Below are 144,179 nucleotides of genomic sequence, written 5' to 3'. Positions count from 1 at the left end.
GAGCTTTAGCTGTGTATGAAAGCCCTGAATTTTGCAGCACTGGGAGCAAGGTGAATGTTTTTGTTTAAACCGATTCGTTAGAAGGTCACTACTTCGACAAGCTCTTAACAAGAGCTCTTGGTGCTTAGGATCTTTGGAAAGCTTTAGTAATTCCTACTTAGGTGCTTAAATATAGATTTGGGAGTTAATACTAGGCAACAGGATTTGAATAATCAGACCTAGCTGCATGGATGTACGTATGCTTATTGGGGCTGCTCAAAGCATGTTAGAGCCCAAGTGGCAGCAGTTTTATGTCCTTTTTTTTTTTTTTATTTTTTGAGGGGGGGAAGGAGAGAAGGGTGTGCCCTTCTTGATAGTCCCAAAGGGGAAGGTTTGTAGGAATTTAAGGCATTGCTTACAGATTTGTCACTTAGAAGCCAGCATAAAAAATACCATTTTTCTCTCAGCCCAAAGGATAAAAGCTGGCTGCTGGCGTGTTCAGAACAGAGCTAGTGCTGGAGCTGTGGGTTCCCTCACTATAGTCTTTTGGGGATTTCTTACGATGGCTGCTTTTCCCTCCTTTGACTGGCTGGGTGGTGTTACGTGCAACTGAATGGATTCGGCATTAGGATCTGTCCAACACAAAACAGCATTTGTTATGTGCTGCAGTCAGACTTCCTTCTTTATGCATGAAGCTGAGGTGATGTTAATGCGCTGCTAATGCCATACCTCAGCATGCCTCATACCTCACACCGTACAGAGCTGTAGCTGCAATGGGTACGTAGTAGGAGAGCCGCTGGTTGAGTAGGGCTGGCTGAGCCACCGCAAAGTTGTGCCAGAGGTGCAATGGTGTGGTGGGGTTTTCTAGCGCAGTTTCAGAGGGTTTCTGCCCATCTCAGAGGAAATGCAGACGCTGGCCATTATGGTTTGGTGTTGGTAGAGTTGTGACCAGACGCAAGCTGATGATCCCAGGTGCTGGCTGAGACGTGGTGCCTGGCTGAGCAGAGTGGATCACGAAAACTGTGTGTGTTGAAAACATGACAGCTTGTTCCCCTATGCGCCCGTTCCCAGCCCCAAACCAAACCCACACAGACACTGGGTCTGGTGAGCTTGCCTTTGGCCAGAAGATGAGGTGTGGTGGCAGGGTGGTGTAATTATTCTGGGTTGTGCGGTCGTTCCCTTCTCTATTTCAGTGTGGATACCAGAAGAAAACAAATCAAAAACTAAACCATGGGCTGAAGGTTAACAAAGCGGTTCAAGGCCTGGGATGTATTACCACCCTATTTCTGCTGTTCAGCTTCTTTATCTCTGCTTTCCAAGTGCTGATCTTGCCCTGCCCCCTCAGTGGCCTAATTGATTATTGTAATGAGCTTAAATTCAAAGCACATGGTTGCAACTTAGGGTTAGCTGTTTTTTTTAGCTTGTACTTAGCTGGATGAAGTTTGCTGCTCTGGTTTTGGGGTAGCGTACTGAGTAGATACTCTGTGGTGGTTTTTGGTTTGTTTGCTTCGTTTTCACAGGAATATCAGGCGCTCCTTCTCCTGACAAGCCTTGCTTTGTTCAGAGCTTCAGACAAGGTTGTGCGGTGCTGTCTTCAGGGCACAAATGTGTGTTATCCCACGTGAGGTGCCTCTTGCTCTCAGCACCCCTCACTCTGCTAGGCGCTTATGCTCCTGGAGACAGACGTCTGCTTACGGTACGTGTGAGCCTGGCCACTTCACCTGTTGGGCTGGGAAAAACCAGGCTTCTCAGGGCTGGTTCCTTGCCCAAAGGGAGTGGATGAAAGACCCACGAAGGGCTGAATTTCCTGCATTAACACGGTGGGTGTAGATGCCACCTGCTTTGCTCATATGCCAACCCAGCCCTTGTCTCTGTCATCTGATGGCACCCTCTGTCTTTTCCAGCCTATTCAATAGGAGTGGTTTGCTAGAATCCAGATGTAAAGCAGTTTCATTTTTTTTTAACCACTTATGGAGCAAGCATAAACACTTGCTCCCCAGTGTGGTGTTAGAAGGAAGCTGGAGGAATGATGCTTGGTTGGAAGGCTTCATCTGTGGTGGGATTTCAGCTCCTGGTGTTAACCCCTACCAATCAACAGCACTGATGCTGCTTCGTGCTCCTTGACTGCAAGGATGAATGCTTCCCTGAGTACTGGAAGTAAAAATTAATTTCTTATACCTGATTTCTTATAATAAAGGTGACTTAATTTAACCCTTCTGACCCTGGCAGAGGAGCTAAAATGAACGGGGTGAGTAGGGAGGAAAGTCTTGAGTGTGTTCCCGAACTGCAGGCAGTATGTTTTAATTGCTTAAACCGTATATTTTTTTGATGAAGAGGAGTGGTAAAGGATTCCTGGAGTGCTACTCAGGTCCATTTTCTTCCAATGCTTACAGAGATAATAAAATTCCAGCATGAAAATAGCTCCTCCTCGGGAGCTCGTGCTTTGATGTGAAGCCTGAAGCATCATGGCATTTATGAAAGAGGGGCCACACCATTGCTATCAGCAACGATTTAAAAGTAAATAGCTTCATTTTAGCCGGGATTGTGAGTTTAGTTGGCTTAACTCTTCTTCCTGACTGCTTGTGGACAGAGCGCGATGACTTCTGAGGTTGAAGGGCCTGCAGATGGACGTCCTCCAGGCCTGAAGGTCCTTCGGGAAGGCCGTGAGGTGGGACCAGGGTGCCCAGCACGGCGGGGTGAGGGACGAAGGTCCCTCAGAGCCCCCCGTGTCCAGCAGGACGCGGCGAGGCTGTGAGTCTCACCACAGTGCTTGGTGGCTACAGGCATTCTGGTCCCGTGATCTCCACAAGATGTCAGTGTAGATTTATTGGATTAGATAGTAAATCCTTGTGCTGTTCCCCCGGCAGACTGAAGCCAAAACTTGTTTCAGAGCAGCACAATCAGGTTGATTGTGCTCGGGAATGCATCGCCCGTGGAGGAGCGAGGCGGCGTGCGCTGGCGTACCGGGAGAGGTGCGCGTGGCACCCCGAAATGAGAGCGGGGCTGTGCAAAAAAAGAGTAAAATTTTGGTAAAATCGAAGGTGCCCAGACTGCATCGGGCAATCTGAGCAGGGGAGGAGTCTCGTGGGTGTCACTTGAGCGATAAAGTGCTCAATTTTGTGTCCGAAGTAAAGCTGGAAGCCTGAACAAAAAGCGGCAGGGCCAGCCTAGGTGGAAGGAAGGCTCTGAGGGCAATGGGATCAAGGCGCTTGTGTGGGGAAGCTTAACGGTGTGGTAGCCAAACACCCCCTTGGTTTCCCTATATACAAAAAGCCCCCTTTACGATGACAGGGACGAGGTGGGACACTGCCAAGGGACCGGGCCCTGTCCTCCCTCACATCCCTTGTGGCCTTAGGGCTGCTCAAACCCAACTGCCCGGCCGTGGGTGGCCCTGCTGCCGCCCGCCCCCGGGCCCGAAAGCAGCAGCGGCCGGGCGGTGATGATTCATTTACGGTCCCCGGCGCTGCACCCTGTCACCCATGAGGGAGGGGAGGCAGCGAGAGGTGACAGTATTTGTCAGCGATGGCAGAAATAGCCGCCTTTCGGATTTCACTGGGGAAGTGGGGAGGCAGGGGGAGGGAGAGCAGCGCCGTTCCCAGGCCGGCCTTGCAGCTGGGGTGGAAAACCTGTGGTAAAAGCAGTGCCCCGTATTCCTCACGGGGTCCAGCTCCAATAGCCAGCAAAGTGTTAGCCCACCAAAAATTTGCCCCCCTGCTGTATGAAGCAACTCAGCTAGAGACGGGGGTGCAAACTCCCTCTCCCCTCTACACATTATCTAAAAGCTCACCCTGTGGAGTTTTGGGGAGATCAACCAAGATGTGCTCCTGGGATGGGGGATGCTCTGCAAAACCCAGTGGTTCCCACCACTAACAGGTAATCTTCTCTTTGGAGCTGATTTTTAATAAGATGAATCTTGCTACTCCACTCACTGTATAAGGGAAAAGGTGCAAACAAAACAGCTGCCCCGATTTCAGGGCAAAGCTGTGAGCTTGCTCCTCAGGTTGGCAATTAGCCCCTGAAATCAAGGACTGCTCAGGCAAATTACTGTTTTGCATATATGAAGATTTTACTGTGAACTCACTCTAAGCCTCCCTGGAGAGGGGATGTTTGCTGGGTGCTCTCCAAGGAGAAAAACGGAGCTGTAGGCACACACCAAAAGCTGGCTGTAGAAACCTCCGAGTCTCTTGGACCAGGGGACAGAGATATCAGGGAACACAAAATTGTTTGTATAAATCTGGTCGTGCATGTTTCTCACAAGTGATCAGACAAAAAGGAGGAAAATGGAACAAATACTTCTAATTTATCCCAATTTTAAGCTGTAAATGAACATCATAGCAGCATTGGTTTCAACATGATCAGTGGATGTTTTCTGTTCAAAAAGTCCATAAAACATCACTGATTAAATTGTTGGATATTATTTTTTTTTCCTTCTGAGGGGAACTTGATATTGCAAATTTTTTATGGGGTTGTTTTAGGACAGTCACAAGATAGGCAGGCTGGAGTGTGGCAGTGCTAAATCAGATTGGCATTGATGCCCAGCAGCGCTATCCAGACCCAGATACTGTGCCAGGATCTGCCTTGTGAGGGTGTAAATTAGGGTTTCCAATGGCTCTGAAAGCCAAAGTGGCTGCCAGGTGCATGATGGAATTGGTTTTGCTATTGTCACAAGCTGTGTGATTTACTAATCAGAGGGATAAAGCTGCCCAAAACCACCCAGGGCACAAGCTAGCACACTGGTGTGGGTGGCTGGGCTGCCCCGTGTCCCACTGGGATGCAGCAAGGATGTGAGAGGTCTCCTGTCATGCTTCAGGAGGCAGTGGTCCCACCCAACGTCCACCTCCCCATCTCCTGGTCCCAAATGATCTCCTACTTCTTAGTGAAAACTCCTGCAGATGTCTTAGAAGTGATTTGCAAGCTTTGGATGCTACTTTGGAGGCTGATCAGCTCATGTCCTCGCCCTACTTAGAGGAAAGAACCTAATTTGAGGAGCATTTGCAAGTGTGAAAATTGTTAACAAATGAAGCCAGGCTACTTTCCTTATCTAGTAATTTTTGAAGATCTGGTGTTGCAAAAATAGCTCAGTGGTCTTTCCAGGTGCCTGGTGTGCCTCTTCTGTCCCTACAGGGTTCAACTCTACCGAGTCCTACTACTCACTTGGAGAAGTCGTGGAGGTGGCATTTGGGGCCTGGCTGTTGGCTGACTTTTACAGGAGCTTTGTCACTGCTGCTGTTGGTCCCAGCATCAATCCCTGCGTGAAAAAACGACCAACACCCACGCTGGGGATTTCAGACGTGAGTCACCCCCACTGCTGGGCTCCTGCTGAAGGAGACTTTGCTCGTGTCTTGCCTCACATGAAGCTCACCATGGCCAGAGGAAACATCTTTACGGGAGACCTGTGGTATCTGTGGTGGCTGGTTTGTCTGGGGCATCTCATGGCTGTGCATGCAACAAGGAGGAGTGTTGGAGGGGGTGAGCCTGCTCCACACGGCGCTGATCCTCTGGTACTTGCATGCCGTGTAACACGGGGGTTTGGTTTTGGTGTAACTGCCGCTCCAGGCAGTTTTTCTGCAGTGCAGTGATAATAGGACTGACTAAAACTGTAGCTAAAATACCCAGCCCCGACATTTTGCTGTCACAAAACGTGGGGCTGCAGACAGCAGGTTTTCTGAAGCCTCTGCCTGGGCTGGGCTGGGCTGTACAGTTGTTCCTTTTCTGCATTGAAAACTGTGGTGAGAAGGGTGTCCTGAAATCCAGGACAAACACAAAGCCCTGAGCCTTGAACCCATGAAAAGTTTTCAATGAAAAGTCAGTGACCTGTTGAAGGGACATGTTTGGGTCTAGCACTGGGTTTGGGTGCATGGATGCAGATCCTTGAGTCCCATCCCTGTATTTTCAGAAGATTTTAAAAGGAAATTGTGTTTCTCTCAGCAGTAGCATCACTTGGAGTCTGAAACAGGCTGTGTGATGCTCGTTTTGATTCACCCCAGCTGTTGGCAATAGCTTGTTCCTTTTCGCTTCTCCTTCTGCAAGGCTTCCCCCAGATGGGCAGTTAATTAGATGCACATGGGGCAAGCAGACAGCTTTCACTAGTGCTATCACCAGCCCTTGAATACTTAAACCATTCTGGGTCATGAAGGGGCCTGTATCCCTCCCTGAACCACCTCTGGGGCTCATTCAGGTGTTATTTTGGTGATCGGAGCAGGCCAAAACTCCATCCCTGGGATGCCCTGGCTTGCAGCTTCTCTCAATTTCTATTCCCCATGCTTGGCCCTGCAGTGTGCCTCTTGTCCCAGCAGGCTGTGGTGGCAGCAGTCATGGCAGCGGAAGAGTTTGATGCCAAAGAAATGACAGGTGAGGAAAGGATGGCCAACTTGGAGATGGATCGGTGGCCACCAGAAGACTCTTCCAGACACAGTTGATGCAGCTGCAGTTTTGGAGGCTATATGAGGGCACATGAGCCCACATTTTGGGGATGGGAATGGTGGGACAGTCCCAGGTACTGCTCTGTAGGTACCAAAGCTGGAGTAGTGCTTGATTAGGGGACCACGGGGGTGTCTGTGCTCTGTCTGCACCAGGATCCAGCCCCGTGCTTTGAGACTCAGCAGCAGCAGTGGGGTGAGCACCAGTACTTTCCCACTTGCTCTTCCCTCTTCCCTGGGGAAAGCCCTGTTAATCAGCTCTCACCACCACGTGGAAATGGGGAAGGGAAAACCCGCTCCCCTCCTCTCCTGGCCGTGATGGGAAAGAGAAGCAGCATTTACTTTCCACTGCCTTGTAGCCAGGAGGAGGAGGAGAAAGGAGGATGTGGAAAGGAAGAAAGCAGAAGCTTGTGGCATGGGGGGTCCCTGCTGATGACCACGCTGGGATCCACTAAAACCTGAAATTGGCACACAAGAGCAACAGTCTGCAGTGTGGCTCCCGTACTTGGAGAGGACTTGGGTATTCAGTTACACAGAGCAAACCAGGAAGGCAACCCGGAGAAAAATCAGTCCCATCTGTGGTGGTTGTCCCAGGTGCTGCTGGGTGCTACTTGTAACATTTAGTTGAGTGGTCAGAGAAGGCTGCTTGAACCACTGCCTTGGGAAAGCAAATGGCATGAAGCTGTTTAAAAAATAAATACATAGAAGGGGAACTCCTGCCTTTTTTCTTTTCATAATCCTCCCATTCTCATTTTGGCAGGCAACGAGATTTCCTCCACACCTCAGGTGAACGGGAACTGAATGTAGCCATTAAAAAGACATGGAAGGGCTGAGCAGGACAGAGATGGAGGTGAGATTGGATTAATCCTTGCCAAATCTTAAAAAACAACAACTAAAACTATTAATTTGTTGGTGACAGAAGCTCCAGGGGTATGTGCTTGGAGAAGAGCAAGTGCCTCATGGAGAAGGGCAAACAGCCTTACCTCAAACCCACACTGATGAAGGAGATATTCGTTGTGGAGAAGGTGACCTATGGAGGCAGGTCTGGATGCAGCTATGGGGCTACCACCACGGCTTCTGTCCATGGTGTTTGGGAAGGCTGCAGGTACTATAAGAGCACCAGGCTCCTCATGGGACCCACCTGACCTGTGCGTGGGCTGCAGTTCTGCCTGGCTCTGCTTGTTTTCCTTTTTGTGCCAACACCTTCTACCCAAGGCTGGAGAGGTTGTTACTGCTGGAAGAGGAGGCAAACCCAGGAATCTAATGTGAAACGTGGGCAGAAATTAAAATCCCACAGCAAGTTTTCACTCTTATTTTTTTGTTCTCCTTAAAGAAGAGAAGCTCAGGGGGTTGGGAGACTGCAACAAGCCTTTAGCTTGGTCTTTTGGCTCCAAACCTATCCTATTATGAGCACAACCCCCATAATTTGCTACGGTCTGGTGTAACTGGTGTGGGATGTAACGTGCACAGCCTGCTCCGGCAGGGTGACACTGCCCAGGACTAAATAGCTCTGATAAAAATTAAATGTTGCTCTTAACATGCCTTTCCTCACTCTGATTCTCGCAGTTGGGCCATATAGAGCAACTGCTAATTTGAATAGTTTCTGTGGCTCCCTTCAGACAGTCTCTGCAGCAGTTGCGTGTTTTAATTGGCCTGTGGAAAGACATTACACCCTCCCGAACCATTTGAGAGACCTACTCACCCCCACAAACGGTGACATATGATTTTTTCTGCACAGAAGCCAAACATAACAAATCAACAAATACCCCATGGTATCTGATAATTCATGTGACATATGTGAATAATTGCCTAGAAACTCGCAGGAAGACACTCAAACTTTTTTTTTTTTTTTCCCTTCTGATTGTGACAAATGAACTGTGAGTATCAGGTTGCGTGTTTTGGCTCCTAGCAGGAGCAGAGCTAATGCTTTGAGTCCAGGCCATCTCAGACTAACTCGGGTTGGTTCAAAGGTCCCTACCAAGGGCTCGTCTATGGGACGGGTCTGCTTCACCCTCTGCTAACGTGGCCCTGAATGGATTTACTGACGCTGGAGGTAAGGCTGTCCACACCATGCCGTGCCACCACAGAGCTCCTGCGTCCACCAAGACCTTTTGCTCATAGCTTGTGAAGTCCAAGTGTGGCAATACAGCCCACTCATCTGATATCATGTGCAGCCCAAGCCAGTTGGCTTATTAGCTTCAACTAGAACATAGTTTTTTATTATATTATTTTTCCCCCAGAAAAACAAACAAGCAAGCCAGACGTTTGGGACTTAATAATTTCCAGCGATGGAGAGTGTACGGCATCGCTGGTAAGTTGTTCCAGCAGTTAATTATGCTGATGAAGTCAATGGAGTTACTGTAAACTCGATATATACCACCAGTGTGACTGAATACAAAATTTGGCCTACTTACCAGAAGGGAGCAGCGCTTTGAAGTCTCTGTATATCTTCAAATAAAATTATTCTCCTGTGGAAGGCACGAAAGCGCAAGGCTTCTTCTAAAGAAGCTGTCAATTGGCCTCCAGTACACTGCTGGAATATCGCTACCAAGTACAAATTGCACACGTATTTAAGGCAGTTAATTGGGTTTCTTTTACACACGCGAGCCTGTGTCGTCGTTAGGGCTATATTACTGCTGCCCGTGATAACATTTTTATCTGTTAACTTCCAAGCTGCTACGACTGACACCAGCTACTCGCGGAATGAGTCAGCTAACTTTCCTTTTAACCGTTTGTTCTGCTCCCTGAAGGTGTTATGAATGTCGTGTTATGACAAGCTGGTCGCCACTCACTCCTTTAAAGCTTGTGTAGCAATTTTTTAGTCCCAATAGGCTGTTTTAAAAAATGGGGCTAGGGTTTTTCAGTGGCTGGGCGAGAAGCAGCTACTGCTTCAGTGCAAGGACCTGAGTGAGAACAATTGCTTTGATTTATTTAAAAATCATCTTGCAATGGAAATTAATGTTACAATATCCAGATTTTTGCTCCCACGGGAACAATTCTTACAGGCTCTCTTCTTTACCCGTTAACTGTCAAGGCAGATTTATATTTAAACTGAATTACAAGAAAATACACCGCAAACCACTGCAACAAATCGTTACTAATCACGATTGATCTACGTGATTAAAGGTTTGAAATCTCTCCTGCAGTTGCATTAACGAATTAGAAATTACACTAAAATTGCACTGCAGTTCTTGGTTCCAGCCCCCAACCCCATGTGTTTGAAGGCTTTCCCTTGAGCCGATGTCCCAGTAAATGACTTTTCCTTCCCAGGGGAAGCTTCTCAGGAGGATGTGGGACATTTGTCTCCGGAGAAAGAAGGGACTTAGGGATGAAGGGACTACACCCTAAGGTGACATTGTCCCCTGTGCTCCAGTAACACCCTGACTCAGGTATGATGCTTTCAGAGTGGCTAACTTATCTGTTCACATTTAAAATGTCTGTGGTATTCTTCTTGACTTCCTGTGCCTAACTGCTGCTGTTAATATTGCTGTGCATGGCCAAGTAGCTGCTCCTTCCCACCCAAGATGCGAATAAAGCGACCCAGTGTATATTTAACTCTTCTTGGATACTTCCCAGGAGTATTTTGAAGCTTATTAAGCTGCTCTGATGGTGTCTGCTTGATGTTTCAATAACCTCTTGAGGAAATGCTCACAAAGGATTATTCTTCTCTTCAGTCCGTGATTTACTTACTCTTCCACCTCAATGTTTACTTCACGGCGAGTACAAGGGCCATAATACGCTGGCACTGGCACACATTGTTTCCAGAGGCCACTTTCTCTTTGCTGGGAGAATGCAAGGAACCAAATACCAGGGGATGTTTCCCAGGGCAAGACAGAGCACATTCCCATGGCTGCAGAGAGGAGTGACAAGGTGCCAAAATCCCATTGTCGGCCAGAGCTGAGTGGGAGCAGAGGGCCACAAATGCCCTGTTCATGGCTGACAGCATCTGAGGAAGCCTCCATAAAGCATAATCCTTATAATTCTTAATAGCCATCCTCTTGGGAGCCAGAAAAAGCTGACAGAGGAGGTGGGATGGGCATGGGAGGTGGAACAGAACATCCCCTGGAGGATGGATATGAGTGGAGGGAGGCAGGAGATGTTAGCGTAGACACCTGTGCACAAGCCTGGACACCACGGTGTTACTGCTCACTGCTGTATACATTTGTTTTAGGGTGCTTCCCCTCTTTACGTGTTTCTTTTCTGCTTAGAGAGGAGGTCCTTAGCCCATCCCTGTAGTCAGATAGCTTTGCACAGCTCTCCTCAGTGCAGGACAAGGATGCTTGATGACAGGAAACCCATGCTCCCCAGGACCCATCTGTCCTCTCAGCTGTCCTGTTGTCTGGTGCCTTTCAACACCTACTCTACCAGCTTCTGTGTCACAATAAACCATGTCTGGAGCAGAGGAAGTGGCAGCATCTCAGTGGGGTTTCACAGCCACTGGAAAAGGCACTGTTGGGAAGAGCTGCCAGTACCTGTTTGGATGCTCCCATATCCCGGTAGAGCAGGCATCCCTCAAAGGCCAGAAGTGACCTGGATCTAGTGCCACACATCTCCCTGAAGGATACTGCTGCAAAGTGGTGCTTCGTCATGCAGTTGCTTCTCAGTGACTGGAAGGAGGTAGGTGTGATATGATGAAGAGCAACTTGTGCATCACTGTGAGCGTCCATGTGGAAGGCTTGCTCTGCTGTGGGTGGGTTTGCCCCACTCCGCTGGTGACCCCTGGTGCTGCAGCATTGTCCCAGTGGCTCTGCCACAGTCACCAGAAGCTCTCCTAGTTAGTGGTGCTGGTGGTGGTGAAGGAGGTGATGACCTGACATGTTAAGTACATTATCTTTTGGAGCAGTGGATGAGAAAATATTTGAGGAGGAAGAAACTAGCCTGGGGAGAAGAACCTGTATTTGTCACGCTATCAGGGCTGGGCTAGCAGGCTAATGTGAGCTAGGGCTGTTTCAAGCCAGAGTGTTTTAACATGGCAAAGGGTCTTCTGTAACTGTGGAAGGGCCACGTAGGCTTGCTTGGATTTAATAATCACCTAAAAGGAATCAAGAGCACCTCCACAAGCACCCAATGCTTTTGTGAGTCTATGGTTCATCCCTGCAGCCATGCACATGGTTCTGTGTGTGCCAAAGTGTGCTCATGTGGTGTCCCAGAACACTTTCTGCTTCATTTTTCATAGTGTTTGTATGAATTCCCTGTTTATACCCTCAGGTGTTATTCAGTTAGGGGGATGGACTTGCAGAGGATATTCATCCTGGACCTGGACCACTGCTTTAGAGACTTTGTGACTTGTTTATTCTTACTTCTACAAGCCCATGTCCCACGTATATCTTCTCCATGAGAAACCTGACATCTGATCCTAGCATTGCTCCTCCATTTCCACGAGCAGTTCCATGGTTGGCATGTGCAAGGCTGTGTTCTGCTTTTCTGAGTCTATCAATATGCTCTGCTGGAACAATCTGACAGCTCTGAGCCGGCCACGAGATGCTGTGTTCAGCACAATGGGGTTTGCGCTTCAGAACCTCTCCTGCTGCCTCTTGGTGCTGCGTTGCTTTGTGAATCAGCGGCTCACTTCTAGCGGTGAGGTTTCCCATTCACAGTCAAGATGATGTTTCAGGCACTAAGCCTAGCTAGCTGCCTTCTGAAGTCTCTCCTGCTCTTGTTGAATCTTTCTCTTTGTGACTGTGCAGCTTGTGCATCCTCCTGTTCCTGAGTCTAAAGATTCTTGCAAAAAGGTTTTACTTCTTTTAAATGAAATAGCTCTTTGAAGAGCCAGACGCTGCTAGTGTGTATATTTCTTTCTATGCTTTAGACCGTCTTTCACACCATTTCCTGTAAGTTCATTCTCAGTGCTTCTTGCTGGCATCTCCCTGAATTCTCAGCCTGTAGCCCCTTTCTGTGCACTTTGCTTCAAAGTAGTTCTTCCTGTCTTCATGAAAAGACCCCAGAAAAAAACAACCAACCAACCAACAACAAAAAAGAACCTCTCACAGCAGTCGGTGCATTCCCGGGATGTTTTGGCCCCTGTTGCTGCTGTGTGAGGTTCCCTCTCGGCTGGTTGCCCTTCCTCCCCACCTCTGGTTGCATGGCCGCTCTTTGCCCTGTCTCCACCTCTGATAGGAAATCAGCCTTCTCTGCTAGCAGATAAGGGGAGCCCCATGGCAGAGCTTCTAACAAAGACAAATCATTGTTATAATAACAGGTTTACAGGTAAAGTGGGTAATCCGAGAGGGAGAAACCTACCTGACCCTGTAGAGTTGGTAGCACCAACTGGCTGCATCTGCAGCTCTTCCAGGCAAGAACAGTCTACTCTCCGAAGGCTACAGGTGACACCGACTATAACCACACTTTAAGATCAATCTTCTCTTCCTTTCCACAGACACCAGCTCATTTTCAGGTCACCCCTTTATTTTTAAGTTGCTATTAAGTCTACCGCGCTGGCGTGGCATTTCAAAGTAAATTTAGTAGCAGAGGTTGAACAATACTCCCAGATTAATAATTTATTACTGATGACTAAATTACTACAATCTTCCTGCCCTTTCCAGGAACACCGGTCCAGTCCAGGTTCACACTTGAGTTTTTAAGTAACTATTAAGGCTTCAATACTGACATGGCATTCCCAGATTACTAATTAATGTGGCTTTTACCAAAGCAATGTACACAGGTGTTTTTAAATAATAGTGTATTTTATTAATACCACCTATACTGTTATTACACAGTACGATCAAACATACAATTGTAAGTTTAGCTGTGAATTCATTTCACAGGAAAGGAGATGGTTTGTTGTTCCAGTTGAAGATCTTCCTGGTTAAAATAGTGTTGTATATAGCATGGTTTCATTTCATAGAATCACAGAATGGTTTGGGTTGGAAGGGACCTTAAAGATCATTAATTCCACCCCCACTGCCATGGGCAGGGACACCTCCCACCAGACCAAGTTGCCCAAAGCCCCATCCAGCCTGGCCTTGAACACCTCCGGGGATGGGGCATCCACAGCTTCTCTGGGCAGACTGGGCCAGGGCCTCACCGCCCTCTGAATGAAGAATTTATTCCTAATATCCAATCTAAACCTATCCTCTTTTAGTTTAAAGCCATTCCCCTTTGTCTTATCACTACTGTCCCTGACAACGAGTCCCTCCCCACCTTTCTTGTAAGCCTGCTCTGTGTACTGGAAGGGCCACTTCTTCTCTGCAGTCATGTGATTTACTTTTGTATAAAGCCAATGCCGTGTCTTCATTGCTGTTGGGCACCTGCAAGTCATCTCACAACTTACCAATATGTGAAGGCTTTCCATCCAGAACTGAAGAAATGGCGCTACTCAACACGTCGCTGTCAAGCACAGAAGTTGCCTCAGAAATATCAATTGATACGTGATGCAGACTGGATCCAGAATTTGACAGGTCTTTAAAGAAATGCCAGTTGACTGACAGCTGTGAAGGCAGATAACTTTTTAAATACTGCTTTGAAGAAGGACTTTCCTGGTCAATGTCCGGCCGGTTGTGTTGCTGTCAAGTTTGAGCCAGAACCACAGCTTACCAACATGCTCCTTGACATGCTGTGATGTCTGGTTTTATGTAGACTGAGAGGATTGGGGTTACCCCTGGATATTGAAACAGTTTGGCTATTTAAAAAGTTGCAAGTATTTGTATGGCCTACAATTTGGGCTGTTTTTGCACTTGGTTGTGGAGGTTTGAAGGTAGCTCGTGTCCAGGCCAGCGCTAGCTCTTCTGGGTTGTTCCTTTCAGTCAGAACAGACAGAGGCACCACCAGGGGACTGCTTGTCTCTCCTGGATTTGGATAAGCGAATTTTCTTTACCTGTTTTTCTTCCTCAACAACAAGCAGAGCTGAAGGTGAATGGCAAGTTTCGGATGCCTGAGTCACAGCAGGTGAATCTTACCCACACACTGAACTGCCGGATGGAGCTGGGTGCTCCCCAGAAGCCTTGGCTAGCCCCAAAATGGTTTGAAAGCCGCTCTTCCACCTCATGACTGTGAAGATTGCAGGTACTTTCCCCTTTGCCTGGAGATATTGTTAGAAGGCCGCAAAGGCCCGTTTTACTGCCATAAGAAGTTAATTAACTCCATTTTCCCCCAACGAAGCCGAGCAGAGGTTCTGTGAGAGCCACATGCGCTATGTTGAGAATTAGGGCTTTTCTCCCATGCTCTTGCTGTGCCTGCAGTGATATGGCTAACAAAAGCAGTCGTCTTCTCAAAAGGAAAATCGCACTTCTGAATTGCTTCCAACGGCCCGGATTGCTCTTTTGGTTTCTAACTAAACTTACTGTATTAGAAGAAATTCCTGTTGTGAATTGCCTGCTTCCCTCACCAAGCCCTCGTGAATCATCTACAAGGGAGCAACGCGGCGCTGCTACCGTGCTGAGCACAGCAGCTGCCAGGCTCCTCGCTTCGTCTGCTACGAGGCGATGCCCAACACGAGCAGTCAGCAGCTTCCCTGGGTCATTTATAGGACTTTCAGTATTTTTGCATTCCCCCCTAATCAATTCAAGGAAGATATGATGCCCATGTTCTGCAAGTTTTCCAAGTAACTCTTTTCATAGCAGGGTTGCCTGTGACAAGATGTGTAAAAAGCCTCTGCAAATCAGGAAGCTCTTCTGTGGTGCAGGCTGTAGAGGAAAAAGTTCACTTTAAGCTTTTGGTGCTTGGCTCTGCCAGTGCAAGATTCAACATCTCGCAGCTTCGATTTCTGCGAAGCACTCTCAAAATATTTGTCACAGACTGCTTTTGCTTGAAATCTATGGGAGCGTAACAAGCTGTGCGAGACAGTATGCCAGCATGCTTGTGAAAAATCCCTTCTGGATGCTTGTCGCTTCTCTGCTTAGCATTTACCTCTGCACTTGCTGCAGCCATGGTCTTGACCTTGCTTTTACCTCCATGGTAGTTACCCACTTCCTTGCTCAGCTGCACATCTCGGTGGCTGGCTCCAACGTTGTTGCACAAGCAGCAGGCTGGCAGCTAGACAGTAACCCCACTGAGGAAGAGATGTGCTGATTTCATCTGACATTGGCACATGAGTTTGCTTAAAATATCAAAGGCAGAATCCATTGACGTAGATGGTTTTGAAGACCCATTTGCACAACTTCACATAAATTTGTCAAATAGATGCTGTTTTTTTTTTTTTTATTTATTTTTTATGACTACTGTAAGAAAATTCTGGGTTCAGTCACAGGGGAGTCGCCAATACCCATGCTGCAACACTGGTATTAGGGATTAAGGGTTGTGAAATCAATGCGCCAGTGCTCCACAGCTGACGTTTTGCAAGCCACCCATCTGGCTGCTGAGCTACTTTGGCTGCTGCTTTCACGGCACCAGCAAGTATTGAGTCTCCTTTCTTACCTGCAGCTGGATCATGCTGAAAGCTAGAGAGTGGATGGAGGTGATCTGGGCCACTCCTTCCAAAGGGACTTTCCTCTGGGCTGTGTCAGGCCATAGGGTAGTTTCCTGTGTTTGGAGAAGCGAGAATTGAGGGGAAAGATTCTAATGCAACCCCCCAGTGCTACCAAACTGCAGTATAACAAAGATATATTCCTGAATTTCTGCTAGAAAAATTAACAAAACTGAGAGGGTTTTTGGTAAACCAGAAATACTGGGCAATCACTGTCTGGAGCCTACAGGTGTTGATAACCATTCAGCTGCTAAGAAATTCAGTGTGCTCACAGTACGTTTTACGATCACCCTTCTCAACTAGCAGACCTTGATAGTCTTTTAGGAATATGATGGCATCTTCTTGGGCTTCTTTGTCCTTCTTCTTTTCTTATAAGCCTGTTCTTGAGCCTCCTTCCCACCCTTTGCAGAGACTTCTGCCAGATGCATGAATGCCACCCTCTTTGCTCTTTCTCCCTCTCTTTAAGCTTGCAGATGATCAGCACTGGTTAAAATCAGTGCATTGAAGGGGTCTGAATGATGCAGGAGTCAACACTGTAAGATAAGTGTAAAATGCAATTATTGCCCATTGTTCAGTCTCCAAGGTGACAAATGGAGATTGTTAGTGATGAACCAAGTCATCTCCCAGCCTTGGAGAGGATGAGACCCTTCTGTGCTTTTTGGAGAGCTGCAGCAGGAAACCTGCCTGTTTTGGGAAATGTATTTTAGTGGTTTACTTACTGCTGTGCTGGGTTTCAGGTCTTGAGGAGGCTGTACACCTGATTCATACCATGGGTGCCCTACTGCTGATGGTGGTGTTGAGGAGGAAGGGTCCAGACAGGGTCAGACTGCTGATTGCATTGCAGTCCTGAAAGTTTTTAACTAGAAACCCCTGTTCTAATATTAAAAAAAAAGCAAACAGAAAACACACAAACCACAACTCTTTAGGTTCACATGATGAAGCAGCAAAGAAAGTCCCTATTTACGGAGGTTAAGGAGAATCCAGAGGGATGCAAATTGCTGTTATCTGTCTGAACAGTGCCTCCTGACATCACGAGTGGCTGAAAAGGCTTGGTCAGGAACAACGGGGACGGGAGCTCTGCCTAGCTGTGCTGAAGCCTTCACACAGTGCTTCCAGCAGCAAGAGCTGCATTTCTTCTGTTTTGTGATAGAGGTATGCTGTCTACATTTGCAGTGAGCTCCGTGCACAGAGAGAATACTGCTGTTGAGTCTTGTGGGAAAGGCGTGTTCCCTGATTGTTTCCAAAGTGACTTCTCAAGCACGCCCCAGAGGTTTGACAAAGAGAAAGATTAGGTGTATAAGTAAAAGAGGGGAAAAAAAAAAAAAAAGAAAAGATATCAACTGAAAGGAAAACACATCTGGCAGATGTGGAAAAAAATAATCAGTCCTGCTTTTCTGCACCAGATTTTGCATGTATATTGCGGTTTTACAACAAAATGATGCAAGACTCAAGTTTTTAATAAATCCACTTATGTTAAGGAATTCTTTAAAATTCATTTTTGTCCCTTCACTTTATTTTGACTCCTGAGTCCTCCTTTGAGTGTCTATCTAAACACTGAGTAGCCATCACTCCTGAGTGCTCCTGGGCAAAATACTGGCAAGAAATACTGATGGGGCCTTGCCATTTATTTAGGTGGGTCAGGGAGAGAGCAGCTGGCTGCCCAATACAACACCTCATTGAGTCCCTGGCATCCTTGGGATCATCCTTGGGATCCCTGGCATCTTCATCCTTTTGACCTTGCAATGGTCAAAAAATGGATCACAGGAGTTCCGCAACAACATGCGAAAGAACTTCTTCATGGTGAGGGTGACGGAGCACTGGGACAGGCTGCCCAGGGAGGTTGTGGAGTCTCCTTCTCTGGAGATATTCAAGGCCTGTTTGGACGCCTACCTGGGCAGCCTGCTCTAGGGAGCCTGCCTTGGCAGGGGGGTTGGACCCGATGATCTCTTGAGGTCCCTTCCAACCCCTACAGTTCTGTGATTCTGCGATCCTTGGGCTTGTTCATCTTCTCAGAGATGGAGGTTGATACTTGGCCTTGCTGAAAGCACGAATAAGCACAGAGGCTGCAGAGCTCCACAATTGCTTCCAGCTCTCAATCTATTTACTACCCGATAAATGTCTGGAAGGCAGGCTGTGGAGAGGACTTGCTGCTTCGTGTGTGGATGTAGCCGGGGTGAGTCCTGTAAGAGGCACCCATGAAGACCGGCCAGCCTCCTGCAGAGCTTGCCTGTGGTCTGTGACGTTGCTCATTCAGCACCCTGGAGTATTCTCGTGGGTTCTTTATTTTGCAAAAGCTGCAATATGGGGGGCTTTGATACATTGATATCCTGCATCCTCTTTCTTCACGGACTGGCAGAGTTTGATCTCTCCTCATTTCTTGGTCATTTTCCTCCTTTCTATTTTTTTTTTCTTTTTTCTTTTTCCTTTTCCTCTCTTGTGGCTTATTCCCTGCGTTGTGCTTTCTTTTTATGATGTCCTTATCTCCCCCCACCCTTTCTTTTGTATCTTTTTTCTCTCTGCTCACCTTTTCCCTTCTCACCTTTCACTATGTTTCCTGTTTTCCAGCAGCTCTGGCATCCACTGGGGAGGATGCAGGGTCCTCTGCCCCAATGAACCTATCCCCTAGCATCAAAGAGGAGGTAATCAGAGTCCACAGTGCTGCCTGAGCCTGCACTTCTGTTCTCTTTCCCTCTTTCTCTTTCTCTCTCATGAGCTGCTTGAGCAGCCAGCGAGGTTGGTAGCCACAACTTGAGCAAAGAGTGAAAGTGGGTGGCTTTCAAGGAGCCACTGCTGATTTCTCTGCAGCTGCAGCAGCATTTCTGTAATGTGTGGGTGTGTGGATCCGAAGGGCCCCTTTGCACCTGATGCTCTTCTTTGCCTTGAGCCCCTTCCTAAAGCCCATCGATGATCCCCATCTCCTCCCTGGATGAGAAACAGCCAAGCTACCTCCTGCCATCTGCCTTCTTACTACTGCTGATGTGGCGTCAGCTCATCTGATCCTAGTCAAGGTTCACACTTCAGTACTTGGCAGGTGCAAAAGTGAAACTGCTGGTTGCTCTTTCTATCTGTTTTCATGCTGGTATAGGGCGTGCTTCTGAGTTTAGGAAGAACCTGCTGCTGGGACCTCGCTGGTTTCAGTATTGTCTCCCTGCAGACCAGGGCTAAGCAAGGTTTGCATTTTCAGCACCAGATCTCAATGCACTTAAACCCATTAATGAACAGGGTTGCAACAGACAGACTGTACTTATATAGGTTTCACAGAGGTAACCAAAAGTGCAGAACTACCATGAATTCACCCCAAGAGAGTACATCTGCTTGGATTGTCATTCTTCTGCTCTGGCCCCTTGGCCTCGCTGCATTTATGGCATGGGCAGTATTTGCATGGGATGTACCTTACCTACTGAGCATCCCATTCAAACACTGCCTTCTTTAATGTCTTAGTCACCAGCAGAGTAGGAATATATTCATGTATGTCAAAATACAGTCTTACTATTATTGTCTACCCATGCTTCCATCTATATAAATCTAGTATAAAATGTACATAATGATACCATGCATATGCATATGTGCAGCGTACACATAATGCACTGATTTGTATGCAGATACATTGTAATGCAGATACAAATATGCTTTTCAAGCGAGAATTCAACAATGGAGTAACGATTGTTTTTACGAGTGAGCCTTTATTATGCCACTGTCTCTGTGCTGATTCTGGAATATACATTATTTTTCTTGTTGATGACAGGTAGCTATCACTTTTCCAGTGAAATAAAGGAAAAGAAGATGAAATAGTTGTCAAGCATTGCATTGTGCTGTGCCATGAATTTTCCTTCACACAGGCTCAAGAGAAACCACTGAATTATACCATAACTGTCAAACATCCTGTTTTTAGTTTGTTGCTCAAACACAATAAAATTATTTAATATACAAAAGCTATCACATGAAGCCAGTCAGTTTTTCCTCAAGCAATATATAAAGGAAAACAACAAATGAGAAAGGCACCTGAAAATGTTGAAACACTGACTGGAGGATGTGGGAGAATATTGTAATGGATCGTATTTACGACAAAACAGAAACCCAACACCCTGGAAAACATACGTGCTGCTCGAGCTGTGTTTACTTCCAGGCACATTGGCCTTTGCATAGGGGTGGGCCGGGTGATTCAGCTGAATCTGAAACCTGATAAACTCTTGCCTTCTGTTTTTACATTGCGCCCAGTGGTTGCACATGACACATTGAAAGCAGATAGAGCTGCTCAGACGCTACCTTTGGTATTTATTGTATTGATCCTGGTGAGGATCATTTCTTGGGCACATTGCACTTCAGTCTTTCACCTCGGCGTGCGTGCACGTGGGTGTGAGATGATGCATACCGAAATGTTGGGTCCTGGGAGACTGGACTGCCATAGACCTCAGGGAAGTTTTTGTGTCAGATATTTCATTCATCAGATATTGCCTTCCTCTTTGGCTTAAGAAATGTGGTAGCAGCTTGCGTTCCCCAAAAACGTACACCTCATTTCAGCTCATTCAGTGAATAGGATTTTGTCCTAACACTAATACTTAGTCACAGTGCTGAGCCTGCTGGAGTTCAAGAAGTGTTGGACAATGCTCTCAGACATGTGGTCTGATTTTGGGGTGGTCCTGTGTGGAGCCAGGAGTTGGACTCAATGATCTTTGTGGGTCCCTTCCAACTCAGGATATTCTATGGTTCTATGCTTCTAAAGCCATGCTCAGTAGGAATCTGAGCCGCATTAATCACAGCAAACAGTAAAGTCATATTATTATTTCTTTTCTTTGACTGGAAAAAAAAACACAACGTACACAAGGAAATTTAAATTCCAATTCCTGCAAACAATAAAACTTAGAAATGTTGTTTCCATGAAATCTTGTCTTCAAATCTTAATTGCTTCGTATTTTTGCAGATGATGAGAATGAAAGAGGTAAGAGCAACATCAAAGGGAATGGAGGAAAAAAAGCACAGTAAATATTTGTACTAGCAATTTGTAATAAAATCAGACTTATTTTTGCTAAACGTTTTATATATGTATAAAATTTATTTATTTCCTTGAAGCTAGAGTGGCCCAACCTGAGCGGTTGCTAGGTCTGTACCTGGATTTTGGGAGCCCAACCCCAGCAGCAACATCTCCTGGCTTGGTGAGCTCAGTACCATCTTTGCCCCTCTTTGGCAGCTCACTTTTTGCCCTGGTCATGGCTGCTGAGCCCTCCAGCCTCCGTGAAGGAGGCAGAAGTTGGCTGGAGGTGGTTCTTGCTGCCCAGGATTTCTACCTGTACATAGCAGAGACTGGGTAGCTTCATGTACGCTAGAAACTATTTGGTGGAATGAATTTTTTTCAAGCCTAAGGACTGGGACTCAGTGGACCTGGATGCAAAGCCTGTTTCTGCACATGCATCTCTCTGTGGTGCCTGGTTATCCTGTTAGCCAAATGCTCTGGGGCACGGTCACTGTTGAATCCAGGTGGGCTGCAGCCCTTCTGGGGTGTATGGGGTCAGCAGTGTCTCCTGCCCATCACTTCTGGCTTGCACTGGTCCACCAGCCACTGACGGAGCCTTGAAAATCCTGGGAATTTCAGGGGAATTAGTGGTTACACATTTTTCACATGCTACAAAATGTGCTATAAAATCAGACACTGATGAGAGAGGGGGGAGGAAAAGGAAGGTGCTGAGCTCCCCAGTCCTTTGTCTGAAAGCCATCTTTCTCCCAACACAACAGCTCCTGTGATACCAGGCACAAAAATGACACTTCATCACGGCTTTTTGTTCTGTTAAAATGTCTGTGCTCTCTCTCTGTGCACATACATGTAGAGAAGGGAGCTGTACACAGAATATGAGTCTCGCAACTTCATGTAATCTCCTGCTGAATGTGATCAAAACCTCAGAAGGTGAATTATACATACAGTAGTAAAAAGACAGTGCAGATCCTTTATTTTGGCTGCCTCGAACCCAGAATATGAATAAGAGGCTATGCTTTTTTCCACTGATGATAAAAGGCAATCTTCAGGTCTTTCATTTGAAAAAATACAAGTTGATGCTAAGGATGATAGGAGAAATTGCATTGTAGAGGAGTAGAAAATGGGAGCAGGAGTAGGAGGAGAGAAATGAAAAGGTGGAGTGTAGGAGGAGGGCCGTGGGAGTACAAAATGAATTGTGGTGCATCCATCAGCATTTAGGCATTGTGGGAGATGAGATAAACTTAACGCTGTCATTTGTAGATGCAGTAAAATTTCTTGCACTGAGCCAGCGCCGTGCTGAGCTGTTTTGGAAGGAGGAAGCTCCCCTCCAGCAGCCAAATGGGACATTTGGTTTGTGGCAGGGTTTCCAGCGGGTGGTCAGCTGGGGACACAAAACCCCCTGCAACGCTCATCTTGCAGAATGAAACCTGCCACACTGTGAATCACTCGGCCTGGCTTGCTGAGCAAAGGCAGCAATGTGAACACTCTGCCTTTATTGCTCTTCACCTTGCCAGCCCTCACCTCTCACTGCAGGCTGTTTTCTAACTGTATTTACTGCTGCAAGCAGGCGTGGGACCTGTGGCACAAGCGAGGGCCCCTCTGAGAAGGGGAGGTGAGCAATGGCAACGTGATGCAGGGCCAAGAGGGAGCAAGGCAGTGCTTGCCCTGCATGAGGATGCTGAGCTGAGGACACTCCAGGGCTCACTGAAAGCCCATCACAGCAGCTTTCTTCCCGCTTGGCCCAGTTGGTGTCTTAGGAAAGCTATTTTTTTCAACATCTGTGTATACCAATAGAGGTCAGGGAATAACAGCTAGATTTCTGACCAGAGGAAAAAAAAAAAAAGCCAAAAAAAAAAAAAAAAAGCAATGAGCACAAGACCTAAAAAAAAATCCTTTGAAGAAAGCCTGATTACAAATCCATTTCCTTCAGCAGGATGGGTGCCAGCCTGGCTCCTAGATTTTATTTTATTTTTTCAGATGCCAATGGCAGGAAAGTAAGAGAAAATGTTTCAGTACTCCCGGGCACTTCTTTTGCTTTGGCTCCCTTTTAAAGGTGCCTGATTGCCACATGCCATGGCTTCCCCTCATGCACACCTGCATCCTGTGGTCCCTGCTCCTCCTCATCACCGGGGTGCTCGCCTGGGCTGCAGGGCGACCGCAGTGGTGCTGGATAACGTTGTGGGACGAAGCTGTTCCTAGCTGAAACGTGGCATGCATGTTATTAGGTTGATCAGGAACTATTTTGCTATTAAAAAAAATTAATATATATATATACATATAATTGCTATTACTATTTTTAAATCTCTGGGCTAAGCGATACAGACTTGTGGGCTGAATCCTCCATAGGGCTTGGACAATGTAGAAGCGGCTTTAAAGCAACGCAACTCTGAGAACTGCCACGCAGCCAGCCTGTAATAACCAGGTTTGGCATCTGGGGAAAGAAACATGGCAAAAAAAGATGCTTTCAGATTCGATCAGTTACTCCACACATGTGCATACGTGTGCTGAGTACATAGCTGGGTGTCATCACGTGCCTTAAGAAGCGTTTTCATAACAGCGTGTGCATGCAGACGTACGACCTGGCACTAAGTTGCATGCTGTGGGCCTACGTCCAGTCTTGTCCTCTCCCTCCTAGTGATTGTTCCGCATTTTTGGAAAAATATTGGTAGAGGCACAACGGGCTGCAGTTAAATAACACTTCCACTCGCTGCCTTGGTTCGGGGGGATGAGGAACGGGCCCTGGACGGGGACACCGAGTGCCACGGTGCGGGTTTTGGGGCTCCCCCAGCCTGTTGGTAAAAGCCCTCTGCTACCGAAAACAAGGCAGATTTTCTACAGCGTTTGCCAGTTTGAGGAGAGGACTCCCATCCCTGAGCTCGCTTGTCCAGGTTGAGGGAACGTCTCAGTTTCAATGGAAAGCTTCTGTGTCGCATCGGACGCACCTCTGGGTGCTTCGGGGCTGGGCAGAGGGGGGCAGCACGTCGCGGGGGCTCGTCGCGGACCCTGTACCGCTTTGGGGAGGGGGTACGAGCCTTGGGGAGGGGGGTACGGACTGGGTTCCCCTGGAGGGAAATGAGTACGGGGCAGAAATGAGGCGCAGCCCGTCAAACCTTCGCGTGAGCCCACCCCGAAGCTCCGGCAGCCGCCCCGAGAGCGCGTCCAGCCCGGGGCTGCCTTGCGGGGACAGGGCCGGGGGGGCCGCGGCCACAGGAGGGGCGAGGGTCCCCTGGGGAGCCGTCCTGGGGACTGTCCCCGCACCAATCGCCCCCCCTCGGGCTCCGCACCTCGCCGGGACGGCACCGACTGCCGCCTCCTTCTCGAGCTGAAGGGCTCTCGCTCCCCGTCGAGGGGAGGGAGCCCAAAATAAGCCCAAAACAACCCCAAAACACAGGCAAACACACACACACGGAGCCCCCCCCGGGAGCAGCCCGGGGGCACCGGCACCCTCCCGCCCCGCGGCGGGGGGCGGCGCGGCGCTGCCATTGGCGAGGCTCGGGCCGGTCCCTCCCCGCCGGGAGGAGGAGGAGGAGGAGGAGAGGAGGAGGAGGAGGAAGGCTGGAGGCGGGCCCGCGCGGGGCGGTCGCTCCAGTCGGTCGCTGCCGCCGCCGAGGAGCCGGGCAGGGCGGCGGGGCCGGAGCCGCGCCGGGAGTCGGCGGCCGCGCCGTCGGGGCCGCGCCGGGAGCCTGCATGGGGCGCTGAGCCGCCCCCACCCCAAAAACCCTCCCCCGACAACCCCAAAAGCCTCCGCCGAGCTCCCCGCTCCCGCTCCCGGCCCCGCCATGGCCGAGGCTCCGCAGCTGGTGGACATCGACCCCGACTTCGAGCCGCTGCCGCGGCCCCGCTCCTGCACCTGGCCCCTGCCGCGGCCGGACTTCAACCCCCCCAGCTCGGCCACCTCCAGCCCGGCTCCGTCCTGCGGCGGGGCAGGAGCAGGAGGAGCAGGAGCAGGAGGAGGAGGAGGAGGAGGAGGTGGCGGGGGGCAGCCCGAGGGGGCGGCCGGCACCGCCGCAGCCGTCGCTGCCGCCGCCGCCGCCGCTGCCGCCGCCGCCTCGGGGGCGCTGGGCGCCGACTTCATCAGCAACCTCAGCCTGCTGGAGGAGAGCGAGGACTTCGGGCCGCTGCCCCCCGCCGGTCCCCCGGAGGCTGCCGCCTGCCGCTGCGGGGACTTCCCGGCGCCCGAGGCCGGCTGCCGCCTCCACCCGCCGGGGCCGGTGCCTCCGGTGCCTCCGGTGCCCCCCGCGGCCGTGGCCGGGCTGTCGCCGGGTCCCGTGGCCGGGCAGCCCCGCAAGAGCAGCTCGTCCCGCCGCAACGCCTGGGGCAACCTGTCCTACGCCGACCTCATCACCAAGGCCATCGAGAGCTCCCCCGAGAAGCGGCTCACCCTCTCGCAGATCTACGAGTGGATGGTCAAGAGCGTCCCTTACTTCAAGGACAAGGGAGACAGCAACAGCTCGGCCGGCTGGAAGGTGAGGGGAGGGCTGGGGGCACCGCCGGGACCCCCCCGAGGGGCTGGGGGGCTGCGGGGTGCTCGGCGCCGCACACGCCGGCTGCGCTGCCCGCCGCCCGCTTTGCAGCGGGCGCGTGCCTTTCGCATCTTATTTCATTTTTCCCCCCTCTTGTTTTAATTTATTTGATCGTATTTCATTTTATTCTACCCTAACGTGTTTTATTTCATCTTATTTTTGTTTTATTTCGTCTGATTTTATTTACTTTTACTTATTTCATTTCGTCTCCTCTCGTTCCGTTTCACTTTTATCCCGCTCCGTTTCACTTTATCCCACCGCGCTTCATTTATTTTATTCCCAAAAGGAAGAGAGGGGGGGGAAAAAAAAAAAAAAAAAAAAAAAAAAGAGCCGCTTCTGCCCTCCCCCCGCGGGGCTCGGCCGGGGCCGGGAGCGGAACGGGGGGGGGCCGGGGCTCGCCTCTCTCCGCCTTCCCCCCCCCCTCTCCGCCCTGCCCCGCCGAAAGCAAAAGTTCACGCCGTGTCACGGCGCCGGCCCCGGGCACAGAGGATGGATTTTGGGGGATTTTGGGGGCTGCCAGTGTTGAGCCCCCCCCGTGCGGCGGGGTGCGAGGGGCGCTGCTCGCCCCCGGGACCGCCCGGCACCACTGGGAGGGGGACCCGGGGAGCTGGGGCAGAGGCAAACGGGGCAGGGGAAGGAGAAGGGGCAGGACAAGGGTTGCAGAAACACCGTGCGTTTAATGAGTAAGCTGGCTTTGCCTGGGTGGCTGTGCTGAAGTCGGCGTGCGGGAGCGGCTTTCCCATTAATTTGTGGGGTTTTGTGCGCTCCCGGGGCAGGGAGGACCGGTGGTGAGGAACCTGTTGTGCTGGGGGGGGTTCAGCGCTGCCCAGCTCGGCGACACTTTGCTTGGGGCTGGGCACCCACCGTGGTGGTGTCCACCCCCATCCCCGTGTCACCCCCATCCCCCTACCACCACCCCCAGCCCCTCTTCTCCCCAGCCCCTACCCCAAATCCACCCACAACAGACCCAGAGCGCCCGCTTTTTCGGCACCCCGATGTTGAGTGAGAGCGCTGTCAGAGCGAGCTCCCGCTGCCTGCACGAAGGCACAGCCTCCTCCTCCTCCTCCTCCTCCTCCCTGCGAAGGATGGCAGCAAACGTGCAGGGTGCGTGTGCCGAACGTGGGATCGGCGTGTTGTGCTGCTGTGCTCCTGACTTGGCTCCAGTTAGGGCAGTCGGACTGCCGGTCGTCGAGTTTTGCTCGCCTCACCTTCTAGTATCTGTAATATTTGCATTTTTTTTTTTCCAAGTCAAATCCTGCATTTATATAGATTTTTACATGCACAGCTAGGAGGGATTGTTACGTCAGATTTTCGTCAACGTCATGTTTTTACGGGGGGGGGCAGCACCCTGCTAGGGAAATGCAGATGGATCTGAAACTCGTTGTCAGCTGAAGGCTTTTAAGACTTTTAAAAAGTAATTTGTTAGTTCCTATCAATGTGTTTGACTAAAAAATTTAAAGGATAATTGTCTGAAGACATCTTTCATGAAAAAGGCTTAATAGGAGGGGAATGATTGATAGCTGACAACTTTTAGATAAAGTAAATTGTCACCTGAAAACGCTGTTTTTTTTTTCCAGTGGTGTTTCAGTCTGTCAGAAATAAAGCAAGCCGCCTCGAGTGCCTTTGCAGAGCGAGTCGGAGAGAACTGAAAGGAAAACAAACAAAACTAAAATCAGAGCAGAGAACTCCCAAGTTCAAGCAGGCACATCGGGAGCTCTGCTAGCTGCCTAACTTATTAGGTGTTTCTTATTTTATTGCTCCTCTTCCTGTGTTGCTTCAGCCACTGACAAGCCTTGCACACCTCCTCCTGGCAGAGCGGGTGCTGCCGATGCCCATGCACCCACACTGCGCTGCAGTGGGGAGAGCTGGTGCTGGCACAGTCCTGGGATGGCTGTACCCTGTGGCAGGACGCTGTAGGAACCCCAAAAACACACACGTGCAGCCTACACACTGCCCTCAGGCCTCTATATGGCCACATTATGGGCAGGCAGCTCAGAAAGCTGCTGTGTTGGATTGTGTTGGCTCCATGCTGCGTGGGTTTGGTGCTGTGGGTGCTGAGGTCGGAGCAGGGATGGAGCTGGCCACGGCCCCTCAGAGCTGGAGCATCACCGGGTCGGTGCCTGGGGTGTGTGGTGTGTGGGTGTTTTGTAGCCTGAGAAAGAAAATGTTTTGTTTTGCTCTGCTTTTTCCCTCCTAAATAAAGCTTCGTCTTGTTGGAGCCTGCGTATTTGTAAGTGTAAACAAGGCACCTTTCAGATTATACACAAACTCCATAAAATACACGAGGACTTGTAACAGAATGTGCACTTTATGCCTGGTGGCAGGGCTGCGTTCGTCACCCAGAAGTTGAGAGCTGCCTACTGTAATGCTTGTGAATCAGCACGGCCCCCACTTAATATCTGATGTTGAACTGCTTTTGCATTTTTTTGCTGAATAAAGAAGTTCAATGGTGTTGACATTATCTGGTGGGAGCTCGGAATAGCGTCCAAGTTCTTCTGAGCTGAAACTTTTAAGCGGAAATGTCATCTTAAATAAGGGTGGTAAAGGTAGTAAGATAAAATTCTCACTGTTAGCTTACTGAAGTAGTTAAAACTGCTCTCAGCTGTATGTGCAAAATAGTTTACTCCAGACTTTCTTAGCACAAACTCTGATTTAAAAAAAAAAAAAAAAACACAACAAAACATCCAAAAAAACCCAGTTGAGCTCTGGGGGAGCAAGGGCTGCCCGCCCAGCAGCTGGGCCCTGCCAGACCTGCCGCAGGGGTGAACGTAGGCAAGTGCCGATAGCGAGCGGTGCTGCTCAGAGAAGGCTGAAGCAAGAACAAGATCTGTTTCTGAGATAACTAAGAAATTGTTGTGAAAGTTGCATGGAAGAATGAAACTTTTGTCTTGTAGCAGTCAAGTGAAAGCGGTGTTTTCTTCTACCTGTGCGAGTGGGAGACTGTGCGTGGGGCTTAGGGCAGTTTGCAGTCCCCAAATGGGATTCATCATGGCCGTAGATAACTTTTCCTTTGCTCAAATCTGATAACTTTTTGGCTGATCATCATAAGCAAGAAATGAAATGCCTTTGTGGCGGGTATATTTCATGATGTCTTTGCTTTATGTCAAAATGGTTGCGCTCTGCTGTGAAGGAGCCGTCAGAGTTAAACTTTCCTGAATGGCCTCAGGCTTTCAGCCTCCTATTGAAAATATGTTTAAACCACAACCTGTAATATTATGTTGGCTACATGCAGTGACTGTTTGGACAGAGGTCTTCATTAAGCAGAAAACACAGGGTTTTGGTGGCTCCCATCTCAAGGTGGCCGCAGTGTTTGTTTTTCCCAGCGGCAGGTGTGAAGGCCGCACGTGCATTTACACCTCCTTGACTTCTAGTCCTGAGGAAACTTGATCACCCAAATATATTTGTTGCCATTGCTGAAGGAGTATAGATGATAGATGGTATTGAGCTGCAGAAGGATGAATGGACGTAGGTCTGAGGACAAAACGGGTGTGGGGAAGGAGCTTCGGGTGGCCTCACCATAGACTGGCTCTGTGGTCTCCTCTTTAGTGAATCGGCCTCCATGAAAAATCAGCGCTGGGGTGTGGTATATCCAAGTCTAAAGCCGCACGTGTGTTATCAAGTATTGGGAGGCTCTGGGAAATCCAGAGTGATCTTCATGGCTGCCAAAAGTTTTTGGTTCTAGATTGGGGAATAATTTAAATCAGAGAAATTTGTGTAGAGCTCAAGTAGTTGAAGAGGAAGAAGTAGATCTCAGTGAGGTTTTTATTGCACATTTCTATTTCGACGTGGAGATGTCACTTTAATTAAAGACTGCCTTGATGAATTGCTCGGTGTTCCCTCAGTGCTGGTTGCATACCTGCGGGTATTTAACTCTGTCCCAGCGTAGTAGATCAGATGCTTTCCTAGGAGGTTTGTGGACCCCTAGCGTTGTGTTACACATGCATACAACACACATGAGTGTGCATATAGGTATGTCCATGTGTTTGCTTTCCTATTTATGGGTTCTGCCAGGTAAATCCTCTCACAGCCATGCCTTTTTACATACGGCACTGGTTACAGCCTCAGCACCTGGAAGATGCAGTTGTGTCTGCTCTGTGTGAGCTGCTGCAATCTCTCTTCCAGACCAGTTCCAGCCACTACTCATCCAGCTGTGAGTTTTACTTTTGGTGACTCGTGTACCTGCTCGCTGCCACTATCAGTCCTCAGTGGCAGCCTTCACCGCCTGCCTCTGAGTCACCAGCCTGAATCCTGCTTAGTAAGGGAAAAGGTTCACGGCTGAAAGTTCACCTTAATCGTTGCAAGGTGCCTGCACCCTCGTAACTAGTGATAAAGCTCCATGCTAACCCTTCATGGCTTGTTCCTTTTAAACTTAATTCTCTTTCTCCATCTATATTTGCCCTTTTTGATCTTAAACCTCACTTGAAGGATAAAGCCTGTTCTGTCCTTAGACCTGTGTGCTGCTGCCCCTGCTTTCAGGCTTGCGCTGCCTGCTGTGATGCATCCTGGCGATCCATCCCAGGTGGTTTTGAGCTTCCAGTCCAGGCCTTGAATTATATGTTGACAATACTCTTAATTTTTTTTGCATGTCTTGTATTTACTGGAACTGCTGCAATGCTTGTTCAGTTTCTTGTCTGGTTATGGGCAAGATTAAATGCCAAAAGAAAGCACCTGAGAGGCTTTGTGTACTGACACAATGAACTAAATCTTCCTGAAGTGACGGGCTTTGAAGAAGTTCAATACAAAAACAAGGCAACTGGTCTCTTTGCCACTGTACTCCTTACGACATACTTGGCTTCGTTCTTAATGTCATTATTTCTTTTTTATTACATTACTTCACAAGAGGTCAGCGGAATTGGTGGATTAGGGAATGGGCTTTTGCTGCCTGGGATAGAAAGGGGAAACAGCATGGTACAAGAGGATAAAGATGGTTAGGTGATTTTATTTTATTTATTTTTTTATTAAATATAATAATCAACAATAAAGTAGGCAATTTATATATATATAGTATATATTTTTAATAAGACTCCAGAAATGGTGTACTCTTGAGATGTTTGTTCAGACCTTCTTCAATTTCCAAAGCATAATGCTACCTAAATATATGCCACTCTGTTTACACAACTGGTGAATATTTTGCAAAAAGAGTGCTCAGCTTTTGGAGCAGAAATGATGAGACATTTTGCAGCCACAGATTTGTGAAATATGTAGGGCTGTGGCCACAGCCTACAGAGATTCAAACTTCAGCCCCTTCTGCTTTGGGAGAAAGTTAGTGTTTGAAACAGGGATTTCTCATGGAAATGATTTTGTAACCTTGAGTAGTGAATTCTAAAGTAAGATAAATTAAAGATACCCATTAAATAATTTGTTTTCCTCTTTCAGAAATATGTAAAAGATGGATACATTTACTTTATTGTTAATTCCTATGAAGAGAGAACTTCACATTCACTGTTGGTGGCTGCAGCTAAACTATAGTTAAGCGTATGGCACTGCATTCCAATATTTTAATGAATTTTGTAGTGTTCTGTGTGTAAGTTTGGTGTGCCAAAGTGAGTTTTAAATACAGGGGAATACTGCTTTTCATAATGAAAGGCTGCACTACAGAAATGGATGAAGTGTGCAGGGCAGTCACATTTTGAAAAACGGCATCTGTGCTGCTGCACAGAGCTTCAGCATGAATTACGTTCACTTCTGAGGGCAAGTACTATTCACATTTAAGTTATTTCTAAATATATTTGTTGAATGTTACTCCTGTGTGTTCATCAAACAAAGCTGCTTCATTCCTATGCTTTAGTTTGTAATGTGCAAACATCTTCAGTTAGTGCAGCAGCTGTATTGTGCTGTTTCTTGGTAGGTCTCCGTTTCTACTGTAGGAGGTGGAGGAATAAAAAGAATGAAGTCAACTGCTTTACTGTGCTGATGATTATCTCAGACTAAGAACTTCATTAGGCCTTGTGATTGTGCTTAGATTTTGGTGGTGGCTGCTGATCTTTACCAAATAATATCTAAGGAGGTGAGCTTATTTAGTGTGGAAGCACTTCTGCAGTAAGTTGCAAAGGTTTAGTAGTGCTTTCCCTTGTGATACGTGGGACCAGAGGAGAAAAGTCTGAAAATCTGCTGGGACTCTGACAGCTGCTGCATCTTGCAGAAAGTTGCTGAAGAAGTATAGGGCCGCGCTCAATTTGCCCCAGGCAGCTTGTTGTTGCTCACGGCATCGACCATCGCTACATGGTATCAATGATGTTACAGTCCTGTTTGCAAACACTTCTTGTTCTAGAGTTAATTCAGCCTCAAGGTACAAGTCTTCTCTTGTTCTAGTGTTCGAAGGCAAATTTTTGGGAATGCTAGGAATCCACACAGCTGGAAATGCTCTCGGTCCTATTGCTGCTCCACGCCAGCGGGCCAGGGATGGCTGTGGTGGCAACTGAGCAGCCTGTGTTCCCCCGACGTGTTAACTGTGTGCTGGTGTGAGCCTGCGGGGCTCCTTTTGCTTTTTGTCAAGGCTGTTTCTGTGGTGTAGTTTAAGTTTTGAAGCCTGGCACATGCATAGTTGAGGGAACACAGCATGTCTGTGTGGGCCATACTCTAAAATAGCACCTATTCAGATTTGACTTTTGATTGATTGTCATTTTGATTGGTGCTCGCAAGCAGAGGTATCCTTTACCTATAGTGTTTGCTAACTAAATACCTTCTGCTACCTCTGCTTTGTAATATGCAAGAGCTCTTATAAAGAGCTCTTATTTTATAAAGAGCATCTTTATTTTTTCTGGGTATCTGTCATTCAGAGGCCATTTCATGCCAGGCCTCCGTGCATCTCCTGCATCAGGATGTGAAAGGATGAAGGGGGCAGCACTCTGTGTCTTGCATGTTGGCATATCCCTCTAAAAATGCTGGAGGCTTAATCCCCGGCGCTACATTTAATTTAGTTAGTACCAGAGTGAGATCTCTTAAATCACACCCAAAAATCAGGAAATTAAAAACTTTATGGAATGAGATGTGACTGGTGGTTGGGCCTTGCTGTCCTGCAGCACCGCTAATGCTGGAGAGGAGGAGGGCAGTGAGTGAGCACAGGTGCTTTTCACCCAGGGCTGTTCTGAAGTCTCCTAAATCTACTTTTCTACTTTTGTTGTTGTTGTTGTCCTTTTTGGCAATTACTGTGAGTGGGCAGCAGAGATGTTTTGCTTTTGCCTTTTTTTGGAAGGGGAACTCCGGAGCATTGGAGCACAGACATTCATTTTATGGGGAAAAATGAAAATGCAGATCGTATGCTTTTTATTTTTAATTTTTTTTGCTTCCTTAATAAGGACTGTTTGCATAGTTCAGAGAATGGACTTTAATTGTCCAAATGCTGTCTGCAGCAATGAAAAAGTCACAACTTCTTCAGTTTTCTTACACTTAACTCCAGAAACTGTGACGTGGGTGGAGTTTCACTTACCCATCACTGACTTTTCAAACTACGCAGTTAGATAAGACTGAAGCAACTCGCTATAAATGTGGTGACTTGTTAGACCGCATTTATTGTGCAAATGAGCTTACATCCTGCAAGATCAGCAGAAATGCTTAATGTTTGCCTGGCTGGAAATTAATTAAAGTTTGGCGACTGAAATTAAAGGAATGGATTTGTTGCCCATTGTGTTATACAGAGTTGCCTTTCAGTTCCCATAATATGAATTAGCACGGTTGCAAATGGTTTTTGGCATGTGTGAGTTTCAGGTCCGAGCTGGTGCTGTCTTCTGGCATCTGTAGTGTTTTTAGATTGAAGCAAAACTCGTTTCGTCTTGGATGCTGTTCTGTAATGTGTGTTTGAATGTATCTGAGGCAGCTAACGGGAGTAAGGATATTAACAATCCAAAAATTTACTCCTGTGGTGATGGGGGGGCTGATTTGCCTGTAGCTTGCATTTGTTTGAAACCGATTCAAGTTAATATCCTAATTTGAATGTAATTGTTAGAATAAAAAATAAAGTACCTGTGCCGTACATATCTTGCACATATATTCAGATTTAAATTTTGATTGCCAAAAGCTTACAGACTGAGAAATCTTTGGTGTTTGCCAACTGAATTATATCTTATAGCGAGGCTTTGCAATATATAGAAACTCTTAATTAGGTATTCAAAAAATGAAGACGCTGTTATTCAGAGATGCTTCATAGCAGGCCTCCGCAGTTCTCCGCTGTCAGGATGTGAAAGGATTATCTGCTCTGTGCTCCCGTTTGCTGTTAACGTGTTGATTTCTCTTTCCAAAAATACTCTGTTCAAATGTGAACTTTCAAATTAGATGAAATTGTTTGCAGCCCCCACAGCCCCTTCTCCCAGAAAACCCAGCTCTGAAGGCATCCTGGTGGTGGGCCGAGGGAAGAGGGATTATTCCTGCTGTCGGAAGGCGTGAAGAGGTGGGGAGGTGCGAGCTGGCAGCTTTTGGGGAAAGCTTGGGGCCTGGCTGCTGCCCCAGCCCTGGCTGGATGCTGCTGTGTGGATTTCTGTGTGTGCTGGAGCCGTGATGCAGCGGCTGCTCCATGCCACAGATGAGCCTGTTGGAGCTGTCCCGCGAACACTCGCCTCCATCTGTCAGGCTGGTGTGCTGCTGTTCCTCTAGTTGTTCATGTGTGAGCAGGAGGAATGAAATCTCCTGTTACAGCAAGAAATATGTAGTAATTCACCATATATAACACTATCCAAAGATGTTAGGGTATGTATCCCTCAGCCTCTCAGGAGGATGCCCCGCTGCTGCGTCTGTCTTTTGCTGAGGTGCTTCAGCTTCTGAGGTCCAGGCCAAGGAGAGCAAGGGTTGTGCTGAAGGGAAAGATCCATGCTGCAAATATTGTGTTTATTGATCATATTTTTGATGAAATATTGATCAAAAAATAAGTGGTTATTGACCAAATTCTCTCAGGTGTATTATTACTTTCCTCCAGGAAAGGTGAGGAGGGGCTCTTTATCAGGGCATGTAGTGATAGGACAAATCTACCTCGTTTTTTAAGCCAAAAGAGGGTAGATTTAGATTAAACATACGGAGGAAATTCTTCACTCAAAGGGTGGTGAAGCACTGGCACAGGTTGCGCAGAGAAGTGGTGGATGCCCCATCCCTGGAGGTGTTCAAGGCCAGGCTGGATGGGGCTTTGGGCAACCTGGGCTGGTGGGTGGCATCCATGCTCATGGCAAGGGTTTGGAACTAGATGGTCTTTAAGGTCTCTTGTAGTTATTTGTAGTGTTTCCATCCCTGACACCTCTGCTGCACTTGTCCTGCCTCTTCCCCACCTCTTGTGACTGAGCTCTGCTCTACTGATGCATCTGCAGGTCCAACAACAAGGCATTTGAAATTCAGGATGAGGACACAGCCTCATGTGTGACTGATCAAAATACGTTATGTAATTCAAACATAAATAAAATTGTACTAAATATTTTGTAGCTAGCTAGATAAATTTAGGCATTGATTAATATCTAGAAGCCTATAGCGCAGAAAGGAATACCAAAAACTCCCTTCCCCTCCCTAATATAAATATAAGTATATATATATATATTGTTTTTTTTCAGATGTGAAAACCCATAGTGTGACTGCATGTTTAAGTCAGACCAACTTACTTTTCTGTGTAGTTGTTATGGTGTCTTGGTCCTGCCATCCTTGGGCCAGCATTGAGGTGGAGCTGGAGGCACTCCTGCGTGCAGGTGACACGATGCTTGGAAAACTCAGAGAGTGCCAGAGAGGGGTGAAGTCTTTAACTTTTGTTTGAAATGGGATGATGAATTTTTTTTCCCCCCACCTTATTTTCCCTTCTACCTTGAGGAATATGTGCAGCCTCTGAGGAGAACTGCACTGTCAGATTTTTATGGCCCTTTGTTGCAAGAGCTGAACATTTCCTAATACAACATGAGTGCATATTCCAGCTAGCGGAGCAGCAATATTGGTCTAGGGTCTGGTCTTTGGTGCTGCTGGTGCATTATGCCCTTGTCCACAAATGTAGTAAATCCATAAATGTGCTGCTGAAATAAATGGCAGGAGAGGAGGTTAAGGCAGTATTTTAAAATGCAGCCTGTTGCAATTGATTTTTGAGAAATAAGTAGATGCTATCTTAATGCAGAGTGCTCCATGCTTGTTAGGAAACTTGAGTCGCTCTTGAATAATCCAGTTTGTTTAGTCTATGAAAACCTGATACTGCACTCTTGCCTACTTCTTCTTTACAGTTCTATGGCAATTACATAGCAATAAGCATTAAAAGGAGAAACCATAATCTTCTCTGCTTGCAGTCCAAGCCAACACCAGTCATCTGCTGATGCTATGAAGTCATCCTTTGCTTTGAGGTTGCTTCCTGAAGCCTTGCTCCAGATGTCTGCTCCAGGTGAGCAGTTGTGTTTTACTCCCAGTGTGTCCAAGCCCTCTGTAGGGCATCCTTCTGGGGCTGGCCCACGGTGGAGGAGAGGAATTCTGCAAAGTTCCTCCTGCCATTTGATGGTCCTCCCTGCTTCCCCATTCTGGAACACTGGAACAAAAATGAAGATGTAAATGAATTTGCAATTATTGCACAACCAGGTTATGCAATGAGGCTGACGTGTAGGGCATACACATGTAGAAAACGCCTGCTTGAAGAGATGGCATTAAGTGCAGTTTCACCACCTTCTACCCAGAGATGAGGCTAACTGTGTTATTGGCTTCACCCCCTCCTTGGTTAACCTGAGTATTAAAGCACACAAAATATTCTGCTTCTGTTGGCTGAGACATATTGTTGATGGAGCAAAAAATAAATTAGTTCTTATGGACTGTTTATTTTGGAAGGGCTTTTTTAGCTTGGGGCCCGGAGTCCAGGCAATTAACGTTGCAGTAGTCGATCCTGGGGACGTGTGCTGCACAGCAGTGAATTTTCGTACTGTCAGCATAGTCTAAAGCATCTCCTAAGTGCATGGGGATTTTTTCTAAATGAGGGATGGAGTTTCAGTCAGAGACATTGTATCCAACAGGTCTGTGAGTGAGCCCTCATCTGGGAACTACATTTGTTATTTCCTATGTTTTAGTATTTCTCTGGAAGAAGTCACACCGTTGGCTCCAGCCCTTCATGTGAGGGAGGGGGATGGATGGCAGGGTGCTGTAACTGCATTTTTGGGGCAGGCTGGTTGGTGAGGCTTTCTTGACACCGATTGTGACACTTGTGTCCCATCCCTGGTGAAAGCAGAACGATACCACAGAAGCGTGCCTTGAGCAGATCTGTGTTCAGCTTCTGGGCTGGTGTAAATTCTTATCCCAGCTATCCCAACCTGCCAGAAATGACTGGTGCTGTTGTTAGTATGATGTACTGTGGCTCCTGGCTTGAGTTTCATTGTACTTTTTTACTTCTCTGTGGGAAAACAACCTCTCCCCCCTGCCCACCCCTCAGTTGCCTCCCTTCTTGCCCCTGTCTGCGTTAACTCCTGAGAGGCGCAACAAGTACGTGGTATCTCCATACGCAACGCTTATTGCTGATTGAAAGAAAAATTCTGCAAAATAAGCAAGTAGACTGACCTGATGACTCCTCATGACAACAGCCTAGTTGAAGTTAACATGCAGAATATTTTTATCCTAGTTTACTCCTTGGAGGCTAATAGAGGGAATGCTGCTAGAGTAATTTTAAGATGAATCATGCCATCTGCCATGCACGGTTTGCTGTTTCAGCAGTAGAGGAGCAGAGGGAATACATACATACGGTGGTCTGAAACAGCATGTTTGCTTTCACTGTAAAACTAATTTGAATTTCAGAGCTTTTTTTTTCTCCTTTTTTTTTTTTTTTTTTTCCCCTTGCAGGCATTTCATATCCCCTGCTTTGGTTATCAGTTTAGCACATGGCTCCAGCACTGATACTGCTCTGTCGGATGGTCAGTGCCAAATTTTGCAGCCTCTTTGTTCTGCTGAGACTTGGAAGGCACACCTGATCTGGCTTGCTAGTATCTTGAAGTGGACCACTGCGAAGTCCTTTTTTGAAAATACAGTGCAAATGTTGACCCATGGGACTGCCAAACGGAACCAGATGTAATTTGCACCCCATTTAAAAAAGAAAAAAAGTAGGAGTAGTAGTACTACTACTAATATTAATAGTAATATTAATAACAATGAAGTTGTAGACATATTGACCTGGAGAAGGTAGCCTGGCAGTGTACTAAGGAGGATCACTTGTGGTCTGAATTTTGTATGTCTGATGCTAAGACTTGTTCTTCCAGGAGCTCTCCTGAGCCGGAGGAGGAGCGTCCCCAGCACGTGGCTGTCTTCCCTGTGGGAAAGAGCAAGCTGGCATTTGGAACTGAAAAGTCATAACCACAGCATAGCGTTGAGCGTGTCATGTCTCATCTTGTGTTTTGTCCAGGAGCAATTATTTTAGAGACCGGCGAGTCCGTTAGTAAGGTTCATGGGTTGGGATTTGGGAATTGAAAGGGGTGGAATCAGAATCTCAAGGGGTTTGTACTTCAACTCTATCCTGCCTTTGAGGACAGGCTATGATATTAGATAATGCTTTAATTATTACTAGGGTGAGTAAATTCTTCTGTTCTAATATGTTAAAAACCCTCCCTTGCTATCTCTCCCAAAGATCTAATTTTCTCATAAACTGATAAGGGTGGTGAACTGTTGCACCAAACAGTACTAATAGATTTTGTGCTTTGTTCACGTCTTAAGCTTTTTACAAGAATTTTATCTCTTGCACTTGTTTTGAGTGCCCTGACAAACTATATTTGAAGAAACTGAGAGTAGAATATTGAAGCATGTAGCAATTAAACTATTTTCCTCCCTTTCTTGCATTTCAGCCCTTGCCCCTCAAGGGAATTATATATCTGGTAAACTGCAGAATTAATTATGTGAGGTCAGTTGAAGGCCTGAACAATAGCATGCTCTCTTTTTCAGGCAAGAAGGACAGTTTTTAAATGCCAGGAATTAAGAGCAAAGCTTGCTCGCCTTTGGAGAAGAGTTGTTGTACCAGATACTGAGCTGACATGCAGGCAGATCTCTGCTACCCTTAGAAGAGGATTAGTTTATGCCCTGAAGCAAATGGGTTATTAACTCTTGTAATTTTATTTTAGCATGTTTAACAACAGATACTGTTGTTTATAAAATCCATTTAATCCCTTTTTAATCACTGCAAGTTATTTTCCACTAGCTATCCTGCAGCCATGGGTTCCAATGGTTAGTTATTTACTGAGCAAAACATTGCATTTTTGTGTGCTTTTTAAAAGTCGTTCTTTAATGCCTTGAATTAAAGGGTGGTTGTTTTTTATTTTATTTTTCCCCTAAATAAGTTGGGCCTCTACTTTTGTTGCATTCTCCTCCTTCTTCATTACCCAGCTCATTGAATATCTGTAGCAGCCCCTTCTTTTGCTCTTTGGACCATCTCTGCAGAATCCTCATTTCTCTTTTCCCAGGCCACTGCTGTTGCTATTTTTTCTAGCAGATTTTGTTTGCTTGGGCTTTGCTCTGCACCTCAAGGCATTTATTGATAAATAGTGGCCTTGTATTATGGGATGTATAAACACAAGCATGTGACTGCCCTCTGCATTGGATATGAGAATGTATGAAATGGCAGCAGTGGTGGTGTCATGATGCTTCTCGGTATCTTTTAGAGCCTGTGGTATGGGGTGGGGAAAGGCTGGTAAACTTTCAGGTGTTCAGGAGGTTCTGTGTGCATGAAATAAAAGCCATCAACTTTGGGAAGAAAGAAACATATGCACCAGAAGTCACACTTAACAGGTGAAGTGTCTTTAGCTAGACATGTCTTGTAAAAGTAGCACCAAAAGACGCTTGCATAAAATACAACTCACAGCAAGGTCTTCAGGCCACTTACATGAGCTCTTCTATGGCCCCAGGCAGTGCCATGGCTGCAGAGATTTCTTCTGAGGTGGAAATCTCCAAACTGCTCCAGTTCTGACGAACAGCAGGGCATAGTAATTCACTAGGGTTTAGTAATTCACCTGCTGCATTTGTGGTGGTGGCCAGGGTGACATTTCATTTCCACGATCCAGCTCTTGGGTGATCCATCCTGCGGTGCCCAGTAGCTGGTGGCCGTGCCTGGTGGGGACCTAGTGATGTGTGCTCATGCAGCAACTTTACCTGCAAAGTTTTTGGAGTGAGTGATGTGAATCCTGTCTCCCTTCTTCGCTGGAGCTCAAGGAATGGGAAGGCTCTTCTGGATGTTTGGATCCACGTACGTGGGCACCTACCCTCAGAGAGGACTCTCAGATGTGACTGGGAAGTCTCAAGCCTTCTTGGGTTTGTCACACAGTCCTGGTCACGATGGGATAGTATGGGATCTTTGGTACCTTGCAAAAATCTGGCCTCTCTGTGCCAGCTACTGGGATGCAATATAGCAGTGCTGCTTTGCATGTGGGAGTGAGTTTTGTGGTCTCTCTGTCAAGTGTATGAGCTGAAATACATGCCTGCACCCTCTGAGCTACTTTCCAATGCAGTGTGAAAGATTATGAATGAGAAGGAGACAAGGATAACATTTATGTCTTTCTGGCCGTAGGAGCTTTGCCTCTTGGCTGTGATTAAGCTCGCATTTAGCCCATGAATATTTTTTCTTAACGTTGGGAGATCTGCTATTACAAGAGATTTTGCCACTGGGGCTGGCTGGCATAAAGCAAATACCTGACTGACTTGAAATAATTTGATTAGTCTGTCTTGCGCTGGGAGAATCCCTTGCTCAGGCCTATCCCAGGGATAAATGAATCATGCAGAGGAGAAATCGAAATTGCCAACCAAGGCTTTACGTTTGTTGCTATTAAGTGACAGAGAAATGAGCTTTGCTGTGGGAAACATGCCTTTTCCCAGAAATATCTTGAGCTTGATCTGAACTATACTGAAACGTGAAAATTCCTTTCAAATTAAAGGGAAAAAAAAATCAGGAGGCAGCATGCACTTTTGTTGTCAGAATCTTCTGACCAAGTTTATTGCTTGTGTTGCTGCTCTGCTGAAGTACCTCTTACGCTGAATTTTGTTACATGAAGTATAGAAGTAGAGTAGCAAAATGTGTCCATATTGACCTGAATATTCCTCCCCTGATAACATTTTTTTTTCCACTTCTGTGTAAATCTTGCATGAATGTTCACACAGGTAGCTTTGGTCAGAAAAATAGATCTCATTTAACATCTAAGATACAACTTTTCATCTTCTGTTGGTGACCTGAAGATTATGGGTGTTGCTGCTGAGGGAAACCTGTTGTGTGAGAGACTGATGTGGTTCTCAGAAATTTCTTAGGAATGTCGAAGGTTCATAGTGGGACATAGAGATTTATTGTGTGCTTCTGATCAGCTAGCTGGTGTGGAGACCACAGTCCTCTTCTGAACTCCTTCTGAGGTTGCCTGTAGTTAGAAAGCCTAGAAATTGCCTTCAGTTAAGTCTAGTTGGTCCTTCCCATGCGTTGACCTCTTGATGTTTCAAGGAAAGCCTTTGGTTAGACAAAAAGGGGAAAGAAGACAGCTAAATATGACGAGGGTTATATAGTCTTCTTTTGGCTTAAGAGGCTGGTCTGTTTGGGATCCTTCTGTAGGCAGTTGAAGGGTGGCAGGTTCTTGCTTTCACTGTCCACGAGGTGAAACTTCATGAGGCATAGTGAGTAACTCCTCTAGAAAGGAGGCAGCCCTTGTGAACATCCCCACAAGTCCTTTCAGGCTCAAATTATGAGACACCATCAGTTTAGGGAAAAGGCCGAGGGACACAGCTTCAATTGCTGACAAAACAACCGTGTCAAATTCAAGCCTGTAGTCCTGAGTGCATAGGACTAAGATGGTATCTCAGACCATGTTGTTTCGAGGACTTAAGTGTTTTGGCTCCATGAGGAATGGGCTCCATTTGCCCTGTCACACAGATATTGAGAGTTTAGAAACCTCTGCATTTCTCTTCGTACAGGCTGTGCTTTGGCAAACTGATTTGGAAACCAAGCTCTGTGCTTGTCCATACCACAGTAGCTTTGGGTAGGCCATTGAAAGACTGGGGAAGAAGGAAGGCTCTCCAGGAAGGATTAAAACAGCAGGAATCTCCTAGTCTGTAGAGAAGTAATGGGTGTCACATGCTGCAGCAACAGCCTGCTCCTCCAAAGAGTTGGAAAGGTGATGGGATTTGCATGGGGTTTAACCAGCACCCGGCTCTTTGGCCTGCCAGCACGAGGAAGCCTTAGCTCAGGTCTCATACAAGACAGAGCCCAGCCACACCATTTACACATAGCATAAGCTGTTTTTCAAATAAATAGCATAATTTCCCATATTTGCAGTCTGCAAGCGTTCTCCCCCTTCTCCATTTGAAAGTAAGATGGGATACAATATGCTGTGCATCCTGGTTGCATGGGGAGAAATATGCTCCCTGAGCCAGAGATGGCCAGGACGTCTGTCAGTCCAGCCTCTGGGACAGACGTAAGAAATATCTCAACTGCAAGTTGTTTTGTGCTTACTAGAAAGCCTGCAGAGTGGATGGTTTCAGTACGGGGATAAAGGCTATAAAATACTGGTAACCTCAGTGGGTTGCAGGGAAATTTCCTCATGTTTGGGTGCAGTAGAGTTTTGAAAATCAAAGCAAACAATTGTGTTTTGGTTGTGGTGTTTATAAGAAAGGGCAACAGAGGAAATGAGAAAACTTTGAAAAGTGAGTTAAATAGGGATTGGCATGAGATGTGTTGTTTTTTTGTTTTTCTCTCTCTTTTTTTTTTTTTTTTACTTTGTAAATTCCTGCTTTCTCTTGCTGAGGCTTAGTGAGGAAAGTTTCTCTTTCTAAAGAGAAGACAACATGTGTCATAAAGAAAAGGAATATCTTAAAGGTACGCAGCCTGTTATGTAATGGAAGATTTTGTTATGGAGAAAAACTGCAACAATAAGATCTTACAGGATTTCCTATTAGTTCAGGAAAAAATACAAACTTTACCTGGAAGCATGAACTCTTCAATAACATTGTAGATGCAGAAGTGAATAATAAACATAAAAAGATCTAGAATCAAATGAATGTTATAAACAAGCTGAAATTAAAGGGGAATGTAACTTGCTGTGAATCATATTTAAGAAAAGGCAGAAAATAAAATAGCAATAGGAGTCAAAGCAGGAGCCTGTGTAATTCAAAGCATATATGCTTTTTTCAGGTGTTGTTAGTTGTCCAATACAAGGTCTGTCTGCAAATCTTGTTTTTAGACATTTATATTCCATGATATTTGTGTCTGAAGGAAGAGATTTTTGCTCTTATTGGTGTGCAATAGAAAAGAGCAGACTTTTGCTTGCAGAAGTAGTTCTGTGTAGTGTCATTGGACGGATCTGTTCACATCATTAGCCAAAACAGGAATAAAAATAATCCAGCAGCTTAAAATGCAACATGCTTCTGTACTTTTAAGGACTGAAATCCAAAATGTGAAAAGGATTAGAAAATTATAAACAGACACTAATTGATACCCATCTGTGTAATATTTGTAAAACCTCATTTCTTGCCATTCTAAATACTGTGTGCTTGTGCATCCCTGTGTTGTTATTGAAACTGTATTGATTTATAATGCTTTTTGAACAGTATCTCAGATACAAAACGTGGCCCTGAAATTATGGAAACTTCACTCAGGTTAGATTTTTTTTTTTTTTAATGAGTCATAAGGCAGTAATGAATCCAACTTCTGTGCTCGTTGCTCTAATATTCGTTATTATGGCTAACTGTCATAAAACATCATCCAAAAAAAAAAAAAAAATCAGATCAAGAGCTAAGTGGCCATGCCTGGGATGGCATCTGAGCTCTGCTGGGGGCTTTGTGGCCCCGTGGAGGGGTGTTGTTGAGGAGGGACTGAAGTCTGTAGGAAACCATGGCTTGGCTTGTGCTTGCATAGCCTGAGTAGATCAGCCTTCTGCGTGCTGGTATTTTCACTCATTTTGACCTGAGTTTTGATGGAGGACAGCTGAGAGGAGCAACCCTGAATGTGCCAGAAGCTCCACCAAACACCTTACAGAAAACCAGTCTGAAGCCTAGGGAGGCCCAAGAGGAGTGGGATGTCGGTGCCCTCGCTGGCAGTGAGGGGGCAGCTGAGGAGGACAGGCAGGAGGAGAGGCTGGGACTGCTCGAGGCATCACGGTGGAACCTGGAGCTGAAGCTGGGGCCGTGAGTCAAAGTCCCATGACTCCATCGCAAGACCATTAGTCCTTTTAAGTAGCTGCGTGAGGGGCTGCCAAGAATTAGGGCTGATGGATAGCACAAGAACACAACTCGAATTATTAATGACTTTTTTTTTTTTTTTCAATCTGGAAAGCAGCATGGGGTAGAACCAAGCACTGCTGCATGGCTCACAGGCAGACCCTGGCATGCTGAAGGGTGCATGGGGAGAAAAAGTCTTGCCTGTTGCAGTTGCAGCTCTGAGTCCTGACCACGGTTACCCAAAGGATCTTGTGGTTTTAAAGGTCATGATAAATTTGAGTTACCAAAGCATGCGTAAAAGGCTGCAGAAAAGACAGGCAAGGCGTTGTTGAAATGGTTCATTTGTACATTTGAACTGCATGTTTAAAAACTTTGCAGTCCAGAGACAACCCTTTAAAAGAAACTTTGTACTTTTATCTGCCCTTTTTTTTTTGCTACAGTATTTGGCATTTGGTCTTAAATAACTTAGTAGTTATTGATTAGCAGTTCTATAGCAGTGGTGCTCTGGGAATTAACATTTGCTTTTCATACTCTGGTCTACAGCATTAATTTACAGCTTGTTATTTTATGCATAATGCATAAAAAATAAATCATTTTTCCACTACAATGAAATATTGGAGAAATTTTATATTTTCAATAAGTGTTATTTTCATACAAATAAGAATGCATTTTTTAATGTCTAATGTCACTTATTGTGTATTTCAAATATGCAGTCTCTTTGAGACTGTGCTCAGGGGAAATATCCATCAGGGCTGTCTTCATGATATTCACTCCAGATTTTTTTCCTTTTACAGTTTGTGCAACTTCTGGTCTACTTGTATTTTCTACTACTTTTTGTATTTTTCTTTCTTTCTCTTTTTATTGATTTTTTATTTGATGCTACTTAAGTTATCTAGATGTGTATTTTTAATTGATTTTTCTATGTTATTTTTATTTTTTCTATATTACTCTTTTGTTCTAAGGGTTTTATGTATATGCTACTCTGTGTATATGTATAAAATATACATGCTGTGAATTTGAACTTGAAATAGCCATCTTAATACATCTGTGCCTCTGGTCTAAGTATGTAGAATGACGATGCCTATTTTCTTCTACTGGTTATGATTCCTTTAGTTTCTAAATGGTGTGAGGACTCATTGCACCTTGCTTGCAGTACTCCTGCCATTTTATGTACGTCTGTGTTAGGTAAGGGATGAATATTTTGTGGGATGCTGGTGTGTTATCTCTCTTTTCATACTCTACAGTGAAGTTTTTAAGCAGTGCATGGGCAGACCTGCCAGAAGTAGGGCCCTATTTGCTTGGTAGCAATACCCAAAGCAAGAGATGGCACCTTTCCTCTAGAGTTTTCAGCCAGGGGTCCTGACTCTGCCAATACACAGTGGAGTAGCTTTGAGCATGTTGCACTGGAACGTGATTAAAGGCAACTTCTTGGGAGCAAAAGTGCAGGCGAGGTTAGAGCCTCGATCCTTACCTCAGCTCAGGCAGCCAGTTGTTTACAGGAGTGAAGTGGTGGAATCACTTTGGCAAAGAGGCTATTTGTCACAAATTTCATATTCTTTGGCTGTTTGGGCAGTATTTTTTCTTGTGTATTTTTCCTAAGGTATTGTTTTTGCAGACCATATTGAAAACATGCTTCTTTTTCTTTTCTAATTTGATTGTAATAAGGGCTTTGTTAATCAAAAATAAGTGCAATAAGACAGAATGAGTTGGTTATTTTTACATTTTCCTGTTTAAAAGAAAAAAAAAAAAAACAGCCTCAGTAAGTGAGCCACAATGAGCCGTGATGTATTTCCTCCATCAGGATGGAAAATAAGCCATTTATTATTTCAGCTCTGACTCACAGTGAACCTGCTGACACTGAGACATTTTATAATCATAAGGAACAGGTTAGGGCAGTAACTTGGACGCCAGGCTGGGGATTACCTACTTATTACAGTGTTTTACAACCTGGATGCTTTAGGTTTTCTGGCAGAAAGTCCTAAACCTCACACTAAACACCATGTTGTTATTGTACAATTACTGCTTGCAGGTCTTGCTGTAGGTGGTGCCAGCTAGACAGATGCCTTCATTATAATTATCCTTTTTACTATATATAAAGATTTCATCCCTTTAATCCATGTAAATTTTACTGTTCTTGAAAGTGACACTAATAGTTATACTCTGAGCCCTTCCTCCTTGTCCCGTGTTCCCAAAGTGACTTGGGGATGGGCTTGGTCAATACAGAAATGGGAGATTTCCAAGGAGAGCCCAGGTCCTGCAGGAAGCGGCGCTGATGACTCAGTAGACAGCACTGGTGGTCATTGCATGGTCCCCTGACACAGGCTGCAAGAATAGCAGTGCTAACTCCAGCGTCCTGGCCAAACTCCAGCTGAATAATTACTTTCTGCCTGCCTTGAATTCCTCCGCAGCTTCAGCTGGAGAAGTTGAGCTTCGTTTCCCTTCTTATAAACAATCCCATAGCGTTCGTGTGGAGCGGTTGCTCCTTCACGCCTTGGAGGTAACTGTATTTTGATGCTGGGTAGTGACTTTATCCTCGCACTCATGGATAGCCTGAGAAATGCCAACTCCTAAAATCTCATTTTACTATGAAGAGTATGACAGGTCATCTTGTATTCTATTTTTTTTTTTTTCCTCCAGTAATAGCTTGTGAATACTATTGCATTTGCTGATAAATGAAGGCATCTTTGAAATTCATGACCTTTTGACAGCAAGATGTTGAAAAACGACCGAGGAAGTGATAGTGAGATCCTCATTAGAGTCCAGTGAGGCAGGAAAACTCTTCCTGCGTAGCTGTTTAACACCACTTACTGGGTCTTGCTCTTTGACAGGCATCAGAGCTGGATACCTGTAACTGGATGTCTCTAGTCTACTTGAACCTGCAGCTCCAGATGGACATATGGACAAGTAGGGTGGTGGGTCAGAAAGTGATACCTCTCCTTTGAGAGCATCTTCAGAAATAAGGGCATAGCCAGAGCTCTGCTGTGGATGTTGGTGTTCAGAGAGCCTCATCCCATTACCCTAGGAGGATAGCTAGGTTGCCCAGTGAGAAGGACCAGTCCTGCCTGCAAGTGGGCATTTTGGCCCCTTCCTCTGCCAGTATTTCATCTCTCTCTTTCCTGTAACACAATGACTTGAGGCAATCCGCCAAATTGTTGTTTGCTGGTCAGTTGGTTTATTTTGGTACCTGGTTAATGCGTTCCCTGATCTGCAAAGCTGACAGACCCTTGTGTCAGCTTGATTTTGTCAGTGAGTGACAAATCGTGTGTGATTCACATGTGCCTTTACTCATTTAACATGAGCAAAAGTTACCTGTGAGAAACAAACTGTAGGTAGAAGAACTGGTTGACAGGACTGAAGGCCATGAGCCCCCAATTTTGTGGAGGAGACCCTGTGCACAAGAGCTGAACAGCTTTCTTGTGAGGGAGGTGGAGTAGCTAAGCTTGGTGTTGTGCTTATCTGATGGGGCCTGGATGAGCTTCCATTTGTCAGATATTCGGTACATGTTTGAATACAAATACTAAGCCAAGATTCAGTGAGACTTCCCTTGCATACAAGAGCTACCTTTTTGCTGTTTCTTCTCTTGAAGATGTTAGGCTTTGAATAGTCCACTCTTAACAGTCCTTTAATTGCTTCATCCTCTCTCTTCTTGATCAGGAGACTACTCATGACTTCTTGAAGCCTGCTACTTAACAGCAATCTGTAGCAAAACACCATATCTTCTTCATATTTAACCCACACTTCACCATTTTGTCTCCCTCTCCGTGAGTGCTCTGGAAATACAGTGGTGTTGCAGCATTTGTATCTTGCAATGTTGGGTATATGCAATGCTGGATGTTTGATCAGAGTCAAAATAATTGGTTGCTTAACCTACGCAAGTTGCCTACTTAGCTGTGCAGGGCAATTTGAGCAAGCCATCAAGAAGAGTGCTTGGTAGGTTCCTGTAACAAATTCTGTTTGCTGGTTTGTTTTGAAACCATCTTTTGAGAGTATATGGTACTTAACGTGTTGTCAAAATCAGGACAAAATAAAGCGTATGGATTAATACTTAGCAGAAAGAATCTGAGAGCTTCAGGCTCTGTGGAAATGGCAAAATGGGAGCTGCGAGCACTTCATCAGAGTAGCCCAGGAATTTTTATTAGCTGTGTTTAAGCTCCAGCGTGTGATAGGTTCAATACCAAGAAAAATGGGTGCTTTCTGACCATCAGTATCTGTGATAGCTGAAGGCATCGTATGAGAAAGGAATATGATAGTGAACATTAAATTTCTATTAATAAATAAATGTTAATACCAGACTTTATAATTTATTGTATGTTAGAAAAAGCAAATAATGTTATCAGTCTCCTTGCTTTCCTCCTTTTCTTTTATTTTTGAGGCAGGGAAGATCTGTGTATGAATTATGTACTTTAAAATGCTTCTTCATAAATACATGATCTCTGCATATTTGCATGCAGAAAAAAATGAACTATGCTATGAGTGTAGTTCTCCTTAAATCATCTGAGGATCAAAAACCTTATCTGTTTTTATTTTATTTTTTATTTTTTTAAAGGATTATCAGCTCCCACTGCCATGGGTCTACACAGATCTTCCAAGATGAAGAGGTTGTACTGGAGTCTAGGCTAAAATACACACTGGCGTTATCTAATCTGAAAAATCCCAGTATGGGAAGAGGTTATACAAAGTAGGCAAGTGGAAAGGCAGTGTGGGCCCGAAGGGAGAATTTATATTACAAACGTTTTATTTATCATATGAAGTATGTGGGCAATCTGTTAGTTACTTTAATGAATGATTATTATGATTATTTTTTATTTGGCCTGGAACTCAGGTTGAAGGGAGAACTGGAAGGCACAGGTTTTGGGAACAGCGGCTGACTGCATTGTGGCAGAACCGGAGCACGTCTCCCAGTACAGGATTAACATCTCAGCGCCACCGGCGTTCCCGTGTGAAAGAAAGGTAGCAATTTGGGAACCCAGCTGTACTCAGTACGTGCTTTCTTTGGGGTCATGTGGATGTGTGTGCAGGAAGAGTCGCCTAATTTGAGGAGTTATTTAGAGTAAGAAATTGGTTTTGTATGTGTATCAACAAGGAATGGTTAAGTAGATGTTCTTTGGGAGTTACAAAGTTTTTTTTTTTTTTTTTTTTTTAAGCTGAGATTGTTGTGTTTGTTGTCAAAATACTTTGTATTTTCTCTCCTGCTGTTACTTGGTCTGGCTGTAGCACAATGTTGCATGTTTGTTACCACAAGTCCTTTTCTAGGCCAGCCACATGCCCAGCTAGGGTGGAGAGAAAAGGTAGTGATTTATAAAGTATTCCTGTAGAAGTATGGGTTAAAGACTGTAATAAATAAAGGTCTTTTAAGTTGGACTGCTAGAAATTTATGTAAGTGTAAGTAAGAGAGTTTTCTGCTCGATATTTTCTTTGAAACTTCAAAAGACAGATGCAAATAATTCTATATAAAGAAATGGTAAAGGTGCTATTGCACATGTTTGGGGTGAAAAAACGGTGAGATTAGAACAACTCAGACTTTCAGGGACTAAACTCTAGGTAAGTTTCCTCTTAACTTTAAGGAGGAACTCTTTAACTGTTAAGTTTACTCATTTAAGTAAATGCAGGCTAGTAAAGAAAAAAATAGGGGTCTTCCCTTACAACTTTCCTTAGTAGCGTGGGGCTGGATAATGAGCAGCTTTATAATCATGAAGCAGGAATGTGGTGATGATTATATGTGCTAAGCGTCTTTCTACTACAGTTATTTGATATGATTAGCTTCACACTTATTATGAAAACTGGTTTAAGGCTAAGAATGAATGAAATCCTACCAACCCCATCTTCCCATCAGCTTCAAAAGCTGGATTTGCATTAGGCTCAAGTATTTGGGCCTCTCTCAAGACATTTACTTTATGATAAGAATTTTTGCTGAGAATCTGTAGCTGAATATATATGTACATTTTAACCTGTATTTCTGACAGAAACAAGGTGTGATCCTTGTCTCCAATCACATCATGTCTTTGAATTGCTGCTTGCTCCTGAATATTCATCTGAGAAGTCTCTGCCCCCTGCAAAGTGATATCCAGGGAAAACTGGAGAAGGCAGCAAGAAGTCTTGAGAAGTTGTATTGCAGGAAATACTTAGGTTTGGGTTTAATTCTTTCTCTGTGTGATGTGGAAACACTCCTTTTTTTTCTTAACTGTAGGGTGTACATTGGGATGGAGAAAGCCATTGCTTTCTGCAGCTCTATTCCCCTCCGTTTTTTTTGTTTTTTTTTTTTTTTTTTTTTTTTTTTTTTTTTTTTCCTTTAAATTTAGAAATAGCTTGTTCTTTGTTCTACAGCATTCCTGTTAGCATCCCTCTGTTACAAAATATACACCCAGAAAATGCTGCTTACAGAAGGAGATTGTGAATTGCATTTAGTGGCATTTGCTTTCTAGCTATGGAGAAAGGGACCTTCTAAGCATGGTCTCCACAAAACTCAGTAAAACACCTCCCTACATCCTCAGGTACCTGCCCTCAAGCAAGAGTCACATAGGGATGTCAGAGCCTGCTGTCACAAGGGTGAAGCCAGCAGGGTGATGGCCGCTGGTGTTGTTTGGACCAGAGACCACGAAGATGGACCTGGTGCCCAGATTGCTTATTTTGTTTTTCCTCTGGACAGCACTCTGTTGGTTCAGGAGGAGCAGCCCACATTTTGGTGGGAGGAAAGCCCTCCTCAGCAGCATCAGTCATCACTGTAGATTCTTCAGACTTCAGCAAAAGAGGAAAAACAGATGAAAACTGCTTTCCCCATTTTCCACTGCCTCATTTTCCCAAGGCAAAGCAACCCCCAGCCCTATGTTTGCTCCCCTACTGCAGTGGCCATGATTAGGGACTGCAGCAGGGTGAGGAGGAGGATGAACAGCTGCTGGGGAAGGACAGAGGCTCTGGCAAATGTGGTTAGTTGAGTCTGGGTTTGAGAAGATGGGGTGGGCATGTGGGAGTGTGTGTGAGCTGGATGTATGGGGGATGTCATACCGCAGGGAATGGAAAACACCTTTCGGGGGCTGTCCTCAGCTTACTGCTTGCCACCCTGCTAATGCCACCAGATTCAGTTTTACCTACGCTGTTGAGAAACCTTGAGCTGGTCCTAGGCAAGTATCAGTCATCTGTGTTTTGTCTGGGTCAGGGTCTGATGCCAGAATTGCTAATCGGATCAGGAAGTCTGGGTATGCTTTTTTTTCTGTAGCAATGTGTGGGCAGAATGCCGTGCCTTCTGTTCCCTCGGGTGATTGAACTTGCCGGGTTTTACAGCTTTGAGACTTTGGCCTCTATCACATGTATCAGCATGAAAGTGGTGCCAGGCTAGAGCTTCTGAAAGAGGCGTTTATGTGGGGAGGCTGAGTTCAAAACCACCCTTGCAGTCACTGGCTGGAATGGCATGCTAGAGGGGCTGTAAAGTGCAAGGGAAGCTGTTACCAAAAATACGACAATATGCGCAGCTAAATCCCAGCGTTTCTGCCTTGAATAGGCTGGGCAAACAGAAGTTTCAGCTGAAATGGGATGGAGAAACACAAGTTCAAGTGGTATTTTTATTCCAGTACGTATGGGCAAACAAATCGGAGGCTTTGTCAAGATGGGCAGCTTTTAGAGGATTTTAAATTCATGTTTATATTGGAATTTCAGAAACTATAAATAAATGCATGAAGTTAAAAGTGTGGAAAACAGGATAGACACATGACCGAGTGTTTATGAACATCTATCCCGTCCCAGACCTGCAGCACAGCATGTGATGTTGTTGTTTCTCCTCCAGCAGAAGGTGAGGGGAGACTGCAGTCACTAGAGCAGTGAACACAGCTTGCTTTGGTGTGACCTGAAATCCTTTTACAGAGATTGCTTCAATTCAGAGCACATGGCATCCTGAATCATTTAAAATAAAGGTATATATTCTTCAGAGATCCTTCGTAATCCATTCTGTGTTGCATGCTCCCTGTTGCAGCCAGTGTTCAGTGATGTTAGAAGACTGCAGCCATTCAGTGCTGCATCTGAGTCTCTTGGAAGCCACAAGCCTGTGTTTTGGTTTGGCAGATGCTTTTCTGCAAAGGACTAACTTGTGGCTACTGCTGGAAGTCTTCAGAGGAACCAACCAGAGGAGTCCTTCCTCTGCGTAAGGCAGTGCTGAAATTTTTCCCAACTGGAGAGGGAGAGATGCTCAAATACCTCTCATGGTGCTAAAACACTGAAAAGCAGACCCTGGGACAAATTTTGCAGCAGCACAGAGCCAGGCAAAGTTGACTTTAAAGCTGTAAAGAGCAAAGTACATTTCCGTCTCCTCTTCCCTCCACTGCCTCCCGAAACCTGTGGCTGCAGAGGGGCCCCGTGGCGGCCAGGGCAGGGTCCTGGTCCTGCTATCGTTTCCTGTGTGAACCTCTGCCCTCCTGTCCCCGGGCACCGTAAATCCGCAGCCAGGCTGTCAGGAGTCCTCTTCCTGTGATTGTTATCCCGACATGGGCCCTCGGGTTTGTTTTAAAGCACAATGATGGCTAACGCAGGGAGGAAGGAGCGGGGAGGAGCTCCGGTCCTGAGCTGGTGTCCTTCCCCCCACAGCATTGCTGTCTGTCCAGGCAGTGCTGGGCCTGGCCTCCTCCCAGGCTGGGGGAAGGACAGACGGACAGGGGACAGGTAGTACCCCAGGGCAGGGGGTCTCTGAGGTGGAGCTGATGGGGACAGGAGGTGTTTCATCCATCGTGCTTCATGTCTGGATTAAAACCAGTTCATACAAGCACACTTACCTCTGTCTGCCTGCAGGCTTGGTTTGGTGCCTGACTGTAGCCAAATTAAAGTGAATTTCAGAATATAAATATGACTTTTACATAATATCCTTCTACTCCAGTATTTTTCCTGGGACCTGTTGTACTTAGAGGTGTAGTCCCAAAGCACCTACAGACAACAGAGTTCCCTGTCAAGACACATATCTGTCTAGTGAGACACCTTCACATTCAAACAAGGTTTGCATTTATTTTGTAGAAAGTAGGTGATTATAACTTCAGGTAAATGATTAGGTGCAACACACTGCATTTTCAAGTTACGTGTGTATGTTCCTCAATAGTATATTTAGGTTTTCTTAGTTTATCGTGTCAGATTAAATGAATAACAAATAATATTAATGATACCACAGTGGGTTTCTTAAGTATCTTCTATCATAGAATCACAGAATGGTTTGGGTTGGAAGGGACCTTAAAGATCATTAATTCCACCCCCACTGCCATGGGCAGGGACACCTCCCACCAGCCCAGGGTGCCCAAAGCCCCATCCAGCCTGGCCTTGAGCACCTCCAGGGATGGGGCATCCACAGCTTCTCTGGGCAGCCTGTGCCAGGGCCTCAGCACCCTCTGGGTGAAGAATTTCTTCCTAATGTCTGACCTAAATATACCCTCTTTTTTAGTTTAAAGCCATTACCCCTTGCCCTACCACTACACTTCCTGACAAAGAGTTCCTCTCTAGCTTTCTTGTAGGCCTCCTTTAGGTGCTGGCAGGCTGCTACCCCCCAGAAGTAGTATTATTCTTAGTTGTATGCATAACATGCTTGTTAAATTTTACAAATTGAGAACTATCAAGAAGGTACTTGCTGCTTATTAAAATGAAGCAATCTTTTTCTCATTAAAAAGAAGCAATTATGACAATATTAAAAAAAAAAAAAGTGAATTCTCCTGTTTGTTAAAAAAAAAAAAAAAAAAGCTCTAAGAGTCAGTTGTGGTCTATAGTAACTTTCAATAAAACCATTGCAGCTTTCTTAGAAAAGATGTCAACTGCAGATTCTCTCAAGTCCTGGAAATAAGAAGGCAGAATAAGGCTGACTTGCATGTGCAGACACGTTGCAAATAGCAGCAAGGACAGAGTTCACTTGTCAGCTGCGAATGGACTTGTGAAGACAAATGAAAATACTATGGGTTACTTAATTTAAACCTTTGGTTAAATACGAAGTCGGAGCAAATGTGGTACACAAAAAGCAATTGAAAACACGTGGCAGGCAAAAATGTTCTAGAATTTGTGTGTTGGCATGTACACTGCATGAGAGTAAGTGATCTGAGCCTACCCCTGCTGGTTCCTTTGGGGGCTGAGAGGGGGAAAAGGAGGTGACACCAGCTGTTGTGCAATGTAAGGCTGCAGGCTGCCTCATCTAAACAGCTAAAGATATACTTATATATATACACACACACACACAATCTTGTATATCTATAATATGTTTTGTATGTAAAATATTTCAAATGTTAGTCTTTAGATGATAACTTTTATATGATGTGTATATATGCATGCATATGAAAAAAACAACAGGCAAACAAACAACCCATCAAAAACATGTAAAGCGGTTGATGCCCAAATAATTGTCCTGCTACAAAGGAAGATACTTTAATTCTATGAAGTCTTTAAGAGACAAGAAGCATCTACGTGCTAAAATCCTGTTTCTGCAGCAGTTGTCCTTGTGTCATGAATGTAAAAGTGGAGCGAGTGCATTGTGTTGCCGTCTAAAGATTAAGGTGAATCAGACTTGATACATTTCTGCTGGTTATGAGGCCTTTCGGTTTTGTAGTCTGCTAAGTTTCCAGGCAGATACTTTCTTTTTGAATAGAAACTTATGTTGCTCTCAACTTTTCTCTGTACCATGGGTCATAGTTATTTTCAATCTGCTGACACATTGTTTAATAAAGACCATTCTCATAGGAAATCACTGAGTAAGAAATACTGTTTGAAGGGTAAGATTTAGCTCTGATACAGGGCGTTGTTTTCTGTTCTTATGAGATCGCCACTAGATTTAATGCGCAGCCTAGGAGAGCTATTTTCAGTAATGTCTACATAAATAACATGGCTTTAGCAGTATGAATGGAATGAAGGTATCCCAAGACCCAATTTCAAGCTTAATCCATTTCCTCTATTCACTTTTCATTTGGTCTTTAAGGATAGAAGATATTCTGGAAACAGTCATAATCATGGAACTTGAGAGATGAAGAGGGATTTTCACTGGATCACGTGACATAAATAAGAGCAGCCTGTACATTTTGCAGGCAGAATGATCTGCTATCCCAGAACAATTTTCATATGCAGCATTTTAGAGGAATCTTTGCAGGCAACAAAGCAAATGAAGCTGCTAGCTGATCAGCTGATAGCATCTAGAAGATGAACGTCCACTTTGATTTTGCCCTTGCAGTGTAGTTTTCTGATGCATAAAGAAGAAAATGTCTTGAAGATAAGCCAGTCCTCTCCTCCATTCACATCTCTTTGGTTTCTCAGACAGTGTGGTGGTGGGAGGTTGGTGCAGAATTTCTGTCTACAGCTCAATTGTGACTTGTAGAAGAAGTCTTAATGGGTAGGTGTAGATGTTCATGGGGATGAAGGCTTGTTTCCACTGTAGTATACATAGTACATAACATCCTCAGTCTCTTTTTGTAGCCTGATTGTCTTGGGCTGTCAGCTTTTTGGGTGACTGACTCCATAAGCCTCAGTGCCTGGCACAATGAGGCCCCTTTCCGATCAAGGTCTCTGGGTGCTACTGCAGTACAAATATTTAATGATAAAACATGCTTATCTCCCGCCAAAAATCTGGCAACATCCTTATCGAGATATTATTAAATTGTCAGTTCAACCATATGCCGAGCGTTTTAGGCGAACAAATGTTCACGCTGGCTCTCGCATGATACGTGAAGACTCAGAGAGACAGGTGGCCGTGTTTGCACCATCAAGTACTGCCCGGTTCCTTACAAACAGAAAGTTGCATTAAGTGGCTCTTGCTTTATAGAAGCCTAAAAATTTATGGACTTGATATGCTTGAGACAATGTTAATTTGATTACACTTAAAATGTTAAGTGTAGATTGGTGGAACCTATGCGGTTTGCATATTAAAAATGTCTCTGCACTTCCCATGAAAAAGAAGTGGGAAAAGCAAATTTTTTAGAACTTCCCCACCAAAAAAAGCTTTTTTCAATAAAACATGTTTTTAAGTTTAATAGTGTTGGTTTTTCCTCTCAGAATAATTAATAAAAAAAATGCCTTCATCCATAAATTTCACTACTTCTAGTATGTAACATTGATAAATGGTGAGGAAAATCCTTGTGCTCTTTAGGCATTCTGTTCCACCTTTTCATCTGTTTTCTCCAGATAACATCACTTACTATTTTACACTGGTTCTTGGAATACGTGAGCTTTAAGATACACAAAATAATTGTCAGCTCTTTCATTTTATCTTCGGTTTGTCTCTTTTTAGGAATGAGAAGTGGAGATGTTGTTCTGTCACTGTACTAGCATTTTTTCCCACACTTTTATTCTTGGAAGGTAGCCTGTCTGGCAAAAAATCAAAATAGTCTGATTTTTCGAACATGCTTGGAATTTTCTTTCAGAAATCTGTAGTAGTACAGCACAGTCTTAGCTGTGGTTAATCAAAATGATATTTTGATTCATTTCATTGCTGAATAATTTTTTCTCTCTTATGGTCTTGCTTGAAAAATAAATTAATAAATTAGTCCATTGTGAGAGCTATCTACTATGACAGCTACATGTATTTGCATTTCTTTCACTAAGAACTGTATTCTGTTCTGGGGGCCCAATACAGCTTGGGAGATTTGATTCCTTTTGCTTTTTTCTTTATCTTTTCTTATTTGAGGATAAACTTTAAAAAAATAATTTTTTTTTTTTTTTTTTTTTGAGGATAAACAGTTTTGCCAAACTTCTGTAATGATAAACGAGAAAAGAGGGAGACATTAATTCTTCTTTCTTGTCTTTATCAGATGATGGCTTTTGAATGCATCAAGAGGTAATGAACTGAAAATGAATTAGAGTTTATACTGAAGTTTTTCTTCAGAAAAATAAATGTTTTTGGAATGCATAATTCAAAGGACTTTGAATGAAGTTGCTTTATTGATGGATATTCCTTTGTAATAATTCTGTTCTTACTGCCTGTGTAATTTGTTTGGGAGAAAGAATTTCCTATGCCAAAAAAAAAGTTTTTAAATACAAGCATAAAGGATATGAATAATTGCAACCTTTGATACTGTTTTAGGGGAGCTTCCCTTTCCCAAAGCACCAGCTTTACCAATGTCTTCATTATTTTTCTGACCTGTGCAGACTGTGTTTTGCTGGAATGAGAGCCTGTGACCATAAAGCTGTGGCACAGCTTGAAAGTAAGAGGAGTAATGCCATGAATGCTGTCACCGAGCAGCAGTGGCCTCCTAACACCTCCTTTGCAGGCTGAATCTAAAAAAGCATGGCATCTCCATTGAAAATGCACCTGGATGCTCTCAGAGCAGCCTTGCTGCTGAGGGACACCCCTGGGGCACAGAGGGAGCAAGGAGAGGCTCTCTGCTGCTTTGAGCAGAGCTCCTCTAATGCATGCTCATAGCTGTGTGGGTCTTTTAGGCTGGTTTCATCTTTATCCATGTAGCACCTGGAACACAGCTTGCAGTGACTGCATCTGAACACTGGTTCCCTAAGTAGAGAGGTGGTAAAGTAGCCCATCTGTTCTTCACTCCATCCTGTGCTCTGTGGAGTAGCTGCTGTCTGACTACTGTATTCTGCAGGGGAAATCTGTCATCTCACTGAAACTTGCTCCAGAGCAGTGTAAACCAAAGCTGTGCTGGGCCAGCTCTGTTTCAAGGAATAGATAAAGTATGCAGTGACGTGGTTTTGGAGAGCTTGGGCAGTGATGAGTCAGTGTCCAAGATGGTTTGGGAACATGAGGCCCCTTGTAATTTTCCATTTAAGTATTTGAAAGCCTTTCTTGCTTTTCATAAAACACAGTGAGTGCAATTTCTTGTGGGCCAAGTTGTCAGAAGAACACGGAGGCAGCATGGATCAAAGTGCTGTTGCAGACAGGCTACATGGCCGTGCCTCCTGTGGCAGTGCTACTGCCTCCAGGGTGTTCACAGAGACCATCAGAGGAGACAGAGTAAAGGAGAGATCACAGAGTTGCAGGGTTGTTGAGGCAGGAAGGTATTTCTGTGAGATTGTCCAGTCCAGGTCTTGCTTGGAGCTAGACCAGCTGGAGCTGTGCTCAGTACCAGGTCCAGACAGGTTTTGAAGATCTCCAGGAAAGAAGACTCCACAGCCTCTCTGGACAACCTGCACCAGCGTTTGACCACCCTCACAGCATAGAAGGTTTGTCTTAAAACAGGGAAACAGTAATTTCATAGAGAAAAAGGAGAGGGATAGTGCCAGGCACCTGGCAGAATGGTGTCGTGAAAGCAAATGACTGCTTTTGGAATTGCTGATGTGTCTGAAGTACATTGCAAGCACATTGGAGACCAGTGTTTAGAAGCCAGAGGCTGCTTGCTCTGCAGTGGCCCTGTGTCTCTGGTCTTGAGAAAATCACCCTGACCATGCTTGTGTCCATTTGCACTCATAGCCCCTTCCCGTGCCATGCCACATCCTGCCTAACCACCTCCTTCTCCCTCCTCTGTTTGTCGCATCAGATCTGGGTGGCTCATCATCCCCTTTCAGGGCCTCATTGAACCCACTGTTATTTTCCCTTCCACTTTTACTCACTCTTGTGGTGTTCACACGAACCTCTAGTTCACCTGCGGTACCTGTCTCTGTTGCCTGCTTCTTTACAAAACCTATTTTCATGGTTTCTCATGTTGGAGAGAAACCTTCAGCAAACCTGCTTCTGTATTCCCATTCAAAAGCCCATTTCAAGTCTTTGTAGTGTTTTAAAGGCCTAGATAACAGCCCAGGTTGCTGGTGAGCTCCTGCTGCTCCCTTACAGATACATGTTCCCCCATTGAGTCCTTGTTGTGCAGCTCCCATGTCCCTGAGAGGCCACTGATTTTATCCTTCTGCAGAAGGCCTAATGGAGTGGCATGCAATCCCTACGTTGATGGGATAATTAATAAAACAAGGGAGTAATGATAGATCTGTGACCTAGAGACCTATTTTTTTACCTAGGTGAATTGGGATAAATGGCTCCCTTGTGCCTGTGGCCTAAAGGGTACAGTCAAGCTTCAAGGTTAAAGTGCAAATTTGTAAAATGAAAAATCCTTTGCAAAAGAAAAATCCTAAGTACTCTCTCAGGTGAAGAAGTCTGAACTCTTCAAAATGCTGCAGCAAACCTGGCTTTGGTTTGGGTTGTGGGGGGAACGGTTGTGGTGTGATTTGATCTCCACAAAGCTGCTGTGAATCAGTTTGGGCAGAATTATTGGGGAAGATCAGTCAGATGAAACCCACAGAAAATAAAACAGAGCAAGGGTGTTTGCTGGGGATTTGGACATAGATCCACATGTCTTTACTCATTGTCCTCCATCCCTGGGTTTGGGGCAGCACTGTGGTCCTGTTGCCCTTGGTGTCGTGACCAGCTAGGTCTGGGGCTTGATGGTGTAACCCTGTCCTGCCTGTGGTTGTGTTTGTAAAGCATAGTGCCTAGCAGCTGGCAAGATTAGGTGTCTGTGAGCCCTCTGATTGCTTTGCTAAAGTTTCCAGGTGTTTTCCCCCATTTTAAGAGGAGCAATATAGGTAACATCACTATATATAGAACTGGAGTGGTCTTGCGGCAGTAATACAGAAAATGAATGTTTCTTTCTTCCTTCTTAAAATGCATCATCTGTGTATCTGTGGCCTAAAGCAGGAGTTTGTTCTTGCCATGACTGAGATACAACAGAAGTACATGACACTGAAGTGGGTGAATGAGTCCATTTAAAAGCAAAGTCACCTCTGTTTGGAAGCACAAAGATGTCTCCTCACAGCTGTGCTTGGGTGTTTTACTAGCAGCAAACCAAACTTTGGGATACTTTAGTAGTCGCACAGACACAGCAGTAGTTAAATGTTGGCTTTGAATAGCTGAGCTTTTTTTTAGTTATCCATTATGAAATAACTTCTGACCAAACTGTCCATTCGCAGCTCTTTATCATTACGATTACTAGTTTTAATACACTTTGTAAAATTTTAAAGGTTGAAATTTCCAAGAAATATACCGTAACGCACAGAGGCAAAAATAAAAGGTTTTAGGAGGTGATTCTTTTGCTGTTAGAAGCTATGCATACAGCAGGTCACTTGATTGCCTTTAGCCGCCCTATGGACAGTTTTCAGGATGAGTGTAGAGCTTCTGGTGTCCTCTGTCAGCTGGTATTTGCATGCACATGCATGCTTCAGGAGTCTGGCTTCTGCTTTTCCCGGTACTGAAGGAAGTCGTCTTCAGTTTATCAGTTTTTAAGCTCATCCAGTTTTGCTGAACTTTGTCCCCAGATGAGATAGGAAGGGAGAAGTATGCAGTGAGGTCTTATTTTATCGTGTTGCCATCTTTCCTCTTTATCAGAGAACCTTCTTCCTGCTTTCCTTGAAATCCAGAGCCTCTGCAGAAGAATTTGCCTTTCTATGGGCTCCAGAAGGACTGCAGACAAGGCTTTTTATTTTGTGTTGCCACTGAATTTCCCTTTCCTTGCTTCTCTTCCAAAGACAAAAATGTCATGGGGATCTAGGGCTGTTTGCTTATCATGGGCCTTTGGGTCCCTGCAGGTTTCCTCGTGCTCGTGTAGTTTCCTTATTCCTTATTTGAAGCTGTGCGTTTTGTAGCACAATTTTTGGATTTCTGCTGCATGGCTGTGAGGCAGCCTGAGATGGAAGTGCTTATATACTTTGGCTGAACTACTGCTCTGCAGCTGGCTGTATTCCTCTGCCCTTTCTGTGGATTACCAAAGGGGCGAGCGTGAAGGGAAATAAATGAATATTCTTTGTGCTTGGGAACTCAGACCTGTATTTACTAGATTATAAGAGTGACTCAAAGTATCTATTTTCAGTTTTCAGTTGACTTGTACATTTATTGAGCTATTTTTTCTCATTTAGCCTAATTCTTCAAGAAAGAAGAAAGATCTTTAAAGAAAATATTTTTTTAACTGTGATAAAAAGTTTTGACTACTTTTGCTTGACAAAATTTTGAACTGGCATGCAATGCTTCCTGACCTGAGTAAGCGGGACAAGAAGAGCCACTGAATGCTTATGTAGAAGACTGACACTGAATATTTGGGGCAGAGAGCCTTACCTATAAATTCAGGCATATCTCTTGGCAGACAGTACAGATGTCTACAGATTGTGTCCAGTGGGCTGACCTGCTTGAAACAGTTACATTAGATGAGCATTAATTCAAGCCTTTTTTTTGTGTCTTTTTTTTTTTCAAGAGGAGTTTGCTGTGTGGCTTAAATAAACCTTAAATGTGTTGGAAAAATAAAAACTGTGTGTGACTATTTTACATGAACAAACATATTTGCTTAAAGTACACTGGATATGATGCAGGGACAGTAAAATGCTGGGAAGTAGTAGGGTTTTTGAAGTCATCAGCTTGACATGTTTTTGTTGACTTTCTTGGGAACAGAAACTAAGGTTTGGTCTAATTGTCATTTGTCATAATACTGATAATGGTTATTTTTCTTGAAAGCTCAGGATTTGAAGTTGGAAACTTACACTGTGTCAAACAGTAAATACATTTCTCTGTATTACTTCTTAATTATAATAACATAGTTGTGTACTGTATCTGCTGATGCTATAAGGTGCCAAGTTTTTCTTTACTCTTACCACATTCCTTTGGGCTCTCTTGTGTATAACCAGGCTTTCAATTCAATGTAACCTCAGAATTTTATGTCATCTCCTAAACTTCCAAGAAAAAGTTTTATTGACTTTGTATATAGAGGGAAACAGGGAAGGGAAGAAAGGAAGGGGCACCATTTGCTTATGTTCACCAGACTGAAATGGTCTCTGTTATCATGAAATCTCATTATTCCATTCTTGTTTCACTTCTCCTTTCCCCAGATCCATATCACATTTTTAAGCCTTTTATGCAAAATATGACAAGCCAGTTATTTAATCATCTAACGGAAAAGTTTGGTCTCGGTTGAGTGCCAAATTTAAAAAAAAAATTATATTAGCTTTTTCATGTTAGGCTAAAACTATGTTAATATATGCCTGTCTCTTACCAAACATTACTAGTTTTGCATAGCTTTTATGAACAGTATTTGTATACGAAGTTGGCCATTGCTGAGAAAGACAAGCCACCAGTGAAAAGCCTGATGAAGGCTTTAGAGAGTGGTGATCTAGATCACACTGACTAAATATGTCTTTTAAAACAGGTGTCTATTTTCTTACTCTTGTTTCAAAATATCCTGGAATTCCCTATCAGGTCAGTAACTATTGACACTGAAAACAAAAAATATAGTAAACATGGTTGCCTGGCTGAGTAAAGGTTTCAAAACCAAACAGAGCCTTGAAAGCAATGCATCTCAAAACCCAGGAATTGTTTAAAGAAAAGTCAGTACTACCTAGTGAACTTTGCTTCTGATGCTATCGCTTATAGAAGGAGAGAAATAATATGCAGTTTTTAAATCTCACTGTCTCTGTTTATTATAGTAGTCTCAGACATCTGTTTCTGCCACGGTGCAGTCATGCTCCGGTGGCACCCCCTGAAGCATGACGTCTCTCTGTGCCCTGGTTCACACGGCGCCCGCCCCGGTGTTTTGGGGACAGCGAGCATTTTGGAGGTGGCCCCAGCTGCACCCCAACAGGCTGCGAGACCCAACCTGGGTCCCCACGTCCCCCGAGGGCAGGCGGGGACGTTGCTGGTGCCGCTTGGTGGGATGCTCCCTCACCTGCTGCAGCTCTGAGCTGCTGTACGTGGTCCCCGTGCAATTTTAGGTTCAAGTCTGTTGACAGCAAAATAGCTGGCTACACGTAGCGTGCTGGTTTCTGGGTTACGTGGCCAGGACGCTGGATTTGGTTGTGTTCCCCCAGTCTCGTGTATGTAGCTATAACTGAGACTTCAGAGGCTTGTGGTTAGCAAGTGCCTCATGTGTGTGGCGAGGGTGGGACCCTGGGGAAGGACTGCAGTGCCCTGTGAAATGAACATCCAGTTTTTGTTTGAATTTAACTCTTATTTTTGGAACCACGGGTGACTTATTCTTGGAACCCCATTTTTCAGAAACCCATCTGCACGCAACGTTGCCAGGATTTCTGGTACAAATATTTTGTCATTTGCTCTTGAGACAATCTGTTGTTTCAGTCCTGGATGAAGTTTTGTAATATGTTGCTTGAGATATCATGGAAAAGTATCTAAGTGGTGGTGTAATCTTCTAGGTGAAAACACAGGGTTATGCATTTTTAGTAGAAAATGAATCGTTTGCTTTAATCAATAAGTAAAATCTGCAAAATCTCCGTACCACTTTTCTTTCCATATCCAATTGCAGCAGTTAGACCAGAGAGATGTGAGCCACCTTTTCTTTTGCAAGGAGCATTTGGAGTTCTCACATTTGGTGCTCATTTTGCTTCATCCCTTCTCACCGATTTCACTTGCTCAGAGCATTGTGCCTGGAAGCCCATTTGTTTTCATTTGATTTTTTTTCCTCTAGTGACAGGGCTCGTTCCCTTCACTATTAGGTTGCTTAGTGTATGTACAAAATCCTGTGTTTGCTCAACAATGATACAGTAGAAAATGCTAGACAAATTTCCCCCATAGGTATATGTACAGAGATGATACTTTGGTGTGCTGTTTCGAGAAAATGACACTATACTAAAAGTAAATGTTGTAGGGAACCTAATCTGAATATTCTGAGACTTATAATCATCACCAGTGCTGGGCTGTCAGTGTTGACACCTCGGGTGTTGCCAGTGATGTGATCCCCCCCTTGAGTGATTGTGTGGGGGAAACAGGAGGATATTGTAGGCTGGCTTCTCATGGTAACCCCATGACTGCTACATTAAATGGTGACTGGTGAAATTCTTATTACAGGATTATTTATGGGGCTACTAATGCCATAAATAGGATTATTGCAGGATTTTTTTTTCACTTTTCAGTCTGTGAAAAGTGAACATTTTGTGTTTTTCTTTTTTTCTTCCAGCCCAAAAGAATGAAATGGAGAAGTCCCCTTGTAAGGGTAATGTCAGGATAACTGTTTTTTTTTTTTTTTTTTTTTTTTTAATTACTTTTAGTATTTTTGTTTTGTTTTGTTTTCTTGGAGCAGGAAAGAAAATGAAATAAAAGCACTTGCAATGGTTGATACTGGAGTCCTCTTGGTTCTCCTGTTTATCTGGCAGGGTCTGAAAAGTTAAATTCCCAACCTCACAGGTAGTTTAAGATTTCAAGTTAATGGAAAAAAAACCCTCTTAGTCATCCAATATAATCTTCTGGAGATGAATCTCATTGAACCTGCAGGCAGGCAGTTCCAACACCTCTGGAAGCAGCTCCAGGAGGAGCAGAGAGAAATGGGAGAAAACTCCAAAAGTTTTTTTTGGATTCGTACATCTGGGAAAGCCGTGGCGGATTGCGTTGTTAGCCATAAAGACAGAACACTTTCCTCGTGCTCCAAAACTGGAGCATGAGTAGAGTGCTTGCCAGGCTGACTTTGGCATAAGAAGCTCTGGAGGTGGTGGCTGGTGTTAAAGGTATGCTAAGAAAAGTTCCCTTCTGCAGTTTAAGTTTGAGAAAGCTTTGCATACTCATAAAATTCATGTAGAGTGCTTGCAAATACTGTTCCTTTAGTTGCTCACCCCTCTTCCCATTCCCGTAGCTGGCCCTAGGAGTGGTGCTCCTTGCATGACCATTGCCAAGCAATTCTTTCTCTGGGTGCTTTGCTTGCTCTTATTTTGCTCTCTGGAGATACCACGTGCCTGGCAAGCTTTCAAGCTTCAGTGAGTCGGTGCAGGAGAGGTAGGCAGGGCTGACAGCACGTAGCTTTGCTGCTGTCCTTAACTTTCACTTGTCTCCTCTGTGGAAAATAAATAAATAATTGATGTGTGAAGGGGAAAAGCGTGGGAGGAAAAATGTCAGGAAATTCAAAGGTGAAGCTATTTCCTCCCTAAGTAATATTTTTTTTCCTGAATGTTGTTTCTTCTCTTCAAACAATGGGGTGAGTTTGAATCCATTCTTAACTATCAGCCTTGCCATTGTTTATTCATAAATCCTTTCATGTGTGTGACGGACATTAGGAAAATCCCAGACTTGACTTGGGAGTCCTCTGGGCAGTCTCAGTGCGGTACAGAGCCAGTCCTCATTTGGGGTCCCTGGGTACCACTGCATTTCATATTTATGGTGGAGCACAACAACCATGTGTGTGGTTTAAAGGTGTTTGCTGTTAAACTGGATAACACTGCCAAAGCCTAGCTTTTTAAAAAAGGAAGCAAATGGCCCAGATACTCCGAATGAGGATTCCCAATGTTAATTACTTAAGCGTAACGGTGTTTGTTAACTTTGTGTGTGTGCGTGCATGCACATACTTGCATTTGGGGGAAGGGGTGTTATGCTGAAACAGGTGAAAGTTAGCTCTGTAGTATAAAACAGGAAGCAGATGGGTACTAATTAAAGCTCTGTTGATGATAAAAAGGTGACTGAGTTTTTGAAGCAGCTGCTTTCCTAATTTTATACATAGTTGGTATGTACTTTATATAAGAGCCGGCCTCCCCACGCTTCATTGTTTTCTTGAAGCTGGAGGAAGTGCGTGTGCATGTGCGTGCGTACGGCTATAGCTGAGGGATGGGGCTTGCAGAGCTTGTTGTTTGCTTCCTCCTCTGCGTTGGAGAAAATGGTGTTTTCCAAATGTCTGACAAAGGTGCTAGGCACCTTTTCATCTCCCTCCTCTTCTTTGTCTGCCTTTCCACACACAAATAGGCGCAATGCTGGTGGGAGCGCCTGCTAGCAGTGGCGTTGTGCATAAGGAAGGGCAGCACTCCCCTCGTATTGCAGGACTGGGTGTCTCAACTCAGTTAGGAGAGGTGCATCTGGGAGCCAAAGTTATTTTTCGTGACTTTTTGTTATTGCTCTGTTAGACTTTTGCAAAGTTAGTTGGAGAGTCAACAGCCAAAATACCAGGGAGGGTGTCAGCCTCCTGTGTGCATGACCTGCGGTCATCATTATGGACTTTAGTCTTCACAAGTGCCCTTTATTCCTCTTTTGCTGCCTTTTATCATGAGGCTTGTTGGGTTACAAACACATCCTAAAAAAAAAGATAAAAACATTCAAGCATGTTGTATTGAAATGTAGATGAAGGAAAAACAGCACCAAAGCAGTGCAGATCTTAATATAGCAGAACTTTGTTAATTGTATTATTGTAATGCCCTTACTAGAAGATGAGTCTTGGAATTAGAGAAATAAACTGTAAATTTTGCCTTGAGTAGTGTAAGTTTTGTCCATAGTGAGCACATTAAATCATTGAAACCACTTGGAATTGGTGTAGGGGATTTGGTTTCTTTGTTGGGGAAAATGGCTGTGTTCAGCCCAGGTGTTGGGGACGTCATCATTCCAGGAAATAAAGAAAACTTGGGGTGGGACAGGAGGAGGAAGAGGAAATTTTTGATCAGATGCAAGCTTGAGTTGGGTAACTGGCAGGTTCAGCAGATGGCAGCTGAGGTGTGAAGGAATGCTGTCAGTACGGGGAAACTTTTTTCATGGGCAATGGTTGGGAATTGAGATTATGTTCAGGTGGAGCTCTGACCAGGAGACCCTCTGTAAGCCCATTTGAAGAAGTAGCCTTTCTATTGTGAAGCTGCTGCCTGGGCTGTAGGTTCCTGATTTCATGTGAATTGACAAAAACTTGTCTCTGAGTGGCAACCTCAGCTCCTACCACCCCATGTGCTGGAGTGCTCCCTCACGCCTGGCCTGTGACTGACTTGGTGGACCTGAGGACCTGAATTGTTCAGGGAAGCATTGCCTGGTTCAGCAGCTCACACTCTTCCCTCAGCATTGCTGCATGGATGTCAGGCAGAGGAAGTCTTCTGGTGACACCAGAAAGGCCTTCAGTGCTGGGAGACTTGTGCTGGATCAGAAGTGTTGACTCCAGCACCTCAGTCACTTGTCCAGTTTAAGCTTTTGTAACTCAGCTTGCCTGGGACTCTCCTTGCAGGCTTCTTGGACAGTCTTTGCCTCCCGCCCTAGCCTACTTCACGTAGCTTTGTGCAATTAAACCCTGTAGTCATGTCATGCTAAAGGACGCAAAGCACTGCTATCTGCTGCAGCTCGTAGAGCAGCTGTGATGAAACTGTTGTACAACCCGAATCATGTTCTTTAAATCCTTCTCTGTTAGTGCTGCTCCTGTGGGTTATTCCTTCAATGTCTTTTCACTGGTTGAATTACTTCTGCTGCTGGCTTATCTTAAACTGAGGAGAACAGGAGCAGTTACCTTCCTCACCATCCTTCCTGCTGCACATCTCCACCACGGGGGCATTCAAGGCCTGATTTTGGTGTTCAGGCCTGCATAAAGATAAATGTGTGGACATCAAATGTATCAATGCCGATTGCACCCCAGGTAACCACTGCCATAACTGCCATTAGTTACTTGCCATTTGAAGCAGTGGAGTATGGAAAGTCTCTTTAACGTATGATGGTGGTGGCAGTGGTGTATTTGTGAAATGGGGGTGGCTGCATTGCTGGTACGTGTGGAATGGTAGGGCCAGCCAGGGTGGCAAAAGGTGAAGTTTCTTGGTGACAGCTGTATGTAATGTTTAAATAAACACCAGAGTGCGTGGGGTGGGGAAGGTGACCACAAAGAGAGCTTTCTGTTGCTCTTGTTTGTTGCTTGCACATGAGGGTCTGACAGATCCCCTCCTGGGACTCACCCCATCAGAATGATTCCAAAAGCTGCTTGCCCCAGTGGCAGGAACGAGAGGAGGCAGCTGAGGAGTCTGCCTCCTTCCTTGTTCCTATCCCTTGATAATGTTGAGGAGTAACTTTTGGATGTCCCCTTCAAAACTGTGCACTCCTCTGCTACTGGATTGCTTCCTCCTCTCCTGGCAGGTGAAGGGAGAACCATGGCTCTTCATCAACCCTGGCTGCCAGGAGCGGCCTGGGAAACCAGGCCCAAGGAGTGTGGAGGAATGGTCATGATGCCTTGCTCCTTGGACAACATGGCTCTCTTCTTGCAGGGTTTGCTTGCTGTGAAGTTGTCTGGGTTGGCTGTGTTTCTGGCTACGGGCTCGGTGAGCTGAGTTTACCAGGTGCCAGAACCTGCTCCGGGAGGGCTTTCCTTCATGCACATGCTGCACAGTTAGGGGTTGTTCTCTGCAGAGTTGGTTTCTTAAATGTTCTGGGTTTTATTACCCCTCACTGTTTGTCAAGACGCTGTTGCTGTCTGAGTGTACTTTGACATTTTACTCATGTTAATCTCCTTTGGGCTTATCCTCTAAATCAGCCTTTTGACAAAGTCTGGGGGCTGGGTTTAATATGAGTTTGTTCTTGCTCCATTTCTAGGATCAGCAGCTTAATATCATTTTTTCTTTTTGCTGGTATAGGATTACAGGAACACCACTGTAGTCCTAGAGGACATACAACTGAGCCCACCTTCCCCACCTGCCTTCTGAAGGCTTTTAAAAGCATTTTACAGGCCTCAAGGGTTTCTTGGGCTTCAAGCTGAAAACAACTACAGAAGAAAGGATATGTGTATGTCTTGAATAAAAAAAAAAAAAAAATTATAAGGAGTGACAAAAGTGGGCAGCCTCTGTGACAATGAAGAGTCACGCAAGCTGCTAGGCGTTAAAAGGCTGTGGTGTGCCCTTAACTGTGCCAGGAAGCAAACACATTGTCACTGCTGTGCTCTGGCAATTTCTTTCTTAAGGTGAAAGGGCCTTAAGCCTGTTTTAAACATGTTTCTGTGGTTTTTATTAGCCAACCATACAGTGCAGAAATTGCTGCAGCTGGGGGATTTGTATGTGTTAGAGACTTTTCTACAATCCTCCTTAGGGGTGACTGTACATCTTAATCTTCTGTTGATCATGCTCGTTCTTGAGTGTTTTCACATTTCAATACTTAAAAAAAAGACAAATAGGTGAGACTTGTTAAAGATTTCATCCATTCTGTTTAAAATCTCACTTCATTATTTTTTTAAAGATGTAGAGCAAGGAAAATTGTGTTTTTTGTTGTCAAAACTGCTCGGCTGCTGCTCCCCTTGGAAAATCAGTCAAAGGTGTTGAATGTATGTGTGGGGAGGGATGTGGGGGATGGCTGTTGTTTGAGCAAGATAACTCTAAGCTTCCTTATCAGATGTCCCAGAGAGCCTGTCTTTGAAGGAAGTAGGCAGCAGTGGAGGAGTGAAGCAGGGTTCCTTGTATAATTGATGGAGGAGAAAACAGAAGGATTGAGCCCACATCCCTTTTGCCAATTTCCATTATTTGAACCTGACGTGTATAATGAGTTTTTAAGTGATAGCTTCTGAACTCAGCTGATGCCTTGAGGATTTCATTAAAAGGTGTATATAACGTGGTACTAAAATCTGTTAAAACAGTAATTGGTGCAGAAATATCATAAAGGTACTGTGTCCAGATCCTTCGCTCACTGCTTCAAAGCTGAGTTTTGGAAGTACGTTTCTTACAGAGTCTTCCTTGGAAGAAAGCTCCCTCCTCTTACCAGGTAGATGAGGAGCTTTTAGTTAAATCAGAACAGTTGCTAACTGTAGTCTTTTTAAGACATACAGACTTGAGCTTGTAGCAAACAATGACTAGCTTCTAAATGTTGAAGCCAAGATTTGGCTCCTGTTGTTATCTGCTCTGCATTTATTATTTTTATTTCAGTGGGGGAGTAGCGAATGCGGGAAGAGAAAAGGGGGTAGGAGGGGTAGGGTAGATAAACTTTCGTATTATTATTTAAGGCCAAGCACTGTAAAGTGGATACATTAAATATTGCTCAAGTGTAAAGCAGGTAAACTGCAAATATTTATGCTTACTTTCAACTTCTACCAGTGCTTTTTTGATGCTTCAGACACCAACTCTGTCAGACGGAAGCTCCAGTACAGTATTGCTTTATTGGTGAGATGCCTTTGATGCAGCTTTGTGAAGCTGGCATGATTAAATTTAATTTAACATAAAAGTAGAAGATGGTGATGCCTGATGTCAAGCCTGGCATATGTACAACTGATGGTGGGAGACAAGGAAAAGAAAAATTAGTGGGTTGATGCACGTGGTCCTGTCCTTAGGAAAACTGTCTTTGCCCCAGTTACTATTATCCAGTGGGCAGTAATAATTTGTCTCAGTCCAATCTCCAGTTGCTGTGCTTCAGGGCTGATAAAGCAACTTTGTTCATTTACAGCTAGAAAATGTCCATGAACTATTCTGATTTACAGGCATGCTGATCTGCATCATTCCTGCAACTCTATTTGTGCTTTTATTTAGTTAAACGCTTAAAATCTAGGGAAAGGATTTTTTGGATAAATATTCTCCAGGTAAGTCAGCAAGTATGTTCCAGCTTCAAAGAAGAATATTTTTGGATGGATGTAGTTCACTGAGATTTGCTCAAGTAGGTTGCAGATGTCTGTGGGAACAGGGGGCTATCTTGCCAAACATCTTCATTTCTAAGTGTCAGAAGTTTTTGTTCTAGAAAACTTGAGATCTTTCAAAGTTCATGGTAAGAATGATCCAAAATAAGATGCTTTTAGGTAGGGTTATTCTTTCTGCCCATTAAGAACAGAAAAAAAAGCTGGTTGTTGGAGCCTTTTTGTTTAGAGGACTCTAGGTATTAAAATGTTGCTATGCCAAAATTCAAACTCTTAAATGATAAAGATGTGTTTTTTCCCAAAGATGGCCAAAAGAAACATGCAGTGAAATAGTCATGTTTCCTTCTAGCGGGGCAGAAGTGGAAATCCTGCTGTATGAGAACTGAATACTTGAAAAGTAATGTCCATCTTAGCCCTATTAAAAATCCCTGAGAAATTCTTGACATGTAGTTCTGAAAATTCAGCACTGGAGCTGAGATAGTTTTGCATGGATCGGTGTGACTTTTGGAACAACATGTCTCTTTTTGATAATCCAGAGGGCATATGGAGTCCCAATGGGTCAGGAGCAATGTCCAGAGCAGACTGAGACCTGATGGGCAGTGGGGATGACATGGAGTTCACAGACTTCCAAGTCTCTTTTCTAACCTCTGTCTTAGTGTCAGGATGAACCTAGGCAAACAGTGCTGTGCCAGGGATCTACCTCTTCCAACTGGCCTGTGCTACCTGCAAAGCCTGTGGCTGTGAGCTGACTCCAGAAGAGCTTTGTTGTTTTTCCTATAATTTTATGTCAGCCTCCAGCAAATACAGTTATGTTATTTTATTTTCTTTTTACACTTCCTATTCCTTTCTCCTTTTTGTTTGTGTTTTGTTTTGACCGGGATGTGAACCAAATCATAACTTTGTTTAAATGTTGCAAAGCTGTGTAAAGTTATGGATTATCTTCTTGCTGTTAAAAGTCAGCAGTAGACAGGAAGAAAAGTTGAAAATACTGAATGGGCAGCACATTGCTGCATAGGCATTTAATGTTGTTATAGTGTGATATAAGGTAAAATATTGCTTATTTCCTCCTTGCTGTTCAAAACAACCTAAAGCATGTTATGACCAGCATCTACACAATAACTGAAGAAGTAAAAACAAACATTTTAACAGAGAAAAGCATGGCCTGCCAAATACCACGTGTAATTTATGACTATATGAATAATCAACAAACAAAATACTTGAAAACACCTGACTTTCCAAGTTGAAGACTTTAATTTCTTTTTAAAACAAAATGATAATGTGGAAACATTCCCTGTAATATCTTTAAAACTGAAAAAGAGTCCAAAAAAAAAAAAAGAGGGCTGCGATGTCTGCTGGAGTTTGCCAGCAGCTTAATCAATCTGGGAACATAAATCCATAGATGTATCAATGACAAATGATTACAAAACTTCATAAACAAACTTGGCTAGATAAATAATATTGGAAAACAAGCTTCAGTAAACATGGTTGCTTTTTTTTCTGTTTCATCCTTGTTTTTAAAGAGGCCCTTATGTGATCCACAGAATAAATAACTTCCTGTCTTGATAGCTATTGCAAATGACAGCTCCTACTGCTGACATTCCTGCTATTTTTAATCTGATATAACTTTGTGTCCTGTGAGGGTGGATTTTTTAATTTATTTTTTATTTTTTTATTTTTGAGATGAATGCCCCATTCTGACCTAGCAAGCAAATGCTCTCAGAAGAGAGCTTGTGCATCTCCGGGTCTGAGCAGGGTGCTGTGTGTTGCCTTTCAGAGCATCTACAAGAGGGAAAACTAAACTGCAGTACTTCAGAAAAAGCTGTCAAAAGGAGATAAAAACTCTGAGCAAGTCCCTTTGGAGCGTCTTAAGGTTTTCTTGCTGCAGCCCTTTGAATTGATTAGGACACTTCAGCTTGCTTGTCTCCATTGTGGTTTCACCATAGTGCTTTAGTGCACGGCTGGGGAAAGCTAGAGGAGAGCTCCTCCACCTTCCCATCTTCAGGCAAAGAAGATGGAGAGATGAGTGGCCCATGGCAGCCTTGGTGATCAGCAAGTTGGATGTTGCAGTCCTTAAATCCAAATAAGTAGCCAGGCAGGCTTTGGCTGCCCAGAAATTTGCACCAAGCCTTCCAGGAGGAGGGAACCTAATCAGAAAGCCAATAAAAACTTTTGGGGTTAGCAAAAAGTTAGGTCAGGTTCTGTTGGGAGGAATGGGAGAATGAGTGAAATGTGCTCTGAGCAGCCACAGCGAGGCCAGTCTCTTTGCGTGTATCAAATGGAGAGAAATAGGATGGAGGGAAAATTGAGTAGACCAAGTTAGCAGAAGAAAAATAGGAATGACAGCATGCAAAATACCTGACAAAGCTCATTTTGGCAGAACAATGTCTCACTCTGCTCTCCTAGTTTGTGTCCAGCGTGGTTTATATTGTCCTCAGTGTAATATTTTCCTTTTTTAAAAGTATTTTTGGGTGGCGTGATAAATGCTGATGCACCAAAGCTCTTGGGCTTACTCTATTAGTTCCGTTCTTGTCATTAAAAGACATGCTCTCCTCTTGTCCTTTTTACTCTTCTTGTTTGGGAGAGAGGAAAGCAAGTAAATACAGCGCTGATGGTTTAAATCACTGCTGCCAGATGACATTCTATGGGAATGTGGACTTGCCAGTATGTAGATTGTAAATAGTCCTTTGATTTAATAAGGGTCTGTTAAGTACAGAGCACAGCCTACAGTAGTGAGGAAATAGGAGTGCTTCCAAAACTGGTGTGAGGGAAGAAATTCTCCTTTAGATTTCCCTCCTCTGTGTGCCCAGCTTGCTCTAAGAAACAGCGTTCTGCTTCCCATAGATAGCAGAAACCTGGGGTCTGAGCGTGTCCACAGGTAACTTGGTTTGTTGTTGGTGCTGCCTGTTGGGCAAGATTGGGTGATCGTGGCTTTATAACGCTGACCAGATGTCATAAAAAACAGTGATGAGTGCCAGCGTTTCTTGAAGCTGCAGTCTGGAGAACGTCACGGAAAGCAGTATTCAAGAGGAAGATGCTGGCATGAACATTGCAACCACCCGTCATGAGTCCTTGGAGTCCTGAGACCCCCTTGAGACTATAAACTGAAAACCCTTTAAGTTTAGACCACACCTCATTTGAAATAGGGGTGGCCGCAACTGGCCAGACAGTGGAGGGGGCAATGTACAGATGGAATATAGCTCAAGGTTATAATGAAATTGGGTTGATGGCTTTTTGTGGGCATTGCAGTAGTAAATCATGTTATATAAAATCTGCTGGGCTATGGGACCAAGCTTGGACTGGAAAGAGCTCTCCAGAAGAGACTGTGCTGGTGGTCTGGCATGCTTCTATAGTGGGGAAAAATGTACCAAGACAAATTGTCTTCAAAGAAGCTGTGTAGAAACACAATACCTAGTATATGTGCTGCTTCTTGAGGACATGCAAAATGGAGCAATTGGAAATCAGTACTTGCTTCTTGTAACTTTAGAAAAAAGAAAAATATGAGAAATAAAACTCAAAATGAATGAATATTGACTGCATATCCTTTGTCTACATATCTGGAGATGATGCAGTAGTTTAACAAGAACTTAAGTCTGATCCTGTTTCAGCTATTTTAATAAAAACGTAGAAATCTGTTTTTTCTACTGATATTTTGTTAACAACAAAACAATACTTTATTTTTTTCTAATGTGCAAGATGGATGCGGGAAGAAATGGTGAGAGGAAAAATAAACAGTAAAAATAGTGACTTCATGCACTGGACTGTGTTCATGTACAAAAGAAACCAAAGGGAAGAGAAATGTCCCTGTCTTCTTCCCTCAGTTTCTCTTGGTTACTACAGCAACATCAGCAACACTAGGTGAGGGTTGTTTTCCGAAATGGACACTGTCCCCTTACAAATGTAAGACGTTCAGCATCTTTTCCACTAGGTGTGGTAAAGAACCTCTAAAGATGCACCGAAACCAAACAAAACAAATCGACTCTATTTTATTTTCCTTTTTGTAGTTTTGGGGACTACACTTACATCTTGGTAGCCTATCATTGCACTTCATTTAGCCAAAATAGAGATCAAATGCACAGTGAGATGTAGTGTGAGATATTGTTCAGCCTGTAAATGGAAGGCTTTGCCCTTCTTTTTACAAGACTTGCAGTTTCCTTCAGCCAGGGATTTCCTGTGGGGCACAGCTAACCCTGCTGCAAAGGAAGCTTGCTGCTTTCATTGACTCTTTGTTTCTGAAAAACTAGTATTCAGTGACACCCATGTCCGGAGAATTTGGTTTCTTTGCTTGCTTGCTAAAGGAAAAGAAATGCTGCCTCTGCTATACTGCTACCAGTACATGTTTTTGGCTTTTTTCCTTTTAATCTGCACAAAATCAAACCAACGTTTTACTTCATGGCAACTGTACATCCCTCTTGGTATGTTGCTTCTCGAGGTAAGAAGTACAGGCAGGCTTGGTGGCTTCTCTGCCAAAAACCCCAACACTTCTCTTGTGCTTGTGGGAGTCATGAGCGCAGAGCTGCAGGTGTGCTTGGCTCTCTCCACAGACCCACGGCTGGAAACTGGTGTCTGCTCCTTCTCTGTCTCCTTAAGAAGAGGTCTGTGGTCAGGCAGTGGGAGTTGTTGCAGGTGAAAGGAATCCTCAAGCCTCTCCATTGCTTGTAAATTCATCAGTTCGTAACAATCATTCTAACCCTCTATGTTAGAGATGGTTTTATGAAAGCAAACGCTCTTAATCCATGAAGATGAAGAGAAGATGTGTGGCTCCCTGGTGAAGCATCCGAATGAAACCAAATATTTCGGGTTAGGTCTGCTTGTGCCTTTACAAAGGCAAGTGGCAAATGACTGCTTTGGTCATTATCCAGGGCTTTTAACATGCGAAGTTTATGTGAATACTCAGGCAGAGGCTTGGATCTTTCCAGTTGTTTAACTTAGCCTATTAAAGCCTTTGAAGTAATCTTTTGTAATCTCTCTCTCTCTCTCTCTCTCTTTTTTTTTTTTTTTTTTTTTTTTTTGTGAACTTCTCTGAATGTCCACAAAAGCCCGTGTAAAAACTGAGCCCTATTTTCGGACGATGGTTTTTCTCACCTCAGTGCTTTATGCTGAGACTTTGGCCTATTTCTCACCTTTGTGCTGCTTGTTTGTCAGAACGTGTTTCTAGTGCTCCTTATAACATCGCTGCTGGGCTAATTGGTATTGATATATTTAGCGTGTATACACATTTGTGCCTCTTCATTAGAGCTAACGAATGTCAATAAAAGGCAGCTTAGATTTAAAAAGAGAAAAGAGGGAAGCTTTCTATAAACAGTGCAGCAGTCTTTGTGATGAATTGGGTGTAACCGTGGAGAGTGGCAGAGGTGAAGCAGGCTGTCTGTTAAACAGGAAACGAGTGATTAACATTTTTTGTCCTACCGATCGTAATTATTCCCACTGGCTGAAAAAAAATAAACACCCCTCGATCTCTCCTTACCATAGTCAGAGAATGAAATTTGATGTTATTAGTCATTCTGGCATCGTATGGACGAGCTGCTACTTTATTACTCCAAGTATTTGTATTTATTTTAATAAACTTATAATTGTGATTTGTGTCTACCTTACAATAACCTGTCTGTGCTCTGCATTCAGCAACAGCTTTTGCCTTGAACTATTGCCCCTGCTGCCGTGCTTGTGTCCTCTGCATAGCTTCATTCATGGTTGTTGTATTAGAGCCTGCAGTGAGTAATTGTAACGGGGCCACCGGCTTATTGCACTATAGATAATTCTAATCATTTTAATCCCTTTGATGAGTGTGCATTAGAGGCGCTGAGTAGTGCTAATCTTGGCTGTGCTGTCATTCAGAGTGGCATTGGGGTATCTGCAGGTCTTCTTTATCTTACCTTTCTTGAGAAAAGTAGTAAATTATTCAAAGAGATACATTTTTTGGTACATGTGATAATATTCTATGGGGCTTTCTTGGAAGGTAATAATCATATCCCTTACCTCTGATGGTTTATTAATTGAGTCGTCCATCAGCTTTTCTATTATATGACCTGGGACCGATGTCAAGGCACCCAGGTTGTGTTACCCATCCTCCTCCTCTGCTGCTTTGCATTACTGACGTGATTGCAGCAGAGGCTGGTTCTGAAGTCCAAAGGTCTGAGAAAGCTTTAAGAAGGAGGCAAGGAGGTCCTGATTATCAGGAGAAATTGACTTCAAAATGTCCCTCTTCAGTGAGGCTTTGTCTTGGCTTGCTTTGTCACTAATGAAGTTAGGAAATGCTCCTTCTTCATCAGAAGCATATATGCATAAATATATGCATATACATATATTTGTTCCATATTTGTGGAAAACAGAACTGTCTATCTATGAACAGGAAGCCTCGTATTTGTCAAACACTTGTCTTTGTCTGTCTGTCCTAACAGCAGTCTTAAAGCTTCAGTTTTGTAATGGCAATATTGGGATTTGTCTAGATCACAAAATACATAGTCCCCCCTGCTAGCTTTGCATTATTTTTTTCATCTGATACCCATGTCTTCCCTTATTTTCTACTATTCACAACTTTTATTTTATCCTGGTGGTTATTTGCTTTTATGTTTTTATATTACTGTGTTGCTTTCTTAATGTTGCCTTTCTTTTACCCGTTTCATACCTACAATTGATAGTTTTTAGACAAACCTGTTATCTGTCTTGGCTTCCCAGATGATTTTACCAGAGATGGAGGAAGTTCCATTTGACAACCCCCTTTTAAATATCCCTCAATTTTCATACGCATTTTCGTCTGTTGTTTTTCCTAATCAGTGTCACTTGGTTTCCTCATCTTTGAAATGCTAACAAATGTTTGTATTTTTGGTGTGTGCTGTGTTGGTATTGTATCATGCCTGTAGTGTGGTTATTATAGAAATAAATGTATTTATAAGACACAGAGTACAGAAGGGTGGTCATGAGAAGTTCATGTTGGGGGTCATTTCAATTGGAGCAGTCTCCAGGTGTGTGCTAGCCTTGTATGTATGCTTCTTATTTTATGTATTACACAGTTCATGTGTTTTATACTCATCCTTTCTAAATGGTCGTGTAGAGAAAGTAGGCAGGTGTTGCCATTTTATTAGAAACGTCCAAACTGCTATTATGGAAAAGTGCTTTAAATGAGTCTGCCTAGAATGAAGATTAATAATGTATCTGGGAGTCGTGGTTGGGAATTACTCAAATACGTGTCAGTAGAGCTGCTGGTTCTGACATGTACGTGTGCATAGCCAAGTCCCTTAAACATCCCTGTCTGGAGCTGTGCGTGTATTTTCTGTTACTACATATTATGTTTCAGAGGAGAAAGCTCCAGTGGTTGTGAAATCCCCTCCAGTCCCTGGTGCCACGTGGGGCAATGGGATGCAACCTGGAGGATGGCCAACCCTTCTACAGCTGTGGAAAGGAAATGCAATAGGGTATAAATCTGTGGATTTAACTGCAGAAGGAGTAGGACTTAGATTAACACCAATAAAATAGGGGCACAACAGGCCTCCTCTGTCCGTGTATAGTGATCGTACACTGGTAATATACAATCTGTTACATTCTTGTATATTCACGGAAGGAACAAGGGATTGCTGAAATCTCATCAAACAAAACGGTCTGTGAAAGTACCTCCATGTTCAGAGATGATGTTTCATGGGTGGTGCTCTGGGAAAGACTCTCGCTATTGCTACCATCAGTAATGAAAAGCCCAGAGATACAGTATGAGGTCCCCGTAGGAGGGTTGAAGTGTTTCTGCAGCTTTTCCAGCTGAAACTTCTTAGCCACGTAACAGCGCAGGATAAAAATGAAGTCAAACAAAGGCACCCCCCTAAGAACAAAGGACCTAAAAAAGCATGACCTGTTTGGGAGGAAATCCTGCCTTTCCACCTTCATGCAGCTGCAGGTGGCAAATTGCCAGCCTCTTCTAAATACGACTGTTTGACCTGAGGGTAAGTGACATGCTTTCTGTCCGTGCTCTTATCAGACAACCGAGAAGGTTTCTGAGCCGTAAGGAAAGAATGCAGCAATTGGGTGGCAAAGATAGCTATTCCATTAGCAACTGAAACCTCTGACACTGCAGCCAGATGTGTGGTCATGTTGGTGAACACTGTGGTACCAGGAACCCTCTTGAGAGAGAAATATGGCCTAAGGCTCTTTTATGAACAAGTGTGCTATCATTTGACCAAACATTTTTTGGTGTCAAACACCAGCTCTGAGCCAAGCCCAAGCACGATATGCAGTATCTGCCTCTGAACTTTTCATATCTCATAGTTAAGACAAAGAGCCTGCCTTACAGCAGACTGTCATGCCTAAAGAAATCTTGCTACATCTGGAGTTTACAACGTGCTCTTTCCTCCTTTGTCTCCTCACCATGCCCATGAAAATTTGGCAAGATGGCTGGAAGGCACAGCAAAGTGGGTGCAGCATAACTATTCCAAGCAGACTTGTCTATTTTGCCAAGCATGGTCTAACTCAGCCTTGAACAGATGCCACGTGGTGCCACTTGCCATGGTTAGCCCCTGCTGCTGTCTGGCTGTTAATGTTGAAGGAGCCCTGAGCATGTCCTGACAGTCCTTTGCATACTTTCCTGGGAGGGGTTTTTTTATATAACTTATTTGTAGAGTGGATGAGGCTCCAAGAGGAAGGCGATTTGAACATCTGGAACTGCTGTAGAGTTCCAAGACATAGACCTTGAGAGGTGGGTCTGATGTCCTCTGTGACAGCATAAGGAAATCCTGGGGTCTCCCTTTTGCTTTAGTGCTCTTTCCACAGAGGGACTCTGTTGCTTCTGCTTCCTTCTGTAAGATGTCAGTAATGTTGGTCACTGACACGTATCAGCCAACAGTGTTCATGGCATGCACCTCTCAACAGTGATGATGCTAATTGATGAGTCGATGAACTTCCATCCTACCAGTCCTCAAGCCTGACTTTCTTACCAGGCATGTTCCTGTTGCAATATTCTCTAACTCTTAATTAAAATAAATAAGCAATCTCCTGCTCCACCTCATTTTTCCCCCTTCATTTACAGTTATCTGAGAGGGTCATAGCAAAAGCAGTCTTGAAGTGTCATATTTACTGACAGTTTCTCTCCACGTTACAAATCTATTTCAGATTTTGTTTGGGGAAGTATGAGAGTTACAGTCAGGTACTGTACCCAACCTGCATTTGCAACCATTTCAGCTGATGGCAGTGCAAACTGACTAGCAGCACGTGTAGACCATCCTCTTCAATAAGGCATAGGAAGCAGTGGACTGCTGAAATGTCTTTTGAGTGAAAAATTGGTAGGCAACTGGGACAGTTGATTTTAATACAAATACTTGACCTGTGTATTGCGGATGCAGTATTCCTCTTACCTTACTGTCTCCCACTTCATTACAACTGCATCTTCCTCCAGAGGTCAACTCTTTCTGCCTTTGTTGACAGTTACTGATGAATATATTTTCCGAGATGCTCTGGTGTGCTTTATTGCAATAACATGAGTATCTGCAGCTTGGTAGCAGATCTGTGATACAAGATTGTTTTTGTAAAAAATACCAACCATTGCATCCATTCCTTGCTCTCCCTTTTTTTGGTGGCCATCACAGCACTGTAGCTGAACAGGGAGTGAAGGAAGCTCAGTATGGACCTTCATGGGAAATTACAACACGTGAGTCTCACAGCTCCCTGGAGTTTGATCCACAGTTTGATCCTGGGAAAGTCTGCAGTGAGCCTGGGTTATTGGTGAGGTCGGCAGTAGGGTTATACAGGAGCTCTTGCTCTGCTTCCCTCTCCTGTGCATACTCCAAGGAATGCAGTGGACAAAAGATGGCCAGTGTGACTCTCTGGGCTCTCTTTAAGTAAAAGTCTACAGTGTTGTCAAGTTCAATAAAGCAACTGTGTTTTCAAGTGTGTCTTTTTAGTAAGACACCAAACCAATTAAAAAAAGAAAATATACTTCAATTTAAAGAGGGATATGACTTTTTCAGCAGTTAGTCAGGGTAACCTTAGGTTGCATGTTTTAATATAGGTACCTCATGAGTTTAAATACAGTACTAGACATCAGCATTGCTACTGGCACCCAGGGATTAAATGTCTCAGACTTTTATCATTTTAAAATATAGAGCAGTTTGAGTTTATTTGTTGTTTAGAAGAACAAGCCGGGTGTTCTTGCTTACAGTGTGGTTCAGCTTCAAGAAATGTTGGAAGAGCAGATGAACGATATAAATGTGTAGATTCAAATGAATCATTTTCTTGGCCTCATTAGTTTTATTAGCTGGTATGTGCTCATTACACTACATTTAGCAAATATTGGTTTTGCATATTTTGGCTCTTAATCAGCAAGGAATGATAATCATATCCATAGCTGATAGTCATTCTGCTGAAGAAGTATGACTGAAGTATGAAGTATGTGATGAAGTTTGAAGGCCAAACAGGAGCAGAGGCTTCCAGAGCTTCATCTCAAGCACACAAACTCAGTCCCAGGAAACACCCCACAGGTGGCAGCAGTCCTGCCGGAGTCATAACGTGGGTCTGATAAAATTCCAGCGGGGATGCTTTTGGAATGACCTGGCATGCATTGCCGGTGCATGGAAACCTGGCTGGAGATGCAGCCAATTGCTTTCTGTATCCTTCAGGTGGGATTTGAGAGACTTTGCTTCAAAGTCCTGCTGAAAGCCGCGGTCTGAAGCGTCTTGCAGCGTGCTGAGGCGGCAGGGCTGCGGCTGGCGGTGCCGCTTCTCTGGCTGCCAAGATCCACTGCTGAAACTATACTTTTTTATCAGGTCATGTTTGCGTCTGGCAAAGATTTGTAGACACAACATCATTAACAGCAGTGCATATTTTCACAAGATTTACCTCTTCAACACTTTTTTCCAAGTTAGTAAATCATAGCTTCTTTAATGTCCTGCTGGCTGCGTGAAAAACAGGAATTTATGTAACAAGCTCTGGGCCGCAAACCTTTTCCTGTTAGGAAATTTTTTTTTTCATTGTTGGCAGTGTTAGGAGACAGCTCTGTTACTCAAAGAGCGACCTCAGATGTCCTCAGTATAATAATACCAAATTATGATATTTTTGATGACTAAGGAATAGCAGTAATTTCTTAAATATTTAACACTTCTTTTGCAGAGGAGAGGGAGCTGAGCACTAGCATGGGATTTTCTCTGCCTGATGTTTTGTGTGTTCGATATGCTTATTTTGATAGTAAACAGTAAGCCTGAGCCAACTGGGTATGTTTACAAAATACAATAAAAAAATGAACTGGCGCAGGAGGTTTTTTAATCAACAGACGTGCAGAACAACTTTCTTGCGACATTGCTAAATCTGGAATTGTGTCAGCCTTTAATTCAGCTGTGGCCCTACAGTGAAAAAAAAGGGCTGGCGGGGCTGGCTCCCAACCCTCCCTGGCCCTTACAACCACAGCCACGGGCAGGTCCAGAGATGGATTTTGGGGCTTACCCTCCTGACACAGCGCTAACACTGCATTACGAAGACGTCAGGTGGTGGGGGAAGGCGGATGCTTGCCTTGAGCCCTGCAAGTCACTGAGCATTCGCAAGCCTAAAGCTATGCAGAGGCGAGCCCCAGATGATATTTTTACAGGGCCACATGTGGTGAAAATAAAATTTCAAGGCCTTCCCTAATGCCCTGTCGCTAGATAGAAGATGAGTTTTTGATTGCAGGGTTAGCATAGGCTGACTGCAGTGAAGAGACAAGGTCCTGTGGCAATTAGTTAATATCAGAGAGATTGGCTTCCTTTCAAAATTAAATGAGAAAATGCTGAAATCGTCACTGGTGTTGATTTAACTGGGATAATTTGTTAAAGATGGTTCTCCGGATTGAAAGGAGAGGTTGGAAAGGCTTCTGAAGTTAGGCAGATGCTTTGACTCCCTGCTGTGCTGGTTGAACCACGCTCTGCCACGAAGGCTGCTTTCCCCCATCTTCTGCTGTCCAGGAGGGACCCGTTTGGTGTGAGGCTGTGCTCTTGGGGTATTCTCACAGTACTGTTGCATATAAGGTGTTACAGTCCTGTCCAGGAATTCTTGCTGCCTTCATCTGCTGAAGGTCTCCTCTTTGACCCCAGAGTAAGCTTTCCTGTTGAGCTCTGCAGATGGCCAGGCCTGCTTTGGCCGATTGAGCTTCCACAGTCCACAGTGTGCCATGGCCATGGCAGAGAGTTTGAGCCTCAGCTCTCTGGTTGGAGGCAAGCCCCATTAGATGACTGTTTTCACCTGGTGTGGCTCCTTCTTATGGTTGTTGCTGCTTTCCTTCTGTCAGCTGGATGTATTGAGAATGAGGCAAGATGTGCATATTGGCAGTATCTTGGAGAAAGGAAGACCCATTTCTGGAGATGCTCCTGTCACAGGTGGCATTCTGGGCTTGGGAAATGCAGGAGATAATGAAAAGCTTGAGTACTCCCTGGTCTGTCTTGGCACAAGATATCTTGTGCCATCAGGTATTACAAGGGTCAACATTGCTTGTTAAAATGTTGATTTTGAAAGAGAAAGATGTTTTAAGACTGAAGTCTTAAATGCAGTTTTGTCTGTGCTATTTGCATTCCTTTCTGCCTCATGATTTCTTAGACAATTTGTGGTTTTTATATACAAAAATTTGAACTTAGTCCTCAACTGATTTCTGTAAGTTTTTTCTCACTTAACACAAGTAATATAAGCCTCACTAATGTTCAGTGGCAATATGCATGGGCTGGCATGTTTGCAGGGTTTAGAGATGTATATGATGAGATCCCATTATAAGGACCATAAAACAGGATCTAGCATTCCTGAACATTGCATAAAATAATAATAATAATAAAAAAAGGAATTGCTAAATGCAATCAGGTTCAACTCATCAGAATGAAGCTGATAATGAGATCTTCAGTGGTCTTTGTTTTCTGATATACTTTGTCTCTTATATGGGGGATCTGTAGTTCCTCCTGTATGAGGAATCAACTACTTCAGTACTTTTAACTTTTCATAATGTCAAATGTGATCTTGCCAAATGGCAGACAAATTAATTTGGCAACTCTCTGCAAGTTTTAGCCAGTTCTCAGTGGTGCACTGATAGAAATATTTCCAGACGGGCATGTTTTCCCATTTCACAATTACCCCTATATTTTCTAGTGAAATTAGAGTAAGTTTGCAAAAGCAAATAAAAACATGCCATAAAAGAAGCATCTTTTCTTCGTTTGAAAGAATCAAAACTGCAAGCAAGGGTATTAGCATGCAGTGGAAGTCTTGTTCATTGCAGCAGGTTTTCTTGTAAGGAGAGTTGATGTGAAAGACTTTCCTGAAATGTATGTAATGTTCAGCATGTTAAGTATCTCCTTTTGTACAGATGAATGTATAACTGGGGACCACAGTTAGGAATATGGCATTCGGAAATGTAGCTTCTGAAAGGACTCAGTTCTGAAATAATTTTTTCCTGAAGTGCCTCTTACACATGTAACATTATAAGAGGCCTCTCTTTCAACGCCCTCAGAAATGCATCCTGTGCTCTTACACCTTATTTTGTTTTTCAGAATTCAATCCGTCACAACCTGTCTCTGCACAGCAAGTTCATCAGAGTGCAGAATGAGGGAACAGGGAAGAGTTCCTGGTGGATGCTCAATCCTGAAGGAGGAAAGAGTGGCAAGTCTCCGAGGAGGCGAGCGGCATCCATGGATAACAACAGCAAGTTTGCAAAAAGCAGAGGCAGAGCTGCCAAGAAAAAAGCCTCCCTTCAGTCTGGTCAAGAGGGGAATGGCGACAGCCCTGGATCGCAGTTCTCGAAGTGGCCTGCAAGCCCCAGCTCGCACAGCAACGATGACTTTGATAACTGGAGTACATTTCGACCTAGAACTAGCTCTAATGCTAGTACAATTAGTGGAAGACTTTCTCCTATTTTGCCAGAGCAAGATGATCTTGGAGACGGGGATGTGCACTCCATGGTATACCCATCATCAGCCACCAAAATGACTTCTACTCTACCCAGCCTTTCAGAGATGAGTAATTCGGAGAACATGGAAAATCTTTTGGATAACCTTAATCTTTTGTCACCTAATACGTCAATGACTGTGTCAACCCAGTCTTCATCTGCTACCCTGATGCAGCAAACACCAGGTTACTCATTTGCATCCTCGACCACAAGTATAGGTTCACCAAATCCAGACTACAGGAAATTTACGTATGCTCAAGCTAGCATGAACTCTTTGCCCCAAATTCCTATGCAGACTCTTCAAGACAGTAAATCAAGCTATGGATCGATGAGCCAATATAACTGTCCTGCAGGACTTCTGAAGGAGTTACTGACTTCTGATTCTCCTCCGCACAACGATATCTTGGCATCAGTAGACACTGGTGTTTCCCAGGCTGGTGGCAGGGCGCTGGGCCAAGGTGTGCTGATGGTCACTAACTCGGTGATGCCAGGTTATGGCAGTCAGCCACCCCACAACAAAATGATGAACCCTAATGCCTGCCCTCACCAAGGACATAACCAGCCAACACCTGCAGTTAATGGTCGTGCCTTGTCACACACAGTGAACCCCATGTCACATACTTCAGGTCTAAATCGCTTGTCGACAGTGAAGACTTCGTTACAAGTGCCTATGAGTCATCCAATGCAGATGAATGCTATGAACCCGTATGCCCCTGTTAACAGTTGCAACGGCTATGGAAGGGTGGGAATCGTTTCCCTCCACCAGGAGAAGCTTCCCAGTGACTTAGATGACATGTTAATTGAACGGTTGGACTGTGACATGGAGTCAATTATTCGTAATGACCTTATGGATGGAGAAACGTTAGATTTTAACTTTGACAGTGTATTGCCTAACCAAAGTTTTCAGCACAGCGTAAAGACAACCACACACAGTTGGGTGTCAGGCTAGGATGTAGTAGGAGGTAAGCTGTGCTTTTTATAATAAATCTGAAAAAGAGCTTAAAGGGAAAAGAGATGTCAAATGCTTAAAATCTGGGTGATCGCTTGTGTTGGCATGTGAAATGCCTCTGTTATAGTCAGTGATTTTCCAGTCCTTTATGAGTTTGTAAATCAGGTTTGCACTGGTGCATTAGGATTGCCATGTACTGACTTCTGTACTTCATGTGGAGCAGTAATGTAATGTTTTGCCATTAGTATTTTAAACCAAAAACTTTCTGGTAACTAACAATTAATGAAAACAATTTTTCCCCATTTAAGTTATTTTAAAGCTAGTTTGCGCATATTTTAATAGAATTAATCTTTTGGTGTGAATGTTAATTTGTTGTTGTTGTTGTTGTTCTTTTTCCTAGGCTACGGTTAAATTCTCCAGACTTGTCTGACAGCAGGAACTGAGAAAAGCAGTACAAAGATGTCCTTCACCTTCCTTTTTAATTTTCTTGACAGAGCTGTGCGCATGCACTAGCTTTTTTTTTTTTTGTGTCTTTTTTTTCTCTTTTTCTTCCTTTCGTCAGAGTTGGCAGCAGACAGAGTATTTTCCTGTACAGGATGTTTGCCCAAGGTTTGCAGGTTATGTGCTGCTGTAGATAAGAACTGTGCCATTGGAAATTTCATTACTCTGAAGTGCCAAATTCACTACACCATATAATCACAGCAAAGACTCTTACTTACATCATGTTGTGCTTTCAGTTTTGTACAGTATGATCTGTAGAAGAAGAATTGTTTTTTAAGACTATCTGTTTTGGTCCAAGAAAAGTTTATAAACTTTTGTAAGAATACTGTGATGATCTCATGCCCTAAGTAAGTTTAACCTTCATTGATGTTACCTGTGTTCTGATGAATTGAGATAACTGTGGACTTGCCTTGCAGCAGTATGAACTGCTTTATTTTACTTAAAATTGCCACACATTTCATATGGGAACAGAACAGCCTGTTAATATGATCCTAATAAACTCGCTGACTATTTACAACAAACAGTAGGTTAAATGCCATTTGATAAGTTACCTGTATTCATGTAAATTTATGCAAGAATATATCTGGATTTCATTGTCAGACTAATGACTTTGTTGTTGGATTTAAGATAATTTTTGGAATACTTTCCAAGCTATTTTTCTTATAATTAAAATCTACTTTTGTTACGTAGGCAACTTAAAAAAAAAATAATTCTGAGATCGGGCAGCATTCATAACCTCTTCATTTTGTACAGTATTTTAACTGGATTAAGTACATGTTTTTATAAATTTCCCTAGCACTTGGAAGTGCTAATAAAGGAAAAGCTTAATAAGTATCTTGAATACAAAACATTTCTGTCCCTTTTTTTGTTGCGTGATGTATAAATATAGACAACTTTATGTTTAGGAAATATTTAATCAGTTTTATATATGCATTTTTAGAAATGTCATCTGCTTCTACTATCATTTTAACTCTGACTACCACAAAGTGTTAAGAATTCATTGTTAGGTGCTTGTACAATGCTTCTCATTTATATTTATTTCATGGAGGTCTCATAATGTTTGTACACTCAAGAGCAGGACCATTTGGAGAAAATTCATAATTTTAGTAAAATTAATGACAAAATTCCCATTTTTATCAATTAACACTAGTTCTAGTGTCGGTGTTTCTTTTGACAAGTGGTATGTTTAAGTCAGCAGAAGTACTGCTTTTCAACGGAAGGCTAAAATTTGCATTGCCCTCTGTTCCAGGAGAAAAAAAAAAAAATTTTTGAGTAAGAAAGAAAAAGTAAGTCGAAAATACAAGAACTTTAGAGAGAGCATTAATGGTAGAGGCCTCGTTCCTGTGGAAACACTTGCTCTTGTTTGAGTAGGCACATTGACCAGAACATTTTCAGGGTTGCATCTTGGATAAGCGATTTCTGACTTTTTTGCAATTAAATTATGCAGTTTTCAAGGATGTGTGGAGTATGGGCCTCACCACCTGTCTTTCCATTGGTTGCTACACATCATTTGTGTTAGAGAAATCTTTGGAGCCGATGGGATGAACATTAACAGTTTTTGTGCTAGGGCTGGCTGTTGTGAAGCAGGGGAATGAAATATTTTCACTGACTTCTGTTTTATATATGTACCCCACAACTGGAAAATATTCTAACTTAAACTCTTCTTCCCTGTAGTGATGGAGTATGGTGGAGAAAGAAATGGGATGTGCCAAGAAAATGAAGTTTAGCAACAAGCCATATATTTAATGATCCTGTTATGACTTTCCTAAAACTCTTCAATGTATCTATTGATGTGCTAGCATTTAGCTCCCTGTTGGGCTTAAATCACTACTAATTACAGCTGGTCTGAATTTTTAGATATCTTATTACAGTTGTCAGCAATTCCAGAGGCTGATGTTAGGCTGTCTTGTGATACAGGATCTCCCCCTGCGTGGTAGAGGTCTTTGAACTTCTGTTGAGCAAAAGAAATGTTTGTAGTGGTGAAGTCTCAATGAAACAGCCTGCTTTTAGAGTGAATCTCTCTAATAGCATCTCCACTGTCAACTTCACAGTCTCTGAGACTCAATGGTAAACCCTGGCAATGGAACAAGCAAAGGGCTCCCATGTAGGTTTCTGAAGACCATTCTTTCTGCTACATGTGCAAAAATGTTTGCTCCCACATGGGCACTGATATGCATAGGCCAATGTAGTCACAAAATTCACTTTTGTGTGCCAAGAAAGCAGCACCTAATGCTAAAACTCCATCGGGTTGTAGCTGAACATGCTACATTTAACAATATACCTCCTGTTTATTATTTACTGCTACTGTATAAATTCCTGCATACAGATATTTTCTTTATTTCTTTTTATAACTATGAAAAACATAAATGTAGCCGTTCCTGAGTTACAACAGCCTGTAGGAAGCCCCTTTTAATTACTGACAGAAAACAATTGTAGATAATCAGAGGTTTTGGGTTGTGTGGTCAAATTTATTTTCTTTTGTGTGGTGCCATTCTAATATTTTGCAATTGTAATTCTGAAATACTGTGAAGTCTGATGAAGGGCATATTGTCTGCCTTGAAAACAAACATTATGTGACCTCTAGTAATAAATCCTTTTTCAGTAAAAGTACCAAGTTTCTGGAGTAACTTAGTTTGTCAGAATTGTTGTAAATGATTGGTTTGTGAATTGTGCGGATGATCTTACCTATGCAGCCTTGTTTTTGACTTTTCTCTGGTTTGTACTGTTATTAAAAGTTTATTGTATTATAGAGCTGTTCAGATATTTTAAATATAAAGATGTATTGTTTCCATAATATAGCTATATGATATATGTTTAGGTAGTAGATGCATTAATTGGAAAGCTCTGCTTTGATAAACTGACAATTTGCCTACACTTATAAGCAAAATTCATATTGCTTATTATTGGCTTAAGTCAACAGAGCATCCCTAAGAAGAGAAGATAAAATTGGACCAATTATAAAAACAGTATAAAATTTGCACTTGTTAAACCACTGGATGTATGTTAGTACTTTTTTATTTTTTTACTGATTTGAAATTCCTATTTTCATTATGAAATTGCTAGGATCCTTAATTTATGACTGATTTTAAATAAGGTATTCTCATTGTTATTATTTTTTTTTTTTTGGTAATCATAATGTAAAATGCAGCATGGTTTATGCAAACAAAAAGCAAATTACTTGGCATTAAAACTGGCCTCCTTTTTGAGGGTGTTCCACAAACCAGCAATATTGTGAGAGATTGGCATGTACATACTGCTAGCTCTACTTGCGAGTGGTGTGACAGCTCTTCAACGCTTCACTGCTCTGACTTAGTCACATTGCAGAATTAAAATTCAGACGTGGATATTTTCAGAAAAGTGCCTGATGTACTTTTACAGACACACGAGAACAATCCCTGACAGTTTGTTGTATAAAGCCATAAATGTATATAAATTATGTTTAAAAGGTTTTGTGTCCTTTCTTGTATACGGAGAATGAGATTTGTACCGGGATTCTACTTGTGATTAGTAATCCTTCTGCTCAGATGTTGTTGTAATCACTTTCCTTACCACGTAATCTTTTTAATGATGATGATCCCATTTGGACAATCCTGATGGCATTAGCAATTTTATACGGAAAAATACCTCATGGTACCAAGTCTTGTGTCTGGCAAGATGATACCATATTAACACGCAAACACTAACTGCAGAATAGTTAAACAAAATTTCCATTACTTGGTATAAAGGAATTTGTCTTGGAATTACTTCTGGAATTGGAAGTGTAGCAGGTACAGGAACCTCATAGGGCTGTGTTACAAGTGTTTTATCACAACATAGAGTGCTAAAAGTAACTTGTTTACAAGTCGTTGAGACTAAACGCAAGAAGAATCCATGCCTGAGTCTTAGAGCTCATGAGAGATTTTGTGTAGAGGCACTTTGTTACTGGACGCTGCGTTATACAGCCTCAGACCTTGTTGCCAGTGCTTCAACAAGCCTAGTTCAGAGAAAATTACAAAAAAAAAAAAAAGAAAAAAAAAAAGTCCTGAAATCCTTTCAGAATGGGTATTTGTAAGTATAAGCTCTTAATAAAATTGCTATGACATGAGATGGTAATTAGTGTATCAGAATGTTATGTAAAACATTGTTAAAGAAAATAAAAGGGGGTTGGGATGGGGGATGGACACACGACACTAACATCCATCAAACCACAGGAAAGAATTAGTCTTTTAGTCCAAATTACATGTTAGATCCTAATGCTATTAAATGTGGGAGGGAGCCAGCTCTGGAGAGACATTTTTGTCTTCCCTCTGCTCATATTAGAGTTTGACACTTCACAAAGGCCTCTTGGCCCTCTTTTCCCTCCTTTTCACCTCTTGCCTTCCCCTGCCCCTCCTTCCTTCCCAAATTATGTACTTTCCCTAGAAGTAAGAGTTTCTTTGCCGAGCTTTTGCTCTATGTAGGCCAACCTGCACGCTGCTGCTCCTTTTGCAGCCGTGCTTTACGCTGCGGGAGTGCTGATGTGAGCGGAGAGAGCAAGAACATCTAAATTTTTTTTTTTTTTTTTTTAATTTAGATTGTGTTTCAAAACAGAGCTGGAAGAAAGGAGGAGAGGCTGCCAAAACAGACAGCCAATAACACCCACGCCACAATAGTCTTGTGAGGCCCAGATCCCGGCTTGCCTGCAGGTGGGGAGGGAGAGGGGTGGTGGAGAGCAGGCTTCTAATGAATTGCTGGCAAAAATGCCAGTTTGATCTTAAAGTGAGCAGAGGTAGAACTAAAAAGGGTGAAAGAATGCAAGAGTATTGTTGCACATAAAACCAGAAAGACCTTAAGATATTTTAAGAGCAACTTTCCCTTGTATTTTATATCTTTATTTTAGCTTTGCTCCTTTTTCTTTGGTATACATTCTAGAGGTGTTTTTTTTTTTTTTTGCATGTTGGGGAAAAACAAGAAGCTGAAGGTATCTTCACTGACATTTTGAAAAGCCTCACTTATGGAATGGGAGGCTAGTTAAGATCCAAAGATACTCCGTCTGCGTGATTGCAAAGCCGTTGTTGGAAAGGATGTGCATCTAATTGGTACATGAGTAGTTACTGCTGTCGGGAGAGATAGTCAAAGCTTGTCTCTTGGGAAGGGACTGGCGAGCAATTTATGCCAATCTGGCAAAGAGGGATTTGAATTTGCTGATCAAGCATAGAAGCCTCAAAGCATCCTTGTGTTCTGAGTCAGTCCTACATCAATGTAATAAACATGTTTTTGTGTAGAAACATCAGCTATTATGTCATGTCAATTGATAATCCAATTAAAAGTACAAATAGCTGTAGATGTTGCAGCCAGTTATTCAGCTGGTGTGTGAAGACGGGTTTTGTGAAGATCCTGAGAAGGAAAAACTTGCATGGAGCAGTGCCTGTGGTCATGACCACTGGTGGAATTGCATGCAAATCCCTGTTCATTACCTGCTGATGTTTTTGCCTGGGGTAATGTTCTGGCATGTGCCAGAATGATAGCTAAAATGAGGAGGCAGTGGCAGCGCCCCATCCTATTTTATTTTATGTTTTTCTGCTCTCTGTTGGTCCCTGGGGCACTCAGAAATTTTGCATGTGTTTTTTTGCGAGTAAACTTCTTGCGTGGGTGTTTATCACTGAGATGGTGGGAAAAGGGATGAGGGCTTTGTGCAGTGCATCTGGAGGAAGCTTCTGATGGGCATATGGCTGTGGAGTGAAGAATCAGACAAAGAGCCTGTTCATAACTTGGAGCCTCAACATCTTACATCCTTGCTGTGTGCTCATCTAGAGCTGCTCTTGCTATCCTTAAATGCAGAGGCCTTTACAAGCAGTTGTATTTCCTTCTCAGTGCCCTAGAGTGACATTACCTGAACAGACAACTGCACAGAGCATGCACAAGACTTTGCTGCATTCCCAGGGAAATACGGAGTTTGGCAGGGATATGTAAATTGTTTATGAAGTATTCAATTGCCTTCAATTTTGCTGAAGCCAGAGGATTGCAGCTCAACATGAAAAAAGCCATCATAGAAGTGCATGCATATGACTTGCAAAGGAGTGGGGGACGAGAATTTCTGCAAGTATTCTAAGCTCTTTCCTGGCTGGTGGAACAGGGAAAGTGATTGTTTCAAATAGCTTTGTTGGATTTCTCTGGGGTGAAAATTCTCACTCAAACCTAGCAAGAAAAGAGCTTCATTTCTATTGCTTTTTGAAGTTGTGTCCAGTAGCAGCCACACACGCCACAATGTCCTGGGCTGATGTGTTGCTTGGGACTTTCTGACCAGGTAAAAACAAATGATGAGCTGTGAAACCCTCTGAGAGCTGGAGTCTCATTTCAGGAGTCCAAATAAGTTACCACTTCCTGCTCCTCCCTTTCTACCCCCTTCACCCCAACAAGTTAGAGGAGTATTTTTTTTTTTTCCTTCCTGCCCCTGCTTAGAGCAGTTCAGCTATGCAAGACCTCAGGCCCTTCTTTCAGCCTCAACCACAATGGCTGATCTGCCATAAGGCAGTTCTTTGTCCTCTCCTCCTCCTTCAACCTCCTCAACAGAGCTATCAAATTAACAGCCAAATGAACCCCAACGCCAGGGGCGATTCACTCCACAGGTAACTCCAGGAACCCTTTGAGGTGAGACATCTTGTCCCACCCACCACTGGCCCTCTCTCATGCTGCCTTGGTGGGTTTTAACCCTTGAACTGAGCTTTGGTCTGTGCAGTGGAGCTTTCACTGGAGGGCTTTCAGAGCTGGGTTTCTGCAGGCCTTCTCTTCCAGAGGAGGGACACAAAGACGATCAAGGAACTGGAGCACCTCTCCTATGGAGACAGGCTGAGGGAGTTGGGGATGTTCAGCCTGGAGAAGAGAAGGCTCTAGGGAGACCTTACAGTGGCCTTCCAGTACCTAAAGGGGATTTATGGAGACTTATGAGGGGGAATGGTTTTAAGCTAAAAGAGAGGAGATTTAGATTAGAAGTTAGGAGGAAATTCTTCACTCAGAGGGTGGTGAGGCACAGGTTGCCCAGAGAGGCTGTGAATCTCCATCCCTGGAGGTGTTCAAGGCCAGGCTGGACGGGGCCTTGGTCAGTCTGATGTAGTGAGTGGCATCCCTGCCTGTGGCAGGGGGGTTGGAACTAGATAGTTTTTGAGGTCCCTTCCAACCCAAACCATTCTGTGATTCTATGATTCCATGTCTTGTTCAACCACAGACAGACTGCTGGTATAAGGCCATGTGTCTGGAAGTTTATTTTTGATGTAAAATAAGTGCATCTCTCCTGACTACGGACTTCTTGGGCAGTTAGTTGTATTCATCATAGCGGTCCTGTTGTGGTCGGTACAGCAAACCAAGTGTCTGCTGGTGACCAAGCAGAACAACAGGTGAATGAGGCTTATATTCATTCCAAAAATAATATTGAATAGTAACGTTGAATATAATAGCATTAAATATACTGGACTCCAATATAACTGCTGTGAGAGCCGTTGCTTAGATAGGATTGAGTGCCAGATAAATAAGGTAAAAAAATGATGATGCCAACCTTCTGAAAGGTTCCTAGCATGATTGCAGGAGCTAGGTTTGACCTCCACACAAGGTAACTTCACAGAACGTGTAACACAGAGTTGTCGGCATCATGGAGTGATGGGGGAAATGGCATCCATGTCTCTGCTGGAGGGGGCTGTGCTTCACAAATGTGGTAGAGTCAGCAGGTATGAGAATAAGGGTGATCTGCATAACCTGTGTGGTTTTCCAGTGTCCTCAGGAATTTCCCTCAGTGAAGTTCCTGAAAGAAACGGGATGTCATGCAGGTCCTCTCAGCACCTGCAACTGCTTCAGAGTGCTGTTCAGTGAGTTTGAAAAATCATCAGCAGAAGCACTTGATGACTTAAATTGCTGAGCATCATACAGGACAGGGAAATGTTGGGCTGTGCCAAGAATTGTGGAAGGGTTCCAGGATATTCTGCGACTAGGTGATAAAATGGCAGATATGATTAAGTGTTGATAAATGTGAAATATATAATGCTCAGGGGAGACGTGAGAAGTGAGCCTAGCACATACATGTAAGGATGCTTAATGAACCCTGGATGAGCTGCTACAATAAGAAAGACATTAGAGTAATTGGAAAAATATCTTGCAAGCCTCAGCTCACTGTTAGCTGTGGACAAAAAGAAACAGCAGAACTAAGTTTGTGGGACAAGAATGGTAAACCTCTGTTGTGCCTCTCTTTGCATGCAGAATGTGCCTGTATCATAAATACTGCATGTCATTTGATTTTCAAAGATGGTATTGTGAGGCTACAAAGAGTCAGGAACAGAGACTAAAAAGAAAAAAAAAAGGAGTGTGAGTGCAGGTGAGTGAGGTGGTAGAGGTTTGTAAAACTGTGGATGCTATGGAGAAGGTGAATAGAAAAATGATTAATCAGTATTTCTCAGGACACAGATGGAGGCACCCAATGAAATGATCAGGCAACAGGTTTAAAACAAACAAAAGGAAGTAATTTTTCACAGAATACATAATTATATTTTGTACCTCGTAGCCACGGGATGTAGTGGAGGCCAAAAGTATAAATGGATTCAAAAAAGGATTATATGAATTAATAGAAGATAGGTCCATGGGTGGCTATTAAACACAATGGTCCGGATGCAGCCTCTAGCTCAGGAAGTCTCTAAAGAGCCAGTTGCTGGAAGCTTGGAGCATGTACCAGGGAAGGGATTACTCAGTCCGTGGCCAGTTGCTTACGCTCCTTTCACCTATGCATCCGCTGCTGGCCACTACCAGGGGCAGGATATTGGCCTAAGTAGACCTTTGATCTGACCTGGCAAGATTGTCTTCACCTTCTTCGTTGTGCTGGGAATAGGTACAGACAAAAACAGCTGCCTGAAACTCTTCTGTGAGGAGGTTTCAAACCTCCATGTGGACTTCTCAGGTCTCTGACAGTGGCCACGGACAGGCTGTCTCTGCACTGGGAGACTTATTTGATATCTTTCATGGAAAGACATCAACTGAGATTGTGTTGTCACCCTACAAAGTTGTGATGTAACGAATGCAAATTACCCAGCCAGATTTATAAGCTTTTAGGGCAGAAAAAAACTCACAAGGAAGAGAGAGGATCAGAGAAAAGCAAAATCTGCATTCTTCCCAAGCAGTTCTATGGAGGTTGTGCTCAAGGTAAGGATAAAATCTTGTTACATATCCCAGCCTCTTCCCTACACTGATGACTAAAGCACTACTTTTTAATTTTTTTATTTTTTTTTGCTTTTGTAAGTATGTAAGGGGTTAAAGTCATTCATGTGAGCACCTGAAAGCCTTTCAGAGATAGCCAACAGTGATAGTGGACAGTGAGTCTAGAAGAACTGGTCTGGAAGTAATGGTGTGTCAGTGGTAGCAGCTTCTCCCATGCTGACAGCTGAGGTCAGCCAGAAGAGAAAAGTGTGTGAAATATGCGGTTTTATCTCTTCCTAAATATTTTAATGATGTAGGATGGAGTTCTCCTGGAGGAGAGAACAGCATTTTCTTGCTGGATCCATAATTTGAGCTCTTTCCTTTACATGTCAACAGAATGACACCAGGCTTGTTAACTCACTGCAACTGATTAAGAAATGCTGACCTAAAGATGCAAGGAGAGAATAAGGCTTGTTATCCTGCCTATAGCTGAGACAGTCCATTATAGGACTTCATGTGAAGAGAAACTGGGTAGACATCACAACTGAGTCTTGAATGCCAGCAGCTATAAATACTGGGTGAGAGTGAATTTATGCTGTAGCTCACCAGCCAACATGCAGGAAATCACAGACTTCACTCAAGTGTTGAAAATATAATGCTAATGGACTGCCATATGCATTGCAAACTTAGCTTTCTTTCCTTAGATCTGTGTCCAAAGCTGCTTCCTCTGTGAAGCTTTGAAATGTGAAGTCTGATCAATGCTGACTCTTCTCAAAACATTCAAAAAGAATTTTTAAGAAAGCTGTCACCTCTGTATGTTCCCTTCAAGAGCAAGTGGTTATTTTCTCTAAATTTCAACCATTAAAAGTGAATGTAGTTATCTAAAACTCCATAAATGCAACTGGAGGTTGTTTCAATTGACTTAATGTTTGGCACCTCAACTGACTGAAACCTGGACTTTTTAATGTATTTTGAATTGAATAATGGAGAACCTTGCAATTTATAAAACACTACTTAGGCTTTTGAAGCAGATTCCTTTTCTTTTCTGTCTTTTTTTTTTTTTTTTTTTTTTTTAATCTCCTTGATGGTAGGTTTGACAATGCCTTCATGACCCCCAAAACAACTGCAGTGTCACAGACTGGGCATCCAGAGCTGCTTCCTATTTATATTGCCATCTACTATCAATTAGCAACTTCTCTTTTACTTGCTTTTATTAGCAGTGTCCACAAAATGTGAAGCACTTTCCAAGCATGATAAAAATGTTCCTGTTCTGGAAAAGCTTGCAACTTTGCAAATTTGTAATAATTAATGGGTTTTCTATGACTGGTTTTGAAGGTTGCTGTGTCTCTCAAAGTTTTCTGGTTTGTCCTGAACCTTATTTCAGCTGCATTAGCCATTAGAAATGTTAGGATGTGTTGAGGTCATTGTGAGAGGCTCAGGAAGCTCTCTGCCACCCACTCAAGAAGCTGTGCAGACACTCTGAGGCTATTCCAAATGCATAGTGGAAAGTTTGAGCCTACTCCCACTAAACAACCTTAATGTAGATGTGATTTATATCTGTTCATTTTTCTTCTTTTTTTTTCCTTTTATTTATTTATTTATTTTTCCCCCATGGACAATGGTGTGGTGGTATTCAGACAGTCATTTACTGTGGCTGTGTGGAGAAATGGTAACTTCTATCAAGCAGAATTATGACTTCTTGTAAGAGCCTCTGGCCACATAAAGGGAACTGGTGACACAGCTGACCATGATAGCCCCCTTATTCACTACGTTTCTGGGCATCTTCACAATGCAACAGAGGAAGTCCTCATAATTCTCCACTGTAGGAGGCATTCGCATACCAACCTTCCAGTTGTGTTTTGCGCATTAGTTAACTGAGTGATGATATGAAGCTGTTTCTGGCAGCCAAGGAGATGAAGTGCAGCTGGCAGACCTGCTGGCGCAGGGTCTTAGGCAGGCAGCTCTCCTCTCTCCACATCTCCAGCACTGCTGTGCTAATTGCTGGAATGCGACTCCTACCCATGGGGCAAGGGCAGAGCATGAACCCTGGCAAACAAAGGCTTGCCCAGCTCACTGCCAAAGCCTTGGCCACCCCCTGCTCCAAGGGCTGCTCTGCTTTGGTAAGCTGCCCTTCCAATGCAGGCACTCAGGATCTACCCAGTGAGAGACCTGACCCTTGGCACAAAGTCCTCGATTTTCTGTTTTCGTCATAACGATTTAACTCACCTGGCTGGAAAACACTCATCAAAGGCTGCAGGTTGGATGGTCCTTGATTCTGCGTGTTAAGGTTTTGGTTTATAAATTGTGCTCAGCGGCTGTAAGAGCAGCCTGCAATTTCAGGTTCCAGCACTGCTGAAGTTACAGGCTGCTCTGGGAATATAACAACCAATTTTTTTGGGGGTGTTCTCTGCTGAAAAAAATGACCCATTTCTCCAGGGGACTCTCATTTTTAGCAGTGTTTTAAGACTCTAGAAGTGTTAAGTTCAAGATGCACTTACTGAGTTTTAAAATTATTTGCTTATTGCTCAGGTGGGATGGATTCTGATATATTGATAGGAACAGGTTTAATGAGAAGGCAGGGATTTTTGACTTACTTTTCTCAAGATGAGAAAAAGACCTCTCTGATCAGCGAATTTAAATAAAAAAACAAACTAACTGTATTCATTCAAGTTCTTTTGGGTTACAGACAGTTCTGAAACATACTTTAGCTGTGTATATGAACAAGGTACACCTTAGTTATTAGGTATATGGAAAGAAATATTCAACTTTTAGCATGACACAAGCAGAAATAAATCCATCAGTAATGTGGAGGACAGATATAAATGTAGTCCATGACAGATGATGGAAATCAAGGGGTGCTAGGATTTTGGACACCTGGTTTAATTCAGGTTCCTACAATCCTTCACTCTTTGGAGAGTTTTATAGCACTACTTTTCAACATTGTACATGGGGGAATGGGGCCCCGCTGGGTGCGTGTTGGAAAAATCTACTCCAGGAAATCATTTCTGACTTGCAGCCTTTATGGTCTTTGTTGCAAAAAGGGAAACAGGGTGGGGAAAACAAATAAATTGATTTGAGTAGCTCGCTGGCAACAAGTGTTATGATCCAAATCTTTTTTATTTGTATTTGGTACGTGTAGCAAAAGAGAAGCTAAGGGGAAGGAAGACTGTAAGAACATGAGTTGCAGAAAGGAAGAGAAGTAAATGAAATGGTATTAGGAAGGTGCAGACTTGGAGGGAGTAGGCTAGTGCAAGCTGCTGGTCAGGGCAGAGCAGAGCGAGCTGAGGAGAGGTACCAGGCGTTCACCCAGTGGCTGGGCAAGTTCCCTGGTCTGAGAGTTACTGTGGTCCAGAAAGCCAGCAAAAATTTCTGGTGCAGCATGATCTCAAGCACAAGTCCAGGCAAAACCATTTCTGAAGCAGTCGCTCCCATGTCGTGGTGTATAGACTTAATGCCAAAACTCGTAACACACCCAAAGCAACAAGCTTCATATGTGTATTTGTAGCTATATGTGTGACTGTATAATATTAATGAGTGCATTAACAGTCCTGTATAAATGAACAGTTTAGACTAAGCGTGGAGAGTGTTTGGTCACCAGACTGCTGGGAAACCAGGAATCCCAGCTCCTGGAAGAGCCCTTAATAGTGTTTGTGTGGTTAATCAGGTGTGAACCTTTCCAATCAGGTGTGCACCAGGCAAGTGACCACATTTTTAGTTGCTGGAAAAGTCTGACACCGAGTATGGACATTCACAATGTGAGAGTGGTACCAGTGGAGTAATTCAGCCAAAAAGTAACTCACCAGGGAAGAGGGCCTGAGCATTACCGAGTTGGAGGAGAGTAGCTGTGGCTTAGTGATAGAACTCTGCTAGGTCAGCATTTCCTCCAGAGCAAGGCACAGGGAAACCCAGGCATTACTACCCAGTCTACAAGGCAGGTGCTGTGACCTACATGTACTTATGACTGTGCTTGTGAACATAAGTGACAAAGAGCACTGGCCAAACAAGGAAGCTTTCACATTTTTGAGAGCCCATAAAGACTATGGGCTCTCATAAGGACTAAATATTACTTCACCCATGCCCTCCACATTTTTTCCTCTGCAAAGTCATGTCCATTTGATCAAGAGTACTCCAACTAGTGCTTCTGGTGTAGCAGCTTTGGAGTAATTTGCTCTTTTTTTTTTTTTTTTCTTTTTTTTTTTTCCCCTCTTACCAACCTATTTCAGTTGAGAGTGAGATGGCTGGAAGCTAAACAAATGCTGAATCTGAGCCCTTAAAACTGGAAGACATTCATGGATTTAGCAGCTTAAATTTTCTAACAAGTTTATTTCTGATTTGGGGTTTAAACTTACTCTTGGGATGGGAGCTCTCCAGTGCTTGTTCTTCCAATGCTGCTTTGAAAAGTTCAGCCTTGTTTATGGTGCTGGCCATCACATTCCCATTTGTTTGAGAGAATTCATGATAATTGACATCCCTCCTCCCCCCTTCACCCCCCCAAGGCCTCTGGTTCACACAGTTTAACCCTCTAGAGAAATTAGGAGAAACAAAGACATACATACTTTGCTATGTAGAAGGATTTCTAGGAGGCACTTTACTTTCAGAAATGGATGGAGCCATGCAAAACAAGACTATCTGTATAGAGCCCGATGCTCAGATTTACCCCCAGCTCTTCCTAATTCTTTTGGAGGTAAAAGCCTCCAAGAAGGAGAAGACTAAGTCTTTTTCCTCCTCAGATTCCTTCTCCAGGAGTACAACCAGGTGTAGCAAGTTGCTGTTTCCAGTCTAATGACCTGTTCAAACATGACTTTGTGATAAGGCATGAGCATGCCCATAACACATGATACTTGGAATAGGTCACTGTTGGGATATTTTGCTGTGCTTTTATTAAACTGGCTGATGTCCTCAGTTTGAACTGTCTGGTTCTAGCAATAAAACTCAGCAGCTGTGAAGTCTATCAGGTGCTGAGGGACCTTTGGGCATAGGTTAAGCCCAATGTCTTTAGGTCTGAGATGTTCAGCTTTGGAGACTTTATGCTATAAAACTGCATTTGCTGGAAAATTTAATCTGCTAAATCCACAAATGTGTTCCAGTTTTAAGGGCTCACATTCAGCATTTGTTTCTAACCAGCTCACTCTCAGCTAAAATGGGATGAAAAAAAAATGAGTATAAATGACTCCAGAGTTCCTACAGTGTCCCCAAAGCCATGGGTGTTCCTACCCGTTTCACAGAAGGTTTTAGGAGCTTAATTAATGAAAGATTCTAAATATTTTGAGTTCTTCAGATGAAAGTACATGTATATTCCTATATGTTGTTCCTACAGAGGTCACTTCCTTAGACTAGAGCTTCCCTCTCTTCTTTGTGCACAGAGCAGAGAGGTGGTTGGTGTGTGGTACAAGCACCTTGCACAGAAGAAGTGAAAGATTCTTTGGCAAGTCCCTGATATTTCCAAGGGACTGAGCTGACACAGCAGGTGTTTGAGCTAACTCGCAGTTTTGAAAAAACACAGGGAAAAAAATGCCTGAAAACTCCTCGGCTTGCAATAGAATATTTTTTGTCACCTGGCAATATAGAAAGCGACCAGACGTCTTCTGTTCCAAGCAATTTTTCTTAGTAACACTATCCTCTCCCTGTGGTGGCTCAAACATTTGTTAGTGGATTTGTCTCTTGGTCGGCAGCTGTTCTTATTTGGTGTAACAGTGACCCAATGAATCTGAGCTACATGCTGTGCTGAAGAGAAGATTTCACTTGGTAGTTTGAAACCAGTCACGTCCCTTTTTTTTTTTTTTTTTTTTAAAATCTCATTGCTTTATTATCTTTGTTTCTTGGGCTGCTGAGACAGTGAGAGTCCCAGTGCCAAGCTAACTTGGACAGCTTGAGCTGATTGTTTGCCTCTTGGTCACACATGGGACTGTAATAGCCCTTGGCTGGGTTTCAGAAGGCAAAGGTGTGCAATTCCGTGGCAGCTCCACCCCAGCCAGAGATGAGGGAATTATTCTCCATAATTTACAGCAGTGAGAGCAAGCGTTGCCTCCCACAAAGTTGCAACACCAGAAGTGAACTGGCCTAGCTAACGCCTGCTTTCCATCTGGCTTCTGCCTTATGCCGAGGTGGAAACTGAAGAGCAGAAAAACAAGTAACTGGTGTGAGTGTTGTTATTGGAGATGCTAGGCTGGTCTTTGTAAGGATCTTCTTTAAAAATCTCAGTTTTTACCAGGAACATGGACAAACCAAGAAGAAATGATAGAAAGACGTTATGTCTAGTTGCTGACATAGACAGTGATTGCAAAAGAACTTGAACAGTCTTTTTTTTGATGTGTTTCTGCTGCAGCTCCTGCCTCTCTGGGTTGAGGAGAATGGCCACCACTTCAAGGGGGGCCAATCCTCACCACAGTATCCACAAACCTCACTTTTATTTTTTCTTTTCTGCATATTAGAAAACTGGTACTTGAACACTGTAAGTGTCTATGTGGAAACTGCTACTCTTCTGAAGCAAGGATTGGCTTGATGAAGGAAGCCACCAACAGCCTAGATCCAAGTGTACCGGAGTGAACACTCTAGCTTGCTCATTACTGATCAAGATTGAGACTTAAATGTGAAAACTAACTGAGAGAGTGTGTGTTTGTTATATGCATGTGTTTATGTATGTGTATACAGGCACACAGTTTTCATTTAAATCTGCATAGCATAGACACTATTTCATGGCAATAGGCAGCAAACAAAGGCTGATGGTGTAAATAAAGGGAATCGCTCATGTGAAGAATTCAAGCTGCCTTGCATGAAATTTAGCCAAACGGGGACTGATGGAAGGCCAGAAGGAAGCACCGCAGCAGCGCTGTCTGTCCACCTGCACAGTGCAGCCATGGGACTTGTCAAACAGCAGTGCACCTTCTGACCCCAATTTAGATGCTGTTGCTGAAGGAAAATCTACTCTCTCTCTTGGTATGTTGTCCCAGTGCTTAATGGTTGCCAAAGCTGAATCTGATTTCCCTTTAGGCTAAGTGGGTTTTCTGCCTCCCAGCTTCAAATGTCTACAGCATGGATATCTAGATCCAAGCTTGTTTCCCTTCCAGATTCTCTATCTGATCAATGAAGAGATATAAGTACTTTTGAGGTATATTTCATCCTAGTTTAGACCTACCCCCTAAAATGGGGGTAGATGAACCGCGTGCTCTAAGACCCTATGTTTGTCTATTGACTATAAAGGAATCCTGAAATGGCCAACCTTGACGTAGACGCTAGACTAGTTGCCTAATCTCTGCATTCAACCCTTGTCCTAATATTTTCTGATAGAGTAGATAAATTTCAATTCGCTGGTAAATATTGTGGTTTTCTCACTTAAACTCCTATTAGAAACAATTTGGAGTGGTTGACAGGATTCTTCATAAGGCACATTTTTAAAGCTCTTTATTCATTCCTGGAGTTCCTCTCTGATTTCCAGTGTTTCCATAAGAGCTGAGTACACTGAATCAGCAGCAGTCATACAGTTCCCAGAAAGGATGTAGTACAAACCTGTTTGTAAATCCAAAGTGTACATTTGTATTTTGGCCTTAGTGTATTACTGCAAGCTTACATTATCTATCAGAGACAGAGATACCTGAGGGGTTTCCCTGTCTATGAAGCATTCCTTAAGGCAGTTGCTCGATGGTTATTGACATTGACATTTTGACATTATCAGTTTTGATGAAACTTGTCATGCATTTTATTGATTTTATCATGCATTTTATTTATTTCTTTATCTTTTGCCTTCCTGTGTCCAGCAAAATACTTTATATACATATAAGTAGTTCTACCACATCTATTACTGCTATTAAAAAATGTGTCATGTTAGGACATCAATTTAATTTGATGGGATTTATTTTCCATAGATCCACGTTGCTTATCATTAACTGTATATAACTCTACACCATTCTCAAGCATTTTATCAAAAACTCCATTATTTTCCTGTATCAGACTGATGGTGTTGATTTGTTTATTTACCTTTTAGACTGTCAACTAATATGACATTGCAATTTGTCCATTCTCTGCCTCTTTATCCAATTTTCTTCCATCTTTGAGTGCTGAGGTGTTTTGAAGTCCTGATGCACCTCTGTCTTCAGCTTGTCTGATACCTGTATGTTCAAAATTTCTTATTGAAGAGTAGAAAGGCAAGACTCAACTCTGAGTTGAGTCACACAGAAGTTATGGCATGAGGTAATCAGAGATATGACTATTTGGACTCTCTTGATTATCTTACTCTACAAACATCATAGTTGCTGAAGACTTATAGTTTTTAAGGTTTTTATTCCTCTGGTAGCATGAAAATATTTGGCTGAAAGCATGGAAACTAGGCTGTAAAACAGGAGCAGTGATTTTAAGGAAAGTTGTTGTTTGTCTGCAGATACATAGAGGTAAATATTTTTTACAGAAATTTAAGCCATGTCTGGACTGTCTGTATTAATAAAGTCCACATTAAGGATTCCTGAACTGATCTCTGAGGCTATGGTGAGTACCCTTTGTATTTCACTGGCACAAAATATTTACCAGCCACAATGGGATGTCTTCTCTTATACTGGGAAAGATGGTATGATGCTGATGTGCATTCTGGTAGTAGCCCACCTTCTTCAGCCCCTTTGAACACCGCCCCTTCACTCTGTGGCACAATCACCTAGGACCTAGGAATGAGCTCTGAACAGCAACAAATTTTGTGCCTTAGCTCTTTGCAGCTGGTAGACCTCTGCAAAACAGTCGTAATTATCACAGAACAGTCACTTAGAGGCACTGAAAGGCACTGCTGTTTGCTGTAAAAAAGGGTGTGGACCAAGATATACTGCTAGATTTTTTGGAGGCATAATTAAGAGGCCATCTACAATGTAAACAGTACCAACAAGGTAGGCAGAGTCACTGCCAGAAGCTAAGCAGTGAAAGCCAACTTAGCTTATGTTAGCCCACTGACTACATTAGCTTATTGTCCTGAAGTTAAATCCTTTGCAAAGGGTTTAATGATGTTGTGTATATTGGATTTTTAGTTGTGCCTTTGGGTTATAAGGGTGTATCAGGCTAAAAAGATTTCAGAAACAAAGGAAGAAACCTGTAGACCTGTCTGACTGGTTGATCTTGGAGGCAGCACAGCTATCTAAATGAAAAATATCCTTCTAAGGATATTTTATGATGGAAATGGAGTTGTTTAGTGGGAGGAAATGGATATTATCCGGTCGAAGCTATTGCCAAGGTCCTTCCATTATTCACAGAATCAACATATTCCTTGCTCTAGGGAGAGGTACTCCACCAAACAGGGTTATAATCCAGGAGTTATTTCTCTGGGAACAATAGGAAACTCAAAAATGTCGTGAAACCTGCAGAGGGGATGGGATATTTGCTCTCCAGGATAGTTGTTTGTGAGCAAGCCGGGTGCTCTCCGTGGGAGGCATCAGGCATGTCTCTGCTAGCAGGAGCTAAAGCACATGTCACCCTGCACACCTACGCAGCCGGGTGCTCTTGCCAGCTGGGCACTCCACACTGGAGGAAGCCTCTGGTCCTGGGCCTGTGTTACGTGCGTGAATCTGGTGGGCCATATCCACCTGATTTTGCCCTATTTGGGCCAGCAGGGAGAGCTTTCTGCTCTGGCATAAGAGCTCTCGCCACCTGGATAACTTCTGGCTCACTACATCATGATGCACAGTGTCAATTGCCACATTGGCCTCCCAAGACAGCAAACTTAGCTCTGATGGAGAGATGATGGCAAAAAGCAAACCAGACAATGAAAAGAGCAATTCAGAGGCTCCAAAAGCATATCCATGTCTGACAGATAATACTTTGAAAGCCTTCATTCACTTGAGGAGCATTTTATGACTACCTTGGTACTGATTTTCAAACCAAGTAGTAATGGTGCATGATAGTAGAGACAAAATGGAAAAAAAAAACACCCTTAAAACACACAAACCCTTTAGAAACTGAAGGGTTGCTGGTGCACTTGTGTCTCTGCTGTGAATTTTATGTCTGCCTGTAGATCAGAACAGGAAGCAAGGCTTTGAGAGCTTTTGTCAGAAAACCTCAAAGCTTTTGATGGTATTATAAATGTCAACTATATTTTAAAAAGGAGGAAAGTACCAGACTCTGTTCTGTGCAAGACAATAGGGACTTTATAATATTACAGGAAGCTGCATGTGAGAATTGCAAAGAAGTTAAGGTCTGTGGTATTAATGTACAGTAATAACTGAGCTCTCAATACATTCAATTTATCCCTCTTTTGGTGTATTCCCAGGCACACACAGTATCACACTGATTGAACTGTGAAGTGTAGACTTGTCATTTAAGAGGCACTTAAAGAGAATTTTCCTCCAAGTTATGGTCCTCTTAAGTGAAAAGGTTAAAATAAAACAATCAAACCCAAGATTGTACATCAGATAAATTTGTCATTAAAGAGCATTTTCTTTACCTGCTGGTCATGAGAAAATGAGAGAAATGGTGAAGTTAGAAGGCCTGAGAGTGGGAAGGTAGATTATTTCTGGACCCTACATGAGGGGTGAGCTGGTAATTGTTCGTATTTCAAAGACATTTGAAGTAATCATGGAAGTAAAAATTTCTGTCTTGAACCTGGATATGTACTGAACATAAAGAGCTTGGATTACAATATGTTTGGACATACTGTAGGAAGCTCAGAATAAGAAGTGACCCTGAAAATACTTCAGCAATCTTCCACTCCTTTGCTGCTGGCCTTGTACCGAGCATCTACGATTCCGTCTTGGCTGAACTGAAGCAGAACCTATTATAATCCACCCAAGAGTAAATTGTCTGCAGATAATTGGACAGCGGAGAAACTGAATTATAAAGTACAAATGTATCCATGGGAGAATATAAAAAACACATTAAGGAGTCCCGAATGAGTGTCCTGTCTACCTTATTTGGCAGCCTTTTAAGAGAGTTCTTTGTTCTTCATTTCTTACCATAGATTGTTGTGGGGAAGATTTCTGAGCTGATAATATACACGGCCCAAAAGCACTATGTTAAGCCTTTCAGAGAATTTTTCTCCTTTATACCAGTAGGCCAATATTGACTCTGTATAAAAATGGATATATGTAATTAACCAAAAAAAAAAAAAAGTTGTCTTTGTAAACTGAGAGAGAGAATAACAAGTGGCATGGACTATCAGAGATCAGTGGGGCTATTTCTAGGCTCTGTTATGTTGCTGTGAAATATTTATCCAGTTTAATGAGTAGAAGGGAGAGAAGGTATCCTGTAAACTTAAGGAACTTCTTGTAATTTCTGTAATTTATGGGCTCAAGAAGAACCCCCCCTTTGTCACCCTTCTGAAGTATTATCCTTTCCTGCTAGCCTTGCTGGAACATGCCAAATCCCTCAGACTAATAAATTAGAGAATTGTAGAAGTGGTGAGGATAAAATTTCCTGAATGACTGGTGAGCACTAGGCTGAGCTGTCACTTTTAGCTGCTTTGTGCTTTCTCCGCAGGAATAAATGACAGGCTGCATCATGGCTTGGGAGACCCATTACTATTTTTCCAAGTGGTTTTGGCCATTGAATTATTTTTTTTTTCTGGTCATGTCTGTCTTCGGAAGAGAGTTGTCACCTTGGTGGACAACTGCCTTGCTTCTTGGAAACTTGTCTGTCCATCCCTTAGGGACTGATGCAATGCCCTGAAGGGAACTTACCAGCCTTTTCTGACAACTCTCTGAAAGTTTGCTTGTCTCTGCCTGTATTTGAATCTCTGCCTGAATCTGAAGTAGGAATCTTCCCAGGTGTAAACCAAGGTCTGCTGCAGCCAGTAGCGAGCCTTGCTTGCAAGATGGGTCCTTTCCTGCAGCCAACTGAAGCACGTGCATGACAGGTAAGGGCCCAGGGATCATACATGGACGTATCAGAGGGAGATGCCTGCAGGTCGTTGAGGACAGGACTTTGCAAGAGAAGCAGCTGAAAAGCAAGTTTAGATTGGTGTAAATTCTAACTCATTTACCAGCTGGTATCTTTGTATGCTTGTGTGCAAGGGCACATGTACATGCTTCTCTAACTGTGTCTTTTGCTGCTAGAGAATGAAGAGGAGAGAGTCAAAAAAAAAACAACCACCATGCATAATTTTCAGGAACTATTTTGAAGTGTTATAAAACTAACCTTCTGGTAAATCCAGGAAGTTAAACTTCACAAAGATATTTTGATAATTTATGTTTGCGTCTTGAGATTTATCATGTCAGAGACTTGCACTTGCTCAGTATTACTTTACTAACTGTGCTGAATCTCAGTATCTTTACATTTTATTAGTCAGATCAAATTCCTGGTGCCTTGAGTAGGATTTGTGTAGGCAAAGAATGAGGAAGATTGAAGTCTTGGTAATCATTATTATTTCAGCTCTGCTTTCATGCCTTCAGAGGTCATAGAAATCATCCCTTGCTGCAGATATTATTTTTCACACACTAAAAGGAAAGATTAGAGTAGCTTTTTTTTTTTTTTTTGTCCTGGACTTAGTGAAAGACTTTCAGGAAGTATATTTTCCTTTCTCAAAACAAAAATATGGGGTGATTGAAATGCAGGGAATCATTTTCATATTGTTCATTTCCCACTGCGGCTCAAACAGATCACACTTCGGAGCTTCCCAGATCACAGAGGTTTTGATAACGTTAAAGATATGCTCAAGATCCAGTCATTCTTGAGTTAAAAGGATGCAAACTGTCTCGCAAACATGGCATTTCCATAGGAGATTTGAATTGGTTTGCTTTTGTAGTGCTGTTGCAAAACAGGCACACAGAACCACCTCACAAGCAAAACAGAGGCATCAAAAAGACAATATACCTTCCTTCCTGAGGCAGATATTTCAGGAGTTGGGGAAACACAGTTTCCTGTGTTCTCACACAGATTTAGATAATGAAACTCTTGGCTGGTTCAGGAAGAATGAAGCACTACACGGTTGCTTGAAAATAGTGCTATGTTATTGTACAACATGCCGCAGCATTAATCTGCCAGCTGTAGTGAAATCTGTGTACATGTCCTAGAAAACAATCCTAACCCTTAGCCTGGGGATGATGTTTCCACAGTGTACTCAGGCTGGGATGGGAGGTGCTGGAGAAGAGTGGCAGACAGGAAATAAAAACCAAACCCTTGGACCAATAATGAGCAATAAAAAGGTTAGAAATGGCCAGTTCATTTATACTCTTTTAAAGATGTGATTGTAGGTGGGGCTGGTAGCTTTAATTATTATTAAAGTCATGTGATACCTGGCAGTTCCAGGCTGTTTTTAATTATTACATTCTCAAAGCTCAACCATGTGGGCTGAAATTTTCAATGCAGTGTGCCTACTGCCATAAGGTAAGTATAATGAGAAATTGAGACCAGGATTTTTATTTTTCTTTTTTCAAAGACAGTTCTGATAAATTCAAGATTTTTAAAAACTTTGTCAACATTTTAGTGATTTTTGAATGCTTTCATTTCCATGTTTCCCTGTGCTTTGTAACAGATGGGGAAGCAGGCGATCAGGCCCAGTCAGCATGGCTTTATGAAAGGCAGGTCATGCCTGACGAACCTGATCTCCTTCTATGACAGAGTGACGCGCTGGGTGGATGAGGGAAAGGCTGTGGATGTGGTCTACCTTGACTTCAGCAAGGCTTTTGACACCGTCTCCCACAGCATTCTCCTCAAGAAACTGGCTGCTCTTGGCTTGGACTGGCGCACGCTTCGTTGGGTTAGAAACTGGCTGGATAGCTGGGCCCAAAGAGTCGTGGTGAATGGAGCCAAGTCCAGTTGGAGGCCAGTCACTAGTGGCGTCCCCCAGGGCTCGGTGCTGGGGCCGGTCCTCTTTAATATCTTCATCGATGATCTGGATGAGGGCATCGAGTGCACCCTCAGTAAGTTCGCAGATGACACCAAGTTAGGTGCGTGTGTCGATCTGCTTGAGGGTAGGAAAGCTCTGCAGGAGGATCTGGATAGGCTGCACCGATGGGCTGAGGTCAACTGCATGAAGTTTAACAAGGCCAAGTGCCGGGTCCTGCACCTGGGGAGCAATAACCCCAAGCAGAGCTACAGGCTGGGAGAGGAATGGTTGGAAAGCTGCCAGGCAGAGAAGGACCTGGGAGTGATGGTGGACAGTCGGCTGAATATGAGCCAGCAGTGTGCTCAGGTGGCCAAGAAGGCCAACGGCATCCTGGCTTGTATTAGGAACAGCGTGACCAGCAGGGCTAGGGAGGTGATCGTCCCCCTGTACTCAGCTCTGGTGAGGCCGCACCTCGAGTACTGTGTTCAGTTTTGGGCCCCTCGCTACAAGAAGGACATCGAGGTGCTTGAGCGGGTCCAGAGAAGGGCGACAAAGCTGGTGAGGGGCCTGGAGAACAAGTCCTACGAGGAGCGGCTGAGGGAGCTGGGCTTGTTCAGCCTGGAGAAGAGGAGGCTCAGGGGCGACCTTATCGCTCTTTTTAGGTACCTCAAGGGAGGCTGTAGCGAGGTGGGGGTTGGTCTGTTCTCCCACGTGCCTGGTGACAGGACGAGGGGGAATGGGTTTAAGTTGAGCCAGGGGAGTTTTAGGCTAGATGTTAGGAAGAACTTCTTCACTGAAAGGGTTGTGAGGCACTGGAACAGGCTGCCCAGGGAAGTGGTGGAGTCACCATCCTTGGAAGTCTTCAAAAGACGTTTAGATGTAGAGCTTAGGGATATGGTTTAGTGGAGGGCTGTTAGCGTTAGGTTGGAGGTTGGACTCGATGACCTTGAGGTCTCTTCCAACCTAGAAAATTCTGTGATTCTGTGATTCTGTGAGATGTTCAAAATGCAATAGGAAATTGTTGCTTTTCTGTCAGAAATTTTTTTTTTTCTCCAAGCCTGGAGAGATTTTTTGTGAAAAATCTCTCCAGGCTTGATCAAGTTATAAGCCACTTGGAATGTGCATTTTCCTCAAATTTGATGAAGAAACTTGCAGGCCTTTTTAGAGTTCAGATCTCCTGAGGATATATTCCTCACTGGCCCTGGCCGTACTCCAGCCCTGACAATGTCTCATGTTCATGCTCCATCTCTGCAAAGCATCTGAGTCTGTGATGGGTTGGAAAGTATCTCCCATAGCTGTGCCTAGACCTGCTGTGGGCTGAGCTGGGAACAGTGGCTGGAAGTGAGAATGGAAAGGAGAACTGCTTTCCTGTTCATGGTCTTTTCCTGGCACCCCAGCTGAGGGGAGGAGAAAGCTGTCTTGTCCCAATGTGAAGGGGTAAAATAAGGACCTTGGCAGGTATAGGTGATGAGGGGAGAGAAGCAGTGTTGGGAGGCTGAATGGGGGAAATTCAGTTTAGGAGGATGAAGGAACTAACAAGGAGGTAGGTGGGTAGGAAGGCAGCAGGGGTCAGATATGTGGCTGAAGAAAAGGGGAGACTGGGACTGATGATCAAGGAGAACTGGAACCAGTGAAGGGAGGCAGATGGTCTGGAGTACAGACTAGAACCATTGGGATACAGAGACATGAACTGGGTAGAGGAGCATGAGTCAAGAGTACATAAGATAGGCTGGGAAAGAGGCATTTTGGAAGAGTTTGGAGGAAATTAACCAGTGTATTCACAGTACCACTCAAAATCAGCTCTCCTGCTACTGACAGGTCATTTCTGTGCTATCCAGTCTGCATCGTTTCCACTCTTCCACTGCTCTTTTAAATTGGCCTTATACTGCTCAAAAGGAAGAAAAGTTCTACACAATTTCAGACTTTTAAAACCTTGAGTTCTAAATAATACTGATATCACATGAAAGCTCATGGTGTGAAACTTTCTACCCAGCACATACCATTACAGATAGATGGGCCCTTCTCCAAATTTCTTTCCATCCAGAAGCAACGTGAAATGAGAGGCTGCCCAGGGAGGCTGTGGAGTCTCCTTCTCTGGAGATTTTCAAGACCCATCTGGAAACCTACCTGGGCAATTTACTCTAAGGAATCTGCTTTGGCAGGGGTGTTGGACCCTATGACCTCTTGAGGTCCCTTCCAACACCTACAATTCTGTGATTCTGTGAGAGACTAATACAATGAGAAGGATGAGGAAAGTACATACAGCAGTGACTACACACGCAGTGCTGGCAGACACTGCATACACTAAGTATGCAACTGCAGAAACAACATAGAGAACTCACGGGATGACCATGGGCTTTGATGGTTGAGGTCCATTTGGCCTCGGTGTGATAGAAATGTTCAGTTTCCAATGTTTGATGGATTCTTCCTACTGTGAATGAGGGCAACAGTGAGGGCCTTTCATCTTCAGATAGGAGCCTGACCTGGAAATGTTAGGTCCTTCTCAGGCTTCTGATGAAAGGGTCACTATTCAAAATATCCACCATTTTCTAAAAGAACGTGAGAACATGGAGAACCGTAATGACACTTGCTAATATGGATTTGGCAATAAGACCTCAAAATGTGGATTTGCCAAGAGAGGCTGTGGATATCCCATCCCTGGAGGTGTTCAAGACCAGGTTGGATGAGGCCTGCGGCAACCTGATCTAGTAGGAGGTGTCTCTGCCTATGGCAGGGGGTTGGAACTGGTCTCTTACAACCCAAGCCATTCTATGATTCATTCTATGAAAACACCTGAGAGTTTCTCAGTGCTGGATGGCATTTTCACAGTACTTTGGGAAAACAGCTGAAATTATAAGCTCTGACTGGAAATAAGTTCCTAAACCTCTTGAAATATTTCCATTACTGCTGATACGTCTCTGGAAGAAAAATGGGTATTTTTGTCTTCCACCTACTTCATGTCAGAGCCTTGCTGGAAAGAACACAACACAGCTGTTATCAAGAGGCTTGAGTTCATATTCAGTTGGAAAATTTGGTGTACATGGTGCTGAACAGTCCTGAGTAAGCATGGCATCAGTGGCACTGCCTGTCAGGCTTGGCCACTGCCTCTCAGCATCAGGCCTGGGACAGCTTTTGGGTAAACAATTTGTCCTGTCTTTGAGAGCATTACCATGTCATGTTTCTTCTTGAATAGAAAAAAGATCTTGCTGAAAAAGTTACTGAACTGTGGTTAGTGGCAAAAACATGGAAATTTTAGGCAATGGTAATCAAAAGATTGCCTCGACAGACTAGGTGAAGTACACCCAGGTAAGGTAAGACTGCACTAGTAATTTATTGGTGGGAACATGAGCCTATGGGGGTTGGAGTACATCTAATTGTAATGGGGGCTTCTGTCAGCTAACTCTGCTGTAGAATGATTGTCCCTGTTTCAATTTTGTTCTCCCATTTCCTTTTTCTCAGTTCAACAGAATTAGAACTGATGTGTAAAGTGCTTATATTACTAGGAACAACAGTAGGAAACCCTTTGTTAACCTTAATTTCCCATCTAATATTTCTCTGCAGCGTCAGCCAGTCTCCAAGGAGATAGGGTTGTTGACAATAACTCCAAATTGCTATGTAACTGTCAGATTGTGCAGCTTCTAAAGAGCAATTTGTTAATTTTACCCTTGCTCTTTTTTTTTTTTTTTAAATTATTTTTCCTCATTTTCCCAAGAGATCATACAATATCCAGAACTTGTCTGTTCACATCTCTTGAATATTAAGTGAATGAAATATCTGATTTTCCTACCAAAGAAATAGTATAATTCTATTTCTATCAAGGATTAAATCCAGCAGGTTGCTGAGATCTTACTGGAAAGCACTGAGCATCCTGCACGTTCTAGGAAGTCAAGAGAAGGTGAGAGCACATAGTATCATAGGAGTTACACAGTTGGGTGCAGGATCTTGAATTTGTCTTTTAAGATAGGTCTGTAGCATTTCAGATGAAATCCTAAGATATACAGAAAGCCTGCTTACCAGCCAGAAAAACTGAAGGCATCCAGCATGGTGCGAGGTCCCATTTCTGGACTGTATGGAGATGGTTTTGAGAGTCCATTTTGGAACGTATCCAGAAGAAACACGGATATGTCAAGTTCTTGAAACTCTCTTGCTAATTACAACACCCCAAAGTGTTTACTCAGTTTTGCTGTTTTACACAGTCCCGTTGATGAAAGAACCTTGGCATTTCATGAAGGAGCAATTTCATATTCTCAGGATGTGTTCATAAGTAAAACAATGAGTTTTCAAAATGTATTTGGTTCAACAACTGTAATCTTCCAACAGAGCCTGTGTGATTTCCTCTCACCACCCTTCTTTCTTACCTATGGTCCCTGCTTTCCAAGGCTGTTGGTGTGACTCTCATTTGCCTGGCAGGAGGAAGTGTTAAGACTGAAACTCTCAGATGCATTTCTCATATGGGAATGGTAACAAGGTGGTCAGCTCAGGTTTTTTTATGTATTGCTGGGGTGTGAAAGCAAAGCACAGACCCAAAATAAGAATGTATCTTACCTCTGTGGCAGAATGAAGAGCTCTTCTACCTGCTGGAAAAGTGGTAGGTGAAACAGGAGAAAAGCGTGAGTCCATATTGTCATTCAAGCTCCATCGAACTCCTTGAAAAGAATGTAGCTTCGCAGAAGTTATATTTTATGTACATGAAAACACAGGTTTAGCATTTTGATGTTTTAGCTGCTTTTAGCCATTAAGTAGATTTATGAAGGCTGGAACTTCCAAACACAGGTTTGGAACATCAACATACTCTTGGAAAGGAGAAATAATATATATAAGAACATGAAAATAGAAAGATGCAAAGTAAGGAGCAAAACAAAGTTGTTTTTTTTTTCTTTCCTTCACTTCTGAAGGAGAAAAAAAAAAAAAAAAGAGTGAGGCAATTCATAGAAACAGTGACTCAGAGCTGTAATGATTAGTGAAAGAAATAATTAGTTTATGATTAGCCTTTTTTCCTGTGTGTTCTCATGTTTGGGTAGAGCATATTGTTCTTACAAATGTTGAGCGGACATTTATCACATCCTCTGTCATAATTATTAGTGACAAGTCAAGTCTCAATGAAAACAAATGGAAGAAGTAAATGTTTATCTCACTGTGAATTCTTTCTGATAATGTCTCGTGAAATTCTTTCCATCTTGTATTTGCGGGAACTGAAAGAGAATTTTGGCTCTGGGACATACAGGGTGTATTACCATCTTTAATTGAAAAGGGCATCCCCTTTAACTCTTCCAACTGTTAAAAAAATAATAAAAAAGGCCAGCTTTATTCCTGAGAACGTTGTACCTCTATTGTTTTCACATATTTTTTTGTTGAATTGTACTTAGCTGAATAGTACCAGGCATCCACTTAGTGCCCACCCTGCTCATAAAACACCCAAAAGTGTTTCCAAGTTTCATACTTGGAGAGTTAAAGCTGACAGTTTCCTCCCGTATGAACTGTTTTTCCAGATGAGGAAAACTTAGAGAGGATCTAGGATTCCCTCTGGTAGTGTGGGACCAATGTTTTGAAGAGTAGTCCAGTGTCTAGAAAGTGAGAACAGATGAAGCCTCTGGCATTACTGGTCATTCATTTTACTAGTGGTGCATTGGTGCTGGGAGTTGTGTTGTTTATCAGTGGAGGAAGGAAACAAACCTGCTCAACAGAGAATTGGATTAATGCTATTACTGTGTGTTTGCTTCCAGAGACTAGACCAGACAAGGACAAAGAGGGTGTAAAGGTTGGGGGACATTCATAAATGCCCTGTAACGGTCACTCCTTTTGAACTCTGTGGTAAAAAACAAAACAAAACAAAAAAAAAAAAAAAACACACACATGGATTTCAGAAGTAGCTTTGTCCTGAGGAAAATTTTAATTGTTTGGGAAATTTATCCTAGGAAATATCGAGCGGTCTTCATTTCTGAAGTCATCTGGCTCTGGGGCAACCAGGATATCACAGCAAAGAACTCCAAACTTGCATGAAAGAAACTGCTTGTTTTTCTTAGTGTTTGGATAATGTGCTTGAGGAGTTTTGTTTTGAGATGCTCTAAGGCATTTTTACTTAAGGCACAAACTGAACCAAAATTTCCCAGGGGTTAAGGAGTGCAGTACCTGAGCATTAGGCAGTGTGCCTGATAATGAGGAATGAAATTGGGTGCTTTTCATGCTGTTGCAGCAGAAACACTGGAGACCACTGTCAGGAGGGCTGGGACACTGTATGTATTTGACTGCAGGAAAATCATGTGAGTTCAAGCTGATCATGAGTCCTCTTGGGCTTTCCTTACCTCTTTATAGCATGGCTGCTCTCCAGAACATGTCTGTTGGACTGGGAGAACACAGAGACTGGGGGGGCAGCTGGCAATTTCAAGTTGCCTTCCCGTGCGTTGGGAAATGAACCCCCGCAACCAGCTATTAAAGGCAGTCTCCTTTGGAGGGAGAAGGACAGTTTTGTAGGCAGGCCCAGGAAAGCTGCTCTTTCCCTCTAAAATGTGCCAAAAGGTAGAGTTATCTTTATCTGCTTTGATACCTACCAGTCAGCATGAAACAAATCATCATTTCCATGTTGATTGATCTAGCACCAAATGACATAAAGTCTCTGCAGTCTTAAGTGCCTCAGGAGCTTGGTTTGGGCTCCTAAAAGTTGAGTGCAGCAATAATAAATAAAGATCTCTTTTTAAAGTGATGCTTCTGTCCTTGGCGTGTTAAGAAGTGTTCTGGGTGTTCATTTGGGCACAATACTGACTTCTTGATACTTTGTTATGGGGTGGGGTGGCTGAGATGTGGGGATGTGAGAGTAGGGATCCTGAGTATTAAGCCTGAAAATCATGGAAATAGAGCTTACGCTTCAAGACTGTGATTTAGATGCCAGGTTTGAGCCAGGTTAGGGAGAGAGCATCTGCCCAGCACACAAACATGACATCTGAGTCCTGCCCAGCATAGTGGGCTGATCTGTAGCAGCGGAATTAGATATGTCAGATATTATGTGGGTAATCTTGGTTGGACTCCATAGCACATGGTGAAAGGAAACACTGCTGGGACTCAGCTGCTTGTCTTGATGCTTTGAGACCTCTGTATAATCCTGTCCATTGCATTGGCCTCTGTTTTGGAGGGTGTACTGTTTTGCAGAAATGTGGTGCCAGCAGTGTGCAAAGGCAGTGGAAACTTTGTTGGAGCTGCTTCTGCTGTCTTTTCTTGTATGTCTGTGTGCATCCTGGCGCTTCTTCTCATGATCCTGCTCAAGAGCAGCTCTGAGATTCCTTCCCCTGCATTCATATCCTCCCATAGTCAGCATCTTGCAGGTGATTAAGGCATCTGTACCTGGTCATGAAGCTTTCCCACGTCAAATCCAGGACCAGACCTTGGCCCATATGGAAGTGTTGGGTGAATGCCCTCCAAGGAGCTGGTACTGGAAGGGTGCATGCTCAAGGCTGGCAGCCTGGTTGGAGAGAGGTGCCAACCCAGCCCCAGAGCAGTGACCCTTACACAGGTGTGAACACAGGTTGAGTATGAACCTTTTGTCTTTAAAAGCCAGCTGCATTTAATTTGCTTGCTTTTGGGGAAGTTGCCTCAGCAGATGAATTGAACTGGGAAAAGAAAGTGAACTCTTCTGGTTTTAGACCACAGCCACTCTGGAAAAAAAAACAGGGGAGAGAGAACTATTTCATGGCGAACTGTCTGAGGCTGAAATCAAAGGTGTTTCAGGAGCAATGAATTTGACTGTAGCAGCTGGTCATCCTTGGTTAGTCTGTGGCACAGCACCAGATTGGACTGGACAGATCTGTATATATGTCACATGAGTCCTTAAACAGGCAGCTTTCTCGAGGTGAACAAACTGAGATTCCTTTTAGGCCACTGTTCTTTCTTTTTAAATTTTCAGTCCTTGGTGAGCTGAAAATACAGTAAAAAATATTTTTTTTCATGTGGTATTTCTCTATTTTCCCTCCTTGTCTGAACAGAGGAAGCAGAGAAGAATAGGAAAATAAATAAAATCAAGTAAGTTTTTCTGGAAGATCAAAAGAGTTTTATTTGAATTTTTGGGCAGAGGCTTGAATCACTTCTTATTTTCTATGAGTTTATTTTCCTTCCACCCTGGCTCTGAACACTGTGTACTTTCAAGATAACATTGTTCAAAATCCTATGAAATTTACACATAAACTGTCTTGAATGAAAGGGAATATTTAAGTTTGGAGATAGTTGTAGAGTGTCATGATCTAATTACAATAGCATTTTTGAAGGATAACAAGCGTCAAAAGAAATAAACTGGATGTTACGGAAAATAAAATTAGGGCCAAGAATCCAAGGCTAGTCAGAGAAATTAAACATTGAGGCTTTTCCTTTGGAAGGTTTTAAATCAATTTAGTGTTGGAGAAATGTGCCAGATTCAGAGCAGAGGAAAATGATGCCTTTTATTTATTTACAGGCGAGGCTGGCATGCGCCTGTGGCAGCATCTCTTCTTTAGGCTAGCAACGTACTTTGACGCTCAGCTGAGCTGACCACCAGGAAAAGCAGCTGAAAAGTCCTTCTGTCTCTCTCCCCTTCTGTCCTCTGAGCTTGCCAGCAGCCTGACTACGTGTTACTTATGAAAGTGTTTTCAGTCATGTGGATCTATCCATCAAGAGCTACGCCGAGACAAATGACTCCTCGTGTTCAAGTCCAGGAACAGCTGTTGGATGGTTAAAAAAATCACAGCTTTTTTTTTTTTTTATTTGCATGCAAATTCAAATGCCTGTGGATCAACCGAGGGACTGGGGTCAGAATTTAATTTTTTTAGCACACACGTTTCATGCCTAGGTTTATTCACAGTGTGTTTCCACCATGCAGTGGGAATAGCAGGCAAGGAGACCCTCCACAGATGTTAGCTGCCCTGCAGCGAGGCAACGTGGAGAAGTGGCTAAAGAAGGAAAGCAGTGTTTTTCAAACTGCTTGTAAAGAGCACAGATTATGATGGTCGGAAATACATCTCTTAGTTCTTCAGAGCAGTTTTCTTGCAGGGCTGAGCCTTCAAAATTGGCTAATGCAGCAGTATCTGCAGACTTTGTGCAGTCCCTGTGGGACTCCTTGTGGGAGTCCTCAGGTAGTAAGTTAAGTTGGAAGATCAGGAACTGTTCCATAAAACCTATTTTCTTTCTTTATTTATTTTTAAATGATGTTTTACCTCCTACTGAATGTAGAATCAGGGTTGAATGAGGGAATTCATTTTTGCTGGATGTTCAGTGAGTGGCTGAAAACAGAGTCCTTTCATAGCCCCTGGTTTCAGTGGTGGGGGCTTGATCATGGTGGGAGGAGCACCCAGCTACCTGGCTGTCCCCTTAAAGCCCATCTCCTCTCCAAAACGCACAAATCCAAATATTCTGTGGCTCACACAGCTGTTAAGATATCAATCACGTCTCATTTTCGGGGAGATTTGCCAGCCCTGTGGTCTCAGACTCCACATAGCTGGCTGCTAAGGAATCAGGCCCGAGATACTCAATATCTCCACGTCACTCGGAAGAGGGGAAAGCCGGCAGTGCCTGTCTGCAGCTGCAGATGACACGGCTTTGAATCATCAGGGCTACTGGGATCCACTGACTAATTGAATGTTTATAGTAGGCAGCCACTTGCCAGGGAGGTGAGGAAAGGGAAGGTCTATAAGGAACTGGTCTCCCTCTCTGGCATGTGGTACCACGGATGCTGCAAAATTTGGCTTGGGATAAGTCAGGGCAGTTGCACGGAGCCTGTTTTGCATCTGGGAGCCCAGGGCCTGGGTATTACAACAAAGGCCGAAAAGGAAATGGTGATCTGGTTTGAAAATGAAACATGATAACGCATTGCAAGGAAAGACTGGAGGGGAAACAAGTGCTCAGAGGGCTGTTCCTCAAACAGATGAAGTCAAATTCCTAGGAAGAGGGCAAAAATAAAGAGAAAGTTGAGGTAGCTCTGGGACCTGTTATGTCCCTGGTGTGGACAAGAGAAGAGAGGCTGGCCTCAGGTTTTATGTTCTTGATTGCAGCCAGTGGTGGGGTGATGCCCACTCCCCATCCAAGCTCCCCTGAACCCCAGCCCCTTCCTGCAGAGTTTCTGTGCTGCTGCAACCCCGGCAAACTCCCTGTGACTTGTGGCTCGGGGAATTGCTTTGTTACACTGAACAGGGGGAAAGATCAAGCCCCTGATTCCTGTGGGTGGCTGGCTGGCTAGGGATGGTGCTGAGAGCTGGCTGCCTCTTAGTGGGGTCAAGTTTTCAAACAGAAACCTTGCCTCTGGGTCTTTCAGGAGGGACAGATGTCTCCCTAAAGAATTCAAGAGGAAAACATGAAAGTATTCCCCCTGCCTCTGATAATAAACTTGACATAGCCAGAGGAAGAAGTACTTAGTGGTCACAAAAATGTTTGGCTCATGGAAAAACCCTGGAGACTGCAGTACTTCACTGGTTTGTATAAAGGCTCTGCTCTGGTACAAGGGCTTGCCAGCTTTCATGCACTGCCCCACCAATCTAAATTAATTTGAGATCTTTGGGACTGACTCCAAAGGTGATAAAGCCGGTCAGCTTTCATTTCCTTTCATTCTTTGATCTCTCTCCTGAGGCTGCCTTCAATGAAATGTAATGAATTGATTTTATTGTTATTCCTGATGATGAGATGACATGGCCCCAGTGGGAATAGAACAGAAATCATGATTTTTTTTTTTTTTTTAATTTTTTATTTTTCCCAGACACAAGATTTCAAGAATTATAATTTACTAAGACTGTGTTTTAGGGAAGCTGCATTGCTGTCTGCTGATCTCTTTTCATTTACATGGAAGATGGAGTTTCTTTGTAAGGTGTCTATAGCTGGGTGCTGTGAAGTCCCTGAGACTCTGCAGTCTCATTTCTTATCAATGCCTCCTATATTCTTGAAATAAAAATACAGATGTTGGTTATCAAACCAGGATCTGGATATTTCTCTGACTGGCAGAAGATGGTGCTTTGGAAAAAAACATATATATATATATATATACATATATATATATATATTTTTTTTTTTTTCTGCACTGAATATATATATAAAGTAATCGCATAAAAATATTCAATGTTTAAATGCATTTTTTTGCACACATCATATAGAAAACTTACATTAGTTTTTCCTATTTAATTATTTTCATATTAGGACTACTTAACAAAATTTATGTGTAGTCAGTTCTAAATCCTTGCTCCTCTGGAAACTGGAGTTCGGCTGGATGATTTTGGCACCAAAACACAGCCTTATCACTAGTGTTGCAAATCTGAGTCTTCAGAGGTTGCCAGTGATGTTAATGAAATTGGCAGCTGTTTGACAGCCGAGGTAAAGAGAGTTTTACAGGAGTGGAGTCTTTCGAATCAGGATTGCCATCTCTACTGGCACTTTAGAAAGGAAGACTTTTACTGTTCCTGCCTGTGATACAGGATCTCTTTGAGTATACGGAAATGTCTCCTCCCAGTTTTCTGACCTCCCAGGAGGAAAGAAATGCCTTAAATTTGCCTTACACTTCTCTGAAATGTGCTTTCATTATGCTGGTATATACAACAATATCTTTTACTATTTAATTCTCCAACATGTATCCTCTAGTGTTCATATATCAAGAGAAAGGGAAAACTGTGAGCCTGAGGACTTGTGGAGACTTTATTTTTATTTTCTTTAATGTGGTAGTAGTCTGAGGTTTTATAGACACTGAGGCTGGGGAGAAAAGAAACAGCAAAGAAACAACAAACAAACCAAAGACCTACCAAAAAGCCCAAACCAAAAAGCTTTGTTCATCCATCCAGTGCTTAGTTCCATGCTTCTGTTATCTGACCTACTCTAATCTGGGGTCTTTGCAGTAACGCTTTCTCTTTCTACACAAGGAGCATGAGGGGTTTAGTCAATCCACAAATGCTTAAATGATTTAAGTATTTAAAAAGTATTGAATTATTAAAATGTTTGGAGATTATGTAACCTGCTCCTCCCACCACTACTTTGCTCTAAGGTAGAAGGATTAATGTAGGCTTCCTACTCCCATGTACCTCCCAAGCAAATTCTTCATCTGGTAATGGCTCGTTCAGGCAGGGAAACTTCCCTGAGTAACCAGCAGCCAGCTTGCCAGCCAGTCTTCATTCCTCTGCCTTCCCCCCTTTGTGTATGTTGTTGGTTGGTTTCCTCATGTCTACATGCAAAGAAAACTACTCCATCCTAAATGAAAACAGCATTGCCCTTGGGAGGGTCTAAATGGAGCTGCAGAGGGAACTGGGGTGATGTACCTCGTGTGTTATTAAATGCATACCTAGGTGGGGCCTTCCTGTGTTACAAATCTCCCAGTACTGCAGGCAACCATCCTTTCACGAACTGACTGTGCTCCATCTGGGAACGAAGTTTGTTTTTACCTCTTTCTACTGAAATACTGCTCCAGAATCTCTCAGCCCCCAGCTTTTTTTAATTACTGGTCTGAATTTATGCAAGCCTAATTTACACCCAAACTCAATTCACATCTTTATCCTAATACTGTCTTTCATCCTCAATAACTGCTCCTTGCCTGGTGCTCTCAGTGATGTGTACAGACAGGAATCACACCTTTTCTTTTAACCTCAACGTGTATGATGGACAATCCATTTCTCTCATTCTCTTAGACTGATTCTATACTTCAGTACTCCTTCAAGGTGAAGTTAATGTTCCTTGGGCATGGATGACTGAATCAGATATGCAAACATCAGCTTTATACTCATTAACAGCTTAAAAAACTCATTAAAAATGAAAACAAAAACAAAAAAACAAAACTATGCCACTATGCCATAGACTAGCTATGTCTAAATCTGTACCTTGACCATTCCTTGAATGCTTAGTGTAAGTAATCACACTCTTCTTAGCTTTGAAAGAGTGTATTGAAATGATTAAAATTCAGGGAAGGGTACCATGGATGATCAGGGATTTGGGGTGACTGAATACATGGGGCATGTTCAGCCTGGAAGAGAGGTTGCTTGGGAAGATATGCTAGAAGTCTATGAAATTTGGGAAAAGGTAGTTGTGTACTGACTGTTCCCTGTTTCATCCAGCACAAGAATTAGGAGCCACCCACTATAATGACAGGGGACTAGGTTCAAAATGAAAAATGGGGGCTGATTTTTCATGTGATAAGCAGTAAATGTGAGGAAGTCCTTGCCAAAGGGCACAGTGGATGCAAGGAATTTACAATGGCTCAAGGGTAGAATGAGAATCATGTGGAAGAAAAATCCATTGTGGGTTGCTTAATAGTCAAACCACAACTAGCGAAGGAAATCCCCTGAACTGAAAATGTTTCGAGGCTGTGAGAGTATCAGAGGGAAGTCTTACAAGTGCTTGTCCTATTCTTATTCTTCCTGTTCTTTCTCTGTCCACTGTTGAAGATGGGGTAAAGGGTTTGGAGGACCCTTGGTCTGAAGTAGTGCAGCGATTTGTATGCTGTTACCATTCCATGTCGCTCCACTGTTTTATGGTATGACAACTGTTACCTATCTCTTCTGGAAATGCATTGACTGACATATCCTAAGATCACATTTGCTTTTTCTTACACTTGCATCACTCAGTAACTTAAGTCATCCTATAATTAGCTAATACTCCTGGCTTCTTCTCCTCCTCAGTCATCTCCAGTTAATGAGCTCTCATCTTATGGTAGCAATTCTCATTATTACTCTGTGAATATATGATCTTGTGTTGAGTAGCTTTGTGTTGAGTAGCTTTGAATTTCACCTCATTTTTATGTTTCCAGTCACCTTGCTCCTCCAGTTCAAGGAGGAGCCTTTGGAAGCTTCCCCTAAGGAAAATGGGACTTTGAGCACACAAAGTGAGCACACTCACTTTGTTTATCAAGGTCACTTGCAAACACATTAAACAAGACAGGGACAAGGCTGCTCCCTGAGTAATGCTCTTGGTAGCTTCTCTACAGACTGATAGTTCCCCTTTCATCAAAAAACTCAGTGCTGTCTTTTCTTCACCTACTTCCTTCCCACTTCGAAGTTCTGCTATTTGGGCCATGATTTTGCACAACCTGTCAACCTGTGCATGTGGAGCTCAAGGACAGGGCCTTCTGGGCTTGGTCTTCAAAGGCAGGTAACACTACCTTAACTCTGCTCGATGGTAATCAGCAGCAGTCACCCACGCCCTTGACTTCAGTGCTGGTGGTGATGGGCCAGCACCAATATCACAGAAAAGTGCCACTCAGGTCTTTTTTTGAAAGAGCAGACCTGCTTTCATAGCCAAATATTTGGTTTCTTTCATGCAAAAGCATGGAAAACTACATTAGATTCAAATTACTGTGTTTGCTTCTCTCCCATTTAGCAAAATTACATAGTGGCACTGATAACCTTTGTTTAAAACTTACTTCATTCGCTTCTGAACTACGTTTACCTATGCGACATTAATTGGTGGGCTGTGGTTAAAGCCAGAAGGCTTTGCTATCTGATTGCTATGATTGCATGGAACAGGAGGCAAATTACAGGGATGCTGCTAGTTAATTCCTGCAAGTTAAGAGACATTTTTGAGGGAAACACACCCCCCTTAAAAAAGGGTCAGTAATAACTGACTGTTTTTGTAGAAGAAGATGAGGACAGTGCTTGTGAAGATGTCACTCCTGGGGAGTGAAGTTGACTTTGGAACAGATGCAAAAATTTAGCAGATGAAGATGCACGAGGCATTTTGATGTTAGTTAGTGGTTCCAGAGATCTGACTTCAGTGAGAGTGGAGCACTTTTGTGCTTCGATCCCCATTCCCTTTCTTTCAGCCTTTTAAGTACTTTTTTATGTTGAAAGAGACATTTGAAATTGTCTCATAGATCGGTGTGTAGCTATTTCTGTGCACACAGAGTAGTGCATTTTGGGCACCAGCACTTCAGGGGTCTGCACCAGAGGACTGGTGAGTGTGGTAGTGCAGGCATTTTCAGGGATGCTAATTTTTAGGTGCCTCTCCTGAGGGGTTGCTCCTAGCTAAATTACAATTCATCTTTAAGACTGTTTGTTAATCTGCAGAACAGGACCAAGAAGTAGTTTCAGTGTAAAGAAGGCAGTGTCACTCTTTGTCTTGGCAGGCTGTTCCATGTTCCTTGAAAAGTAGGCCTTTGAAAGAAGAGAGTTTGGCAGACCTGGGGCCTACAGCAAAGCCCCCACTCCCCAAATCCTTATTTACAGGAAGCAAACAAACAAAAAATGACTTTTGATGGAGTTACCAAGGGAAGTAACACAGGGCAGGACAGACTAGCAATAGCAACTAGAACCGTCTAAAATTCCATCATGTGTCAGCTGCTTTTTTGGCAGGAGTGTGTAACATACTTATAGCTTCAACCAGTGAGCTCTGTGGAAGTGTGGTGATGGAGGTCAATGTTCCAGAAAATGTCTTTTGCATGCAGGAGCATAGCTGCAGTGGCTGCCCTCCCAGCCAGCCTCGCTGTCTTGCCAGTGCCGCTCACTTTGTGTACTACACAGTGCGGCTCCAGGGAAAACTAAATTACTTGCAACTTATCAAAAGGTTGCTCAGCTACTTAATCATTGTAATGGCTCACTTGCAATTTCCTCAACCTGTGGTATGTGTGTTTGCATATTACGGAGACTCAAACAATGAAATTCACATTGTTTATAATTGGATGTCCCATTGGCAAAAATGGACAGGACACCACGGGTTTTAGGATATGCACCTTTAAGGAGCAGTGCAGGGTCTACAATTTAATCTTCTGCCTTCAGAGAAAGGGATTTTTTCTACTGTCTACACTCAGTAATTAATTGCCCCGTGGCCTTTCATTGATTGAATACAAACCCATCTATTTGAGAGTGCTTGCATTTAATTTGCAGGAGTGTGATAGCAGCTGTTTAGTTACATTACCTGTCATAGCTGATGTGCACAGCAAGGACTGTGGTTTTACTGTCCCTAGTTTAAAAGCAATTGTTTGGATCATTTAGTGCTAGAGGCAGTGATTTCTAAACAGCTTTAGAAACAGCATTTCTTCCTCTCATGGCATCTGGTCAAGGGTGATTTACAATTATGCTTTCAGTGAGTGAATGAGAAGGAATTAATGTTTTCCTTCGCTACTCATAGTAATGCTGTTTCCTCGCTGCTAAAGGAAGTTCCAGCACGGTGCTGATGTCTCTTTGAAGTGTTACGATCCCTCAGCTAATACTTGGCACTTATCTCATATTTTTTATGTTTGTAGATCTCCAAAGAGGGTAAATATTTTCACCTCTGTGACTGAATCTGACAGAGACCTATTCAAGTCAAGTGACTTGTGCTGGAAAGAAAACATACTCTTCCCAATGTTTATGCACTTGCCATCACCTCTAGCTTATTGCAAATCCCAGCTCAGCTCCTTTGAAGTGAGCTGAAGTGGATGGAGCTCAGCACTTTACCTTCTGTGGTCCCTTATTCTTAGCTATCATGAAACAACGTATAACAGAAACAATCTTTCCTGATGCCAGTAGGCAAAACTATATCTTGTATGTAAGAGAGCAAGCAATGACTCCTCTCCTCTCCTCTCCTCTCCTCTCCTCTCCTCTCCTCTCCTCTCCTCTCCTCTCCTCTCCTCTCCTCTCCTCTCCTCTCCTCTCCTCTCCTCTCCTCTCCTCTCCTCTCCTCTCCTCTCCTCTCCTCTCCTCTCCTCTCCTCTCCTCTCCTCTCCTCTCCTCTCCTCTCCTCTCCTCTCCTCTCCTCTCCTCTCCTCTCCTCTCCTCTCCTCTCCTCTCCTCTCCTCTCCTCTCTGTCAAAAGCAACACTTTTATGGAAAAATTGTCCCTAATTCCAACAGTATCTCTGTAGCCACTTCTTCACCTGGAAGGGAGGAGAGTAGCCATTGTACTTAGTAGTTGCCAATAGATTATATTTCTCTCCAATCTCTCCAAGTTTTATAGATTATATTATATTAGATATATTAGAATATAATAGATTATATTTCTTCCCAAGCTCTCCAAGTTTTCACAAATTCTGTGAACTTGTTACATTGGCTTTTTAAACTCATGTAAATGTTTAGCATCCACAACAACCAGTTGCGAGGAGCACAGCTGAACTCGGTGTGTATTTGTGAAGTATTTCCTTTTGTTTGTTTTGAATCTGCCATCTGCTAGTTTCATAAAATGCCCCCTAGCCCCCTGCATATGAGGGGGAAATGAAGAAGAGTTCCCTGTTTTGTCTATACCATTCAGGATTTGATTTATGTGTCATTATATATGATGTCATATTCCCCCTCAGTCCCTGTTTTCCCAGGCTGATGTGTTCTTGTCTCCTTAGTTGTTACTTATACAGAAGCTGCTTCATATCTTTGCCTTTATATCAATCATTTACTCCTCTCTTTCCAGTCCTACTGTGCACTTTTTGAGATGGAAGGGCCCAAATATGCTGCAGTTTTCAAGATGCATCTACATCGTAAACATGTGTAGCAAGGGTCACACTCACTCAGGAGGCTGAGGGGTCCCCATAGGTGAGGTAGGGTGGTGGTGGTTGGGGAACAAGACCCGGAGAGTGCATAGCCAGGAACACGTTCTCACCCTGGGCGATTGCATTTGATACCATCAGCAGTCTGCAAATCACTGCGGGTGCTGCTCCTTTACTTCTGTTTAATCCACTGGCAAAGGTAGATGAAAACCATGCTTGGAAGTAGGTAAAATGATTGAATCCTCTCTGCTGACCATGGTGCAATGAAACTAGGTTCCTTGCTGTCCTTGGGTAAAACATAATGCCAATTGATGTGTCCCTCTATAGAACAACTTCCTCATTCCTTCAGCTAGCTAGAAGAGAATGCTGGGTTTGCTTTTCTTTTGACAAAGACAGGATAAGAGAAGGGAAACCTCTCATGCCCAGGCACAAAGCTGACAACTCAACTTGATAGCTTAGGCTTTGCATGGTAAAACAGACATTGCTGTGCTCTGAAGCCCTGGACTTGGAGATGGGACCTGACCCACTGTTCTGAAATGTGTCTCAATCTCATTAAAGTATCATTTTCACAAATACATGTAGTTATAACAGAAATTAGGCACACCACCTTTTCTGCAAAGCATAGTATTAACTGAGAAAAAAAAAGAAGTGATTGAAAGTAAAGAATGAGCTCTGTGGTGAATCATCTGAAACTATTTAGGGCTCTTGTGTTTTTGTTCCAGATTTGGTCTGTTAGATAACTGCCAATGTTAAAATCATTAATGCCAAGAAGACCTATGCAGCAAGAGGCTGGTGTGTAGATAACATACACCCCACATTTCTTAGCTATGCAAAGGAAATATTTTATGGAAAGCTTAATTTAAGCAAGATTTTTTTTTTTTTTTGATCAAGTATTTCAGACCATTTAGCAGAGTCCATTTGACAGAAAATCTGCAGAGTTTCAGGTACCAAAAAATGTATTGTCGGTATGTCTGGAGACAACAGCTCCTAGCTGACACAATTAAAACTGATTCTGCTGGTGTATTCCCTACAAGAGAAAGTCTTGGAGGATAGTGTAAGATCTTGGCCAATTCAGATGAATGCCAGGCCTAACTCTAGGTCAGGTGAACCACAGCCCTTTTCTATCTTTGCTTCTTAATCTGTAAAATGGGACAAATACATTTCTGTGCAGGAAAGAGTTGGTGCTGTTGCTCATATCAGCAGGAAATGACTTCTTTCTTGACAGTTAAATCCACCCAGCTGAGGCTGTTCATGAGTGATTCTCACGGAGCTATGGTGAGCAGCTGGCTAAGGTGGAAGGTCTCACTGAAACCCAAGGTCTTTTCTTTCTGCTTGTCAGGCTCACGCAAAGCTCTCCGGCTGGCCTGGCACTCCAGTCACTGCAGCAGGACATCTGCAGAGTTGCACCAAGGAGACAATTCACGATGTGCAAGCAAAGGGGAGGAAAGGGTTTGTGCTTGCTTTGGCTTGTCCATTCCTCTGCCATTGCAAGGGGTGGTGTTTTGTGTGTGTGTGTGGTGGGGTTTGGGGCAGTTATGGTTTGCCTGCCCAAAATAATACCATACTTCTTTTAGCTACTATCACGTGCTCTCTAAACACACATATTTCCATATAAACATGATGTGGCTAAAGGGCTTCTCTCGTTAACACAAACCTTGAAAGTCAAAGCGGTAACTAGGAATAAGTCACGGGGAGTCTACGTTATTTTTCACCCCGTATGACACCTGCAGACCATGCCCTTCCTGGGTAAGAGGCAGGAAGTCTTCATAACCAAGCACACCAGCTACACGCTCACCCGTTCTGCACACTATTGGTGTGACTTTCCCAAAAACACGCTGTGCAGTTGTTTTGTGCCGACATGGCAGGGAGGGGATAAGCATGAGAGGTCTGGCTGTAGACTGCAAACAGCAGCAGTGAGATGGGTTTGGCTGCAGTGTTGAGGTTTGCACCGGTGAGGTTAGCAGTCTTGCAACCTCACCTCTGCGTTACGAAAGGTTTTGTACAGTAACTTGTCATATGAGTTTGCAGCTAAGCTGATATTCACACAGATAGCATACCACACATCGAAGCAGATCCTTCACCAGACGCGCTTCTTTTGTAACTGCCTCATCTCTGCTACTTTTCCCAAGCACGAGATCATCCTGCCAAAGCAGTTTTTTTTCAGCATCATGCTTTTCTCCAGGCAGACCTTTTAATTTGTCAGGATCGAACAGCTGAGGCATTAATGGGACCATTTTCTCTTATTAGTTTCTCTCATCATTTCTCTCATCTCATAAGTTTCTCTTATTGCTGAATCTCACTTTGCTCCTGACAGCAGTAAAGGTGCTCATGTGTTTTCCTTGATAGCGGTGGCTCATTTGTATGCTCAGAAGATACAGACCCTCAATAACTCATGCAAATTTGTCTTTTAAAGTGGTCAAAGTGACGGTTTTCACTACGCCCTATGCAGAAATTTCTGTTTCTACCAGATGATGAGGTAGCAAAAACTGCAACCTCAGGCTGCTGTCATGTCCCCCTCACCTGAAACCTCAGGGTAGCCCCTGACAATTTGATGGGCTGGGGCACAGAGCTGGGAACTGGGATCTGGACTAAATTTCCTCTCTCTTATTATTTCACAGGGCCATGCAGCAGGGATAATTTCTCAGAAGGGCGAGCCCAGTGCTGTCAGAGCTGCACACAGCACTCTGGCACCTTTTTGGCTAGTGACATCTCTCTCAGGAGGCTCTCGCATCAGGTGCAGATGCTCTGGACCACTCTGTTGTGAAGAGGTTGCTCCCACAGCCCCTCCCAGCTGTGCGGTTTGTGGTTTATCAGGTCTGCTGGCAGCAAGGGGAGGAAATGTACTTGCTGCTCAGCCCGCCTTCCCGGAGCTTGCAGACCTGGTCCTCAGATATGAAAAAGCGTGCGTGCTTCAGACAGCACGTTAAGGGCTGGGTCCCCCAAAACTTGCCAAGGGAACCCCCCAGATCCTCAGAGGCTGCTTCTGCTCATGCAAGGGCTGCACCCCAGCTCCCTTTATCTCTCTATTAGCTGCATAGCTGTTTTCCAGAGACATGCCAAGGGGAGATCTTGGTGGCAAGAAGGGAGTTGTTTTTCCAGCAGCTGCCCTAAGTGAGATGAAGCTGTTGCTTTTGTCATACAGGGAGGGCTGGAAAGTGTGGTACAGCCTGTCCTGGCAGGTGGCAGGTTTTGGTTTTGAACTCCCTGGGTGCAATAGCAGGAGAGGCAAAGGCACAATCCTAACATCAGGACAGCCTCAGTCTAGTGCCCAACTCCTGAAGAACCTGTATGTAGGATGCATTTACATGTATTCTCTCCCTTGTCAGCTGCATGAAATCACCAGGATAGGCTACTGCAGCTAGGGAGCCTTTTGCTTTACCCGTGGCCTTGCTGCAGGCTGGGGAGCAGCAGTAGCTGAAGGACCTTGCCCATCACAGTGACACAGGGTTAAGTACTGCTGGGACACAGGGCTGCTTGCATGTAGGACTTTTCCTCATCTGGTCTTTCTTTTATGTGTTCCTAGCAGAGTAAGCCCTAGTGTTCAGGGTATATTTCAGTAGATGAAGTATGGTGCAGGTGTAGTTTCTTTGAAGATCAAGGGAGGAAAGGAGGAGTGGTGGACAGGACTGAAGGCCTACTACCTTGCCTGTCCCAGTCATACTGAGGAAATCTGGCCCTTTTGTAACAAGTGGCCCCTTTAATCTGCCATGGCAGAAGAATCTGGTCATTAGCTTTATCAACTTCACATGGAAACAGTATGAGCTGTGTGGGGTATGGGCCAAAATGGCTCTTCAAGCTGGCCAGCTGCACCATCCCAGCTCTGTTTTGGCCAAGCTGCAGCTCACAGCAGTGACGATTCCACCTGGAAGAAAGCACAAAGCAAACACTGAAGCAGAGGGAGCACTGCAGTCAGGACATGCGTGCCTCATGGCTGTGAAGAGAGAAAGTGTCACAAACAAGAGGCAATAAAGGATGCTTTCCTGGAAAACTGCTGATGTGACAGGCTGGACTGAGATCTCTGTGAGGTGGGAAAGCACACCTGCAACTGATGGGATGGAGAAAAGGAGGGGGTAGGTCATTGACTAACATCACATTATTTTGTACTGAGCAGATTGCTTCCATGGGGATACTATTTGCCATGATCACTAAGCTTTACCATACTCTTGCTGTAGGAATGAATGGGTATGTTTATGCTAAGATGCTTAGCATATTCTAGCAGCTCTTTATAAAGATCATTATCTATAATTAGGTAAGTGTGCATAACTGTTATTGCTCTTGTGCTAAAAATTGCTGCAAATGGAGCTGAGGAGGGAGAGGATTATAATTTAGACATCAGATAATTGGACTTAATTTGCTTAAGAGAACTACTGGTTGTGGCCACTTGAAACAGTAGGTCTTAAGCTAAGGAATAAAATGCTTTTCTAAAAGTATTTAGTGTTGCTGTTCATATCTGTGTCAATATTTCCATTAGAGATAAGTGGTTTTGTGACTGAAACTTAGCATGTGAAAACGTCACTCAGAGCACTGCTGAACATAATAGTCCTGATTTTGCCTTTTCTCACAGATGTCTGAAATTAGAAACAGGCTGCTGTTTCCTAAACTTCAGCCAGTTCTGTTGATCTCTTGTGAAGTTCACTTGCCCCTTTCACACTGATTAGATTTCCAGGCAGGGCTTAGAGTTGCAGTTGCTACTCCTGTGGTCGCAAGTGTGGTAAGAGTGGATTCAGATGGGGCTATTAAAGGCACTGTGAAGTTAGTGCGTGTTTCCTAAAGGCTGAACTTCACCTCTCTGTACTAGCCTCGCCCTAGGTCTAGATTTCACCGATGTTTTGTGAAAAGTTGTGCTGCCTTTTCTTGCTTTCAGAAAGGAATTGATAAGCGAATGCAACTGCCCACAGTACTTCTGCTGCACTGCACCAGTACCCAGCTGCCCTTACACCTTCTGAATCCGAGCTGGGACCAGCACTGCTCCTGCATGGGCTGACTGCAGCAGCGTTAGGGTCACAGTGCATGGGATGCAGAGTACTCAGGGCTGCATGGACTGTCATCTTCAGTGCAGCCCAAACTTGCTGTAGATGTCTGCACAAGGCTGAATTTTGTTCTTGCTCTCTGTCCTCCAGGTCTGTAGCTTGTTCAGATACCTTTTTCAGGATCCTGAAATACAGCCATGCTGCTTAAACAAAGCTGACAGTGTATAATATTCAGGGCTTAGTGTTAGCCCCTGGATGTGAGCCAGTGCTGACTAAAGAGTTGATAATTTTCTTTAATTCCTGTGCTGGAACCTAACCTCTGGAGTGTGTAGGCAATACGGGCTGATGGCCTTCATGGACAAGCCAGTGGTGGACACTCAGAGATCCCCAGGGATGCTGGCCTGCTGCAGGCTGTATCCTCCACAAGCCTTGTAACAAAGGCATGCTCCTAACTCCAGAATGAGTGAGAAATCCTGTGAATATGAATCCAAAGTTTTCACAGAAGATTATTGCAAGGAAGTGGCCCATATGGACCAAAGCTCTGTTCACCAGGTAAGCAGCCATGGCATGAAAGCCCTAGAGATTGCTAAATAGTGCTTGCCATGGTGCCTTTCCTGCCATTACTGCCATCGTGCATGAGGCCTTGAATCTAAAGGTCCTCCAAAAAACTTCTGTTGGTGTCTTCAAAACCATGGCTGCTGAACCCCCAAAATCAAGCCCTAAGCACACGCATAGGAAGGGGTATGGATTACAGGTTTCTGCTGTTGGGAGCTAAGCTGCCTCCCGCCATGGTGCAGATAAAGTTTGGTCAAAATTTGTGTGTGCTCAGAGTGCCTTGGTGAAGGCTGTACATCCATCAGGCAGGAAAAACAGAAGCCTTGTAGTTAAAGCATCACCCCTCGGCTTCAAATCCTTCTCTTTGATGTATGTAACAAGCTGAACTTTTCACTATGGTGACTTATGGCACAAAGCTTTCTTAATCTTACCTGTTGGACACTGTACAAATGGCTTATGAGGAGGATCTGAACCTATCTCTTGTATCTCAGATGAGAGCTCTACTGGGCAGGTTGTAGAGGCAACCACCAACAGACATGAAATAAAGGAAGAACAAGTCAAATGGCTCTATCTTGAAGCTCACCTGGAGTGTCTGAAAGCTTAAATTGAGATGTGTTTAGTCTCTTCCAGCTCAGGTAGAAGAATCCTACAGATCACCAGGTAAGTAACCAAGGAGATTTCTGTGTAAAGATAGATTTATTTTTTTTTGTTTTAAATACCATCTTCTAATAAAATTATATAAAAGTCATCTGAGAATATGCAATCATGTTCTGTGTATACGCTTGCTATCTCTCCTCCTCCATCCCCCATTAAGTTTTAAATCCATCATCTAATTTCAGCTAAATTCAGTAACTAGAAAGAAGTCTCAAAGGTACAAAATTCTTTTTTTTTTTTTTTTTTTCTCTGTACAGTGCCTTTGCACTGTACAGCCAGGAGACCACTCATGGCTCCTAGTGCCATTCTTTTTCTCCATGAGAAGAGGTTGATAGGCTCAGCTGGAAGCCAAGAGAGGGCAGCTGGACAGACAGTACGTGTGTGAATGCTCACTGGACACACTGCTGACCAACTTAGCCACTCAGTCCATGTCTGTACTTTAACTACTGTACTAGCATTTTGTCTTGTTGGATTTGAAAATAAAGGTATTGGGTGTGAAGTAGTATACGTGCAATATGGGTGGCAAGGGGACTAAGATACAGGAGTAAGCAGGGGAGCTAAGCTTTTAGATAATGGAGACAACCCACATGTACTTTAAACATGACCTCTTTCCTCCGTGTCTTTGCTAGCTTAAGTGAATCCCACCTTGGCTGTTTTTCCAGAACCCTTTATTTAGACCATCCATGCTTCTTGGTGGTTATGTGTACCTGGGGATGAGGATTCCACCAGAGAGTGGGGTTCTCTGGGGTCAGACGTTAATAAACATTGTGTACCTTTGAGGGCATAGGCTGAAGCAAATGATGGAATGAAGGATGTGAACATAAACATTTAATCTAGAAAAGAAGCTGCATAATATTTTTTTTTTTCTTTCCCCCAGCAGTGATTTCATAATGAGTCTTAATGCCCTGATTAGGTGTGGCTGTAGCAGAGAATCACCAGCCAGCCTGAGCTATTGCGGCTTAGCAGAGAAATGACTGAAGACATAAGGTAACTGTCTACTCCAGAACCCATGTGTATTACCACCACCTGAGGAGCAGGGAGATACAACTGAGTATCCATCTGCAATAGTCATTGTTGGCTTATTGGCTTGATTATTCTCCTTGGATATGTATTCACTCAGCAGATCACAGCAACCCCAAAGAGGTTAATTACGTGTATTTTTAAATTCCCTAAGTGCATATTTGCATAACTAGCATTTTTAAATATTCATAAATACATATTTGCTTGATAGATTGTAGTGGCATCATTTGCAGCTTCAAAAGAGACATTCACTTAATCAAACCAGAAATGGTAATCATTTCTTGAGGCTCAGACATATGATCAGCATATTGTGGCACAATAAATAGATTGAGCATCAGCTGGGGCATGGTAATTGAGTGCATGCTCCTGGCCTATGGCACACGGGAGGAAATCTGACCAAGCTTAACCTCCTAGCACTGTGGTTTAGCTAGACCCTCTTTGCATTTACTACAGACAGAAAGCAGACTCATAAATTACAGCCATGGATCAGCTCATTTGGGTTAAGTGGATTGTACATCCTTGCTCGTACTTGCTAGCTCTGCTTCCCCAGTGAAAAAGCCTTGCAAGGCCACTGCTGTGGGCATTCCTATAGCGGGTGTGTGCCCACATGGCCCTGGCACTCTCAGCCTCAACGGGTATGTCCATAGTGTTAAACAGAAGAGGTAGGAAGCAAGCATGAACCCTCAAGTCATAACTGACTTTACTGCTTAACCCATTCCCTCTTTCTTTCTAACTCCTTCAATTATCTGAATCCAAGGCACAGCCCCAGCAGAGTCCTGGGGACAGCTCGTGGTGCCCACCCAAAGTGCACCAGGTATGGGTGCCTCCACCCTATGCTACTGTCCAGCGCAATCTCGGGGGGCTTTGTGTCCTCACACACTCCTGGATACCTTCATGCCACATCAGGAGTACACAACACGGACTCTCAGTGCCATGAGACCATGCCGCTGGGGTGGAGCAAAGTTCTCACTACTTCAGAGTGAAGAAAAGCATAAGAAATCATGATAATACTGTTATAGGGGACCAGAGTGATGGAGATCCAGGGTCTTGTGCTCTATAGTATAGACACTGTTGGCCATAGAGGTCCTGGTCCCCAAACACGGTGAGTGCAGGCTGGTCTGTGCCATTTGGGCTCCCTCCACTGTGGCAGTACAGCCAGAGCTGCTGTAGCCCAGAGCAGCTGAGGGTGCTTGTATCTCAAACCGACTGATTTGCAGTTCCCTGGTCCCCACTCAGCCTGGCTATGTGCTTATTTAATTCTGATTGCAGGGAAGTACTCCTGATTGTCTTCAACTTGAGAGAAAGGGGAGTGTAATTTTTATTCATGCAAGCAGATCATGACCAGGTGTTACAACCAGAAGGGCTTCCCCCCAGTCCCCCCCCCCCCCCATTTTCCTTTGCACTGCTCTATGAAGAGTCTTTGCAGTATCAAAGCAGGAAACCTCAAAGCAGGGTGACAAGGAAGTTAACTCCTTCTGAGCCTGCCTGTGAGGTGGTGAGTCAGATGTGAAGGGTGGTCCCTTGGCAAGCAACCGAAAAGAAAAAAGAAGGGCAACAGCTGTCCCCACCAGCTGAGTTTTGAGCTCAAGTTCAGGAAGAGAGGAGCATGAATTCATAACGCACGAGCAATGCCAAAGCTCAGGCTCACATCTAACAGCCTGAGCTCTCGTGGCTAGGAGGTGCAGGAAATGGGGCCTCAAGAAAGGATTAAGAAGCATTGCTTGCTTCGTGTGTCTGCTGGCTGTGGGGAGCAGGGGGAAGGCAGGACAGTGGTTTTGGAGGAGGGAAACCCAGAAAGAGGGAAGGAGGATGATTCACACACTACAGCATCCCTGAGCTCATGAAGAGGGGGTTGTGAGTCTGGGCTCTTGGTCCTGAACCCATGGGTGATTTCTGGTGTCAGTAATGGCTGAGTTCCTGCACATCTGCTGTCCTACCCTAGGTGTAGGCAATGCAGTACCCTGAAGAGCTGTCGGCTTGCAGGGTGTTTGCCTGGGAAGAGGAAGGCCACCATGAAGGGGGAACCAGTGACCTGAGCTGGTGCGTGATCCCTCCTCAGCAGACCACATCCCTGAAACCCCGTTTTGCTGAGTCAGTGTGGGACATGTGCGCTTTGAGCTTTTCCGCTGGGTGATATTGCATAAACTATGACATCTACACCAAATAAGATCCTCCCTGCCTTGGCAAGTGGGAAGCGAGGCTTTGAAAGCAAAGCCTGCTTGGCAGGTTGCCCCCAAGTCAGCCTGATGTCCCAGTGCTTGTATTTTGAAACATTTCTCAGCTTCACATCCCAGCAAAACCGATCTCCTGACTTTAATCATCCAGGACAAACTCATTTTGGGGTCCAAGTTTATTTGAGTCTCAGTAGCTAAGAGTTGCATTTCCTTTTAAGAAATTATTGGGGTTTGGTTCATTGAAAATAAAAGACAAAATGCAATTTTGTATATCATTTTTTATATTATTATTTTATCATTTTATTTAAAAATGGATATTTCTTTATGGCTGTATATCAGCCCCTGCTCATTAGAGTATCCCCTGTAGCCACTGAGTTTAGAAGCACAAAAATTCCAGTTAATCTTAACAACAGTTTGATCACTGAGAAATAAATAAACTTTTTACCATAGCTGAAGGCTAATCTTAGCAGGTATCTGCATTTGAATAAATTTTTGTCAGGAACCTGCTGGCCTTTTAAACCTCGTAGCAGAGTGGTGGAAGATCCTGAGGCATCAAAGTTTCTGTCATTTGTATTTCACTGCCAACAGTTCCTTTTTAGAAGAATAAAGCCACCTCTGTTTTTTAATTGGAGCTGTAAAGAAAACCTACCCCTGCAGTTTTGGATGAGTCAAGACTGTGGTGGCAATGAATGATTAATATTAATTCCTGCTTCAGTGGTACTGAAATAAGCACCCTACATCAAAGAGGAAAAGCAGCCACACATGGAACAAGCCCATCTGACCAGGCCTCAGCAAAGAGTGGAGGGAGGAGAGAATAACAAAGTGGGTTGCTTTCTAAATTTATTTTTGTTGTTGCTTTTGGTTGTTGTTGTTTTTCCTCTCTGTACAGGTTTGGTATCTCTGGATATGTAAACAGGAGGAATCTGGTGGTGGATATAAAGAGGCTGCAAGTTACCAGACCCGTTAATTAACCTTTCAGTTCCCACCTGATTAGCTTCCCTTTGGATGTATGTATATACCTGTTATAATTTTGATATGGCTGAAACCTTGGGGGACCAAAGATTCTTGGCAGTGTCAGACCTGCAGTGGTGCTGGTCTTAACCAAGGATTTAGGGAAATAATGTCAATTGTTCAGCATAAACTTTTTGGAAATCGTGATTACTTTTTTTCTTTTGCCCACTCTAAATCCTCCTAACTTTCTGCCTGAACAGATTTACTTTTATCATTAGCAAGTAATCAGGGTGCAAGATGAAAGTGCACATAATCATTCTTTCTAAAATAAGTTATTAACTAGCCTTTATTAGGATAAGGAACCAGCTCTGGATAACTTCATGGTGGAAAGGAAAAAAAAAATAGACAACTTCAGTCATTTCTTTTTCTTCTTTTCCTACCTATTAGTGACAGGGCAATTTTTGCCATTCAATACATGGAAGACAGACCAGTTAGCAGTTCTCAGGTTATAATCTTTAGTTATATTTTCCATCAATAAAATTTAATATCCCTATCTAACCATAATTTCTAGGTCTGTTTACCATCAAAAAATAAGCTCTCATGACAGTGCACAGGTTGGTAACACAAAGCTTCTCTTAATCACTAGTCATGACCAAACCAAGATTAAATAATACTTCTTTCTAATTTTTCTTTCTTCTTATGGTCTCAGTGATTTGGGCAAAGGAGCATCCCTTGAGTGGTGAGGACCCTCTGCTTTCCCTGCACTTGCATCTCATTGCTTTTTCTTTTTGTGCTAAGAGGAGGTGACTGGGATAGGACCAAGGACAGAGATGATGGGTAAGGTGCTCCCAGACCTACAGCAATGCGTCTACCCTGGTGCTCAATGTGGAAAGCCACTCAGTTCAGCGGGGAGCTTGCTCCCACCTGAGCAGCAGCTGCTCTTAGGGCAGGCTGCTTGGCAGAGCCCGCTCACCCAGAAAGGTGCTTTCCCAGCACCTGGGGCTGTGCTTCCCCCGCAGGCTGCACGGCCCCGGGACATGCAAGCAGACATTCTCTTGGCAGTCCTCTGTTGCAGCCTGAAATATCAGCCTCAGGCTGGGGACAGGGAAAAAGAGGTAGTGTGACATGCAACTGAAAAACCACAGGCTGAACTGTACTGATCCTGTGATTGCTTGTCCTCGGGAGCCCAGAAAGGTTGAGTTAAAAAGATATGGGGATGTTGCCACAGCCTCTCCAGGCCACAGCCTCAGTGCTGCAAAATGAAGAGTCTTGGTTGCAGCCAACCATAAGCCCTCTTTAATGATCATGTCTGCAATATGTGAACACTGCTAAAACGCTGGCTATGTCCCTGCTGTCAGAAAATGAGAGGTTTGATTGAGAACATGGGATACATTTTCTGGGGACAGTCTTGACTTTAGGTTTTTAGATCCTTGGTGCAGAAACTGGAGGAAAAGTCACATGGAGACACGTATATGTGCTCAAACACACACATAGCCAGAAAGCAGCCTCTTACTGGGTATTAGTTCAGTCACACTGCAGGACCTGTGTTATAGACACATTCTGATCACAGCTACAGAGATTAACTGATCACCCTACCTGCCAGAATGAGGACTAGATGGCCCAAACCAGACAGAGCTACTCTGAATGCCCCGTGTCTTTGTGGTTACATCTGTTTTGTAGAAGTAATTGTTGAAATACAATCAGAAGGAACTTCCCCAGTGGTTCTTTTATTGTCTTTTATTTTTATTTTTATTTTATTTTTTATTTTTTTTAAGGTAAGTCTTAAGGAGACGGGGTTGCTATGTTGTCCAAGTCCTGGAGAATCTAAAAGGGGTGAAAAGTCCTTTCTGTACTCTGCATTCAAACTCTAAACTTTCTTAGAGGTTATTTCTTAAAATAGTTTATGGGTCTCTCCACTTCGTCATAGGTCCCTGTGTCCCTCGATTACCACCTCACTGCAAAAGGTGCCTAGCAAAAATGCCCTGTTTGCATCCCACTGTGCAGTAAGCCCAGACTGCATCCTATCTAATTTTGGACACTAAAGGAAGTTTCTAATTGAGGAGCCTGAATGCTCCGAACTTCCCCTGCTAACAGTGGTGGAAGAGGGAGACCTCTGTGAGCAATGCAGATCCTGGGTGGGGCAGGAAATCTCTTTCTCTGTTGACTCTGAGGTCACCAGAGGTGAAGGAACACTTCAGTTACATGTCTGATTTGGAGGGGTTGAATCCAGGCATAGGTCCCATGGAAGTTTGTTGTGGGACCACCAAAAAAACAGTGCAGTATTTATCTGCTCTCACATCTAGTTTGTTTCATGTGCCTTCTGCTTCTTCCTTGAAGTTGTAAGGTTTTCCTGTATGCGTAGCTTCCCTGTACATGTTTGAGCCTTCATACAAGCACAAGGCTTGCTGGTTTTCTTGACGCTTAGTGGAATCAAAAAAGTAGGTGGCTCAGCGTGCTCTCTCAGCCATCATTTGGATGAGGACCAAATGAGTGCTAGGATCTGAACAGAATAAAATTTTAATGGACGGCTTGTGACTGAAGCTCGGAGTTTCTGTTTTGTTTTGCTTTTTTTTTTTTTTTTCTTTCTTTTTTAACCCTCATTATCTGGTTTCCATGGAAAGCTTTTTCAATAGAGTAGGAGAAGAGCTTCAATATTTTTCTTACAAAAGTTAATGAAGAAATACGATGCATCTCAGTCTCTTTCTTTTCTCAGGAATTTCAGGCATGGAAAATTGAATTAGCTAAAATGGATTAAGAGATCACTTTTTTGCAACTTCCATTCCCCTCATGAAATGTGCACACCAAAAAGGGCTGCTGGTCAGAATATTGTTGGAAATGGCTTTTCTTTTGCACCATTAAACAACTGCTTTATTTTTCTTGCATTTGAGCAGCCGTGCACAGAATATACATGCATTCTCTCGACTGCCTGTCACTGAAGTTATGTGATTATGTTGCAGGGAGTGCCAGTTTAAATTAAAAACTCAGCAGGCCTTCTTGGAAACTTCTTCTCGCTCATTGGCAGTAAAAACTTGGAATATATATTTGGCCTAATCCAGTCTAATCTGATCTGTTTCACAACGCCATCTGGATCTCATCGGGGGCTGGATGCTTTCACTATTTGATCTGGGCACTTCTCTTTTCTTATTATTTTTTTCTTTCCTTAATGGCTATTCTTTAAGAATTAAGTATTTTGGAGATGTGCTGGAACCAGTTCATTCCTATTCATCGTGTGGAAGATATCCAGCAGCAGCAGCAGCCACTGAGATATTTATTGCCTCTAAGGAGCCAATGGCTGACTGAATCTGAATCAGTTGCTATCAGTTGCTGCCTTGGGAGTGGCTCAAAAACATTTCTGTATCTTTCAAGAATGGTGTATTCCTGACCAAATGTTAAGCGCAAGTAAGCACCTGGTGGATTTGGATGACAGCACAGCATTATCTCAAAGCATTTCTCAGCAGCTATGATATATCTTCCAGTAGATGATCCTACATACCGAGAAGAAAAACTTTCTAATGATAAGGATAGTTATGCCCTGGCACAGGTTGCCTAGGGAGGTGATGAAATCTCCATAACTGGAGATTTTTAAGAACAGGTTAGACAAGCAGCTGCCAAGAACCCTTGACATATAGTCAATTCTGCCTTTGGGCAGCAGTAGATGACCTCCTGAAAGCCCTTTGATTTTTTTGATCACTGAGCTTAGATCTGAACTATGAACCAATCCGTAAGAAATCACAACCAGGGAATTGGAACAAATAATTTGTGTTTGTGTGTTTCTCTAAGACTTAAAATTATATATGGAGTAAAATCATACTTTATGTATGACATTCCATTAAAAAAAAAAAAGGAAAAGAAAAAAAAGAAAAAAAAAACTGAATCACCAGAGAAAGAGGCATTTACAAAGATATATACCTAGGAAGTTAGGCACAAATGTGGGAAACCCTCTTTTCCTATTCCTTTTTGTGTTTTCCTTTATCTCTTTCTCCCTTTTTCTTTTTCCTTTCCTTTCCGTTCCCCTACCCCTACCCTTTTCCCTTTCTTTTCTCTCTGTCTTTCTGTTCCCTTTTCTCTCCTTCTCTCCCTTACTTTTTCTCCCTTTCTCTTTTCTTCTCTCTCTCCCTTGTAAAGGGCAAACGAGGGCTGTAGGGCTCCCCTGTGAGGTAAGGCCAGGACTGCCCCATGCAGGACACAGCCACTTCTAGCTGGCTCCAACAGCCCTGCCTCAGGGCCCAGCAGCCAAGATGGTGGTGCTTCTCGAAAAACATGCTTAAGACAGGGCCAAACAGCCAGATGAGCATAGTGAAGAAAAGCGGTGACAAACAAAAATTTGAACACCAGTGAGAGGGAAGGAGGCCAGGGAGGAGATGGGCGAGGTGCTGGAGCCTAGTCCCTTGCAGCCCGTGACAGACCCTTGCTGGAGCAGGTTTATCCTGAAGGACTGCAGCCCATGGAGGACCCTTGCTGGAGGAGAGGAAAAGTGTGTGGAGGATGGAGTGGCAGAGAGGAACTGCTATGGACAAACTGCAGCCCCCAACCCTTCGTGCTGCTCTGGGGGGTTGCAGGTGGAAGAAATGGGGATGAAGATGTCAAGTTGAGCCTGGGAAAAAGGACAGTGGAGTGAAAGGTGTTGGTTTAATTTTAGTAGTTTTTCATCATCCAAGTCCATTTTAACTGTCATTAAATTAAATTGATTTTTCTCCACGTTGAGTCTGTTTGCCTATGATGGTAATTAATAAGTGATATCCCTGTCTTTATCTCAACTCACGAGCTTTTAAATACTATTTTCTCCCTCAGTTCTGTGGAAGATGGGGAGTAAGAGAGTGGTTGGGTGGCTGACAAGCAGCTATGGTCAACCCACCACACTCCTATGGCACACCCAAGCAGAGGGCCATGGAGAGCTTTGGGTGTTGTTCCTGTGCACGGCCACCCGCACAGGAGTGCCCACCTTTTAACCAGTGCTTGGTGGTAGGAGATTCTGAGTGACACAAGTAGTGACCCAGTGCTATGGAGATCTCGACAGACTCCTGCTGGTGGGGCAGGGCTTGCATGGGTGCTCAGGAGCAACCATGTGGCTATGCCAAGGTGGAGAAGGCAGACGTGGGTGCATGTCTTCATCCTTTTCCCTTTCACAGAGAAGGTTGCATCTCCATGATGGACTGAGGCAATTTGGAGGTGCAGACCTTTGTTCAAGATCAGTTTGGGCAAACAGAAAGCCTTCCTGGCTTAGGGATTTTTCTCTTTTGCTGCATTCTACTATCTATGCATATATTTTTTGAAACCTCTAAATAAAAAGTTTCAATGCTTCAATCTCTTGTTAAAAATGGTTAACATGGTTGCCTGACTATAATTATTAGCATGGACCAGAATGTCTTTTTTTTTCTTTTTTCTTTTTTTTTTTTTCTCCTGCTCCTTCTTGCTCATCTCTCCTTAGTATTGACTGACGTTAGCAGTTCTTCCCCATGAAAAGCACAAATCCACATGTTACCATGATGCAAAAAGCAGGTTCTACACTTTCAGGATAGTTTCTCCATTCCCAAGTGAGGGTTCGTTAGTGTCATTAAGGCTTCTCACTTGCATATGACCTCCCAGAATGATCTGGCAGTAGCGCTGAGACATATGCAAAGGAAAGACAAATTTAAGAATAGTCATGTGCTAAACATGACAGTTTATGAATTGGGTGTATAATACATTGCTTCATAATTCAGGAGGAGATTTTGTTCTTTTTTTTTTTTTTTTTTAATTTTAGCTAACCTGTGTTGCTTGCTTTGTGTGAAGGCCACAGCAGTAAGACACTGAAGAAAGATTTAGGTGGCAGCGTGACTGCACTCCAGCAAACCAGAATAGGGCTGAAATTCAGTGCTTATGGCTGGGGATATAACATGGCAAAACTTCACAAGGAGGGAAAGGCAAAATCTTACTGCTTTCAAGCTTCTTCATGTGTTCATCCAGGGGTTTTGCAAAGACAATGAAAGGTGCTTGACAATATCTGTATATTTCTGTTCAGTTACTAAATAAGTTTTGACATGTAAAAAAGTATATCTCGTTCTCCCTCCTCTGACTAGATGGCATATTTATGTTTGGTGCAGTGCCTGCTCACATGCAGGCACAACCTGAGCTAATATATTTCTGAAGAGTCTGACAGAAGTCCAGATGAACTATGTTTGCTTCAGAAAGCAAATTTTGACCCCATGAGAATTCTCTGCCTCTTTCATCCCTACTGTTTATTTATTTATTTCACATACAGAAAATATTTGAACAAACTACCCAGATTCTAGTGCAGATAGGAATATGATCTGTTTTTCTACTCATTAGCATGGGCACAAAACTCTCTGTTAGCATTTCTAAGATGGTGGTGTCTCTCCACACAGATTATTCATTCTTTTTTATATCCCCCCTTTTTTTTTCTCACAAATTTCAGAAAATTTTAAATTTTAAATACCCATTTTGAAGGGCCAGATTCATGACCAAAAATGTGTAAACGTTTGTGATTTGAAAGTGGAATAGGAAGTCAGAAGGAAAAAAGAAGTAATCAGTTTTGTTATTGGTTGGATCTAGGCCCAGAGACTTAGCCAGGGTGTGTGTGAGCACAGCTTCTATTTCACTTAGCAGGTGCATCTTTTTATCTTGCATAAAGTGCTGGTCCTATCACTTTGGTTTTCACTCAGATGGTGTAACAGCCCATCTGTAAACCAGAACAGCAATTCTCAATCAAGTTTTACTTTTTCCTCTCTTCCACATAGATTTTCATTCAATAACAATTCAATTGGATAATAATTTCCATTTCAGTAATTTGTCATCCTTTCTCTAATCCTCTCTCCAGTCTCCATCTTCCCCATATACGTGACATTTCCCTGGGTGTAGCAGTTGGTATCTACTCATACCACTTTCTCTCCATGCAGCAATCCTTGAATTCCTGTTCCGGCAAATCCCTATATGTGCCTGACCCCAGATCCCACAGGAAGATTGGAGATGGGACTGGTCAATGGGCTGGCTGCATCAGCCTTGCCATGTCTTTGGGCCCACTTGCCTCTAGCTCCTTGTGAATCAGCTAATCCTTCAGGAGGCTGTCAGGGAGAAGGAAAGAGGGTTGGGGAAATGAAGTCTGTATAGTCTGCTCCTGGGGCTTCTTCTTTCCCCTCCTTCTCCATTAAGAGGACCAATGAGCTAGACGATTCTTCACTGGGGTGGTTTTGCTTTTAACAACTAAGATCCTTGGCTTTCTGTACAAAAGGCATTTAGGTTGGCAGAATGCGTGATCTCTTTTTATTTGTTACTTCTGTTTAAGATAGAGGCACTTAAATGATTTCTTCCAGTGTGTCAGTGACCCTCTTTTTATTATATTGGAAAAGCATTTCTATAGGCTGACAATGTCATCTGTATTGCACTGATTTATAAGATTCTTTCCTCAGCTCTTACTCTGTGTTTATCCAGACCTCCCATTGACTCTCCCATTGACTCACCGAAATCAATGTGATCCAAGGTTTATTCTTTTTTTTTTCTTTTCTTTTCTTTTCTTTTCTTTTCTTTTCTTTTCTTTTCTTTTCTTTTCTTTTCTTTTCTTTTCTTTTCTTTTCTTTTCTTTTCTTTTCTTTTCTTTTCTTTTCTTTTCTTTTCTTTTCTTTTCTTTTCTTTTATTTTTTATTTTTATTTTTTTTTTTATTTTTTATTTTTTATTTTTTATTTTTTATTTTTTATTCTTATTCTTTTATATACCTTTGAGGACTGATTGTACAATGGAACTTCTCTGATTAGGCTAGGCCTAACTAACTACACAAATCTCAGAAATGTGTAGCAGCAGGTCTGATGGGAATTCAGCTAATTAGTGGCTTAAAAGATGTTAGAGTTTAGCATGAAGTGGATAAACCATCTAAATAAATGGAACTGAAGCGTAATGCAGGAGAAGTATTGTTGCAACACTGAAAACGTATTTTAGGTGCATATCTGTCATTTGAGCAGTGTAAAAGAGTAAGGGATAATGTCACGTATTCAGTGGCTCATGAGCAGGGTGCTCTGGTCCTTGCATCACATTTAGATCAGTGGCCCCTAATTGTAGACTGCATTTTGTATCATGAATCTCTATAATCAGTTCATTTGTGCACTAGCTTTCCTAACTCATTCATCTGGTACATATACATGTCTTAATATTATAAGATTTAGACCAGAAACATTTTAGAGATTAAAGAGATCTTCTTTTTACACGATGGAAATTTGAAATTCAGAATTATCAAAGGGATGCATATGTTTCCACTCAGTTTTATATCCTGCACAATTTGTTGTAATTGATGTGATAATAGGGGTAAGAGGTGATAGATTTGTTTTACAATCTGTTGCTCTCGTAATCAGCTGATCAAGGAGTGCAATTTGCAAAGACCATTGATATGAAACCAAATGCTTTTTTAGGTTATACATAATAATTTCTTTTAATTAGCAAACAGAACTGGTCCACATTTAAGGTATAGATCAATTGGCATACTTTCTCTATCTCTTCTTCCATATTAAGTCCCATGCATTATGAAATCAGTCGTGTCTTAAATCCACCCCTACAGTTTGAAACAAATCTGCCAGAATCTATTAGCTTTCTTTCTGCCTTTCATATCTTCAGAACGTACAGCTTTCCTGGGATGTGTAAAGCTTTGACACAAAGAAAATGTACCGAACCCTGGTAAGGGGGATGTTTTGGGGCACAAATAAAGATATATGGGAGTGAGGACCGTAGCAAAAGGTCAAGAATCAAATAAGAATATTAAGAAGTGGAGGGATAG

General features: G+C 43.5%; 1 protein-coding gene across 1 annotated transcript; it reads left to right on the top strand.

The window, feature by feature from the left end:
• Positions 1-24,333: 24,333 nt before the first annotated feature.
• FOXO1 (forkhead box O1) lies at positions 24,334-88,315 on the top strand. Its single transcript, XM_082779642.1, has 3 exons — positions 24,334-25,233; positions 83,024-84,380; positions 84,768-88,315. The coding sequence occupies exons 1-2, from the start codon at positions 24,547-24,549 to the stop codon at positions 84,365-84,367; spliced, it is 2,031 nt and encodes a 676-aa protein (XP_082635768.1). The 5' UTR covers positions 24,334-24,546; the 3' UTR covers positions 84,368-84,380; positions 84,768-88,315.
• Positions 88,316-144,179: the final 55,864 nt, after the last annotated feature.

The sequence above is a fragment of the Aythya marila genome (assembly GCF_965140915.1).
Source record: "Aythya marila genome assembly, chromosome: 1".
Lineage (NCBI taxonomy): Eukaryota > Metazoa > Chordata > Aves > Anseriformes > Anatidae > Aythya > Aythya marila.
Note: the sequence above shows the minus strand (reverse complement) of the source record. Positions and strands in the feature narration are given on the sequence as shown.

Excerpts from the sequence above, each read along its gene's own strand:
- FOXO1 (XM_082779642.1), top strand. The coding sequence starts at position 24,547 with ATGGCCGAGGCTCCGCAGCTGGTGGACATCGACCCCGACTTCGAGCCG. Across the intron at positions 25,234-83,023 it reads ACAGCTCGGCCGGCTGGAAG|AATTCAATCCGTCACAACCT; the intron begins GTGAGGGGAGGG and ends TTTGTTTTTCAG.